This window comes from Acomys minous (genome assembly GCF_964271855.1).
Source record: "Acomys minous genome assembly, chromosome: 14".
Lineage (NCBI taxonomy): Eukaryota > Metazoa > Chordata > Mammalia > Rodentia > Muridae > Acomys > Acomys minous.
Genome location: NC_140496.1, coordinates 111095746 through 111239924, shown reverse-complemented (window position 1 = coordinate 111239924; position 144179 = coordinate 111095746).

Here is a 144179-nt window from a genome sequence, read left to right as displayed (position 1 = left end):
GCTACACAAGTAGTGAAATAAACATGAAGATGTGCTGCAGAGGCTTTCAGAACATTTTGTAACACTTCAGAAAAGCATTTATTTTTTTCCTCTCTCTTTGGAAGAGGCCCAAATATAGTCTGTTCTCAGAGACTGAAATCTGCTTTGTGCGCAAATGGATCCAAATGCATATTGAAGGTATCAAAGACACATTCTTTATATCTCTAAATTCCGTGTTTCTGCTCTGCTTCTCTGAGGTGCTACCCTGAGCAGCCCTCCTCCCCATCCCCCATGTGAGCCTTTGTGTGCAGGTTCCTTGCTTACGTTATGGCTCATGATGACTCTAACCATCCAGGCAAGCGTGAGCATTTTCTAGTTGCTTCTAGAATCCCATGTATCTTCTTCCCTATAGTCACCAAAGATAAGGAGTTGTTTTTATAATCATAGAATGAGATTTTTCAGTTAAAGCCTGGCATGGTGGTGCACACCTTTAATCCCAGCAATTGGGAGGCAGAGGCAGCCAGATCTCTGAGTCCAAAGCCAGCCTTCTCTATATAGTGAGTTCCAAGACAGCCACAGCTACATAGTGAGAACCTGTCTCAAAAAATTAATTAAAATTTAAGGAGATTGTATGGGCGTTGGCGGGGCACACCTTTAATCCCAGCAATTGGGAGGCAGAGGCAGGTAGATCTCTGAGTTCAAGGCCAGCTTGATCTATAGAGTGAGTTCCAGGGCACCCAGCACTACACAGAAACCCTCTCTCCAAAAACAAAACAAAACAAAAAACTAAGAGGTAGAACTCCTCCTCTTCTTCCTCCTCCTCCTCCTCCTCCTCCTCCTCTTCCACCTCCTCTTTCATGATGTTTTTCAAGACAGGGTTTCTCTGTGTAGCCTTGGCTGTCCTGGAACAAGCTCCATAGACCAGGTTTCCTGGATCATAGAGATCTACCTACCTCTGCCTCCCGAGCGAGTGCTAGGGTCAAAAGTTAAAAGCTTAGCTTAAATTTTGTTAATGTTTTGGTTCTCAGCTAGTTCTGGAAATCATGGAATGGAAAGCATTATTTGTTTGCTTATTTCGTCTCGGTGCTGGGGACTGAATCTAGGGTTCCTTGCATGAAAGGCAGTGCTCTACCACTGAGCTACAACCCCAGTTGCCTGAGCTGTCCCTGAGCTGACTCTGCAGTCTACACAGGACTTGTAGCTGTGGTCTTCCAGCCTCAGCCTCCTGACAGGCATGTGCCACCAAACCTGGCTCTCTGGGTCAGTTAGAAGCAAGCTGCTAAGTCCTTTATTCTCTTTATATAACAGAGTCCTGGCTTGCCTCGGGTAGAGGGCATCCTAAGAGCTCCTGTGAGAGGCCGTAGTCGGTGGGCACAGTGAATTGAAAGAAGACTAAAGATGGTGCTTTTCCCCACAGCCTGACTCACTTGAAATCTTTGGCTTGTTTAGAGGTCAGGAAGAGTTTGGAGAGGCAGACTGAATTGATTACCACAGACTTCATTTAATGTTTGAAATTCACAACTGCTCTCCTGCCACTTGGCACCCAGTTACCGAGCGAGAGCCAATCGAAAGCAATCTCCTTTATGTTCGCACCTTCATTTCCTCTCTGAGCTTCCAAGCCAGCTCTCCAGCCGTCCTTGTGACTGAGGTCAGGAAACAGTTTTGTCAAAGGCCCAGTTCTCCCTCATCTTCTTCCTCTATTCCTGTCCCTTGGAACACTTTAAAAGTGTTTAAATCATTCTTAATCCCAGGGTTATAGAAAAGCAGGCCGCTGCCTAGGTTTTGCCACATCCCCCGCCCCTTCAGCCTACAGTTAACACTGAAGCCCAATTTAATAATGACCATGGTCATAATGACATCGGCTTGCTAGACTTTTAAGACAGTAACGTCTGAAATCTCTATAAAACTCCAAGCCTTGCTGGGCGGTGTGGTGCTGGAGACAGAACCTGAGGCTTTGTGCCTACGGGACGGTGAGAGCTCTATCTGCCGGGCCGTATCTCGGTATCATCCTTTCTATTGCTCTAGCTCTATCTCCACGACTTGATCCTAGATGCCGACTATATATATATATATATATATATATATATATATATATATATATATATATATATATATATATATATATATATATATATATATATATATATACACACACACACACACACACACACACACACACACACACACACACACACACACCGTTATTGGTTCCACTGAAACTGAAATCACTGCACTTGGTTCTTTTCACTATTTCATGAATGAATCCAACGAACATTATCAAATGGCCCCATATCCTACCGCTTTGCTGAGAGTTGGAGCTATGGCTTGCATAAGACAGACACGTTTCCCTGTGCTACAAAGATGACACATGACTGAACCCTGGGAGGCACGAGTCGTAACTGAGGGCCCAGTGGTTCTGGAATCCTCATACTGGCCATGTTGAGCCAATCAGTGTATGTGTTCTGGCAGGTGGATTCGAGGTTTAATACTCCGGAGTCCAGAAGAGAAGTTGTATTAAGGCTGAGTTTTAGCCATCTGGTTTATTGAGTTAACTTACCACTATGCGTTTCACCTAGTTCTCAGATGTTTTAATTAGTCAAGGCTCCAAATGGTGAACAGAGCAGCTTTAACGCAACGGTCATGCCTGAGCTTAGTGCAGCTCTAATACTGCTCTAAACCTTATTAAGGGGGTAACTTGTGAGCAAACCAGTCTCTGGACCTCCTCCCAGAGACTCTGGCTAAGGATGGAGCCAGGAAGGTGTGGTCTATGAAGCTCCTTGTATAGTTCTGAAGTGTGTTTAAAAATAATTTTTATTTTCCTGGCTCAATTATCTGTGGACTCATAAAGGTATTAATTGTATCTTGTTGAGGTGGGGATAAGATTAGCTAAAAGACACTGGATTATAAACTGGATGTGGTGGCACACACCTTTACTCCCAGCACTCAGGCAGATCTCTGTGAGTTTGAGGCCAGCCTGGTCGACGAAGCAAGGCCAGAACAGGCGAGGCTACATAGAGAAACCTTGTCTTGAGAAAGAGAGGCTTTCAGGTAAAAGTTACCATTCAAACAATGCTGATGATGTAGAAAGCAGATCGCCCTGCAGCATGGAGCCAGCGTAACAAACCAGCTGAAGAGGGGCGGACAGTTAGTTCATCAGTCTGGCAGCCTGGAAAACCGTGATGCTGAAGGATACATAATCAGGACTTTTTTTTTTCTCCAGACAGAGTTTCTCTGTGTTATCTTGGCTGTCCTGGACTCGCTTTGTAAACCAGGCTGGCCTCGAACTCACAGAGATCCACCTGCCTTCACTTCCCGAGTGCTGGGATTAAAGGCGTGCGCCACCACACCCGGCGATCAAGACTTTTTAAGGAGGGTCATCACATCAGTGGCCGAGGTGGATCTTTGTAAGGACATTTAGACTGTTAAGATTGTGGGATTGATAATTGTTTCTATTGCAAATTTTTTTTTTTTTTCGAGACAGGGTCTCTCTGTAGCCTTGGCTGTCCTGGACTCACTTTGTAGACCAGGCTGGCCTCGAACTCACAGTGATCCTCCCACCTCTGCCTCTCGAGTGCTGGAATTAAAGGCGTGCGCCACCACGCCCGGCTCTATTGCAAAATTTAAACTGTGTACAATCTTTAGCTTAAACAGGAAGGGGGATATTTAGGTCTGTGTGATCCGACTGGAATACAAACACGCCTTTAACCCAGGACACAGAGGGAAATGGATCTGAGTTCATAGGCAGTCTGGTATAGGGCAAGTGTCGGGTAAAGAAAAGCTTACTGCGGCTGGACCACACAGATCTAAAAGGTCTTTGGATGTGACCTCTTGCCAGAGCACCCATATTCTGAGTTAACAGTCCTCTAGAGTACGCAATCCATACTGTACACTTTGACAAATAACTGCTTAATATAGAAGACAAAGATGTTCCTCTTCATGCCCTCAGGAACGCACAGTTGCTAACAGAACCCCATCCTCCAGGCCTACCTTGGAATCCTTTAGGGAGCCTTGGTCTTCTGTCTTATTTGCCTGTACAATTGCCCAACGTACGCTTCATCCTCTTTGACTCTGACTAGAGCTGTGTTTGGCTTTTCTTTTCCTAAAAAATTAAACATTAAATCAATTCGTTTTATGTGTGAGTGTTTCACCTGCATGGACTTGTGTGCACCACGTGTGTGTGTGGAGGTCAGACGGCACCAGATCCCCTGGAAATGGAGTTACAAATGGCCTCGAGCCTCTATGTGGGTGCTGGGGATTGAACCCAGGTTCTCTGCAAGAGCGGTACCTGTTCTCAACTGCTCGGCCATTTCTCTGGCGCTGGATTTACATGCTGTGCTTTCTTGACTTGTGATGTTTTCTTGGGAATGGCTCTTGTTGGATGCTGGATCCTTCAGAAGCTTTTCCCGAAACAGAGATTAAGACGAAGCTGAATTACGCTTATGATGGCTGGGACAGCCCATGGTCGCGGCGTCTTAGCTGTTTAGTGCAAGAGCATAGAGCCAGGGTGCCCACGAGTGCTCTGCGGTCTGCTGCTTTAATGCAGACAACACTTCATTGGTAGGTATGTGGTGGTAGTCTTAAGGTGAGGGACGCCAAATGCCTTGGGACGTGAACTCTTATTTATGTTTTCTTTTTCTTTTTAAGAGTTGATGGTCTTTCATGAGGCTCCTGAAATAAGCAGAAGAGTTATTTTCAGGTTTTATGTTCCTGGTAGGAATTTTCTGGGAGAGTGATGTCATATTAATGGCAGGGCTAGAATGATGAAAGCACATAGAAGGAGACCCTGAGTGGGATGTGTGAGGATGGCTGGGGCTCCCATTTTTTTTCTAAATAAAATGATTCCAGTCATATAAATTACCAGTTATTTCTTTATGGATTCACTTTACTTGCATACAGTAGAGTATATGCTTGAGTTTGTAGTATTCCCTGGAGTCAGTCAGTCAAGATTAAGAGTGTTTGCTACTTTTTTTTTTAAAGTGTGGAAAGCATTTTGTTGGAATATGGTGTTTATAGAGACCTCTGCTTTCTCTCTCTCTCCCTTTTATTTTGAGACAGAATTTCTATATAGCCCTGGCTGTCCTGGAACTCACAATATAGCCTAGGTTGGCCTCAGACTCACGAGTGCTGTGACTAATGGCATGTGCCTCTGCACACTGTCACACTGCTTTCTCTTAAGAAGGGACATGGAGAAAGCTACGTCTAACATTTCCTATTGTTTTGATACAGGAGGTAGTCAGAAGTAATTCTGTTCTTTCTTTTTTAGATCTAAACCAAGAGGTCTTTAAATTTTTTATTTATTCTTCTCTCATTATTCTAATACATCTGATATCAGCCCCCCTCACCCCCCTCTTCCCCAGGTCCACTGCTCTTCTGTTTTTATAATAAGATTGCATTAAGTTAAAAAAGTTTAACATTTAAGTCACATAACTTTTTATCACCATCACCACCACCACCACCACCACCACCACCACCACCATCATTATCATCATCATCATTAATTATTAATTGTTTTTTCAAGAAGAAGTCTCTCTGTATAGGCCTGGTTATCTTGGAACTATGTAGACCAGATGAGCCTTGAAATCAGAGATCCTCTTGCCTCTGCCTCCCAAATGCTGGGATTAAAGGCATGAGCCAGCACTCCCAGCCTGACTCCACATAATACTTACTTTTTTCTTTTATTTTATGCATATGAGTATTTTATTCACAAGTATGTATATGGGCCACTTGCATGCCTGGAGCCCACGTGGGTCAGATAGCATTAGATGCTCAGGAACTGGAATTGATGGCTGTGAGCCACCCGGTGTATGCTGGGAATTGAAACTACATCTTCTGCAAGAGCAGCCAGTGCTGTTTACTGCTGAACAACCACTCCAGACTCTTAGTTCACATAACTTTAAAGGGAAAAAAGTAGATAACATTGAAGCAATTACTAAATTTAAATTAATGTTTTTCAACAAAAAGAAATATTGTTTAGCAAAAGAGGGTAAACTTAAAAAAAAAGAGAAATGTTATTTTAGAAAGAATTCTTGTACGTTTAGTAATAAAAAGCTATATGGGAAAATCCTTTAATGTACTGGAGCTGGTTTTCATAATTTTCTTTTCTTTCTATTGTTTAGCTAAGAAGAGAGTGAGGGGCTGTCTTGTAGACACCCCTTTCTGAGCTCTTCCCCCTATTGAGTGTAGGCATTTGCTCTCCTCATACTCCAGTCATGTGGCATTGCAGTTCTGCTTTCCAGCCCTTTTTCTTTTGTTTTAAATTTTAACTTATTATAATTTATTCAGAATCCCAATTGTTATCCCTCGCTTGTATCTTCCCATTCCCACCCACCCTCCCTCTTCTGCCGTATTACCTTCCCGTAGACCTCTGACAGAAGGGGACCTCCTTCCCCACCGCATGACCACAGCCTATCAGGCCTCATTCTGATAACCTGCTTCCCCTTCCTCTGTGTGCCACCTGGGAAAGGGAAAGTGATCAAATTGGGGCACCAGAGTTCATGTCAGAGGCAGTCCCTGCTCTTCCTACAGCCATGGAGAATGCGCTGTCCATTGGCTAGATCTGAACAGGGCTCTAAGTTTACCTGCATGTATTGTCCTTGGTTGGTGCAGCAGTTTGCTCAGCCCGCCCTGGGTCTCCTTGTGGGGCTTCTGGACCCTCAGGGTCCTTCTGTCCCCCCATTCTTCCACACCACTCCCAGTGCTCCACCCAGAGTCCAGCAGCGAGTCGCAGCATCTGCCACAATTCCCCCTTGGGTGAATATACACCATGCCTGTCTTTTTCGGTCTAGGTTACCTCACTCAGGATGATCTTTTCTAGTTCCATCCATTTGCCTAAAAATCTCAAGATTCCCTGGTTTTTAATAGCTGATTAGTATTCCATTGTGTAAATAAACCACAGTTTTGTTATCCATTCTTCTGTTGCGGGACATTTAGTTTGTTTCCAGATTTTGGCTATTATGAATAAAGTTGCTATGATCATAGTTGAACAAATGTCCTTGTTGTATGGTGGAGCATTTTTTAGGTATATGCTCAGGGGTGGAATAGCTGGGTTTTGAGGTAGCCCTATTGCCAGTTTTCTGAGAAAGAGCCAGATTGATTTCTGCAGTGGTTGTACAAGTTTGCACTCTCACCAGCAATGGAGGAGTGTTCCTCTTTCTCCACATCCTTGCCAGCATGTGCTGTCATTGAGTTTTTGCTCTTAGCCATTCTGATGAGTGTAAGATGGAATTTCAGAATCATTTTGATTTACATTTCCCTGATGACTAAGGACATGGAACATTTCTTTAAGTGTTTCTTGGCTATTCGATATCCTCTATTGAGAATTCTGTTTAGTTCTGTACCCCATTTTTAAATTGGATTATTTGGCTTGGTGGTGTTTAATTTCTTGAGTTCTTTATATATTTTGGATATTAACCCTTTGTCAGATGTGGAGCTGATGAAGATCTTTTCCCAGTCTGTAGGCCTGTCACTTTGTTCTGTTGACAGTGTCCTTTGCCTTACAGAAGCTTTTCAGTTTCATGAGGTCCCATTTATTAATTGTTGATCTTAGGGCCTGAGCTGTTGGTGTTCTGTTCAGGAAGTTTTCTCCTGTGCCAGTGAGCTGAAGGCTCTTCCCTACTTTTTCTTCTAACAGATTTAGTGTGTCTGGTTTTCTGTTGAGGTCTTTAATCCACTTGGACTTTAGTTTTATGAAAGATGCATAAATGACCCCCAAAATTCCACCAGAGTACTCCTTTGGCTGATAAACACCTTCAGCAAAGTGACCGGATAAAAGATTAATAAAAACAAACAAACCATCAGCCCCCCTGTATATAAATGACAAATGGGCAGAGAAAGAAATTTGGGAAACTACATCCTTCACAACAGACACAAATGATATGAAGTGTCTTGGTGTAACTCTAACCAAGCAAGTGAAAGACTTGTATGAAAGAAACTTCAAGTCTCTGAAGAAAGAAATTGAAGAAGATACCAGAAGATGGAAAGCTCTCCCATGCTTGTGTGATTGGGAGGATCAACATAGTAAAAATGGCCATCTTACCAAAGCAATCTACAGATTCAGTGCAATCCTTATAAAAATACCTTTACAATTTTTCCAGACATTGAAAGATCAATTATCAACCACATATGGAAAAACAAACAGCCCAGAAAAGCTAAAACAATCATGTACAATAAAAAGAATCTCCATCCCTGATCTCAAGCTGTGCTATAGAGCAACTGTAATAAAAACAGCATGGCACTGCCACGGAAATGGGCTGGCTGGTCAGTGGAATTGCATTGAAGACACAAAAATTAACCCACACACCTATGAACACTTGATTTTTGACAAAGAAGCCAAATGCATACAGTGGGGGGAAAAAAAGATAGCATCTTCAATGATTGGTGCTGGTCTAACGGGATGTCTACATGTAAAAAGTGCAAATAGATCCATATTTACCAGCCCTTTTCTTAGTTCTGATTTATCTCTTGGTTGATTACATTTTAGGACCAATTTTTAAAAGTTATTTGTTTTTTTGTCTTCCTTGCTTTCTTGTCCTTGTTTGGTCCAGAAGGACTCAGATGCTGGATTCTTAAGGTCTTCCACACTTGACGATTATCTGCTAGTTTTATACATAAAAAGGATGTGATGGGGGGGGGGTTGGGGATTTAGCTCAGTGTAGGCCCTGGGTTCTGTCCTCAGCACTGGAAAAGAGAAAAGAAAAGGAAGTGACAAGCATTTGAATTTCTAAGTTATGTTTCCTCAAGGCGGTAGATATCCAAGGTTGACTTAATGTGTCCCCTACTTCCTGTGGCTTCTTTTCTCTCCTTGGTAAATGAAGAATTATTTTCCCTTGAAATACATAATTATTTGATTGTGCCACATTAGTTATTCTACATTATTACTTAGGTCATTTAGGCTCCAGTCTCAAGAGGTTTTTATTCCATCTCCCATCTTGACTCACAAGAGCCATTAATATGAAAAGGGGGCGGTGGGTGGGTCTGAGGATGCTGCTCAGTGATTGCTACTGTTTAGTCAGGATTTTATTGCTGTGAAGAGACACCATGACCACAGCAACTCTTATAAAGGAAAACATTTAATCAGCTTAACGTTTCAGAGGTTTAGTCCATTGCCATGATGGTGGGAAATGTGGCAGCGTCCAGGCAGACATGGTGCTGGAGAAGGAGCTGAGAGTTCTACATCTTGTCCTGTGATCAACAAAAGGAATTGTGTACCATACTGAGCATAGCTTGAGCATAGGAAACCTCAAAGCCCACCTTCACAGTGACACACTTCCAACAAGGCCACACCTCCTAATTGTCTCGTTCTTTGTGGGCCAAGCATTCAAACACGTAGCCTATGGGGGCCACACGTAGTCAAACCACTACAGTTACCTAACAAGGGTGATGCCCTTGGCAGCACCACAAAGCCAGCAAGCGAGTGAGCAAGAGCCAGGGGGACTGGATCTGAAATGTCCCCCAGCTCACGGCTTGGAAGCTTGTTTCTGCACGGTTGAGCTGTTTTCAGGGAACTGGAGGCTTTAGGAGGTTGGGGATGTGTGTGGAATCTAACTGCTAGAAGTGAGCGGCTCTGAGGACTCCGCTGTGGTGTGAGGAGTGTCCCTTCCACATTGCTGTCCCCAGGAACTTAGCTGCTCTAACGTGCTGTCCTTACCAGGACACACTGAAACTCTGAACTCTTACTGGCTTCTCTTAGAGATCCCACTCGCAGATGTTACCAACAACAGGAAACTCTTTTCTTGGTATGAGTGGATCAATCAGCACTGGGGTGAGAGGCACTCAAAATCTAGTGTTGATTCTGTAAATGAGTTCTTCAAACAGCAAATGGTGTCTGCTGCGCTCTATTCCAGGTGACAAAGACAACAACCGTCCCTGATCTCATGCAGCGTTGCAAGCCAGTGAGTGCACTGTGCACAGTTCATTGATACGTTTCCAATGTGATGCCTTTCAAGCAAACCCAGGGCTCATTTTCCTACTTCCTCAATGGTGGTTCTTTTAGTGCTGTGATCCACACAGTAATGCAGAAGACGCTGAGGCTCCCTGCGGCTGCCTTACCTGTTCCAGTGGATTTTGATGAGGAATGGAGCAGAGTGAGGATGGCTGGTTGGAGCTGCTGTTACGTGCTGGTGTGTTGCCACTTGACTTTCTTCGGTGACAAGACAGATACTGTATAGCCACTTTCACCGGCCCCAGTGTGACTGTCTTAGGACTTCACTGTTACATTGCGGTGTTCACGCTGAGGCACATTTGCTGTACAGTTTCGAGTATCATCCCTGAGAGACCAGCCTCATTCTTGTTTACCAGGCTTCTCAAAAATCTGACCCTAAACAAAGTCTTTTTGTAAAACAATTTTCTGAAAAACTAGGAAGACTTGGTTAAAAAAAAAAAAGGCAGTGTGGTAAAGGAGGCTTATGTAATGGGTTGTTTTGGTGTTCAGTATTTGATTATATTAATTTTCCTTGTTTTGACCTTTTCTGTTTACGTGCCCCCTAGCCCCCCATAGACAAGGCAGGTTTTGAACTTGTGATTTTCCAGCCCCCTAATAGCTGGTACTATAGACCTGTGTTATAAGGACCAATTCCATGTTTTCCAATTCTTAGCCTCCATCAAAGTGAAGTTTATTTTGTGTTGTAATTGGTCCTTAACATACTGTTTGTTTCTACCAGTGAGTCACAGATTCTCACACTGGATGGACAACCTGACCTGCAGCTCACAGACGTCAGCCTGCCTCTGCCTCTGAGAACCAGGAGTAAGGACAGATGGGCACCACCATGCCTGCCTAACTACTCACTGAAACACTCAAGGCCTTGACTTAGTAAATATATTCAGGAAAACAAACAAACAAACAAAACCTTTGAGGAAATAAACAGAGACTCATAAAGGTTTTTTTTTTCCCCCAGAGCTGAGGACCGAAACCCAGGGCCTTACGCTTGCTAGACAAGTGCTCTACCATTGAGCTAAATCCCCAACCCCTGAGACTCATAAAGGTTTTATACTTTTATGACTAGTGATGTTTTTAATTGGTGATGTATATTCCACGTACATTGTAGAAAGTCTACAGCACGCTTAGAGTCAAGTATGGAAGCTATCACTTCAATACTCAGGCGGTTCTTGTGAGCAGCCGCTTCCCACCTGGAGCCTGTCATTGTGCCTGCGTGTGAGTGGAGGGCAGGCTACTAAGATTAATTGCTCTCTGTACCTGATTATCGGAGGAGTGTGCTTTCCTTGCCTCCTCCCATCTGTTCTCTTTTTCCTGATGACACTCAGTCACTGTCCACAGCTTTTTCTAAGTATTTTAACTGAAAGGGAAATGATCACTTTCAGATTTAAAAATCATAATTACGTCTATTCTGAACTTTAAGATCACATCGAATTTCAAGCAGCTACTCTAAAATGTTGATTCTCTGTTGCTACATGCCAAACTATACCAACACTTGATTGCTTAGGAGTCAAGAACAAATGTTATTTGTAACATGTCCTCCAAAATATCTAGAAATAAACTTAATGAATGAGGTAAAAGATCTCTTTAATGAAAACTATAATGTAAATGAAAGAAATGGAGGACACACAAACAAAAAGCTATCACGTTTTCATGGATCAGAAAAAAAAATCAAAATGACATAGTGTTTATAGTGCCCATGGCATCCTCCACTACAGTGGTTCTCAACCTTCCTAATGCTACAACCCTTTGATACAGTTCCTCATGTTGTGTGGCCTCCAACAATGAAGTTATTTTGTTGCTATTTGATAATTGTAACTTAGCTACTGTAATCATAATGTAAACATATGATGTGCAGTATATCTGATATGTGACCCCTTAATGGTCACTTGGCCTCCAAGGGGTTGTGACCCACATGTTGAGAACTGATGCTTTCTACTAAAACATTCTTCACAAATCTAGAAAGAAAACAATCCTAAAATTCTAATGGAACCAGAAAAAAAAATCCTAAAAGAGTTAAAGCAATCCCTAGTAATATCATGTATCCAAGAGAAACTAAATTGCCAAGGAAGATAAAAACCAGAGAAAATTAAAAATTAGATTGGAAAAGTACATGCAAACGAAATCTGGCAGATCAAAATAAGACAATGTAGGAAATAAGGCAAAAAACATTAGTCATCTGAAAATCACCACATAATGAGACAATTAATCAAAAAAAACCATAAAGATTATGAGCTCCTATGTACCCATTGTTGTTTTACAATATAAAAAAAACACCAAACTGTTATAATTAGATAAATTTATTAAGTTTGTAAACACACTTGACAGACCGAGGATGAACGCAGTGCTTCTGAGCAACATAAGTGGCTCAAGCTGCATTCCAAGTCAGGAGGCACACACCCTTCTGTCTTTCCTTTTGTTTTGTCTTTCGAGACAGGGTTTCTCTGTATAGCCTTGGCTGTCCTGGACTCACTTTGTAAACCAGGCTGGCCTCAAACTCACAGTGATCCACCTGCCTCTGCCTCCCCAGTGCTGGGATTAAAGGTGTGCACCACCACGCCCGACACATATACTCTTTTTTAAGAGTACAGAAAAACAAAAACACTGGCTAGGTATTTGGTTTCAAAGAAGTCAATGAAGGCCAGAGCAAGTCATTAAATTAAAAATCAAAGCAAAATCATTTGGAAGGACTCCTTGGGGCTACACATTAAGACAGCACTGCTACGTAAGTGTCCAGAGGAGGTCACCATGGAGACAGCCTGCCTAGAGCTGGTTGATAATGAAAGTTCTATGCATCAAAACTGCTGAGAAAACAAACACAGGTCAACTTAAAGATAACTGAGCTATTTGTCAACTCAAAGAGCTGAAGAAAATTGATGAACCGAAGGTTGAGGACAGAAAAAAAAAAACCCATAAAAGAGTAAAACAAAAAACAGAAATAGAGGAGATCAATGAAGGCAAATATTAGATTAAAAAATTTGTGTGCATGATTCAGACACACATGTGTACGTGTGTGTGGAGGCTGGCAGGCAACACCAGGTATTGCCTATCTGGAGCTGACCAGGCAGGCTATCCTGGCTGGCCAGTAAGGCCTAGTGATCTCCTGGTCTCTAACTCCACAACACTAATTAAAAGGGGGTACCACAGTACCTAGTATCTTTTTGAACTGTGTGTGTGTGTGTGTGTGTGTGTGTGTGTGTGTGTGTGTGTGTGTGTGCGTGTGCGCGTGCGCGCGCGCGCGTGCGTGTGGATGGGTGTTCTGCTTGCATGGCTATGCATCGTGCACAAACAGCACCTCTGGAGCGCAGAGACGGTGTTGGACCTCCGGGGACTGGAGCCGCAGACGGCTGAGGCACCACGGGCTGGGGATTGAGCTGGGCCCGCCAGAAGAGCATCTGCTGCTTTAACCACTGGGGTGTCTTTAGCCTGGATTTTTACATGGGCTCGAGGCATGAAACTCAGGCCCTATTGCTTGAGAAGGAAAGGCTTCGCTGACTGAATTATCTCCGTAACCCTCAATCTGGTTGTATATTAAGCTGTTAGGTCTACACAAACGTTTGTACGTCTGAAATCCTGTTTCCCGGTGTTCTGCCAGAGGAGCAAGGGAGAAAAATGCATTTACATTTCTTCGACCCTGTAGTCTTGTTTTTTTTTTTTTTTTTTTTTGGTATCACATTGTACAGATAGATGCCATGCATTCTTTAGCTTTCACTGCAGCCGTGGAGCAAGAAGGCACTGCCTTTTTAAAAATTCACAGGATAATGATTTTCCTAATATTTTTCTTTTTCTTTTCTTTCTTTCTTTTTTCTTTTTTTTTGGTTTTTCAAGACAGGGTCTCTCTGTGTGGCCTTGGCTGTCCTAGACTTACTTTGTAGACCAGGCTGGCCTCGAACTCACAGCAATCCTCCTGCCTCTGCCTCCTGAGTGCTGGGATTAAAGGCGTGCACCATCACTCCGGGCTCTAATATATTTTCTAAAGCATGATAGTCCTGTTATACATTCAAAGCAACTTTATTTCTGTGTGATGCTGGGAATCAAACCTGGGCCCTCAGGCATGCCAGGCAAGCACAATACCATTGGACCACCCTCCCAGCCCTTGAAGCAAAAAATACCCGAGTCAAAATTAAATATACATGTAAAAATGCGTATTCAAGGCAGAAATGGTTTTATATTTCTCACAGAGTCTGTGGCGATCTGGCGCCTTCTATGTTTCTCTCACAATTTCAGGGCTCAGGCTTTGTTTAGTCACAGTTTAGGGCTAGGTAGCCGTGGTCCACCCTTTCATAGCGTGCTCCGTCCGTATCCAGGATGGTGCCACTAGTGACTCCTGAACTGTCTGCACAGACTTTTTTTTTTGAAGCACTAATAAACGCTAGAGAAAAGTCCGTGTTTTACTGAGCAGTTTCATTTATATAGCTGCACTTTCCTACTATTTTTCTCCTCTATGAAGCTTTAATTTCCTTGTCCAAATCACTCAAAATAGGTTGCTCTCAGATGCTGTAAAGTAAGTAATGAAATGAGTTTTGCAGCCAGACTTTCTTGGCACCCTAATTTAAGGCAATCAGGTTAGATGCTAAATCAGACAAGCTCTGATGCTCTCTCCAGTGCTTTGCAGTTAAGGAAGGCGGTGTTATTACTTTAGGATAACAGTGTTTTGTTATTTTTGAACTCAAAATGCACACACCCTGCCTCTTTTTAGTAGAGTTAGCTTTGCTCTCACAGAGTACCAGTCTTATTTTTTTTTGTTTTGTTTTGTTTTGTTTGTATTATCACTTTGTCTTCAAGGCCAACCCATATTTAAGTCATATTAGGATAAAATTGGCTTTGCTGGTCTTTGTCAAAAGGAAGTGGGAAAGATTAAAAATTATGTTTAGCTTAGTAGGTATTTATTGAACATCTAATTATGTTTCCTTTTGTGAGAGAAAAATAACCAGAAATATTACTTTTGCTCACTGAAAGCCTGAGTGACCGATGGTGCAAATGCCAGAGTCACATTGGCCACTTCAACTTTGTCTATAAGAAATGTCAACATGGAAATGTTGGGGTCGGCTACATTCACATGACAAATGCTTGGTGAACACCCAGGACACAGGATGGGACACATGGGTTGGGGCTGGAGGGATGACCTAGAAGTTAAGAGCCATGTCGGAAGGCTCACAATCTCTTATCGCTCCAGCTCCGGGGTATCTGATGCCCTCTTCTGGTCTCTGTGGCCACCTCATGCATGTACAAATACCCACCTAGACACATACATGTAATTAAAAGTAAAGTAATAAATCTTTTTAAAAGAGAGAGAGAGAGAGAGAGAGAGAGAGAGAGAGAGAGAGAGAGAGTGTTTTACTGGCTCAGCTGTCTCCCAGTCTGCCCCTGCTCATCTTTATAAGATGCTCGCTGCTCCATGTCAGCTGCAAGCTCCACCACTAATTCTCACCCACTTGCTATTACCTCCACTGAGGTTTGGACCCCCTGCCCCAGGTCATGCATTGAATTTGAGGTCAGCTTTCCCCCAAATTCTTATGGTGTTTGGTATCTTGACCAGCTATCATGAATCATGAACGGCCTTAACGCTGTCCCGAATAATAAATGCTTCCCAGAATGGTTTCAGTGGAGATTTCCCAGATCTATTAGAGAATTTATAGCATCTGGCTGCCATAGCCTTACATAAGACTTAAATAATACATCCCAACAGAATTTCTTCCTGTCTCAAGGTCTGCAGAATATATGCTGCTGGGTTAGAGACATCTAAACAACGCTAACCTCACTGTACATCCACACTGGAACTCTTGGAAAAGCAGGTAGGTGTATGACCAAGGGTAATACCTTAAAAGGAATCTTCTTTTCTGAGCAGTAGGTATCAAATTTTATTTATATTTATCAATTTACAGGACTTAAAATATTTACTAAACTATGCTATAAACACACCCAGGGCGTTCAGACTTTGATGTTCTATTTATAGAGCACAGCCAGAGTAGATCTAGGATTATTCCTTAAGGGTATAGGATTTGAAGAATGTTAAATAAATGTTGGCTTGAGCCTGAAATCACCAACTCCATTCATCCATGACTAGAGAATCAAGCTATTCTTTGAAGCATTGAAAGCAGACATTTTATTGACCATTTTCTAGTTAAGATTCAGTTTAACTAGCCATTTCTTAAAGTCAAGGAAGTCCTAGATGACACATTGGACCACTGGAACCTGACGCTTACTGCCGTCACCTTCCTCACCTGTCTTGGCTACATCTGGGTGCACACCGCATCTGTTGCGTCAACATTTGCTCTGTCACCTGCACTTTCATGTTATGGAGTTAGGCTTTCCCCCTCACCAACCAACCTATTACTGCTTCCAACTTCTCTTCTGTAGCTTCCTTACCGCTTCGGCCTTCATATAACTGGAGGGACTTTGCCCTGTATTTGGCCTTAAAGGACTGATGTGGACAGCCAGATCATTTATCCAGACCTCTGAAGCTTTCTCTGCATCAGCAGATTTTTTTGTTATGTTTGTTTGCATTTTGCTTTGTTTTTCTATTTTTAAATATCTCACATGTTCTTTGGAGCCTTTTAAAAGACTTTTCTTTTACATATACAATTTGTCTAGTAGTACAAGATACTTATATTTCATCCTATCTCAGATTTCATTTTGCTTTCTTCCCACACTTAAAAAATTTTAGTTTTGATTTAAAGGGGGAGAGCTGTGGTGTCTTCTTTACTTTTATGTTTACAGTTCATTATAAGGTTATTAAGTATCCAGGTAACATTACTGTTTTCTTCTTAGGGAATGGGGACACCAAGAAGAGGAAAGACCAGGTGACATCAGGCATGGGCAGACAGGACACATAAACTTTGCTAAATTTGCCATCTTTACAGATGAGCTTGGTGCCTCCAAGACAACTACAGTGGTAACATCAGAGATTTAGTCATAGATCCAGCATATTTGCTAGAATAAAAACAACCAAAACATGATGGAAATTACCAAAATGTGACACAAAGAAACATACACTACTGGGGAAATGATACTGGTAGATTTGTTTGCCTCAACATGTGAAAACTTTAACACTGCGATGTGCCTGAAAGCAACCTGCACCGAGTCAGGATATGGCTCTACCAGGAGGAGAAAGATGCAGCAAAGAGTCTGAGGAAAGCATGACTAAGAATTTCCCTACATTAAGTATAAGCACTTCACCATAGACCTAGGAAGCTCAGAGAATAGAGAACAGGAGAAATACCAAAAATATCTCATCTGAGGCATATCAAATTCAAGTGGAAAAAGAAACCTCTGAAAACCAAAGATAGAATGAAGTCAGACAACAAACAAACAAACAAAACACAAAACAAACAAACAAGACCAACCCAATCCAAACCAAACCAGCATAAGACCCCTTTGTGCCCCTCAGGTTATCGCTAGAGAAGGGAAGACACCAGTTAGTTGTCCCACTTTTTAGAAACTACAGAAACAAGAAGGTGTTTGAATAAAATATTTAAAGTGTTGGGAGGGGGATAGGGGGAAGCAGTGAAATTACCCTTTTAAAAATCAAAGGAGAAATAAAAGATCTTGCTACACAAACTGGGAGAATTTCTGGTCATTAGATTTATTTTATTTTATTTTACTTTTTTTTATCTTATAAGTAATGGTCAAATAAAATCATGAGACAGGAGAAAAATGATTTAGATAAGGAACCTGGATATAATTAAGCAAAAGTATTACAGAATAAATTAAAATAACATGATTTTGAAAATTTTACTTATTTTTAAAAAGTTGTTTACGTACATGAGTGCCTTATCTGCATGTACACCTGCACACCAGAAGAGGGCATCAGATCCCATTCCAGATGGTTGTGAGATACCACAGGTTGGTGGGAACTGAATTCAGGATCTCTGAAAGAGCAGCCGGAGTTCTTAACTGCTGAGCCATCTCTCCAGACTGAAAGTTTCTTATTCTTCATTGATCAAACAGATGATGACATGTTCTAATTAGTTCAACAGTGTGTTCAGAAACTATGGCACACAAGTACGTACAGTGTGGAAGGGTCAGAAGGAAGAACCGAGATGTGTAAGTCCACTTGAACTATTCGAAAGAGGGTATGGGCCATCTGTAAATGTATCCTGAAGACCGAAGGAGAGCAGCTGTAAAACGTTCTTAAAACTGCTGGGTGTGGTGGTGAACAGGCAAATCTTCATGAGTTCAAGGCCAGCGTGGTCTACAGAGTGAGTCCAGGACAGCCAGGGCTGTTACACAGAGAAACCCTGTCTCAAAAACAAAAACAAAACAAAAACAAAAAACAAAAACAAAACAAAACAAAAACCCAAAACAAACAAATACAAAGTTCTTTTAAAAGTATAGTCAACATAGTAAGAGAGGAGGGAAAACAGAATCATATAAAATAATCAGTAAGAGAAGGCAAAAGAATACAAAATAAAACCAAAACAGCCCACAAAACCCAGATACCCAGCACAGGGATAGAGAATAAACACAGAGATTGGTAGGTATTAATCTATACTAGTTACCTTTCTCATTGCTGTAATAAGATACCTGACAAAATTAATTTAAAGAAAATTAATTTAGTTGATTAAAAAATCCAAAGGTTTGGTTTTGCTTACAGCTCAAGAGAATATGTCTAGCCATGGCCGGGAAGTCAGGAAGATGGCCACATCATGTGTGGTCATGCAACAAAGAGAGATGAAGGCTCTGCTGCCTTCCTTTTTTTTCTTCTTCTTATTCCTGTTTTATTTCTATTTTATATACTTATCTGGAAATACAGGCATTATGATAGTCCAACTCACCTTCAAGATAAGCCTTCTGTTCTTAGTTACACCTCTCTAGAAGCACTCACACGGATGCCGTGGGAGCCCACCCAAAGTGTGTGTCTCCTAGTTGATTCCAAACCCAGTCAAGGTGACAAAGAAGACTGACCAGTACATATCCAGCTGAATCAACAACCACCGTAGACGCCAGCAGTCTAGATAAATCAACTAAGAGATGATGGCACTGAATGCTTGGGAAAGCTAACAAGATCCAGTTTTTTTTTTTGTTTGTTTGTTTTGTTTGCTCTTTCTTTCTTTTTTTTTTTTTTACTTTATTTTTTTTAATTAATTTATTCATATTACATCTTGATTGTTAGCCCTTCCCCTGTTTCCTCCCATTCCTCCCTCCCTCCCACTTCCCCCCTTCTCCCCTCCCCTATGTCTGTGATTGAGGGAGACTTCTTCCCCCTATGTATGCTCTAAGATTATTGAGTCTCTTCTTGGTAACTTGCTATCCTTCTTCTGAGTGCCACCAGGCCTCCCCATCCAGGGGACATGGTCAGAAAAGGGGCACCAGAGTTCACGTGAGAATCAGATCTCACTCTCCACTCAACAGTGGAGAATATCGTGTTCGTCGGCTAGGTCTTGGTAGGGGTTCGAAGTTTACTGCCTATTTCTCCTTGGCTGGTGCCTTAGTTTGAGGAGGACCCCAGGACCCAGATCTGCCTGTCATAAAGTTCTTCTTGTAGGTTTCCAGGACCCTGTGGGTCCTGTTATTTCCCCATTCTTCCATGCTACTCTCGCCTAAAGTCTCAATAGGATGTCCTCTCCTCTGACCCACTTTCTTGGTAAGTGGGACGTATCCCTTGGACTAGTGTTTTGATATAAGTGAGTATATACCGTTTGTCTCTTTTTGCTTCTGGGTGAACTCACTCATTATGATAATTTCTAGGTCAATCCATTTGTCCACAAATTTCGGGAATTCCTCGTTTTTAATAGCTGAGTAATACTCCATAGTGTAAATGTACCATAGTTTCTTAGTCCATTCTTCTACTGAGGGACACTTAGGCTGTTTCCATGTTCTGGCTATTGTGTATAAAGCAGCTATGAACATGGTTGAGCATATGTCCCTGTTGTGTGTTCGAGCATTTTCTGGGTATATTCCAAGGAGTGGGATAGCTGGGTCTTGAGGAAGCCCTATTCCCATTTTTCTGAGAAAACGCCAGATAGCTTTCCAAAGTGGTTGTACTAGTTTGCATTCCCACCAGCAGTGAAGGAGTGTTCCTCTCTCTCCACATCCTCGCCAACATGTGGTGTCATTTGAGTTTTTGATCTTAGCCATTCTGATGGGTGTAAGATGGAATCTCAGTGTCGTTTTGATTTGCATTTCTCTGATGCCTAACGAGGATGAGCATTTCTTTAAGTGTTTCTCAGCCATTTGATATTCCTCTGTTGAGAATTCTCTGTTTAGTTCTAAGCCCCATTTTGCAATTGGGTTGTTTGGTTTTGTGGTGTTTAATTTCTTGAGTTCTTTATATATTTTGGATATTAAACCTTTGTCAGATGAAGGGTTGGTGAAGATCTTTTCCCAGTCAGTAGGCTGTCGCTTTGTTCTCTTGACAGTGTCTGCTGCCTTACAGAAGCTTCTCAGCCTCATAAGGTCCCATTTATTAATTGTTGACATTAAGGCCTGGGCTGTGGGTGTACTGTTCAGGAAGTTGTTTCCTGCGCCTATGTGTCCCAGGCTCTTCCCCACTTTTTCCTCTAACTGAGTTAATGTCTCTGGTTTTAAGTTGAGGTCTTTAATCCACTTGGACTTGAGTTTTGTGCATGGTGACAAATAAGGGTCTAATTGCATTTTTCTACATGTAGACATCCAGTTAGACCAGCACCATTTGTTGAAGATGCTATCATTTTTCCATTGAATAGATTTGGCTTCTTTGTCAAAAATCAAGTGAGCAAATGTGTGTGGGTTCATCTCCGGGTCTTCAATTCGATTCCATTGATCCACCAGCCTATTACTTTGCCAGTACCATGCTGTTTTAATTACTGTTGCTCTGTAGTACAGCTTGAGATCAGGTATGGAGATTCCTCCGGAGGATCTTTTATTGTATAGGATTGTTTTTGCTATTCTGGGTTTTTTATTTCTCCATATGAATTTGAGAATTAATCTTTCAATATCTTCAAAATATTTTGTAGGTATTTTGATAGGGATTGCATTGAATTTGTAAATTGCTTTTGGTAAGATGGCCATTTTTACTATGTTAATTCTCCCGATCCATGAACAAGGTAAATCCCTCCATCTTCTGATGTCATTTTCAATCTCTTTCTTCAAAGGTTTGAAGTTTTTTTCAAATAAGTCCTTCACTTGCTTGGTTAAAGTTATTCCTAGATATTTTATATTGTTTGTGGCTATCGTGAAGGGAGTAGTTTTCCTAATTTCTTCCTCTGCCTGTTTGTCATTTGTATACAGAAAGGCTACTGACTTTTTCGAGTTTATTTTGTATCCTGCCAATTTGCTGAAGGTGTTTATCAGCTGCAGGAGTTCTCTGGTGGAATTTTGGGGATCGCTTATGTACACTATCATATCATCTGCAAATAGGGATAATTTGACTTCTTCCTTTCCCATTTGGATCCCCATGATCTCCTTTTGATGTCTTATTGCTCTGGCTAGAACTTCAAGAACTATATTGAAGAGATATGGGGACAGAGGGCAGCCTTGTCTGGTTCCCGATTTTAGAGGGATTTCCTTGAGTATCTCTCCATTTAATTTAATGTTGGCTGTTGGTTTGCTGTAAATAGCCTTTATTATGTTTAGATAAGTGCCTTGTATTCCCGATCTCTCCAGAACTTTAAACATAAATGGGTGTTGGATTTTGTCAAATGCTTTTTCTGCATCAAGAGAGATGATCATGTGGTTTTTCTCTTTCAGTTTGTTTATATGATGGATTACATTGATGGATTTCCGTATGTTAAACCATCCCTGCATGCCTGGAATGAATCCTACCTGGTCATGGTGGATAATGTCTTTGATATGCTGTTGTAATCGCTTTGCGAGTATTTTGTTGAGTATTTTTGCATCAATGTTCATAAGAGAAATTGGTCTGAAATTCTCTTTTTTTGTTGGGTCTTTGTGAGGTTTAGGTATCAATGTAATTGTGGCCTCATAGAAGGAATTTGGTAATGTTCCGTCCATTTCTATCTTTCGGAATAGCTTGACTAGTATCGGTATTAACTCCTCTTTGAAGGACTGGTAGAATTCTGCGCTGAAACCATCTGGCCCTGGGCTTTTTTTGGTTGGAAGACTATCAATGGTTGCTTCTATTTCTATAGGCGAAATAGGGCTATTTAATTTGTTTATCTGGTCTTGGTTCAATTTTGGCAAATGGAATCGGTCGAGAAATTTGTCCATTTCCCTTAAATTTTCGAATTTTGTGGCATAAATGCCTTTAAAGTAGGTTCTTACGATTCTTTGTATTTCTTCAGTATCTGTTGTTATGTCTCCCTTTTCATTTCTGATTTTGTTAATTTGGATAGTGTTTCTCTGTCTTTTCGTTAGGTTGGCTAACGGTTTGTCTATCTTGTTAATTTTCTCAAAGAACCAGCTCTTGGTTTTGTTGATTCTTTGGATTGTTCTCTTTGTTTCTAATTTATTGATTTCAGCCCTGAGTTTGATTATTTCTAGGCGTCTACTCCTCTTGGGTGTTTCTGCTTCTTTTTTTTCGAGAGCTTCCAGATGTGTTGTTAAGTTGTTTATGTGGGATGATTCCATTTTCTTTTTAAAGGCACTTAGTGCTATGAATTTTCCTCTTAGCACTGCTTTCAGTGTGTCCCACAAATTTGAATATGTTGTTCCATCATTTTCATTGAGTTTCAGAAAGTCTTTAATTTCTTCCCTTATTTCTTCCATGACCCATGTGTCATTAAGTAGAAAGTTGTTTAGTTTCCACGTGTTAGTATGCTTTTTGTTATTTCTGTTGTTGTTGAAGTCCAGCCTTAGACCATGGTGATCTGATAAGATACAAGGTATTATTTCAATCTTCTTGTATCTGTTGAGGTTTGCTTCGTGACCAACTATGTGATCAATTTTAGAGAATGTTCCATGGGGTGCTGAGAAAAAGGTATACTCCTTTGCGTTTGGGTGGAAAGTTCTGTAGATATCTGTTAGATCCATTTGATTCATGACATTGGTTAATGAGGTTATTTCCTGGCTTAGTTTTTGAATCAAAGACCTATCCTTGAGTGAAAGTGGGGTATTGAAGTCGCCCACTATTAATGTGTGGGTATCAATAAGTGGGGCAAGCTTAGTTAATAACTCTTTTACAAATGTGGGAGCCCTTGTATTTGGAGCATAGATGTTCAAAATCGTGATGTCTTCTTGGTTGACTTTACCTTTGACGAGTACGAAGTGTCCATCCTCATCCCTTTTTATTAATTTTGGTTGAAAGTCTATTTTATTAGATATTAGAATGGCTACCCCAGCTTGTTTCTTGTGACCATTTGCTTGGAATATTTTCCCCCAACCCTTTACTCTGAGGCAATGTCTGTCCTTGTGGTTGAGATGTGTTTCTTGAATGCAGAAGAATGTTGGGTCGTGTTTATGCAACCACTCCATTAGTCTGTGTCTTTTTATTGGAGAATTGAGACCATTGACATTGAGAGATATTAATGACCAGTGATTGGTAAGTCCCTTCATTTTTGGTATTTGTAAGAGTCAAGATTTTGTGAGGTTGTGATTTTGCAATGGTATAGTTACCCATTTCCTATGTAGTTTTGGTTGTAGACCAGTTGGGGTAGAGTTTTCCTTCTAGTAACTTCTGTAAAGTCGGATTTGTGGCTAGGTACTGTTTGAATTTGTTTTTGTCATGGAATATCTTGTTTTCACCATCAATGGTTATTGATAATTTTGCTGGATATAGTAGTCTTGCCTGGTATCTGTGTTCTCTTAGGGTTTGCAGAACCCCTGTCCAGGCCCTTCTGACTTTCATGGTCTCTGCTGAGAAGTCAGGAGTAATTCTGATAGGTTTGCCTTCATACGTTACTCGGCCTTTTTCTCTTGCCGCTTTTAATATTTTTTCCTTGTTCTGTATATTTTGCGTTGTTATTATTATGTGACGGGAAGATTTTCTTTTCAAGTCTATTCTGTTTGGTGTTCTGTAGGCCTCTTGTATGCTCGTATGCATCTCCTTCTTCAAATTGGGGAAATTTTCTTCTATTATTCGATTAAAGATATTTTCTGGACTGTGGAGTCGGTTGCCTTCTCTTTCCTCTATCCCTATTATTCTCAAGTTTCGTCTTTTCATGTTATCTTTTATTTCATGAATGCTTTGTGTCAGGAGCTTTTCAGATTTAGCATTTTCCTGGATGGTTGATTCCAGTTCTGCGATTGTATCTTCAAGTCCCGATATTCGTTCTTCCATCTCTTGCAATCTGTTAGATAATGCCATCTCTGAGATCTTTGTTTTCTTCTTTGATGCCTCTTGATCACGTTTTTCTTCTGTGTGTTCCTGTATCATAGCTTCCATTTTTATCTTCATGTCTTGGACTGTTTTAATGATTTCCTTCATCTGGTTATTTATATTTTTCTGAAATTCTTCAAATGCCTCTTTATATGATTCTTTTAACTCTTCAGCCCTCTTGTTTGCCTCCTCCTGCAATTGTTTACAGATTTTAATTGTTTCTTCCTTTATCATTGTCTTTACTAGGGCTTTGAGGTCCTTTTCTTGACTATCCATTGCTGTTAGGTTCTCCAGGTTGTTTTCATTGGGAATGCTGGGATCTGGAGATGCCAAACTGTTTTGGTTTTTGTTAGCATTCTTTCGTTGTCCTCTTGTCATTTTGATGTCTCTGATGTTGGAAGATATTTTGTAGTGACCTTCGCTGGTTGAGAGTGGTTAATTGATGACTGATTATAGGTCAGGTGCTCTTGCCTGTGGGGATCAAGGAGTATTTCCGTGGAACAGGTAGTTGATCTGGTTTCCCTTCTGGTGATTTTCCTCTGCACCGTGGGCTCCCGGCTGAGTCATCCAAAGTAGATTTCTCTTTGGATTTTACTGCTGTGATTCAGATCAGCAGTTTTGGGACCTAGATTAAGGTCCACACACAGACGTTCTGGTTGTGTAGGTTGATCTCTGCTGCCTGTCCTTCCTGTGGCTTTGTAGTCAAGATCCCAGGTAAATCAGATCTTCTGGAGGTGTAGCTGTCTTTTAGGTCTGTCTCTATACCCTGTAGAGGTGTTCACCTTCTCCCAGAACTCTATGCCTGGAGGGACCAAGGTCGCTCCTGGTCCGCAATTAGATACTGCAAGCAAGACCCACGTTTTGTCTCTTGATATTGTGAGATTGCCTGCCTTGTTTGGGCCAAGAGCCCCTGATAAGCTCTCTATTCCAGGGAGTGCAGGACCAGTGCCTTGTGAGTGGGTGGGTAGGCACAATAGCAGGAAAGCTGTGCAGAGCTCTGGAGAAAGCCCGCGGGTTGGAACCAGATCTTCCCGCCGAGCTCTGATGCTCCACTAATGCTCTGGGTCAGCAATTAGACACTGCAAACACGACCCACCCAAGTCTCGACTCCCGATAATGTGAGAGTGCCTGCCTTGGTCGGGCCAAGGGCCCCGGATCGGCTCACTAGTTCAGGGAGTGCAGGGCCAGTGCCTTGTTACTGGCTGGGTAGGCACAATCGCGGTGTAGAGCTCTGGAGGAAACCCGCGGGTTGGAACCAGGTCTTCCCGCCGGGCTCTGATGCTCCACTAATGCTCTGGGTCAGCAATTAGACACTGCAAACACGACCCACCCAAGTCTCGACTCCCGATAATGTGAGAGTGCCTGCCTTGGTCGGGCCAAGGGCCCCGGATCGGCTCACTAGTTCAGGGAGTGCAGGGCCAGTGCCTTGTTACTGGCTGGGTAGGCACAATCGCGGTGCAGAGGTCTGGAGGAAACCCGTGGGTTGGAACCAGGTCTTCCCGCCGGGCTCTGACGCTCAGCTATCGCTCTAGGCAAGACCCACGTCTCCTGATATGTCTGTGGAAGCAGTTCCAAGCTGACTTCTCACTGCCGCTGTTTGCAGGCTCAATCCACTATGATTGGTGTTAGGTTGGGCCCTGGATAGCCAGCGAGCTGCAGTCCCTCCACCTGTTGGGACCCTCCGCCTGCGTTTCCACTCGCCCCAGGCGGGTGATCTCTGCAGTTTGGGGTGGTGTGGAAGGAGGAATCCTAGGGCAGATTTCCCCTCTTCATTGAGACTCCTGGCTAGAGTCTCCGGAAAATCCCTCCCCAAACAGCGAGTCGGTGCTTTCTATGCAGCTGTAGTTTGCATGTGGATTCCGTTCTAGAGTTTGGGGAGTGCGTTTTGCACCTCCGGGATGTTTGTCCCCGGGGAGGGGGGTGGGCCCCCTGTTTGGACTGCAGTCTTTGGGGCCCCACTCACCTACAGTTCTCAAAGTCCAGCAATCTGTTTCTCTATTTATGTCCCTGGTCTTCTCGGAGTAGATCAGATACGCGGCTTATTGGTCGGCGCCATCTTGGAATCCCCCCTGTTTGCTCTTTCAAGACAGGATTTCTTTATGTTATCTTGGCCATCCTGGACTCACTTTGTAGACCAGGCTGGCCTCAAATTCACAGTGATTCACCTGCCTCTGCCTCCCGAGTGCTGGGATTAAAGACATGCACCACCATGCCTGGTTTACAAGATTCAGTTGTATGCTGTCTAAAAATAGGCAGCTTTAATTGGAAAGACCCAAGCGACAGAGAAAAGTGCACCACAGAAAATAGACCAAAAATGCTGTCTGGAAGTAGAGAAGCCATCCTGTGGTCCTAAGCACCCAAGTATTTCTCACGTGCTGTGTTCCGGGTCTTTGTGCTTCCATCCTTGCTATGTGATAAAAAAAAAAAAAAAACACTAGTGTGATTGGGGTAACTAATTACCCAGCTGTGGGGCTGGTGAGCTGTGTGACCAGGGAGCCGGTCTGGACCAAGAGTGAAGTGTCTAAACCTAGAAAATCTCATCCTGAGACAAGAGTATGACTGCTTCCTCCCTGCGCTGGGCCTTCATGCCCGGTGCTTCTATCCTTTTGACCCCCTTTCTGCCATCCTGGAGGTATGGCCAGGTTACAGGTTGACCTTCCTCTCTCCCTATCAGGGCATGTCCAGCTAGCTCCCGGAATTCCTCTCTGTGCAAATGAAGTGTTCCCAGCAGCTCAGCCCCAGCCAGTGCTGTATACTCGCCCAAATATTCCTACCCATCTCCCAGTTTATAAAGCCTTGTTTTCCCCCAATAAGGAGAGCTGTTTCACTGAAAACCATCTCTGGGGAAGGCCTGTTTCTCCTGCACTCAGATCCTGCCTAACCCACCTGCCTGGCTAAGCTTCATTCCCTCCTGTCTGATGCACAATTGTATCTGAATACCCCAAGGAGAAAAGCAGACTTGGGTGGCACACAGCCTTAACAATCTTTAATGGACACTGCAGGAAAAAAATGTATCAGCAATTCTCTTTCAGAAGTTTCACATATTTTATTTAATGCCACAACAATATAAAAAAAACATGTCCTTTCTTTTTTAAAAATTATTTATTTATTTATTATTTACATAGTATTCTGCCCCCACGTATGCCAGCATGCCAGAAGAGGGCACCAGATCTCATGATAGATGGTTTTGAGCCACCATGTGGTGGCTGGGAATTGAACTCAGGACCTTTGGAAGAGCATCCAGTGCCCTTAACCTCTGAGCCACCTCTCCAGCCCCACAACAGTATTTTTGTTACAAAGAAACTTAGACTCAGAAATAAAGTCTGCAGCCTCAGGTTGCACGGCTGTGCATTATATGGAGGAGTTTGGTTCTCAGCCCAGTCTTCGAACTCACACATCACCATGGGGTGGCCACCACTTCTTAGCTCCTCAGCGAGTTCGTGGTCGAAGCGGTTACTGACGGTACAGATAATTCACTGTTGCTGCTTTTGCATTTTTCTTTTTTGAAACAGGTTTTCACTGGGGATCCCTGGTTGGCCTCGAACCTGAGATGTAGCACAAGCTGGCCTTGAACTCGAGAGACACACAGTTCTCTAACTTAACTTTCAGCAAACATGAGCTCCTGTTTTTATTTGGGATCCAAGGTCTTAAGAGCAAAGCAAGAGTCAAGAAAAGGCTAAGTGCGTTTACTCCGCCTCTGCGCCTGCTTGTCAATACAGAACTCCAGGTGAAACAAAATAAAAAAGCAATGAAAATAAATCTTTAAAAACAACCTTTTTGTTTCATGGTTGGAGAGATGGCTGAGCCGTAATGAGCACCGCCTGCTCTCAGAGGACTTGAGTTCACGTCGGAGCACTCACACGGTAGCTCACATCCTCTGTAATCCTAGTCCCAGAGCGTCTGCCATCCTGTTCTGGCCTGCATGGATACTGCATGGATACTGCATGGATACTGCATGTACACAGTGCACAGACACACATGCAGGCAAACACTCAAAGTAACAAACAAGTGCTTAGAGAGTTTAAAACAACAACAGCAACCACCTTTCATTTCTCTCTCCCCTTCGTGAATTTGGTTACTAAGACGTCATGAAGCACTTGGGAAACAGCTCGGGAGGCTGGATCAGAGCAAGGGAGTAACTTACTCAGGGAGAAACATCTTGAAGGCTCATAAAGAAGAGAGATTACAGGCTGTATTTATGTGTGCCTTGCCAGAGATGGATGGCTGTAAATAGCTTTGCACTATGAAATTGTCTAGTAGAAGTTTCTGGAATGTATTAAGTCCATGATCATGAAGATCATGGTTCCCCCCCCCCCCCACCACCTTCCTTTTTAATTGAGAAACTCACCTCTGATTAGTGGGAGTGGGGGATGGTTTCCCCTTTTCTGACGAATAAGGGAGGGGGAGGGCAGGGGAAGAGGAAGGGAAGGTAGGGCCAGGAGAAGAGGCAGGAGGGGGCTATGATCGGTATGAAAAGTGACTAAATAAATTAAAAAAAAAAAAGAAGTGAAGTCTGCCAATCTCAGTGGAATCCCACCTCAGATGGCTGCAGAACTGCTTGGCGGGTCACAGGGAGTTTGAGCAGGAGTCCTGGTGGGTTCTTTCTTCAGATGGTGATGGGGGATTGAGGCTGAAGGGTAAGCAGGGCTCCTGCCTCAGATGAAGGTGGAGTTGGTGCTGAAGTCTCAGGGCTTGGCGTTGGGGAGGAGGTCTGACTGGAGTTGGGGCTGAAGTATGGACAGGCTCCCTGCCTCAGATGCTACAGGGAATTGCAGAGCGAGGTGGAAATCTCAGTTGGCTTCACATCGGTAGCTGGGGCTCAAAACATTTAAAAAATTTTTTTTCACTTTATATTCTGATCATAGCTCCTCTCTCCTCTCCTCCTAGTTCTGCCCTCCCCCCTCTTTTTCCCCCTTTCCCCTCCTCTTTTCCTCAGAAAAGGGGAGCCCTCTCTTTTAAAGGTATACCAAATCTTTTTTGTTTGTTTTTTGTTTTTTTGTTTTTTGTTTCGCGACAGGGTCTCTCTGTGTAGCCTTAGCGGTCCTAGATTTGCTTTGTAGGCCAGGCTGGCCTCGAACTCACAGTGATCCTCCTGCCTCTGCCTCCCGAGTGCTGGGATTAAAGGCATGTGCCACCACTCCTGGCTACCAAGTCATTTTAAATGGACTTTAAAGTTGATTTTTTAAAAAAATTATTTTTAACTATGGGTGTGTGCCTATCTGTGAGTGCAGGTACCCACAGAGGCCAGAGGTGTCAGTTTCACATGGAGATGGTTGTCAACCATCTGACATGGGTGCTGGGAGTCAAACTTTGCACCTCTGGAAGAGCAGACCACTGAACCATCCTTCTAGTCCTAAGGGAATACCAAATTATAAGCCATTATGAATACTTTGCATACATTGATCTTGAAAGGCAAGTGGACATGCTTTACACATCTATCTGACTTAGTGATGAGTCAAAGGAAGGGTTACATGAGATAGAACGGGGGTGGGTCCAGGGTGGCTACTCTGTGTCTACTCAAATGAACAGATTTTTCTGAGCTACTGGGAATGAACACAGTCTCACTCATACCTGGCAAGTGTTTTATCATCGAGCCACATCTCTATCCATGAATACTTTTTCTTTCTTTCTTCCTTCCTTTCTTTCTTTCTTTCTTTTCCTTTCTTTTTTTTTCAAGACAGGGTTTCTCTGTGTAACAGCTCTGGCTGTCCTGGAACTTGCTCTGTAGACCAGGCTGGCCTTGAACTCATGGAGATCCGCCTGCCTCTGCTTCCCAAGAGCTGGGACTAAAGGTGTGTGGTACCACCGTCCAGCTCATGAAGACTTTTTCTAAATATAGATATTACTTAGATAATACACTAAACCAGTGGTTCTCAACCTTTCTAATGCTGCAACCCTTTAGTAAGTTCCTCATAGCATGGTGACCCCCAACCATAAAGTTATTTTTGTTGCTCTCTCATAACTGTGACTTTGCTACTGTTAAGGATCATAATGTAAACATTTGATAGGCAGGAAATCTGATATGTGACCCTCAAAGGGGTCATGACCCACAGGTTGAGAACCACTGTGCTAAACAGTATTTATTTTCCAGAGGTCTTTAACATATATGTGTTAGACATATATGCATATAAATATTTTCTTGAGAAAGAAGAACTGTGCGTTTGAAACTGGGTGCCTTTTTCAGATTCTGGTGATTCCTTGATGGTCAATAGATAGAGTGCCAGAGGTGGCCATGAGTAGCATGCTATCTCTCCTCATCTCAAGGCTGATTTACAGGTAAAACAGAAGCAATTATCTGGTCCTATGCACCTGGGATTGGTGGTATGTGTGTTGCTTCTCATTGGGATTGTGTGGAATGAACTGAGAAGCTGGTTCACCTGCCCCCTGTGATGACGATGGCTGAGAACCCGTCTGGCCTCTGCTTACAGCTTTCTCGGTACAAAGTCCATATTTTTCACTCATTTCTTTATTAAGCAAATATCTACTGGACATCTGATATATGACAGACACTAGTCTGGGTTTTGATTTATATCAGTGAACAGGCAAAATAATTTTCTTGTATTTCAGTGACACAGGTGAAAAAAAAAAAGCAAAAATGGACAGCACGCTCTTGCAGTATGACAAATTCTACATAGGGGACAAATATAGCCAGAGCAAGTGTGTGTGCTGAGGGACTCTATTTTTAAATCATGCTCAGGGGCCTTACTGGAAAGGGTGACATTTGAGCAAGATTATGAATAGGTGAGGAAGTGAGTCACTTAGTTAAATTTTAGTAATTGTCCTCATTAGGTGGTCATTGATTTGGAAGATTAGTTTAGCTTTTAGCCAATTTAGCAGGGGTGGGGGGGAGAGGGAGAGACACACAGAGACAGAGAGAGGGAGGAAGGGAGGGAGGGAGGGAGGGGAGAGAGAGAGAGAGAGAGAGAGAGAGAGAGAGAGAGAGAGAGAGAGAGAGGAGAGAGAGCGAGAGAGAGCGAGAGAGAGCGAGAGAGCGAGAGAGAGAGAGAGAGAGAGAGAGAGAGAGAGAGAGAGAGAGAGAGAGATTTTTCAGGATGATGAAAATGCATAATAAAATTTCCCAGATGCAGCTCAGTGCTTTAGTGATATGTCTTAGACATGTTGAAGTCTCAACAGGCTTCCCGCAGGACTGTATTCTCAATAGTCACCCCTTCTACAGCCACCTGCCTCATAAATCATGTATTCATAAAACACGTGACAGCAGATCTGGAGAGATGGCTCAGCACAGGATGGTGCTTCTGGGCATGCATGTGTATGTATGTATGTATGTGTTTGTATGTATGCATATGTGTATGTATGTATGTATGTATGTATGTATGTATGTATGTATGTGTGTATGTATGTATGATTAGGAGAACTCAAAGGGCTTCAACTTTTGGTAACGTAACACACCAGTAATCATGTCTGGTGCAATCTTGTAGTCACACCAGAAACTGAGAAGTGGATTTGGTAGAAGGGTCAAAGCAAGTGGACTGTCCTAAGCAGGAGCTGAGTTTGCCAAAAGCAAAAGAAAGTCGAGAAATGGAGCATTTCATTTCCCCTGATTGCACTGATAGGGGGAGTGGTGGTGCTGTGAGAACTAATGATAGAGACGTTTCCCACTGAGGTCACGTCCAGGCATACTGTATGAGGGAAAAGCTTGATGTATATATACATGTACATATATATGTGTGTTATACATGTATGTATATATATATATATACACACATACATACATACACTTAATTATACACAATGAAATAAGCACTCCTTGCTAAGATCCTGTTTCTGTAACACTAGCGAGCACTACACAAAAGTCCTGCAGTGAGTGTATTGTCACCCAGAATGAGGACCTCCAATAATCTTTTCCAGAAGGTTAGCTGTGTCCTAAACCAAACTGATTGAAGAAAGATCGTTGAGTACCGATGCCCAGAGTCTCCTGTCTCCTGCTGCTTGCTCCTGCCCCCCCCCCCCCCGCCGAGTTTCCCTGAAGAAAGCTTCAGCATTGTTTAAGAATAGACCCGACCCCTGGACGTTGGCCTCACTGTGCCTTCGGATATCTCTTTTGACCATAGTTCTCACAGCACATTATTGTTTTTCTTCCTAAGAACAGTCCCAGAAATTAAAAAAAAACTTTATTATTTATTTATTTTTAATTTTTAAATTATAACATATTCAGATTACATCCTGATTGTTATACCCACTTCTTGTATCTTCTGTTCCCACCCTCCTTCCCTCTTTTGCCCTACTCTCCTCCCCTAGACCTCTGGCAGAAGAGGACCTCCTCCCCCACCATATGACCACAGCCTATCAGGCCTCATCTGGCCTGCATCCCCTTTTTCTGTGTGCCCACTGAGCCTCCCCACCAAGAGGAAGTGATCAAATTGGGGCCACCCGAGTTCATGTCAGAGGCAGTCCCTGCTCTTGCCACAACTGTGGAGAATGAGCTGTCCATTGGCCAGATCTGAACAGAGGGTCTAGGTTTACTGCATGCATTGTCCTTGGTTGGTACAGCATTTTGTGCAGACACCCCCCCCCCCAGGTCCAGATCAGCCAGCCTTGATGGTCTCCTTGCGGGGCTCCTGAACCCTCTGGGTCCTTCCATCCCCCCATTCTTCCATACCACTGTCACCTGGAGTCCAGAGCAGTGAGTCCCAGAGGCCCAGTAATCTTTCAGTGACTTTCTGGGTCACAGCAGCTGAAAGAGCCTATAAACCAGAAAGTACTCTGTTCAGACACTAATAATTCATAAAAGCGTGTTGGGATTATTTGATAACAACATAGAAGCTCCCTCATAACCTGATTTAGGAAACTAATATCAACTCTAAAATAAGAATGACGCTGGCATAACCATTTGGAAGACAGTCTACCCCAAACTGATCTTCCTTTGCAGGGCTAGATTTCTGAATGTTGCCCATGGGGATTTTCTGGAGACTCGTGTTACTTTCCTTGTGGAAATCAAGAAATGAACAGCTCATCACTAATGGATTGACACCAGATAGTGCACAGCCATTCCTATACTGAGCCAGCATTTCTAAATGGTTTATGCATATTCATGAGGCTTTTATTACAGAATGCTGATTAGCGGTTTTTCTTTACCACCCACCATTTCTCTTTGCTGTAGGCTCTTGTGTGGAAAAAGCTGGCCGTGGAGTAGTCGATTGCCCCACGCATACACAACTGGATGAGCTGTCAGGACCGAGGGCAGGCATCTAATTTTTGTGGTATTATTTGTATATTTTGGGGGAGGCTAGCTTTTGAAGACTCAGTATTTTCCCAGTTGTGTAACGGCAATCACAATACTAACTTGGGGTTGCTCTGAACACAGCGTGTGACACTGAATACAGATGAGTGTTCAGTGTGTGTGTGTGTGTGTGTGTGTGTGTGTGTGTGCGCGCGCGCGCTCATGCGCGTGCTGGCAACAGCACCTAACGGAGCACCAGGCCTGCACTAGGGGGCTAAGTTACTTTCCCTGCTCTGTCCCCTGCGTTGCCTTTGGATTCAAGGTCATAGTGAACAGAAACAGCAGAGCTCTCGGCTCAGACGGCGGTGATGGTGATCACTGAAGGAAGAATGAGGGGCTCTGACTGTGAAATGCTGGGGTATCTATCTCACTGGTTTGGGAAGCCTGGTGGAGATGGCTTTCATGTACCCCATGACATAATGTCCTTTTAGCAAAGTCACTGAGCCTCATTGGTTCTTTGCTGCCTTGTCTATCTCACATGTCACTGGTGACGCCATGCTTATAACTTCCGGGAAGTCACTTTGTGGAAAGTGGCATGTTGCAACGGCCTTTTCTAAAGCATTGTGGAAATTTGAAAGTAGAAAGAAAGAGCTCAGGATGACATGCAATTTTAAGTATTTTTTTTAAAAAATCAAGACTGTGCCATTCATATATAGAAGGACAACTCCATCACACCATTGCTTTATCTTGTGAGTTTGGTCCCAAGGCTGCATCTACAGCGATGTGTTTTCTGTTTACTTTCCTGTGATCCTACCTGCTGTATTCCTGGGTTCTCGGTGGACCTTCTGCAGGCATTTTACTTACAGCTTCTGCTATTCACTTAGAGTTGTCAGAGCTCTAAGCTGGCTGCTTGCTTCATTTGATGCCAGCTGTTCACCAAGTCTCCTGGGAAGAAACAAAACCCGTCAGCTCCCCTCTCTCTGAAATGCCTCTCCAATAAACCCTGAAGACGACTTCGGCTTAAGAATTTTCCCAGTGCCGTGCATACACAAACATGTTATTTTTTGCACCATGTTTGCTTGAATTTGGGTGTGTGTGTTGGGGGATATCAGGGTTTTTTTTTTTTTTTTTTTTTTTTTTTTGCCCTTAAGCTCCATGAGGACGGGGACTTTGTTTTTGTTTTCTGCCTCCTGTAACACCCAGCACCATGCATGTCCACATGTTGAACTCACACAGTTACTGAAGAGATGAGAATGCTTATTGCACAATCAAATCACCTCTCTTCTGCTAAATTCCTAGGGTGCCTTCATTCCCAGAGTTCTTCATCCCTGAGCCGTGACCCCTTGACCTCTCCCACTACTGCCTAAATTCAGGCTCCCCATCACCTTACACTGACCCTATGAGTTTTGCATGCTAGCTCTTCAGTCTCTGTTCTCTAGCTGGGGGAGACGAAGAGTGTGGTCGCACTGGTTTTGTTTCCTATGATCCATGCCTTCCTGGCTGTAGAAAGAAGCAAGAGGAACCTCTTGACAAATACTTGTGGCTCCTGGTGTCACATCACAGTATTTCACCCTGGAGAGGCCAGGTGTCTGCTACCTATCCTAGACCAGTATGTCTCAGACAGCAGATTGTGATCTGTCTGGGAGTAGGTTAAAAACAGTTTAGCCTCTGCTATATGGTGAAAGTGAGATTTATTCACTAAAAATGAGAAACTCCCTTCTGTTGGAAGACTGTGGTCTGAAGGCTCCATAAGGGGGAAACGGAGAAGGAGCTCCGCTCTAGGGGAGAATTCACTTCCATTTCTCAGACGTCCTTGGAACTTGCCCTGCTGTGTTGTGATCTAGGGTTTTCCTAGTGCGACTCTCTAACATTTGTGGGAAAATATAAGAAGATCCTTCCTTTTCTGCCCGAAGCTCCAATTTTCTTTTTTAAACAGGATCTGCCCTTCCACTCTTCCCACAGCTATTATCCCGATGTCAACAGCAGTGAAAGCTAAAGGTCTTTTCTCGCTGGGACCTTGAGGCACTAATTTGCAGCATTTATGGTAAAAGAGCCCCACTGCAAGCCTTTTCTGGCACATGCATTTCCACTCCCTGACCTTTCAAAATTGGCCTTTAAGAAGGAACAGTTGTCAGGAATGGGAAGTAGTAGGGACAATCCAAAAATTTTGCCATTTTCTGTCAAAACTGACCTCTTGATATCCCTCAGGGGTTTTCTGATGATAGCCAGCCACCTTAGGGAATTGCAGCTGCCAGGGCGCCCTGCAGACAGTGTCTAGAAAGGCCTGTGCTCATCCTCACCCCCCACCCCCCCAAAGCATCTGTTACTCATATGAAACAAGCCCTTAAAGAGCTCCTGCACCCAGGAGTGCCCCTGCTCTTGAACGTGACCACTGGTCACATGCGAAGGAAACTAAGCTTGAAGGGGAAAATGAAGTTAGTCAGGCAAAGGTGGGAGCCTTCTAAGCGCAGTGGAACCAGGCGACGGGAAAAGCGATTTTGTAACTTCTCCTTGGAAAATTCTCACCACAGGGTTGCACCACTGTACGTGCAAGGTCTGTAGGACTTCCTCTGCCTTCTAAACGAGTCAGCTTCTCCCATGGCTTTGACTTGCTTAGGAGTTCCAGTCCCAGGGGGATCATAACTAGGGATGCCTGCACTTGCAAGTTTGTGTACATATGCCCATCTGAGCGCTTGTGTGCACGTGCGCGCGCACGCGCGCGCGCGCACACACACACACACACACACACACACACACACACGCACACATGCACACATGCACCATGCACACACATGCACGCACAGAGGAGAGAGGGGGTTGGGAGGGAGGGGAGAGAGAGAGTTCCTGAAGTCTCACTCATTCTCTGATTCTGTATTCCTTGCCCAGGTTGGACTCCCAGGAGCTGGTGGTTATTATTCGCCAGATGTTGGTGCCAGGAACTGCACCCGGGTCCTCCACAGGTGCAGTATGCACCCTTAGCTACTGAGCCATCTCTCTAGCCCCTACCCTTTTTCACTTTCTACAAACATGAATCTATTTCTTCCTCTACTTTAGCAGTGGCTCAGATGGAACATCTAGAAGAAAACGAACAAACCAAGTGCCTGTCAAACCCTATCTTCTGTCCTCAGGGGTTCCACTATTTATAGAATTCGAGCTAGGTTATCCCACTCGCAAATTCTGCTTCCTCTAAGCCAATTTATTTATTTATTTGTTTGTTTTTTGTTTTTTGAGACAGGGTTTCTCCCCGTAGCCTCAGTTGTCCTGGAGTTGCGTTGTAGACCCAGGCTGGCCTCAAACTCACAGAGATCCACCTGCCTCTGCCTCCCAGAGTGTCGGGATCAGAGGCTTGTGCAACCACACCCGGCTTTCTCTAAGGTAATTAAAACAACAACAACAACAACAACAAACCAATGTTATAACAATTTTGCAGTTTATTTTAAAGTTATTATGTCATATATATATACATATATATGTATGTATATATATATATATATGACACACGCAAACACAATATATGTACGTAGAGTTTCACTTGGCAACAGTTTTCAATAGTTTAAGCTTAAGGTGTCTCACACAGGCAAAGTTCTGAACACCGATCCTCCTTCCTCCCCGTAGCTGACGTCACACAGCCCTGGGGGTCGGGGCTTTCCTTGCACATTGGAACTTGGGTCTCAACTCATGCTGTTGTATAATGAAGGGAGATTTTTTTTATATGTTACAGCAAACAGAGAAAGCCATCCCAGGACAGGAGGTAGGGTGCCAGGACGTGTGAACTGGGCAAGCCTAATGATCGTTATTTTTTGGGGGGCATAATTACATGGGGAAGTGCCTAAGACATGAGTCAAGATAAAGTAATCTTAAAGTAATCTCATATTCTTTCATTTGACTATGAATAGAGCTTTGTATTTTGGCATTTGCATTTTCCCAAACACCCCAAAGCTCATTAGAATATTATTCTATTTTTAGATATTAAGGGAAAAGGTTGTTAAAACAATCAAGAGAGGCATAATTTAAGACTTTGTCAAAACTCAACATGTTTTTTTTTCTCTTACTTGACCTCAGGCACTTCTCAGGCCACCAAATAGTGCTTGCTGTAAAGGTGTCCCTCCTGTCTTTATGTTTCCCAGCACAATAACCTCATTTGTACTGAGTTTTCTACATTAGATAGTCAAGACGAAGGAGATAGATTAGAGATGGCTGCAGCTCAGTGTCAAGCTTGACTGGACCATGTTACACAGGGAGTCGGGACCTTAGTAGTGTGTGTGTGTGTGTGTGTGTGTGTGTGTGTGTGTGTGTGTGTGTGTGAGAGAGAGAGAGAGAGAGAGAGAGAGAGAGAGAGAGAGAGAGAGAGAGAGACCTACAGTATGTAAGGATTATGTCTCTGGCCAGCAGTGAACACTAATTTCTCTTCTCTGTATTTCCCCTTTTCCCTCTGGGCTATAATTTTTTCTTAGCGAAGTCAGCCTACCAATGCTAACTACTTCATTTCCTTAGCATAGCTGGCCAGTGAAATATAAGGATGAGTGGAATTAATTACCACACCATTTTCTTTCCTTTTTAGCTCCAAATCTCAATGCCCATCCTTGTCATTAGTTTTTAAACTAGCTGCAGCTCAATGGGTTTTACTATGGTATGTCAGCCATTTTTTAAAAAAAGATTTATTGCTTATTTATTATCATGTATACAGTTTTCTGCCTGCATGTATACCTGCAGGCCAGAAGAGGGCATTAGATCACATTATAGATGGTTGTGAGCCACCATGTGGTTGCTGGGAATTGAACTCAGGACCTCTGCAAGAACAGTCAGTGCCCTTAACCTCTGAGCCATCTCTCCAGCCCATCACACATTGTTTTTATTATTCCTTTCCCCTCCCACCTTCTTGCTCTTGCTTTCTTTCCTGTAACACTGATCTGCTTTACTGTCACATGTACATTATTGTCCTTTTTTCTGTCATCAAGATCTTTTCTTTTCCTCTCATGGTCCTATTTTCATGGCCTACCCCCACATATGTGTACACAGACACATACAAAATTTAAAATCTAGGCTTTGCATACGGCAGAAAAGATGGAATTTGCTGTCTGAGTATGGCTTATTTTGCTTGACATGATAGTTTCCAGTCTATCCATTTCCTGCCAATGGCATGAATTTGTTTTTTATGGCTGGATAGCATTCTATTGTGCTTATGTATCACATTTTTTTAAAAAGTGACTCATCTGTTGGTGTCTATCCAGGCTAGTTTCATTTCCTAACATGTATGCGCAGGTGTCTCTGTTGTATTCTGAGTCCTCTGGATACATACTCAGGAGTGGTTACAGCTGGGTCACATGGAAATTCTGGTTTTAATGTTTTTGAGAAAACTCCATATTAATTTCCACAGTGTCTGTATAAGTTTTTGCTCCCACCAGCAGTGACTAAGGCTTCCTCACTTCCCACCTCCCCTCTGCTATGCCATTTTCATAAAGAAAGCCCTTCCTCCCGCTTCCTTGTCTCCATTTCCTTGTGATGGACAAATATGGGTGGTGGTGAGCTAACTATGACCACGCAAAAGGGCAAACAGCCACCAAACATACAATACAGTAAAATGGGCCAACAATGAGAGGGAATTAAGGCTGAGTCATGAAGAGCTTTGATGGCCAATTTCCCAGCTTAGAGAGGTGATGGGCAATGCTGATAATCATGCTATTTTAGATAATTTACCAGGTTTTTGTTTGTTTGTTTGTTTTCTTTTTTTGAGACTAGGCTTGGGGCTCACTATGTAGGCAAGGCAAGCTGCAAACGTAAGGCAATCTGCCTGCCTCCTCTGCTTCTAGAATGCTGGGGGTTAAAGTCATGTACTATCATGCATCTCTTTTATGAGCTTCTTAATTATTACTAAACATTTAAATTTTCTTTACTGCATCTTTAACTCCAAGTCAAAATACACTATTGCAGTCTTTGGATTTGGGCTTTTAAGTAACCTAACCAATGTCGGATACCTTGATGAGATTTTGTTTATATTATTGAGTGTGCTCCACTGTACAGCTGTAAACATGGCTTCAGGTTAGCCCGAACATTTCTGTTCTAGACCTTTAGCTCCAGAGCCCCTTCCTGAAGTGTAGGTCCCTCAGAATTAACGTGTCTGACACTAAGTTGGTTTTCTCTTCTCTTCTCCCCACCTTGCCTCTTTCTTTTTTGTTGATTCTTTGTGAATTTCACATCATGCACCTGAATACTTCTCACCCCCCTGCCCCCGCCCATCCCTTCATATCTGCCCTCCCAAAAGAAAATTAAGTAAGATAGAAACACACACACACACACACACACAAAACCCCCCAATCTTTTCATGGAAGCTGTAGTCCATCACAGTGTGTCACACAGTGTACGCTTTTGTCCACACGTCTTTACTTGCAAATGTTCATTGTAATAAGCCGTTGGTCTGCTATGAGGACAGTGGCTTCTACTACACTATCAGTACTGGATCCTTATGGGACTCCTCTTGGATATCCTGTGGTTGCTCTGTGTCATGGAGATCCTGCAGCTTTGGGTCTGCAGGAACCAGTTCTTTCATATGCTCCAGCAGATCATAGATGGGGTAGATGTTGGAATGGGCAACTCAAAGCCCTGGATCTAGGCCTTGGATGTATCTGAGTTAGTCAGCTCTCCAGTGCCGGCACCACCAGTGCAAGTTCTTCAGCACTGCCCTGTCCAGGTCAACCAGTGCCACATTCAGCAAGCGGCAGGGTCAGCTCTCCTGCTCTCATGTCCTTGGAGTGGCTCACCTGTGCTTTTGCCACTAGGGCCAGTTCTTCTATGTTCCCCAGGTGAGGGGTAGGGCTAGCTCTCTTGAGTGTGGTGGCCAGCGAGGGGCAGGGCCAGCTTAGCACAGTGCCTCAGGTAGCAGTCCAGACGAGGGCCATCTGCAGGGCCTTGGTGGTAACATGGGCTGGGATATCAACACAGAACCAGGCTGCCATAGGACCATGGATCTGGACACAGCCCCTAGAAACAGCATGGGCCTGGTTGTCCCCAGGGCCTCAGGTGGCCATGCAGTTCACTCAGATCAACATGTCCCCCATGTCAGTGCAGCCCTTACATATTCACATGGTCTCTGGTGTCAGCCCAGAGCAGCGGCATCTGTGTGGCTTTGGTGGTAACTCAGGCCACAGACTCTAGCTGTAGTAAGACCATGGATGCAGACGTGGTCTTTGGTAGCAGCCTAGGCCAGAACCTCACCATGATCTCTTTCTGTTTCAACTTTGTATACCTTATACATTCCAAAAAAATTGTGGGTATGAGTGTTTTGCCTACATTTGTGTCTGTGGACCGTGTGTGCCTGGGACCTGTGGAAACCAGACTAATGTGTCCGATCCCCTGGAACTGGAGTTGCAGACTGTTGTGTGCCAACGTGTGGGTGCTGGGAATCAAACCTGGATCTTCTCGAAGAGCAGCCAATTCTTTCCAACTCCTACCTTATATACTATTGTTTCTCAGGCTCAGATTACGAAGCATGCTTTTAGGCTCTTATCTGTAAAATAGTCTCATGGCGTTATTATGGTTAGTTGATGCAATAGCTAGCCCAACATCCAGTAAATGTTCATCAATTAGCAGTTCCTATGATGACATACCCACATGTGTATCCCGTGTATTCATGTAATGGACAATTGATGAACGTTATACATAAAATTAAATGAAGCAAATGTGAACATTAGTTACAAATACAACGTAACATTACATGATTTATACTTAAACCTCCGTTGTTTCAGCTTTGAGAATAGGAAAGCAAAGATCTGGGAAGACAGATCAAAGAGACTTTTAGTGAAAAGCAAAGGTGACCCTAGAGACTCTGGGAAGAAAAAGGACAGATGCTCAGGTTCCAGGGGTCATGACTTTTCCTGCCTGGTTTATCTCTAAGCCAGGAGAGGACGTTACTGCAACCGTGTCTCTGTCCTGGCCCCTGCCTTCATACCATCAACTCCTCCGCGTGCCTGATGGTCCTCTCCTCTTACCAAATCTCTGACTCTTTTCTCTGGATAATCAGGTGCTGATGACTTGTCAAGGATTCTTTTTTCCCCCTACAGTCAAATGCTAGGCAGAAGGATTCAGTTTTGCCCGATAACTTAATGTTTGATGGCACTACATAAGGTGTGGACAGAGTCAACTAGTGCATGGATTTTTGTGTGTCCTAAGAAAAGGTGGTAAGATGGTAGGTAGCTAGGCAGTAAATCTGAAGTGGTTTATGGAAGCTACTTTAGGGAATTAGATACCATACATTAAAGTTAGTATGATTTTTTTTATATGTCTGATAGTAAGAAAAGATAGGATGCAGCCTTTGGAGTGGGACTTAAATGAGAGTCACAGCAGCTGCACCTGTTGGAGAAGAAGGCCACTGTACCTGTATTCATGATGTGCAATTGCAGCCCTAATGCAGGCAGTCCTTGACCTCGCCAGAGGCCTGGTGCTCTCTACACAAAGGAAGCTCCTTGTGTTGTCTGATAACTTCCTAATGTAACAGTCCGTGTTCCATCCAATGAGCCAACTTTCCATTAAACCCTTTCTCCAAGCACTCCTCATGGCTGAGCTTGCACAGGCCTCACAGCCACTTGCCAGGTGGAGACTTAGGGAGTAAGGAAGGCTTCACACAACTCCTCAACAGGTCACGATCGAAAAGAAGATAGAGAAAGTAAAAACTAATGTATGCAACTTAAGCCAACAAGGATTTTTTAATCATCTTATAAAACTCTCATCTTTATTTTTAGTTTTAACTCACTCAGGAAACCTGGATTTTTATAGGCTACTTGGAGGAAAAAAATAAACTTTTCAACTCTCTTGAACGAGTGCCTGTGTTTATTTCTATTTTATGGTTTTCGGTAATAGTTAAACTTAAAAAAAGATTGACAATAAACATTTTAATAGATAGGTGTAATTCATATGCTAATGTTAAAAGAGAATGTGGGAGGACTCACTGGGGAGGTTGAGTCTGATTTTCCTCACCCTCGTCAGAAAGCAGCCTGACTATGTGGGCCTTGAGGCACCGGGTAGGAGCTGCTGTGGAAACTTCTTTTGCGTGCATGTTGCGGAAGCCAGGGGAAGCCCAGCACCATCGCACCCTGAGCCACAGCAACCCTGTGCTTCACAGCCTCTCCTGCGCCTTTGCCTCAGATTAGTCACTGTGGTTTCTTCGTCCCTCGTCTCCTTATCTGTAAGACAGGTGTTTGCTGACCTCTAACATCTGCTTTAGCTTTGGTCTTTAGCTACAGGTTCACGGATTTTTTCCCCACTCGTGTCTTATAGTATCTCTTCAATATTTTAGAGGAAATGATTTAAAGATAGACTTTGGGTCATTTAGGAAACTTAAAAAAAATAGGGCATATAAATTTAATTTGTGTGGAGATATATAAGCAGTGTCTTTGTAATGTACGGTTGGAAATCTAACAGTAACCAGACTGACTAGACTCTCATCAGATGAAAGAGACAACTTAGATTTAAGGGCAGGGATTCAGTTCCTTAGCGACATGGTGAAGAAAAAGGCTACCAGAAGAGCTTAAGCAATTTGGGAATACTTCTTGAGCACATTTGAAGATATCTTAAGTTTCTACCTAAAATATGGATTTCAAGCAAATATGCAAATTTGTACAATGACCCGGAAGAGAGATTCTGCAAATGCCTAAGGGAATTTAAGAACTGTTACAGAAATGGGTAACTAGCAAAGAATTTCATATTGGAGAGCAGAGACACATATTTGTGATAGTTCTGGGCCAGGTCCGAGGAAGATGAACTACATGTTTTGATAATATGAACTACATATTTTTCTGCTCATTGTATTTAGGAAAATAATAAGCAACTCTTCAAAAAAAATTACACCCTGTTTTTAGGAAGCTACATCCCTCTACCTTCAATCAAAATCTTTAAACTGTGCCTCAGAGAGAAGCTCAGGGGAATACACATAGTCCCTAACATCTTGTGCACTTTTAAATAGGCGATGGATCAAGAATTACAGTAAGATCTTTAACACACACACACACACACACACGTATGTCTTTTGAGACAAAGTTTCCCTATAGAGCTCATGCTGCCTTCAAACTCTCAGGCCTCCTGCCTCAGGCTCCCACGTGCTGACACTACAGATGTGCACCACCACACTGACACTACAGATGTGCACCACCACACTGACACTACAGATGTGCACCACCACACTGACACTACAGATGTGCACCACCACACTGACACTACAGATGTGCACCACCACACTGACACTACAGATGTGCACCACCACACTGGCACGGCGGGGTGTTAGGATGAGAGGTGAGCTAAAGCTCAGCAGACCGCCCCACACTGGCACGGCAGGGTGCTAGGATGAGAGGTGAGCTAAAGCTCAGCAGACCGCCCCACACTGGCACGGCAGGGTGTTAGGATGAGAGGTGAACCTAACCTCAGCAGACCGCCCCACACGGGCACGGCAGGGTGTTAGGATGAGAGGTGAACCTAACCTCAGCAGACCGCCCCACACGGGCACGGCAGGGTGTTAGGATGAGGTGAGCTAAAGCTCAGCAGACCGCCCCACACGGGCACGGCAGGGTGTTAGGATGAGAGGTGAGCTAAAGCTCAGCAGACCGCCCCACACTGGCACGGCAGGGTGTTAGGATGAGAGGTGAGCTAAACGTCAGCAGACCGCCCCAGGCAGTTACACAGCTCTGAAGTCTGGACTGTGGTGCTTTCTTCTGCTCCTGTCTGTTGGGTGCTGAGTGCGCCTCGTATTTGGATGTCCATTGCTCTCTCTAGGGTTGGAAAGTTTCTCATATGATTTCATTGAATAGCTTATTCAAAACTTCCACCCTGATCTCATTTCTTCTTCAATTCCATTGATTTTTAGGTTTGAGTTCTTGACTATTTCTCAGAGTTCTTGTAAGTGTTGTTCATGTTCTTTAATAGTTTTTCTTTATACAAATCTTTTTTTTTTTGTCTTTTGTTTTGGTTTTTCAAGACAAGCTTTTCTTGCATAGCCCTGACTGTCCTGGAACTCACCCTGTGGAACAGGCTGGCCGTGAACTCAAGAGATGGGCCTGCCTTCCCCTCTGCCTCCAGAGCTCTGGGATAAAAGGCATTTGCCACCACCACTTTTGCTTTTGTTTCAATGTTGCCCTTCATCTCTGGAGTTTGCTCTTTCTCTTGGTCTTGCCTATTGATGATGCTTTCTGATTTTTTTTTTTATTAATTCTTTAATTTCCACGAATTCCATTTGGTTCCATTTCAGTGTCTCAGCAACCAAATATTATCAGGTTAAAAACAAGTGCACTTGGTTGTTGACCTCATGCACATTTGTGGTGTGTGCCTTTGAAAAGGGAGAAAAGACCCAGATTGGACTGAAGCCGTTGGAAGGGAGCAGAGACGTGGAAATAGAGAGGGAAGGAACGCGTTTGCTTCTGTGTTTCATGCAGGACTGTTTTACACCTGGGCTTAGGCATTTTTTTCTCTCACACACAGTATGGCAGGGCTCAGGGAAGTTTAAGAACTGTAATCCCCCTGGTAGTACAGAAAGACTCAGTGTGGAGTGGGGCTTAGCAACATCTGACTTTCATTAGTCCACTGTAGAGACGGAATCACATGACTCATTGTGCTCTGTAAATGGTCTCTAAGTTTAATAGTGCTGTTGTGTAATCAGTCTTATGGGTCTTTTCAGATGGAGAAGACAATGAATGTTGTGCTCTGCCCATGTCCGAAGGGACTTCTGAGCGTTGTGGCTTATTCTAGCCTTATAAAGATAGGACAGAGAACCGAGGCTGAGGACCTATCATGAGCTGTGTGACTTGAAAGGCAGTTTCCACCTCTTGCTCAAGGGACATTTATTGTGTCTTTACTTCTTTCCTTCAGGTCCTGACTTTGAGCTCCGCCTGTGCCACTCAGACTCCCACCCTAAATGGCCGTTTCTCTCTCTAGTCTCAAGATTACCATCCCTTCAGTAATTATGAAACAGCATGAAGCCAGGGAAAATCACGACCCTATTTCTAGAAACAGAAAGGCATTGAAAAATCATTGCTGATGACACAGTTTGAATTGCTATTAGAACTTTAAATCTGAGTATTCGTCTTTTTAATGTGATGTGGTTTCCTAGAACCAGAAGAACCATTCAAATTAAGTTTTGAGAATTAGGATCACAATTAAAATACAGCAGAGAAAGCACTTAAGCTGACTAAGCCATTGAAGGTTCACAATTATTATAATGTTTGACTATATATGGATTGAAGTTTCCAAATAATAAGTAAGTACTGCAAACTTTAATGTATTGGGGATATTAATCCCCAATTATTGTTGAATAAGTGGATTTGAGGACTCTGTGCTCCTCAAACTACACACTATGAGACTTGAATTTGTATCAGGATGCTAACAATCATAGAGTTAGTATGACATGAATAATAATTATTAAAAATATTTATTGACAAAATGTGATGACACATCCCCATAATCTCAGCACATGGGAGGCTTAAACAGGAAGAACTCCATGGCTTTGAGGTTGACTCAGGTTATATAGTGAGACCCTGTCTCAAAATTCCAATAAGATGGATGGATGGATGGATGATGGATGGGTGGATGTATGGATGGATGGATGGATGGTGGATGGGTGGATGGATGGATGATGGATGGGTGGATGGATGGATGATGGGTAGATGATGGATGAACGATGAATGGATAGATGGATGGATGGATGGATGGTGGATGGGTGGATGTATGTATGGATGGATGGTGGATGGGTGGATGGATGGATGATGGATGGGTGGATGGATGGATGGATGGATGGTGGATGGGTGGATGGATGGATGATGGATGGGTGGATGGATGGATGGTGGATGGTGGATGGGTGGATGGATGGATGGATGGATGGTGGATGGGTGGATGGATGGATGATGGATGGGTGGATGGATGGATGATGGGTAGATGATGGATGAACGATGAATGGATAGATGGATGGAGACATGATGGATGGAATGTGATGGATGGATGGATGATGATGGATGCATGATGGATGGATGGATGGATGGATGGATGGATGGAGACATGATGGATGGATGATGATGGAGAGATGGATGATGATAGATGCATGATGGATGGATGGATAGATGATGGATAGATGGATAATGAATGGATAGGTGGGTGGATAGCTGATTAAAAGGAACAAATTAGGTTCTCATAAAAGCCTGGATGAAAATATTCAGAGCAGTTTTGTTTAGGATCACTAAAAACTGAAAAGAACTCAACCTATCAGTGGAAAATCAACTGTTATATCCATATAAAAAGTTCTCAGCAACAAAAGGAGGAACCCTGACAAACTGATGCCAGAATATTGAAGGCTCTCAAATGCTTTATATTAAGTGAAAAGCTGAACATAAAAGGCCCTACGGTGTGTAATCCTGATTATATGAGTTTCTGAACAAAGCAGGTTGTATGAACACAGAACAGAACTGGGAAATGATTGACTATAATGTGGCTCCTCTGAGGTGATGGATGTGTTCTCTATCTTAATGGTGGTGTAGCTTCCATACTCAAAACTTGCATCAAGGAGGAATAATTCTTTTGTGTATTAAAAAATTTTAAAAATTACACTCATGTGTTTGTTTCCAAAACCATAATCTTTCCATGTTTATCAATTAATTTTATTAGGAAAATAAGATAAATATTGTAAATTGGTTAAAGAATAGCAGATTTTTAATTTTTTTCTTGAGAGATACACAAAGCCATCCATTTCTGTGACTTCTTTATAAGTAGATTGAGACTGAGTAAAAACAGAATTTCTATTGTTATAAATAAGTAAATGAGTTGAAATGAAAAATATGGTTGCTAGGCAGACCATTCAGTGAGGTCTGGCTTTAAAAAAATCTCCTCGTGTACTTCACCGTTGGCTCCATCCCCGATTTTTTATGCTGTTAATCCAGCCATGACCTATAATCATCATGTGTTTAAAGTCAGAATGTGAAAAGCTGGAATTTCAGATTTTGCACATTCTTTTTCTTGGAAGCCTAAAGTCTTGAAGTCGGCCCAAACTTTTCATTCCTTTTGGTCAATTTGATTTTGGCAAACTGTTCTTCTTAGCTCGCGAAGCTTTTAAGCTTTCAAACTCTCAGACAAACACTGCAAAACAGTGTTTTGTTCATTAAAAATAGATGATGTCAACCATAAGATACTTTCTTAAAAACAGCCACATATCTTTTTTTAAAAATCAGGTGGGAGGGTACTACAAACTGTGCTAGGATGGGATGAGGAGTATTTGCGGGTGAGATCGCTTGTGACAGCAGCTGTAGATGCAGGGGTCTCATCTGGTAACAGACTTGCCATGTTTGGCAGATCCTCTTGTGCTCACAGTGGCATAACTGTGAACAAGACCAGTGCTTTGCCCTTCTGGCACAGACTTACATTTATGTTAGTCGGAAACCGGATCAAGTGGAGATTAGCTCACCCTCAGGTAATTTAGCCTGTTCATGAGGCACAGATTGAGTGACTTAGTAAAGTTAGTGATGTGGGAAACATTGAAAATCAGATCCTAGTATCTTTTCCTAGTCAGTCCCTCTCCAGCTTACAGTTCTCTTGTGCTCAGTCGCTTGCCTTTCCCCTTGGGTCCACAGTAGGAGACCTTGTTTCTGATCCAAATGGTATCCTGGTCTTCCAGGCACCAAATCCATGAAGCTCATGAACCTCCCATCTTCTCCCTCTCTATGCTTGTTCTCAGCTCTTCATCTCGGGCTCTGAGTCCAGGGCCCCTTGTCCATTACGTGCGTGCTCCTGAACTACTTACTGACTGCCATTCCCAAGTAATGAGTTTCCCCTTGCATAAACACACAGCATCTGTAAACTTGCAGAAGATACCATCCCACAATGCCACTTATTCCTTCCAGCTAAGATCCCATGGTTCCTCCTTTTATGGAAATGGTGAAGAAGTTATTTAGAGAGTCTGTGTGCCCCTTGTCTTCTAATCTCTCTTAGAGTCATTTTACTTAATGACTCTTATTAAGGTTACTTAAGCCCTTCATGTTGCCCAAGTTAATGTCAATATTCAGTTCTCGTTTCAAGAGCACTTGGTGGAGTGGCTTTTTCTTTCTTAATGACCATGCTTGTTTGAGGATGTCCTAAATGAGCCCTGTGGTTGACACTAGAATTGGTTACTTTGCTGCATAATCTTGCTGCTTATTTTTTGAAAGTAAAATATAATTATATCTTTTTCCCCCTACCTTTCCTCTCTCTAACCCTTCATATACACCTAAATATATAAATACACCTCGCTCAGTCTGTATAATATTACTTGTATGTAATTAGGGCTGATCACTTGGTATTGGATAATCAGTTGATATGCTCTTCCTTGGGGAAGACTTTCACAGTCTTGACATTTCCTTAGTTGCCTGCTGTTGTTTTCTCCTCCTCCTCTTCCTCCTCCTCTTCTTCCCCTTCTTCCTCCTTCTCTTTGTCCTCTTCCTCCTTCTTTTAGAGACAGGGTTTCTCTATGTAGCCTTGACTGTCCTGGACTTGCTTTGCAGACCAGGCTGGCCTTGAACTTACAGCTATCCTCCTGCCTCTGCCTCCCTGAGTACTGGGATTACAAGTGAGCGTCACCTCACCTGGCTGCCTGTAGTGTTTGTCTAGGCTTGAGGCACAATGAGATTTCCATGTTGGCATGTCTACTGGTTGTGTTATGGTTCAGGTTATTGTTAAGGCAGCCATGTTGATGAGGCTTCATGGAAATAGCTTCTTTGGCATTTCTAGGAGATGTAATCTCACCACAAACTCCCTGTTCCTCTGGTTTCTACATCTTTCTGCTCCTGCTATGACTCCTGAGCCTTATGTGTGGGAGTTGTGTTGCAGATGTATCAGCCAGGCCTGGCCACCACATTGTCAATTGTTCTCTGCATTTTCATCAGTTGCGGTTTTCTGTGATGGTCTCCGTGTGCTGCGAAGAGAAATTTCCTTGATGAGTGGTGATAACCACACTTATCTGTGGGTGTGAAGATAAATATTTACAATGTAGCTAAGAATCATGCTGATTTAATAAGGTGGCAGTTGTAGGTTCTCTTCCACAATTCATAACTTCACTGGCCCTGGTAATTGGCTGGGTTTCCAGTAGCAGGAATGATGTGCCTCTTGTTGAACAGGTGTGAAGCTCAGTGAGGGATCTGTTGGTTACCGCCAAGGAGTGGGTGCCACTACTGCACCCTTAGGGCTATCATGCCGTCCTGCTGTTGTTGTAGTTCATAAGCATCATATGTCTATTGTTTGCTTCCCTCTCTTGGAAGCTTGCCTGATGACTTCTGGGATCACGGATGTTAGTCCTCAAGGAGAAGGGTTCCAGGTCATAGCCAACTTAGGTCCACTGGGTCCTGTGTCTGAAGTACATGGTGTCTTCAGGGGTATAGGCTTACCTTCCACTTCTCAGGAGAAATCAAGAGTTATAGCCATAGTCAGTTAATGTTTTTGGTGACTCTTGGACAAACCTGACCAACAACTCTAATGGGGACTTCTCATGTCTGGTTTTGTTGATTTTTTTTTCCTTTTGGAGGTGGATTGTCAGCCCAGATGGGAAAATGGCACTTAATCTATATGTGTGTGATGTATAGGTAATGTACATGTGTATGTAATGTATACTGGTCCTGTTTTGGTCTTCCATCAGGCCATTCAGACACCGTTGTGCACTGGGCTGGAAGGAATGAAGCTGAACCAGATTGGAGGGTTAGCAGAATCTTGGTCTGGCGGTATGTGTGGGACAAACAGCCTTCCCCAAGACAGTTTTCAGTGGAACTGCCCTGTTTTACTGTGGGGTGGGGGAGGGGGGCGGGGATAAGGGCTACTAAGGGCTACATAAACCTTGGGGAAGTGGGTATGGGTTTTCAGGGTGAGTGTACATCATTGGCAGAAGCTGAGGTGCTGGGAATGCTTCATTTGCATGGAAAGGAATTCCATGTGTTTGCTGGACATAATCCTTATAAGGAAATAGGAAGTTTTAACCTGAAACCTGGTTGCCAGGCTATGAGACTACCTCAGGGGTGGCACGGGTCACAAGGCTGTATGCAACAGGGGGCATGCAGACCCAGAAGAGGGAGGGAGCCATCCTTACTCCTGCCGGTCTCAGGCTGAGAGTTTCGGAGTTTGGGACACGCATGTCTCAACCTTACTCTTACTCCGGGCTTGCTCCCCTGCTCCACAGATGTGAATGAATGAATGAATGAATGAATGAATGGATGGATAAATAAGTAAATATTGCTGTGGCTCTGAATCTCTAAGCAGGTCTGGAAGTGCACACTTCTCACTTCTAGGCAGAGAAGGATGAAGTGTAGGGTCCAGGGTTCTGGCTCTGCCTCTCCCAGGAGTGCCGGTCTCCCAGCCTAGCAGGTGGAACATGGAACTGAGATTCATGCCAGAAAAGTCTCCAGTTCAGCCGGAGGTGCAAGAGAAAAAGATTTCTCTGCAGTTAAGTGTTACTGCTCTTTTAGCTGGGGTGCCAGCACCAGACCAGGTGGCACGGGGAGTTCAGGGCTCCAAAACCCGAGCCAGGTGCAACAAGGGCCCAGCCTGATTCCCTTAAAGGAGGCTCAGAGCTCTGAAATGGGGAGGCAGTGGCAGGAGACCGGCACTGCTGTGGGCAGAGCAGCGTGAGAGAGATGCCAGCGATCTGCTCCGACATGCTGGGGAATGGTGGAAGCTCGGGGCGGCCAGCCTGGTAGGCTGTCGAATAGGGAGTTCCAGTGGTGAATTCTTCAGAGAGGACGGGACCCTTCTTTTCCTAGAGTCTCTGATATCTTTGCTGAAATAGATGGTTCTGGACTGCTTATTTCGCATGAAACAGGAACTTGTAAACCTTGGGCAGGGGGCGGGTGTTTGAGAATGAACGCATGTCATTGACTGGGACTAGGATGCTGGCAATGCTGTGTTTGCGTGGGAAAGGTAACAAGAGACAAGCTCATGTGACTGACCCCCTGTAACCTTGGGGGCTTTGCCATGTGCTCCTGAGGTAGTCACGGAAAACAAGGAGAGAGCTTTGTTTTACACCTTCTGTTCTCGCTTCCTTCCCTAATGAAGGACCTCTGTGTTTCCCATTGTCTCTTTCGTTTTTTGTTTTTTTTTTTGTTTTTTTGTTTTTGTTTCGTTTTGTGTTTTGTTTTTCCAGACAGGGTTTCTCTGTGAAGCCTTGACTATCCTGGACTTACCTTGTAGACCAGGCTGGCCTCGAACTCATATCAATCCGCCTGCCTCTGCCTCCTGAGTGCTAGGATTAAAGGTGTGCGCCACTACGCCTGGCTCCCATTGTCCCTTTCAAATCACTTGCGCCCTGTTGCTATTCCCATCTTTTGCTCCCACTGTCCACCCACGCTGGCAATAGTCCTGTTTTGCTTTCCTGGTTTCTGTGTTTACGGTAGGTTATGTACTCACATCTGAACATTAAGACGTAGGAGCTCAGATGAGAGAGAATATGCTCCATCAACTCACCAAACTGGACTCTGGTGCAGGCTGTGCAGGGTTTGGCTGGGCAGAGAGCCTGGGCTCTGGTTACAAGGAGCCTGAAGGTTTGTGTAATTTCACTCGTTAAGACTCTTACTCTTTGGAGGACTCAGACAGGACTCAGTTCCCAATCTCTCCCTCCCTCCCTCCCTCCCTCCCTCCCCCCCCTCTCTGTAGTCATTTTCTATTTCATTTCAGTTAAAGACTTTAACAACATCCCTATGCGACTTACACTTCTAAGGTCTAAGCTGATGGTCTGTTTCACAGTTACCTCACATGAAGTATCTAAATGTGAATTTCTGCTCTCTCAGCCCCTGCCAGTACCATTCTTCCTACACTACTCCCGAGCATAACATTTTATTCATTCACTTGCCCTAAACTATTGGAATAATTTCTTATTCCTCTTATTCTTTGGAATGCCAGGCTCACTTAATTAACTACTTATGCCCTGGGGCTAACCACTTCTCCTCTCTTCTGGCCAAACCATCGCCTCTACTACAATTGTCCATCGTGTGCCTTATTGCAGGATATTTGATCCGATTGTGAACTCTGAGATTCTTGTTCGGTGTGTTTGAGCCTTAACACACACTTTTAATCCAAAATTGTTCTGTTTATTTTAAACAAGTGACTATGGTGTGGCTCAACCCTAGCACACACCTTTAATCCAAGAGCTTTCTGTGCACAGACCTTAATAAAGTTAACCTTAGATGAAGAGGCAGAGCAGGAAATCAGCTGACAGGGATTAAAGAGTAGGAGGGACTTTGAGTTGAAAAGTATTTAAGACAGCATGAATAAGAGGGGCTTTGAGTTTTGAACTAGAAAGCTCTTTGGCTTTTTTTTTCTTTTCTTTTCTTTTTTTCTTTTTCTTTTACTCTTTTTTTTTTTTTTTTTGGCTTTTCCTCCTGGGATGTCAGCTGAGATAGTGAACTTTTTGGTTTTTCCTCTGGCACTTGAGCTGAGTAGGAAGGTCAGCTGGGTGTTTTCTCTGCCTCTCTGAGCTAGCAGGTTTTCACCCTAGCATCTGGCTCCAAGAGTCTTTGCTGGTAAAATCGAATGGTTCTGATTTTCATTCTTTATAACAGCAGTGCCTGCCTTCCCACCAGGCTTTTTGCTTTTATAACAGGCTGTGTGCACCCACTGGCTTTATGTACCACTGGACTCGAAGTTTTACTATTCCTTACAAACATCTGTACAATTCAGCCCCGACCTCCAATCCCTTTTGCTAGCATTGTTTACTGAGTTATTTTTCTTTGCTCAGATCCTGAAGAACCCTCAGAGTACACATTCTCCAGGCCTCTTACACATTCTGTTGAGTATGATTGGAATGCTCCTGCCTCAGTTATTTTCTGGGGCGGGGGGTGCTGCTCTGTGGAGTGGATGGGAAGTGTATGCATCTCCTACTTGATTAAATGCAACTGCCCTGTTTGCACAGCTTAGCTCAGCGTGTTTGCACAGCTTACCCAGTGTGTTTGCACAGCTTACCCAGTGTGTTTGCACAGCTTAGCTCAGTGTGTTTGCACAGCTTACCTCAGTGTGTTCGCACAGCTTAGCTCAGTGTGTTTGCACAGCTTACCCAGTGTGTTTGCACAGCTTAGCTCAGTGTGTTTGCACAGCTTACCCAGTGTGTTTGCACAGCTTACCCAGTGTGTTTGCACAGCTTACCCAGTGTGTTTGCACAGCTTACCCAGTGTGTTTGCACAGCTTACCCAGTGTGTTTGCACAGCTTACCCAGTGTGTTTGCACAGCTTACCCAGTGTGTTTGCACAGCTTACCCAGTGTGTTTGCACAGCTTACCCAGTGTGTTTGCACAGCTTACCCAGTGTGTTTGCACAGCTTAGCTCAGCGTGTTTGCACAGCTTAGCTCAGTGTGTTTGCACAGCTTACCCAGTGTGTTTGCACAGCTTACCCAGTGTGTTTGCACAGCTTACCCAGTGTGTTTGCACAGCTTACCCAGTGTGTTTGCACAGCTTAGCTCAGCGTGTTTGCACAGCTTAGCTCAGTGTGTTTGCACAGCTTACCCAGTGTGTTTGCACAGCTTAGCTCAGTGTGTTTGCACAGCTTACCCAGTGTGTTTGCACAGCTTAGCTCAGTGTGTTTGCACAGCTTACCCAGTGTGTTTGCACAGCTTAGCTCAGTGTGTTTGCACAGCTTACCCAGTGTGTTTGCACAGCTTAGCTCAGTGTGTTTGCACAGCTTACCCAGTGTGTTTGCACAGCTTACCCAGTGTGTTTGCACAGCTTACCCAGTGTGTTTGCACAGCTTACCCAGTGTGTTTGCACAGCTTACCCAGTGTGTTTGCACAGCTTACCCAGTGTGTTCATGTTATGCACCGCTACTCGATGTATCATTTACCAGTCATTAAGCTCACGTGGAAACCTGGTGTCTCTGAAGCGAGGATTACTGTGTTTGGATCACAACTGCATTCTAAGGGCCTAGTACACAGAAAGGCTCCCAATATGTATTGACTGACATGCCGGATGTAGCGATAAAATAACACACACCTAAGTAAATGTTAGGTCAGTAGCAAACAATATTTTTAGTGTAAGCATGTGCCAACCATTTCCCAAATCTTATCTGTCAGTTTAAAAAATGATTCCTCGTTAGCCTGGGACAGTGGTGAACGACCTCACATGCATTCAGTATCTGGCTACAGCATCATGTGCATCCTGAAGAGTTTGCCTTCAAAAGTTTGGCCACTAAACCAAACTTGGAAGTGAACATCTACCGTGCACATATATGTATATATATGGAGTGAAATTAGCTTACCATGGAGAATATGATGAGGAACAGCATCTATAGCTCCGGTAACTAAAAGGTCACAGTGCTGAAGGGTGTGGGCAACCATTTGTTCATGACTATCAGAGATGAGCCATCTGCAAGTGAGGATACTCAGCGGTGTATATTATGAGCAGATCAGGTGAATATGAACGACCTAAGTTTTGTTCATTAATGATTTAAAGGGGGTGGTGAGAGCCACTGGCAGTGCTGCCAGCTGGCAGTCAGTGTGGAGTCACTGCGGTGCTGTTACCATGGTTACACGTAGACTCTGACACATGGAGGTGCAATTTGGATTGGTGACTGGGCCGATCATGGGGAGTGGGGGATGAAGATCCGCGTGTGTCATCGCTTCATTTATTGAAGCTTGCTGTTTATATGAAGAGCCAGGGCTTACTCCTTGTGACTTTAGCATGTAGGATCCTGTGGCTATTATCGGATAAAGCTCACAACTTTCCCCATGAGCTGAAGTTGCACAGAGCATGGGATCAGAGGGTTTCAGAATCACACAGAAATGTACTCAATTAGATAACTGAATGTTCCAGGAAAATAAAAGGTGCAGTGCAGGCAGATGAATAGCAAGATGAGGAGAGGTGTGGAAGATTGCTAGCTATAGCTGGACACAACTTTGATGTATTTCTGCTTTGCCTGTCCACTGAGAGTCAAAGTTATCTGTGAGCTGGGTTTGTAGAAAAAGCCTGAAAGGAGAAAGAAAATATCAAATGAGAGTCTAGTAGCATGAAATGCTGACTCAAACCCAGCATCTAAAAATGCCAAGAGGACACACTTTGATGAACAGAGTGTTTCTGGATCAAGGAACTTAAGCAGACTGAGGTCCAAATAGTGCCAGAGGCCTCCTGAGGTTAAAATGCTGCATGTTTCAGCCATGAAGTGGCATGGGTGCAGAAGAGATTCCTGCTACAGAAGGGAGAGGTGGTCCCATCCCTTACCTAGTCAGTGTGGGAGAGCTGTGGCCCCAAGTACATAAAAGTTGGAGAGTTTGCCCTGCCACTTGGCCCTGGCTACGGCACTCTGAAGAGACATCACTCTGCCCTCACCCAGGCAGGAGAATGAGGCCCACACCTCACCTAGGTAGCATAGTAGAGCCAGCCCTGATGGTGGGGGCATGGGTCAGCCAGGGTCTCCCAAGGGTGTGAGAGCAGGTGAGCTTGCCCTGCCCCTCACCAGCGGCAGTACTTGGCAGAGCTGGGCCTGTACCTCGCCTGGGGAATTGGCCTTGGTGGCATGGGTGCAGTGAGGGTCACCCATATGACAGGAGAGCTGATGGGCTGACCAACTCAGCTACCACTCAGGCCCAGATCCAAGGCTTTGAGCTGGCCCACGCCAACACCTACCCCATCAATGAACTGCTGCAGCTCATGAAGGGTCTGGTCCTGTAGATACAAAGCTGCAGGATCTCCCTGACACAGGGCAGGAAACCCTAGAGGAGCCCAGTGAGGATGCAGTTTTGATAGTATAGCAGAAGCCAGGGCTTCAAACGAGACCAATGACTCACTGTGATAAACATTTGCAAGTAAACCTTTTTGGGCAAAAGGGCACACTGCATACCACAGGACAACAACAGGATATCCTAGGAGAGTCCCGGGGAAGATCCAACATTGATAGTGTCACAGAAGCCAGAGGTTTCAAACTGGACCAATGACTCACTGCAATGAACACTTAAAAATATGGTGAGATGTTTGTTTGTTTGTTTATTTGTCTTTCTTTTTATTTTTGTTTTCTTTTGGGGGGGATTGAAAGGGTAGAGAGGGGATATGGAGAGATGAGGAAGTGAGGGGGATTGGGGTACATGATGTGAAATTTGTGAAGAATCAATAAAAAAATTTAAAAAATATATTGCATACTGCTAAGTGTTTAGAAGTGAAGTCCCTGAGAGGCTGATGAAGCCTTGGGGCTCCACGCCTCAAGGAAAGCCACTAGTACTTTGAGCATGACTCAAAGACACAGTTATTTTCCCTATAGAACCCTACAACTTAATAGCCTATATTAAACTTTCAGGGTTTGGAAACTGGCTTTAACTGCGCCTTGTCTCAGTCAGCAAAGCTTTGGCAGCCCTCCCTGTCAGCTCCCAGCATTCCTGCCTAGGACCTGTGGTCTTATTCATCATCCTCAGATGAGTAAGCGGCCGATCGCACCCTCCAGGCCTTTGCAACCAGAGTCAAGAGTCAACCAGAGAGCTACAACAGCTGTTAGCAGAGAACTGCAGCTGTCTTGACTGTAAAAATGGATCAAGGCTCAAAGGCCGGTAGTGGCAAATCCAGCAGGGCTGGGGCACCAAGGGAACAGTTAGCAAGACACTCCTAGAGGTCATTTTCCTGTGAACTTTCTGCTAAGACAACAAGTATCTTCACTGTTCACACTTACCACTCTGGCAAGGTGTAGCCTTCCTTTTCCTCAAAAGGGTCCTGCATATTAGGCTGTCTGCATGTTACCTGCTAGAATGTATCTCCAGTATCCCTAACAACAGCCCATCCCAGTAGGTACACAATAAATATCTGACACCTAGAAATATACGCTAAATGTAAGAGCTCTTCTTTCTCGTAGATATTTTAGAAATTACATTTTTTAATGCCACAATTATTTCAAGTCTTCATAACTTGAGACAACAAATACTGCTGGTCTGACATCATCACTCCAGCACATGTGTGGCTGTGCTGAGGTGGATGGAGGTAGCACAGCGCTTTTCATAAGATTGCTGTAGAAGTGGGCGAAGGGTGCAGCCACTTCTAAGCTGGATGGGAAGCCTTGCTCCAAATTAGTGACTCCTATGCTATTGTCAGGGGCCTCAGTTCCTAAGTCAAGGAGCCTCTGTAGCTTTCGTCAGTATTATGGCATGACTGCTGATGCGTCTCCTGAGCAAGGGATGGGAGACAAAGACAGAGATACGGAGAAAGACATGGACACAGAGACAGAGAGAGACACAGAAAGAGACCATGTCACAGAAACAGAGAACAGATTCAGCCTAATGTTAGTATCTTTTACATAGATACATTGAGATCAGCCTGGTCTCAGAGTCCGATATAATGCACCATGGTCCACTAACTAAGAGCCACACAACACCACCCTCAAGGGGAGAGGGTTAGCTACTTTTGAGGACAGGAAATTCAAACTTACTATTTTTTTAATTAAACTTTTTTCATAAAATATATTTTGATCATGCTTTCGCCTCACCCAACTCCTCCCAGATCCTCCCCAAACCCTGACCCACCCGACTTTATATTCTTCCTCTCTTTCAAAACCAAACCAACCCTCCCACAAAAACACAAAAAATAAAAATCAAAACAAACAAGGAAAAGATCAATAAGACAGCAACAACAAAAAGCTCAAACTTAAACAAAATGAAACAAAAGTCCACAAAATCCCCTAACAAAAACATTGAAATTTGTCCTGTGTTGGCCAAGTGCTTGTGGGCATGAGGCCTGCCCTGAGGTTTGGTTAATGTATCCAGTGAGACTATATTGGAGAAAACTGATTTTCCCTTCGCCAGTGGGCATCAATAAAGATAGCTTCTTTCTTGGGACCATGTCTGGGTTGCACCTGTGCGGTCTTGTACACGCAACCACGGCCTCTGTGAGTTTATGCTCTGTTGTGTATTGGTTCTGCTGTGTCTGGAAGATTCCGTTTCCCTGGAGTCATCCATCACCTTTGGCTTTAAAAATATTTCTTCTTCCTCCCTACGTATGTCCCTGAGCCTTGAGGAGAGGGCTTTGAAGAAGATAATCAGTTTAGGACTGAGTATGCCAAATTCTCAGCATTCTCTTTATATTGACCAGTTGTGGGTCTTTGTGTTAATTACCATCTACTACAAGCAAAAACCTTCTCTGAGAAAGGCTGAGCAAGGTATTGATCTATGGATATAGCATAATATTATTAGGAGTCATTTTATAGTTATATTTCTTTATCACAATAATAGTATTTGGTTTTCCCAAGACCCATGACTTATTCAGTCTCAGGTTTTTAACCACTTTAGCAGGTTCCCATATAATGGACTGGGCCTTATATCCAATGGAAAAGTGGTTGGATACTCCCATAGTATTTGTGCCTCTATTGTGCCATCGTATCTTACAGGCAGGTCACTGATGTAGGTCTCAACAATATCTCTTTTAAAATACTTAAGAGGGATTTTAAGACATATTTGAAAACTAGCGCATGATGGAAGCATGGGGTGGAAGGCTGTAGGCCAGTTTCCCACTTTGTTCTTGGACTTCCATTAGATGCCTCTTCAACTCTTTCTTTTACAATCTCACCTGATAGTGACAGGATTGCAGAAGCAATATGCGCAGCCAAAATGTCACTTTTAAAAAAACTTCTATGGAGTTCCATTGGCCATAGGTTAAATGTCTGAGAGGTGGTGACTCCAGAAGCTGCAGCTCCTGTGATGTTTCTGTTCTTCCCTCACTCTGCTTTTCAGCATGTGAAGATGATGGGGTGTTGGTAGAGGCAGTCTCTCAAGAGAGCTGAAGCCAAGAATGATCTTGAGAAAGCGAGGAAGAAACGCACAGAGCACAGAATGTAATGAGCATTGACTGAGGAGCCGTCAAATAAGCTTTCAGCAAGCTACCTTTTCTGTTCTGTTTACACTAGTGAGATACAGGGTCAGACTAAGATCAGTACATGTGGCCCTGAAGAAGTTCCCTTTCCTGCGGAATTAATGGTCTGTCCTCTCCTCAGCAATGCATGGGCAGAGATTCTTGGGGCTATGTTCCTGGGCTGGGGACATATTCCTGTCTCTATTTCAAAGAGATCTACGTCACTCTGATCTCTCCTTCCTTCGCCATCCAGCTTTGCTTCTTCTGCAATCTAGCATCTCTTCAATCACCTGGCTGGGTCAGCTCAGCTGTTCTGGCTCAAAACTCCTCTCCAAGCTGACTGATCCAACACTGCTTCTCTTGGCTTCTGACTGAATTTCTCTGGTTGGCCACATGCTAACTTTGGCAATATAGTCCAATCTTCTGGCTCCTTCTCATTCTCTGGCTCATTCTTTCTTCACCTGTGTCTAGCTTGTTCTCTCTACAGCCTCTTTCTGTAAAACTGTCCTGGGAAAACTGCCTTTTCTCTCCGCTGTGCCCTATTCTCTCTTCTCCCTCTCTTTGGCTGCTCTTTTTTAACTCCTCTTTTTCCTGTCTCTTGTGATGAGAGTTGCATGTGTCTTATCCTGACTCATCCTGCCAAATCTTTTTCTGACTTGTCACTTCACCTGCCTCTCAATTAGATGTCACTTTCAAACATGGGGTGCTTCTTTCTGCAAGCTAACTTTACCTTCATTGTTTGTTTTAAAGGTGTGTAATAGGAGCATGTCTGTATTCTAGCCCGAGGGATTAAATGTGTGTGTGCTAAGGGTGTGTCTGTGTTCTAGCCAGAGCAACCATGTTACTGGATTAAAATACCTCTACAGGTCATGACCCACATGTTCCTAAGACTCTAAGGAGAAGATAAAAAAAAAAAACATTAAGGGAAGCATTACAAAACAAATGTAAAAAGAACTGATGAAACACAATGCAGTCTAGAGCCAGGAAGGCTTATTAAGCCGAGGAGAGGCGAAACAAGAAGAGGCATAATGCTACCGTAGATTTGTATTCCAGCAGCCCACACTCCACACGTGCGAGCACACTGTCAAAGTCTGTGGGTCCTATCAAAACATCTCAAACAGAACAACATGCCACCAGCTGTGCTAACATTCGTCCCATGTCATCTGTGACAAAAGGCATACTCCATTGTGCCAGTAGCTGCAGTGCCAGTCTCAAGGAGATGTGACAGAAAAGCTTAATTTAAAATGAGATTGTGATCTCCTCCAAGCAGTTGCATCAGCACGGTATCGAGATAAAGAGTGGATCCAATCAATGCCTTATTTCCTGGCTGGCAACAAATATGTGGCTGAAAGGCCAGTGCTTTTTCATTTAACCCCTAAGCAAGAAGGTCTGAAGAAAGACGGTCTCCTTTCTCCACCAAAAGTTACCAAGCCGCTTGGACTGAGCTACTCTGCAGCAGCTGCCCGCACACTCTCTCCCCGCAATCTGTTACCTAGCAGTCGGGATCTTTGCTGCCTGCTGCTCACCACACAGGGTCAAGGAACCAGGCAGATTGCAGGAGAAACCAATAGTAGGGAAGGCTGGGTGCAGACACCACAGCATGTCCCTAGAGCACAGGTAGGGACATTACTCTCACAGTCTCATCCTTTTACACTCTGTGCTTTCTCTTTAATTTAAAGAAAAAACCTTTTAGTTGTTTCTTTGTGCATTTCCCATCATCTACCCCAATCACATCATCTCCCCGTTCCTTTGTGCCTGCCTTCCACCCTTGAAACCCCCCAAATAGAATGTGAAAAATTTACTGTGCAAGCTGCAGTGTATCATAGTGTGTCCCACAACATACTCTTTTGTCCAAACATCTTTACTTGAAAATGTTCATAGCAATGAGTCTTGGGTCTGGTTCAAGGCCTCTGGCTTCTGCTACTCTATCAATCCTTATCAAGGTTTCTCTTGAATATCCTGTGGTTGCCCTGTGTCACGGAGGTCCTGCAGCTTTGGATCCACAGGACCAGCCCCTTCACACGTGCCAGAAGTTCACAGATGGGGAAGATGTTGGGATGGGCCGACTCAGAGTCCTGGATCTGCACCTGGGTGGTAGCTGAGTTCATCACCCTGCCAGCTCTCCCCCCACCCACACCACCAGGGCCAGCACTCTGGCATTGCCCTGGCCAGCTCACCCAGTGCCACAGTCCGTAAGGAGTGGGGCTGGCTCTCCCACACTCCCACTCAGAGCTCTACTGTGCTGCCATAGGCAGTGAGGGATGGGGCCAGCTTGGACCAGAGACAACTACCTAGCCTTTGGTGGTAACGTGGGCCACAGACATCCACACAGAGCCCTGCTGCTACCTGGCCATGAATGCAGACATGGCCCTCAGCATCAGCGCAGGCCAGGACGGCAGCATGGCCTCAGGTGCCTGCACAGGCTACTCAGCGCTTCCTTCCCACCCTCGTGTCTACAGTTCCATCTCTCTTCATAGTGCTCAAACTGTCCTGCTTCTCTTTCTCTCCCATCTGCCCACCACACACTTGTACACTGTAGTGTCTCCTGCTGTGGGTGGGTGATGTGGCAGGCCTTCTTTTTAATTTTGTTATCTGACACTTTGGTACTCTGGGAGAGCAAAGACCTTAAAATGTGATCCACATAGTCTCCTCCGTAGTGCAAACCATTCACCATTCTTCATTAACACCAAGAATAGGACAAACATCTAACAAACACAAACAGTGATGTGTTGTGTAGCTGCGATTAAGGTTCGTGCTGTCGGGAGATCCTAGATGGCGGCGAGCAGTGTGGACCGTGTTTGAAAGCTCTAGTGAACAATTCAGAGAATTGCGCAGATTTCTGAGCCAGGAACATCAGGGTCCCCACACCATGGCAGCAGAGGTGCTCCGGCGGTTCGGAGGGACCAGGCTGCGGAGGACCTGCTTGCCCCTGCACACGGGAGGAGCGTGGACTTTCTCGTATCAGAGCAGTAGCGGCAGAGACAGCGGTGCCACCGGCGGCTCCAGCAGCTCCAGCGGCTCCAGCGGCTCCAGCGGCTCCAGCGGCACCAGCGGCGGTGGCTGAGGTTTGCAGCTCGGAGCCTTCCAGTGGAGGCGATTGGTGTGGTGGACGGTGGGAGTTGCTGCGGGAGAGGGGACTCTGGACGGGATTTGGGTCGCGTGGTGTCTTGAGACCCAGGCTGGACTCAGCGGACGGTTGGGCCCCAGAGTCCTGGGTTTGCTCAGTGGGCGGTGCTGTGGAGAAGCGGGCTCAGCTCAGCAAGCAATTTTGCCCGAGGCATAGCTCCCCTGCTGTGACACAGGCTAGGCTCCAGCTCAGCGCGGCCCGCAGTTTTCCTGCTGTGACACAGACTGGGAGGGCGCTCACTTCCACCCTGGGTGCTTGCTCAGCGCAGTCGCAGTGTTCCTGCGGTGCAGGCTGGGCGGAGAGCTCAGTTCCACCCTAGGTGCTTGCTCAGCTCAGTTGCAGTTTTCCTGCTGTGGTGCAGGCTGGGCGGAGAGCTCAGTTCCACCAGGTGCTTGCTCAGCGCAGTCGCAGTTTGCCTGCTGTGGCAGATGGTTCAGGCCCTGAGAAACTAGCTGAGCTCGACGCGTGGTTAGGGCCCAGTATCCCTGGCAGGACTTGGCAGGGGACCCAAAAGGCTGTGGATACCTTGGCCTGATCCAACGCTCATTAAGAGACCCAGAACAATTGCAGGACCCACAGCAAAGGGGAGCTGAGGATCTCTGGCTGTGAGAGCTCAAAACGACAGGGCTCACCTCCTGCCATCCACACCAGTGAAGTATCAGGGCTTACAGCCTATGGAAATTGTGAGAAAACAAGTGAATCTATCATCAGACTCCCCCCACCCAACTCTGGAAGTTACCCAACAAAAACAGAGACGGCAAGATGTCTAAGGGACAGCGTAAAAGCATACGCAAAAACCCCCAAAACAACATGGCATCTCCAGTTCCCAGCTATTCCAAAGAAAACAACCCGGAGAACTCAAATACAACAGAAACACAAGAAAATGACCTCAAATCCTTGGTAATGAGGATGATAATGGAGGAAACAAATAAAATTCGAAATCAGATGCAGGAAGATGCAGCGAAGCAGGTGCGAGACATAAAAGAAGCACATAGAGTGGAACTGGAAAATTTTCAGGAAAATGTAAACAACCAGATGAAAGAAATAAAAAAATCTGTTCAAGATATGAAGATGAAAATGGATTCAATGATAAACACACAGACAGAAGAAAAACGAGAACGTGAGGCCTCAGAGAAGAAGGCGAATGACACAGTGCTGAGCTTGTCTAACAGAATCCAAGAGATGGAAGAACGAATCTCAAGTCTAGAAGTACAATCACAGATCTTGAAGCAACGATTAAAGAAAATGCCAAATCTGGAAAACTCCTGACACAAAACATCCAAGAAATTAAGGACACCATGAAAAGAAGAAATCTGAGGATAATAGGCATTGAAGAAAGAGAAGATATCAGACTCCAAGGCCCAGAAACTCTTCTCAACAAAATCAGAGAAGAAAATTTCCCCAATCTAAAGAAAGAAATGCCTATAAACATACAAGAGGCATACAGAACACCAAATAGAATTGACCAGAAAAGAAAAACTGCCCATCACATAATAATCAAAACACAAAACATACAGAACAAAGAAAAAATATTAAAAGCTGCAAGGGAAAAGGGCCAAATAACATTTAATGGCAAACCTATCAGAATTACACCCGACTTCTCAGCAGAGACCATCAAAGCCAGAAGGGCCTGGACAGAGATCCTGCAAACCCTAAGAGACCACAGATGCCAGGCCAGACTACTTTACCCAGCAAAACTATCAATAACCATTGATGGAGAAAACAAAATATTCCATGACAAAACCAAATTCAAACAGTACCTATCCACAAATCCAGCTTTACAGAAGGTACTAGAAGGAAAACTCCATCCCAAAGGGTCAAGCTACAACCAAAACTACTCAGGAAATAGATAACTATACCATGGCAAAAACACAACTACACAAACGCTCGACTGGAACCAACATCAAAATTAAGACTCTTAATAGTAACTGGTCATTAATATCTCTCAACATCAATGGTCTCAATTCTCCAATAAAAAGACACAGACTAACTGAATGAGTGCATAAACAGGATCCAACATTCTTCTGCATTCAAGAAACACATCTCACCCATAATGATAGGCATTACCTCAGGATAAAAGGTTGGAAAAAAATATTCCAAGCAAATGGTCACAAGAAGCAAGCAGGCGTAGCCATTTTAATATCGAACAAAATAGACTTTCAACTAAGATTAATCAAAAGGGACGAGGATGGACACTTCATACTCATCAAAGGTAAAGTCAATCAAGATGACATCACAATCCTGAACATCTATGCCCCCAATACAAGGGCACCCACATTTGTAAAAGATCTACTAAAAAGACTTAGAACACACATCGATCCCCACATAATAATAGTGGGAGACTTCAACACCCCACTCTCTCTGAAGGAAAAGTCATTGAAACAGAAACTAAGCCGAGAAATAACATCATTAACCAATGCCATGGGTCAAATGGATCTAACAGATATCTATAGAACCTTTCACCCAAACAAGAAAGAATATACCTTCTTCTCTGCACCCCATGGAACCTTCTCCAAAATTGATCACATCGTAGTTCACAAAGAAAGCCTCAACAGATACAAGAGGATTGAAATAATACCTTGTATCCTATCAGATCATCATGGGCTTAGGCTGCAATTCAACAACAACAGAAATAACAAAAAGCCTACACGTATGTGGAAACTAAACAACTCTCTGCTAAATGACACCTGGGTCAGGGAAGAAATAAAGAAAGAAATCAAGGAGTTTCTGAAATTCAATGAAAATGAAGGAACAACATACCCAAATTTGTGGGATACATTGAAAGCAGTGCTAAGAGGAAAATTCATAGCACTAAGTGCCTTTAAAAAGAAATTGGAAGCATCACACATAAACACCTTAACGACACAACTGGAAGCCCTAGAAAAAAAAGAAGCAAAAATACCCAAAAGGAGTAGACGTCTAGAAATAATCAAACTCAGAGGTGAAATTAACAAGTTAGAAATTAAGAAAACGGTCCAAAGAATCAACAAAACCAAGAGCTGGTTCTTTGAGAAAGTCAACAAGATAGACAGACCATTAACCAAACTAACTAAAAGGCAGAGAGACAGTATTGAAATCAACAAAATCAGAAATGAAAAGGGAGACATAACAACACTGAAGAAATACAAAGAATCATAAGATCCTACTTTGAAGGCATATATGCCACAAAATTTGAAAATCTAAGGGAAATGGACGATTTTCTTGATCAATTTCACTTGCCAAAGTTGAGTGAAGAACAGATAAACAAGCTAAATAGTCCCATTTCCCCTACAGAAATTGAAGTAATCATTGATAGTCTCCCAACCAAAAAGAGCCCAGGGCCAGATGGTTTCAGTGCAGAATTCTACCAGACCTTCAAGGGCGAGCTAATACCGATACTCTTCAAGCTACTCCAAAAGATAGAAAGGGATGGAACATTACCAAATTCGTTTTATGAGGCCATAGTTTCATTGATACCTAAACCTAACAAAGACTCAACAAAGAAAGAGAATTTCAGACCAATTTCTCTGATGAACATCGATGCAAAAATACTAAATAAAATACTTGCAAAACGAATACAAGAGCACATCAAAGATATCATTCATCATGACCAAGTAGGCTTCATTCCAGGCATGCAGGGATGGTTTAATATACGGAAATCCATCAATGTAATCCACCACATTAACAAACTGAAAATTAAAAAACCACATGATCATCTCTTTAGACGCAGAGAAAGCATTTGATAAAATCCAACACCCATTCATGTTTAAAGTTTTAGAGAGATCAGGAATACAAGGCACTTTCCTCGACATAATAAAGGCTATATATAGGAAACCGATAGCCAAAATCAAAGTAAATGGTGAGATACTCAAGGAAATTCCTTTAAAATCAGGAACAAGGCAAGGCTGCCCACTCTCTCCATATCTCTTCAATATAGTACTCGAAGTTCTAGCCAGAGCAATAAGACAACAAAAGGAGATCAAGGGTATTCAAATGGGAAAGGAGGAAGTCAAATTATCCCTATTTGCAGATGATATGATAGTCTACATAAGTGACCCTCAAAATTCCACCAGAGAACTCCTACAGCTGATAAACACCTTCAGCAAATTGGCTGGATACAAAATTAACTCCAAAAAGTCTGTAGCCTTCCTATACACAAATGACAAGCTTGCAGAGGAAGAAATTAGGAAAACTACACCCTTCGCATTAGCCACAAGCAATATAAAGTACTTAGAGTTACTCTAACTAAGCAAGTGAAGGACTTGTTTGAAAAAAATTTCAAAACTCTAAAGAAAAGAGATTGAAGATGACATGAGAAGATGGAATGATTTTCCTTGCTCATGGATCGGGAGAATTAACATAATAAAAATGGCCATCCTACCAAAAGCAATCTACAGATTCAATGCAATCTCTATCAAAATACCTACACAATTTTTTAAAGACATTGAAAGTTCAATTCTGAACTTCATATGGAAAAACAAAAAACCCAGAATAGCTAAAACAATCTTGTACAATAAAAGGTTCTCCGGAGGAGTCTCTATACCTGATCTCAAACTGTACTATAAAGCAATAGTAATTAAAACAGCATGGTACTGGCACAGCAACAGGCTGTTTGACCAGTGGAATCGAATCGAAGACCCAGATATGAATCCACACACATATGGTCACTTGATTTTCGACAAAGAAGCCAACTCCATTCGATGGAAAAGGGATAGCATCTTCAACAAATGGTGCTGGTCTAACTGGATGTCTATGTGTAAAAAAATGAAACTGGACCCATATTTGTCACCTTGTACAAAACTCAAATCCAAGTGGATTAAAGACCTCAACATAAAACCAGAGACACTAAGTCACTTAGAAGAAAAAGTGGGGAAGAGCCTGGAACATATTGGCACAGGAGACAACTTCCTGAACAGAACACCAACAGCCCAGACATTAAGGTAAACAATTAATAAATGGGACCTCATGAGGCTGAGAAGCTTCTGTAAGGCAGGAGACACTGTCAAGAGAACAAAGCGACAGCCTACAGACTGGGAAAAGATCTTCACCAACCCTACATCTGACAAAGGTCTAATATCCAAAATATATAAAGAACTCAAGAAATTAAACACCACCAAACCAAATAACCTAATTGAGAAATGGGGCTTGGAACTAAACAGAGAATTCTCAACAGAGGAATATCAAATGGCTGAGAAACACTTAAAGAAATGCTCAACCTCCTTAATCATCAGGGAAATGCAAATCAAAACAACTCTGAGATTCCATCTTACACCCATCAGAATGGCTAAGATAAAAAATTCAAGCGACACCACACGCTGGCGAGGATGTGGGGAGAGAGGAACACTCCTTCATTGCTGGTGGGAATGCAAACTAGTACAACCACTTTGGAAATCTATCTGGTGCTATCTCAAAAAAATGGGAATACGGCTTCCTCAAGACCCAGCTATTCCACTCCTTGGACTATACCCAGAAGATGCTCCAGCACACAACAAGAAAATTTGCTCAACCATGTTCATAGCAGCCTTATTCATAATAGCCAGAACATGGAAACAGCCTAAGTGTCCATCAGTAGAAGAATGGATAAAGAAACTGTGGTACATATACACTATGGAATACTACTCAGCTATTAAAAACAAGGAATTCCCAAAATTTGTGGACAAATGGATTGAGCTAGAAATGATCATAATGAGTGAGTTAACCCAGAAGCAGAAAGATTCAAATAGTATATACTCACTTATATCTGCACATTAGCCCAAGGGGCATGTCCCACGAAAGCCTTCACTTACCAGGAAACTGAGACAGAGGGGAGGACATTCTAGTGGGACTCTGGATGAGAGAAGCAGGGGTGAATGGTAAAGTAGAAGGATCCAGAGGGTCCTAGAAGCCTACAAGTAGAACATTATGATAGGCAGATTTGGGCCCAGGGGTCTCTCTCAAACTAAGGCACCAGCCAAGGACAATACAGGCGGTAAACCTTAAACCCCTACCCAGATCTAGACAATGGACAGAACACTCTCCACAGTAGAGTGGAGAGTGGGATATTACTTTCTCACATACTCTGGTGACTCAACTTTGACCATGTCCCCTGGAGGGGGAGACTTGGTGGCACTCAGAGGAAGGACAGCAGGTTACCAAGAAGAGACTTGATACCCTATGATCATATAGAGGGGGAGGTAATCCCCCTCAGGAACAGTCATAGGGGAGGGGAATAAGGGGAAAATGGGAGGGAGGGAAGAATGGGAGGATACAAGGGATGGGATAAACATTGAGATGCAACAAGAATAAATTAATAAAGTTAAAAAAAAGTGTGTACCAAAAAAAAATGTTCGTGCTGTCCTCTTGGTTCTGTTTTATTTTTGCTCTTGGTTCCAATAAATACAATTTTTGACCTAATAGATTTTAGCTTTGTTATCGCCCTAGCTTACTGGCCAACTTTGAACTCACTAGGTGGTAAGCCAGGGTGGCCTCAACACAAAGCAACCCTCTTTCCTCAGTTCCTAAGCAGTGGAATTAGAGACATTGGCTTCAATGCCCAGCCTGAAATTTATGTATATGATCCAAATTAAGCACAGAAAAATTAAAGGAATTATGATGACTTATGTAACCGGCTTCTTCAGAATGGATCTTTCCCTCACCATCCAGTTAAAAATATAGCCCTGGTCACACCTGTGCCCTGGTCACACCTGTGCCCTGGTCACACCTGTGCCGCATAATTCTTCTCATTTTATTTTCCTCCCTCCTATTATTAAGCGCATGCATTACTTTATATTTGTTTATCTTGTTGGTTGTTTCCATTACTGCTAGACTTCAAACTTATGAAACCAGACGTTATTCTCCTTATCAGTCTGAATTCTGGTGTTTGTTGGAAGCAGGAATAAATGAAGGAATGGATGAATTATACTTTCCTTAGGTGAAGCAGCCAACCAAGTGTCAGATATGTTCACCGCCTTTACATTTATCATGGGCATCGTCATTCCATAGGGTGAGACGGGGCTTGCTTAAATTAGCATAGCTAGTAAGCGATGGGGCAAGCTCAGGTCAGGTCTGTCCTCATCACTAGACTCTATATAGTGTGCAAATAAAACAGTGGCTTGCAGAAATGGTGATGGGGCGTCACTGTTGACAGGCCCTACTGTAGTGTTCTTTTGCCTGATAATAATATAAATCAGAAGCAGGTTTTGCTTGAGGAAACAATCTAAATGGCTCACTATTTTTACTATCTGTAATTACTATAGAATTTTCTTGGTTTCATATCCTCCTGCCAGATTTGTTTTTGTTGATGTTGTTGTTGTTGTTGCTTTGTTTTGGATGGAATTATAAAGTTCATCTAGCATTCCTTGCTAATGCTTGAGCTCAGGTATTTGTGGTTAAAAAAAAAAGGACACCCTTCTTTTAAACGAGTCAACAAGGCAATGAGTCAGTCAGGAAGGAAATACTGTGTGTAGCCTGCACCCCTTCACTGGTGTCACAACTTCTGTGGGCTGGGGATGCTGCCCTGGGATTCTGAAAAGCCTCTTTCTTCCATCAAAACACTAGAACACAGTTCATAACAGCTGACACACTGAATGCTTTAAGCCCAGGGTAGCTGTGACCCTGCCCCAACAAAACCCAAGACACAGGATGGCTTCAAAACTAGTTATGAGATAAAAAATAGATATAAAATAGATAAAAAGTAGTATTTGTTTACATATGTACAGCATATAAAATACTAAAACTTTTTACATGTGGCCCTACTCCAAGGAAAACACAAGACAGTGCACATACATGTTAAGAAATGGCTGTTGACAGAACATCCGTGAAGGTGCCTCTGCCCACTAAATGACCACTCTGGATGCTTGACAGTTTCAGAAATAGTAGCTTGTAGTGTCACTTGATTCCTGCTATGTGGGCAGACAGAGGCTCCTTCTCCCAGGCCTGAGCTGGAAGGAGAAGGTGCAGGGCCACTTGGGTGCCTTTTGAAGGTGAGGGAAAGTGTAACAAAGTCAGCTGTTGGTTTAAGAAGGTCCGTTCCAGGAACATCTTAGAAGTGGGTAACAAGGCTGTTCTGAGTTCCGAGAGCCAGGCCTCAGTGACACCATGCAGAGATGCTTGGGCCATGGTGGTGAGGTGCAGAGGTGCCCCTCCCTTCTCTATTTTCCTGTGTTGGAAATATCTATGAAGTTTTGTCAGAAAGAAATCACAAGTGCTTGTTTCTGTTAGGGAAAATATTTCTCAGTGCTTAATATTTCTGTCAGAATAAAAATGGAAATGCTGGCTTGATTCAGATGACGTTAAATTAAAAGACCTACTTGCTTGCTGGCTCATGAAATGCAGACAGCCAGAGGGTCATGTGTACTCAGTTATATATTTGTAATTTGACTGATATCTTATTACACAACGAGCAATCGTGGTCTTTTTAAAAAAAGAAACTAACATTTCAGCTACTTCTAAGAGGACTGGTTTTCAAGTTACAAACATTGTTAGGGATTAACATGGTGCTCTTTTTGAGTTCTGTACAGCTCTAATGAGCACCTGCCTGAGCTATCAGGCAGTTCAGTAACATTGAAAGTGGGTCAGCCATATTTCAGAGCACTTTCTTCATGGCATTTTTCAGGTTAAATGTTATTTTAGATGTCTGGCTCTTTCTCCTAGTTAGTACTACATCTGTCAGCTACAGATAAAACGTAACAAGATGAGTTTGGGGACACAGTTGGACTTAATGAATGAATTCTAACCCTTACAATTTTCATCTTGTTTTCCCAGTAGGGAGGCATAGGCTGGCCTTGTTAGTTCTTGGGATTTCTCTTCTCTTTATTTATTTATTTTTTATTGCAGTGAGTTTAAGGACAGTGACACCTCATGTAATTCTGTATTAGTACAGTCAGTGCCATCTTCTCACAAGGTGGTGTATCAACTAGCTGTAGATAGTGAATTAATCTCACCTTTGGAGGGTTTTCTCCTATTCTTTCCACCACACCAAAGTATAAAGTTACTCAGTCACATGAACTCACACCTGCTATGTTGGATATGAAATATATCCCAAAGTGCCTCATGTCCTAAATGTTTAGTTCCAGATGGTGGTGCTATTTTGGAAGATGGCGTCCCTATAACTGGGTGAGAAAGGGGGTGTGGAGAGCCACAGATCGCAGTGCCCCCTGCTGCTTCCCTGGCGCAACGCGCCCCTTATGCACATGCACAATGCGCCTTTGAGCAAGCCCCTTATGCGCATGCCTGAAGGCATAGCGTGAGGTGGCGTGATCCGAACGCACCAACCAAGAGCGACAACATGGCAGTCTCTGATAGGACCAGGCACACTATAAAGGTTCTGTGGGAGCTTTTCCCGGGGTCACTCCGGTAGTCAAGGTTCCTGAATAAACTGTGGCAAGAAGAGTTCCCGGTGTTGGTGTCTTCCCTGCTGGTCGGGGGCGGCATCGACAAAGGGGGCTGGTGGCAGGTCTGTGTGCCGTACGCACCCTCTTCTCTCAGTGTACTGTGGCATGTCCATATTATTTATTTCCTGCTGTCAACGTCCAGAAAGAGCTAAGGAAGAGCTGAAGAAAACACAATCCTAGATAATATAAGTCTATTTAAACTCAGTCTTTTTATGAGAAGAGGGTGACCATGTTTTGTGAGGTTCTGGTCAATGTCGGAGGCGTCCTGTCCACCCTCCCAGGGACAATGCCCCAGTGTCTCTTGAATGCAGGCCACAACTTTCACTAACTACTTAATGAAATGTGGCAAACACAGTGTAAGTTATTTGTGAGGGTTACCACTGTAAATCCTATAAAAAATCCTGTGATGTTTATAAAGGACTGAAATTTACAAAGGTTAAATGTTTCCACAAACACTGGGAGAGATGGATTGTTCTGAGGTCTGGCAACAGCTGTCCGCAGAACTGGGTTTTAGTCTAGTTACTTGAACAATTGCTCAGTGAAATGTTTTGAGAACCAACTGATCAGGAGAAAACCCCTTTCTTTCTGACAGCCAGTTAGGACTCACTCCAATAAACACATCCGAGTTTCCACCAATCAGCAACAGCTTCATCACCAACCACCATTTCCCTATGTATATTAGTTTTGCTCACCTCTAGTTGCCTCCGTGTCTCCTAGAATTCTGCCCAAGGCCAGTAGAACTTGTGTCCTTTGAGGACCCACTTTGTAGCTGCCCTGATCTGCACAAGGAGTGTTGCCAGATACTGCACGATGGGTCTGTTGTCCTCCGAATGTAACGTGGCCTATGGCCCACAGCAGGGAAATGCTAGGCACATCATGCGATTCACCTTGCTGCATCTGACACTCAGCCAGCACACTGACCTGCCTTTCCTCACTCGGAAGCATGGAGTGGCTCTTGCCCTTTCTCCTCTGGTAGTGCTGCAACTTAGCTTCGCACATCTTTCCTCTCTAACAACCTGTGGGATTATTTGACTCTTATACATGTTCTTATTCCTGTGATGACCAATTTATTGTCTATTTATCAATTTAAGAAGTATTCAGTTAATTGTTCATGAGTGCCAGGAAACTAAGATAGTTTTAACATTAGGAAAATTTTAGCCTGGAAAGAACTGAAGAAACGAAGAAGCCAAAGAGGCAGAAGGCATTGTGAAGTGTGGGGCCCAGGCAAAACTGTGAGGAAACAAGTTCCTCAGCCTCTGGCCATGGCACTGACCAGCTGACAAACAACTAATATTTAACTCCTTCGAAAATTATTTGTGGTGTGTGTGTGTGTGTGTGTGTGTGTGTGTGTGTGTGTGTGTGCAGAGATGGCTTAGTAGTTAAGTGCACTGGCTGCTTTTCCATAGGACCTGGGTTTGATCCTCCTCAAAGCCCATGTGGTGGTTCACAGCCTTCTGAAACGCCAGTCTCAGGGAGTTTGATACCTTCTGTGGACTCCATGAACACTAGACATGGTGCACACACATCCATGTAGGCGTCGCATGCCCTAAAATTTGAGTTACAGCCAGTTGTGGGCTGCTATGAGAGTGTTGTAAATATAACCTGGCTCCTCATAACCACTGAGCCAGTTCTCCAGCCCCAATTTAAGTCCTTAAAGCAAATATCCTTTTAAAATTGTAAAAAAAAAAAATGACCTTAAATTTACTAAAATTCATTAGATAACAAATATTGAATCAGGAATCGTACTAGCTTGGATCTGTGCTACTTAGAGCCATATTAAAAAATATAGTTTAAAAAACGTCCTTTGGATTAAATTTGTGAGTTTTGTGTGTGTGCGTGCAATAGACTGTGACCATGGGCAACCCATCCCTCTTCCATCCCGTGCTTGACTAGCGTCCCCCAGGCACTAGTTTTTGTTGCAAGTCCGGTGTAGGTAGCCAAAGCTGCTGTGTGTTCATGATTACACCAGGCTCCTCATACCCAGAAGACAGCGGTTCACAGGTCTCTTCTGGCGCTCCAGCTCTCACCGTGTTCCTGCGTCCTTTCTGTATGCTCCTTAAGCCTTGAAGGGGGTGATATTGATGCCTACTTAGAGCTGGACAGTCACAGCCTCTCGTTCTCGGTTCTCTGAGCAGCTGCAAGTCTCTGTATTAACCAGTGCACACTGTGCAAAGAGGCTTCTCTGCCATAGCTGAGAGCCACTGCTGGCCTAAGGAATAAACAAAGATATTTAGAAGGCATTTTGGGCACACAGCTTATTAAACGATAAAAGTTGCACGTAAGAAATGACACTTTCTGTTTCATACCCAGAAAATTTAGTTCTTATTTTTCTTAACAAGTACACTGGTAGAAGGATTGTGAAAATATGAAATGTGGTGAGACAGGAACTGGTTTACCAAGAAGGCGATGGCTGGCGGTTGGTTGCCAACCCAATAGGAGACAGCCTCTAGCCACACCTGGAGCAGATCAGCCTCTGGGCAGCGCTGTCCAGGCTAACTGACGTGAGGAGACTCCCTTGATAGTGCATGGAAGACCCTTGCCTTGAGTCTGTGGAAAAGCATGGAACTAACTGAGCAGAGCATCACTGTCCTGGTGCCTCCTGACTTTAGATGTAATGTGACCAGCTTCCCCAAGCTCCTGCAGACAGGATGGAGGGACTGGACCAGCCTGGAACTGTGAGCCTAAATAATTTTTCCCCCTTCTGTGCGTTGTGTTTGTCTCAGCAAGGAGATTTAGACTGATTACTTATTTGTGCAAGACTATCTGTCTGGGATATTTTACCCTCCTTTTTTTTTTTTTTTTTTTTGCCAGTTTTGAAACACCATGTAACCAACAAAAGTTCTGTGAATCAGGAAAACCATCTCTAGTTTACACAGAAGCTGCCCAAGCTTCAGACACAGGAGCAGTGTTTTCATTAGCTCCTGACTAATGGCTGGACAGGGACTTAGATTTCAGTCCTTTTTTTTTTTTTTTCCTTTTTCCAAAACAGTTCTGGCCTGTGCTGTTATGTTTCCTTTTCCTTGTGGCTGAACTAAGAGCTGCTGCAGGATGGGTGCTCCTGCTGCGGGGAGAGCCAGCTTCTCCGTGTTGGCAGACATCTGCTTCGTTACCACCACCAGAGCCTGAGAGCCAACAGGGACGCCTTAGAGGCTTGTCTCCCTTCAGTAAAGCCAGAGAGGGCTGTTTGCCGGACCCTGCCTTCCCTGTGGCACTCCTGTGACCTCAGTTTGCCCAGGTACCAGCGAAGGCCATGGTGCGTCTTGCTTGCTGCGCCAGTGCCCTGTGCTGGAGGCACTTGGTGCGTGGCCCCCAGGGTGCCGTTCATCGATCCCTTGCTCCCGCTCCCGCTTCTACAGCGTGACTTGTCACACGTGTGGCTTCTAACTCGGTCGCTCTCACGGCCATCCTCACACCAGCTCCAAGTACTCCTAGTGATGGTAACAAGCACCCCGGGCTTTGTGCTGTGCGTTTCCAGTACCAGTTCCCTCATCCTGCAGCAACGCTGCGGAGCAGCAGCTGACACCACCCTCAGTCTGCAGACTTCAGAGCCAGCTCAGAGGGCTCAGCCACTTATTCAAGTGGCAAGTGGTCAGCTGGAATTCAAACCCAGACAGGCTGGCTCCTGAGACCATCTCTCTCTCTTCTCCTTCTGTTTCTAGGCCTAATATCTTTATCTAGGCCTCGTTTGTCATCACTCCGAGTTTTTGTTTATTTACTCTTGTTTTAGGGCAAGTGCAGACAAAACCAATGCCTGCGTACTTGATACTTGGGGACTTAGAACATAAATAAATTATCTGACAGCAGTGTGCTCAGCTGCATTCCCAGACACCAGTGGGCTTTTGACTGCATCAGGAAGGAGGCATTGACTTGTGTAGAAGGCACGGCAGGTCAGTATATATGAGCAGAGTGCTAACCAGGCTGGCATGCGTGTTGGTCAAAGGAATTGACACAAAAGAGATTATAGCAGAGCCTATGATGAAAGGGAAAGGTATTAGAGCCTGAGCTCTGAGAGCAGAGGGAGACAGGGCTGGAGTGTGATGTGTAAAGTCCATGGCAATTTCTGGAAGCGTTGACTCTGATGCTCTGAGACTGTGTGTGAAGTGAAGCGATTAACTGATGTTCTTTTTCAATCTGGATAGATGTGTAGACGCTTCAAGCAGGAGCCATGCGTTCTGCTACAGAGCTGGAAGGACCTAACAAGTCCCCTTACACGCACAAGTAACATATAAATTCGGTATTCACAACACACCTGTTTCTTTTCCCAGTTAAAAACAGTTTAACTAACACATAAGAACAAAATGTGCATTTCAGTGGAGGTACCACTGACATATTTTGATATGTCATAATTTGTGTCATGTTTAAATCAAGTTAAACATAGATATCTCCTCTAAGTGTAAATTATTTCCTGCTGAAAAGTCTAGATTTTTTAGATATAGTACATAAACTGTACAGCAGAACTGAAGAGCTTTCTACTCCTGTCTAACTACAATTTGGCACCTGTCACTCAAGATCTCCCCACCCATTTTTTTTTTTTTTTGCTTATGCATGTGAATGAGATCATGTGATACTCATGTTTCTGTTTGTGGCTCATTTCATTTGTCATCATGATCTCCTTCTATTGTGACAAAGTCAAGATTTCCCCCTGTCTTGTGGATTAGTAGTATTTCAATGTGTTTAATTAAATATCACACTTTATCTGCTCATCAGCTGAAGAGTGTTTGGGTTGACCAAGTCTTAGCTGTTGCTTCAGAAGTGTTTTTTCACGTACTATTTTGACTCCTAATGCCCTCATTATACTCTCTGTCCTTGCAATTCCTGCTGCTGCGGCTGCCCACCCAGCACATTTCAGTGATGGTCATGTGCTCCAGAATGGTCTCTAGCCAGTGACTGACCAAGGCAGGACAGTGGTCCATGAAATCACAGCATCTTCTGACATCAGAGCCATTTTAATTTGTCTGAGCACCTCCATAGTGTTTAGACAACGACAAAACTCCCAGTGAAGATTTCTCAGTGATCTCCCTCATGACTCTATTTTTCCCCACCAGACCCTCTGCTGGACTTTCTGCCTCCATGTACACTTGCAGGCCAGAGGAGGGCACCAGATCTCATTATAGATAGTTGTGAGCCACCATGCGGTTGCTGGGAATTGAACTCAGGACCTTTGAAAGAGCAGCCACTGCTCTTAACCTCTGAGCCATCTCTCCAGCCCCTGCCGGGACTTTCTACACTCTTGTTTGTTTTCAATAGGCTCATAAATGCACACCACATGGTTTCTTTATGCTCTAAGTCATTTGTCAGACAACACTTCCTCCTCTGTCATCTTGGTATTGGAATCTAAAGATTGTCTTTTCTCTCTCACTTATTTGATAACTGTCTTTGTGATAAGAGATTTGAGAAATAGAAATAACCTTTTTCTCTTCAAATTGTATATAACTCCTGGATCTTGTTTAAGCGTTTAGCTGTTTGTAGCTTTCTTTCACCACCCAACAGGAATTGTCACATCACTACCTACACACCAGACTTCCCCCCGCCCCAGACGACTCTCCCCATGACCTTGTACTTGCATGGGGCGTGTGCAGCCTGTGTACCACCTGGGGTGTGAAAGGGTTCCCAGGTTTCCTGTGCTGCCTCTATCCACAGTAGAACATTAATGTTTCCAAAGTGTTTCTCTGTTCCTGGCAGCCCATTCTCTAGTTGTTTAGCTAGAAAGAGTGAGCAATGCTTCTTGTTTTCCTTTTCTGTTTCCACACATTGGCGTTTATAGGTTTCAGACCTTGGCAACTCCAGGTGCAGCGTATATTAGGTGTGGAGATTAAAACTCATTGTCAACTTAAGTGAATTCAGGATCTCCCAGGAGACTGTAAGGCAAGCCTTTGCCTGTGCCTATGATGTGTTTGCTGATGTGATTAGCCTGAAGTCTGGAAAACTCCGCCCTGAATAGTCACAGTACCATCCCTGTGCTGGATGGTAAAAGAGGAAAAAGAAAAAGAGAGCCACCCTAGCCTGCACTAACTGATGCACCAGCCAAGGACAATGCACGCAGAGAACCTAGACCCTGTGTTCACATGGAGCCTATGGACAGCCCACTCTCCACGTGCGGGGGTGGGGTGGGAGCAGAGGAGACTGCCTCTGACATGAGGTCTGCTGGCCCCAATTTGTTCACTTCCCCTTGGCAGGGTGGCCTTACAGGGCCAGAGAGGAAGGGGAAGCAGGCTATCCTGATGAGACCTGATAGGCAGGGTCAGATGGTGAGGGAGGAGGACCACCCTGTCAGAGGACTAGGGGAGAGGAATAGGGTGGAGGAGGGAGGGAGGGAGGGTGGGAATGGGAGGATTAAGAGCAAGGGAGTAACAATCGTGATGTAATGTGAATAAATTATAAAAAGAAATAAAAAATTGAAAAAAGAACAAAAACAGAACAGAAAATATACTAATTAAAACTAATTAAAAACTATGCTTGCACACACACACACACACACACACACACACACACACACACACACACAAAGGAATCCAGCCTAGTGCTTATGCCCATCACATTGAAGGTGTGTAAAGCAGCCCAGTAGGACGAAAAGGGTCTCATGAGCAGGCAAAAGTCAGGGACTGTGGGGCACATGGACCATGCCACCAGAGGAACTGTCATGGAAATGGTGAGGTGGAGCTTGTTCAAACCCTGGAAATCTCATCCTGAGATGAAGGAGTGGGACAACTCCCCTCCCTGTTTCTGTGCTTGCCTCTGAGCACACAGCACAGCGACCCTCAAGGTGGTCACGGGTAGCCAGTCACTTAGCACAGCACCTGGACTACGCCCCCCATATAAACAGAGCATCTTAGTCCCAGCCCGGACCCCCTCTCCCCACATGGCAAGGTTCATATAGCGATTCTTCACCCTGGAATAAAGGTGAGAATAAACTGTTTCACTAAGTATCATCTCCCATTACTAGAGTGTTTGCTAGGATACTCTCATAGACTCCAGGGAGTTTCCGTTGCACTAGGCGTCTACCTTGCCCCCAAATGTACCCCTCGATCTAGTCATTTCTCCTACAGCCATACTATCCTGAACACGCCCCATGACACACGATCTAGGAGGCTTTTCTTTTCTTTTTTCATGTCCACATTTTCCTTCATCAGTGTGATTCTTCACAGGGGCTCTTCAGCTGATCTTTTGTTGGTTATACATTTCCACGAAGGACAGGAGGAAGTAACCTCAGTTACTTCTTAGGGACCCTCTAGGAAGGACCCCCGCCTCCAGGAAGGACCCCCCTGCCCTCAGGAAGGACCCCCGTCTGCCCACCCCAGCTGTGTCGGTCTGAATTACTACCCACAGGTCAAAGGATTAGTAAGTTCATGAAGGCAGTCTTGAATCTCATGCTAAAGTTGGAGAGCACTCTCTCTACTCTTACTGCAGAAACAGTAATAATCCTGTGTTAGCAGCTCAAATGCAGTTCACAGAGACATTTGATGACTTGAAAGAATACAGAGGGATGCTTTCTTCCTCAGCAGGCTGTAGTGTGACAGTGTTTGATTACCTGGCTGTGAGACATGACTACCTTGCTAGCCCAGTGATTATTGAAATTGTTTATGGGTTCCCTAGTAAGCAGCTCAAAGGATTCTGGAAACGGCAGACAAATTGTCTTAACTGAAGAGGCCAAGATCAAAGAACCATAAAATTTCCTAGACTATATTAGTGAGAATAAATTGTTATGAAGGATCTCTAACATAGCGAATTGCTCTTGGCAGGAAGTGATCAATAGGATGTCATTGCCCGGATCAATTATCTATAGGTCGTACCCAAGGTAGTAGATCATTTTGTTGAAGGTCTCGTGACGTGATGGGGACAGGAGAGAGCAAAATCAGGTTTTGTTCCTATGGCAGCATGAACATTGAAAACACACACATCAGAAAGGAAGTAATATATATGTCATTATTATTTTATATTTTCCTGAAAAATAGACATTACATAATATAGATGTTGCTTGGAAAATGTGGGTGGTTGTTTTTTGTTTGTTTGTTTGTTTGTTTTCTGGCTGTATTGTCTGGTCAGACTGAGTAAGAAGGCTCAGCAGAAGTCAGCGTGATGTGGGCAGTTCAGGGAGCTTTCTCTCCCTGTGATGGCCCCAGTGTATCTATCGATGGTAGAGCTAGTTTCTCTCTGGACACATTGTAGTCTGGCCTAAAAACAAACACATTATCCACACTTACTGGTCACAGGCATTTGCTAAGGTCCTTATTTCTATGCCCTGTCTTCCTGTAATGTCTGTACCATTCTGCTGACCTCCCCATGAGAAGATCCATCAGGCAACCACCTATTTTCCCATGTACACGCGTGGTCAGCGGTCGGCCTGTGCATTGATGATCTCTAATTGTGGTCGTTCAACTCTTTGATGTGGGAAAGTGACAGAGCTTTTAAAAAAGTATCGATGTAAAGAATTGCAGCGCCCATGTAGACTGTCTGTGACTGACTCCTAAAAAAGTATATCCCCACACCCAAATTTATCCAACAGAAATTTGTCTTGTGTTAATGAACATCTCACTACAGCTGAATAGACAAAGATCTTCCCAGAAAGCAAAGCCCAAGAGGAGTGGGTGAGGCGAGTCTGCAGACAACACCACCATTTGCTTCTTCCACGTTGAACAGATGGTTAAATTTTCCTTTGCTTGGATAAGAAATTCTTAACAGTTGTTTTTAAAAAAATTTGAATTCAATATGTGCTGTAGATATTTTGGAGGTTGGGACCCATATAATTTGTCCTTTTAGTTTGAAGTCACTAAAGCGTGGCATGGCCCATCAAGTGCCACAGAAGGGCCAGTGCTGTGGACCAGCGGTAGCGCACTTGCCCCACATGTGTGAGGCCCTGGGCTTTGATCCCAGTACCAGGAGGAAACTGGAAGAGACCCCGTCGTCTGCCTTAGGGGAGTGGGTGATTTCTAACATGATGCATGATGTATATGCTGGAAGTCTGTAAGGGAACTCAAAATTTTGACGATGGCAGACCCTGCAGACAGAACTTTCAACACATGCAAACATGAAGTTAGAAACAGAAGTCTTTACGAACATGGGGTGCTGTGGTTTTGTCGAGCGACTAAGTGTTAGCAATTTTCATCTTGGATTACACTAATGTGAGAAAAAAACATACTTGTGATGCTCCCTCTTGGCCTGGAATTTAACACAATATGTCACTGCTGTCTTTGTTCCCTCTGTGTGGCCACTGGAAAATCATCTATGGGTTTAATTGTTGATCATGTGTAGGTAATATCTGCTTTTTTCATTGTCCTCCCATGTGTATTAGTTTGGATTTCATCTTATCCTATCAGTGTATCTTTTCAACTTTAAAATTTTATGTATACCACAAAATTGAGAACATTTGTAGAAATCTTTTTCCATCTATATGTATGTAAAATATATACACACACATATATATATACACAGATATACATATGCTATGTACAGTTATACACATGTCCATACCATATATATGTGCATACACATGTACATATGACAAAGGCGGGAGCATCTCAAGCTGCTATTTATTCCACTTCTTAATTTTCCCACCATCTGTGTGTTGTACCTTCTAGTTACTGCCTACGTCTCCAGTTCAGTCACTACTACTCACCCGCCTCTGACCTGTTGTTTGGTTTGAAAACACCTGTTCTGTTTCTTGTAGGATGCTCTCGTAGGATGCACTGCAGATGAGGCAGTGTCGTTGGTTTTCCTTTGGGAGATCCACTTATTCTTCCTCATGGTGCATTGCTTTTTATTCATAGGTTTACAATTTTCTTCAACACTCTGAGCTAGGTTTTAGTTATTGTTTCTGTCATTTCTATTTTATCTTAGACTATAGAAATCATATAAGTTTTTAATATATTAGAGAGATTATCAATTTAATGTAAATATATGGTCTTTTTTTTAACCACTCTAAGTACACTTTATTAAAAAATGTTACATTCACTTAGCTAAGAAACGATAATAAAAAATCACATGACCATCACATTAGATGCAGAAAAAGTCTTTGGCAAAAATCCAACACCTCTTCATGATAAAAGTATCGGAAAAGGACATTTTCAAAGAAAGCTTCCAATCCCAATTTGTCCAGCATTTCAGATTACCACACACGGGATTCTAATTAAGTCTGGAATTTCTCAACAGTTAGAAACTAGACCACAAATGCTATTCCTAGCTTGTTTAACCATTTCTCCAATTTTATTTGGGCCCCTACAAAGGTTTTATTCATCCCAAATCAGGTGAAATTCTAGCTAGATCAATAAGACAACTAAAGGAGACCAAAGGGATACAAACTAGAAAGGAAGAAGTCAAAGTATCACTATTCACGGATGATAGTATACATAAATGACCTCCAAAATCCCACCAGAGAACTCCTACAGTTGATAAACACCTGCAGCAAAGTGGCTGGATAAAAGATTAATTTAAAAAAGAAAAATCAGTAACCATCCTGTGTACAAAAGACAAATAGGCTGAGAAAGAAATTAGGGAAACTACACCTTTTACACTAGCTACAAATAATATAACTCTAACAAAGCAAGTCAAAGACCTGTATGACGAGAACTTCAAGTTTCTGAAGGAAGAAAATGAAGAAGATAGCAGAAGATGGAAAGATCTTCCATGCTCGTGGATCAGGATTGACAGAGTAAAAATGGCCATCTTACCAAAAGCAATCTACAGATTCAATGCAATCCCTATCAAAATGCCAACACAATTCTTTATAGACCCTGAAAGAACAATACTAAACTTCATGTTGAAGTGCCTGCTTTGTTTAAAATAATTTACCATATGGAATTTATGAAAGGGCGTGTCTTCTTGTATTTCAGTTCCCATCAGAGATACAGATGAGGAAGGACACACTCAGTGCCAGTGGAGATGAACCCTCAACGATGCTGGCAGATTCAATCTCTGGTCACATTACCTACAACACTGAGCCAAAGTGCAATGAAAATTCCTCAAGTATATTCATATGTATGATTTCAGTGAAGCTGAATATCATTTTAAGAGAAACAACATTAGCCTGTCCTGTAACTTTTATTTTCAATAAACATGAAATTTAACATTCCCATGGGACTCTGAAACAGGCTGTCTCTTAGGGCCAGTTCTGTTTTGGTTAAGGATATTTGGGTTCATGGAACAAAACATGACTCAAGGCAGATTAAACAGAAACACAGGGCGGCCATGAATGCCAGCATGATTCGTGCCTTATAATTTGTGTATGTGTGTGTGAATCAGATTTGACATAATATTAGTTATTGCTTCCCTGTGACATACCCAACAGAAACAACTTAGTAGAACAGAGGTTCATTCTGATCCATGCTTTTTGGGAGTTGTAGCCCAGCAGCCGTAATTCTCAACCTGTGGGTCATGACCCCCTTGGGGAGTCGAATGACCCTTTCATAGGGGTTGCCTAAGACCACTGGAAAATTACATTATCATTAAAAACCACAGCAAATTACATTATGAAGGAGCAATGAAAATAATTTTATGGTTGGGGTCACCGCAATGTGAGGGGCTGTATTAAAGGGTCGCAGAATTGGGAAGCTTGAGGACCACAGTCCGAGAGGATCCCAAGTCCTCAGAACAGCTCCACATAGTACTGGGAACCAAGAACTTAGACCACGAGCCTGAGAGAGCCATTCTGGATCCCAAACATGACAGCCCTGTATTAATGCCAATCATCTCTTTGAACATGCATGCTTATTATTTCAATTGTTTTATTTTACTTCCTCTACTTTGATTTCAATGTACTTACTTTTTGTCTCATTCTTGAGTAGCACTGTAGGCAACTGGATGTTGGTCCCTCTAAGTTTTAATATGTAAATTTAGTACTATCAGGGATCTCTAAGCCCCGTGTTACCCACTTACCACAAATATTCATTATTGAGATTGTATTATTATTCATTTGAAATATTCTCTAGTCTCGCTTGTGAATTCTTCTTTGGCATGTGACTTACTTATAAATAGTGTGCTTTAATTCCCAAGAATGTGGGATTGTTCCAGACATCTTTGTGTTATTAATTTCTAGTTTAATTCTATTATGATCAAAGTGAATATTTGTATGACTTAAGTAGGCTATGTCGATGTGGCTTGATTTATTTTCTAAATATGATCTACGATGCTGAACATCTGTGTGGAAGTGAACTGTGTCTTCCATGGCTTTGGGGTGGCAAGCTCTATAAATGGCAATCAGGTCAAGTTGATTTTCTGTGATATTTAGTGTTCCATCTCCTTCCTGATTTTTCCATCTTCCTGTTTCATAAATTATTTAGAGATGACTGCTAAAGCTGCCAACCCTAAGTGCAGATTTGTCTGTCTTTCCTTTTATTTCCTGGCTTTGCTCTGTGTGTTTCTCTTAGGGACTTGTATGTTTAGGATTGTTACTTCCATCACTGTGTGATGTCCTCTCTAGTAATGTTCTTTCTACCAAACTGCATAGACCACGTGATAATATGACAATTCTATTTTTATGAGTGTGTGCATGCTGTTTTTTAGCATATTTTATTTGCAGTCTAAACCTTTGTATTTGAAACTGAATGTTTATTTTTCTTTTTGAGATCATATAATTTCTCCCTTCCACTTTCTCCCTCAAAGGCATCCTCATATAACCCACTTTGCTTTCTTTCAAATTCATGCCCTCTTCTTTATTAATTATTATTAATTATTATTATATGCATGTATGTGTATGCATTCCTAAATATAGCATGCTCAATCTGATTAGTGTTACCTGTATGTATGTGTTCAGGGCTGGCCATTTGGTATTGGGTAACCAATTGGTGTGCTCTTCTCTGAGTTTTCTCCCACCCCAAGCATTCCTTAGTTCCTTGTAGCTCTTTGTGTGGGGTTGAGCACTTGTGGTCTTTCCCCTGTCTTCTTTGGCATGTCTGTTGTCCTCCTTGTTCAACTCATGTTTGGGCAGTCACGTTGCTAAGGGTATTGCCTCTGACATCACTAGGAGACACAGTCTTACAGCAAACTCCCTGATCTTTTGGCTTTTACAATATTTCTTCCCCTTTTCACTCACTCAGTGTTATTTGAACCTTGGGTGTAGGAGTGTTTTGTAGATGTATACATTGAGACCGGGTTGCATGCTCCGCATTTTGATGGGTTGTGGTTTTCTGTAGTGTTCTCTGTCTGTTGCAAAGAGAAGTTTCCTCGATGAGGAGTGAAGATTACATGTATCTGTGTGTATAAGGACACATGTTTATGTTGTTTTTAGTAAATTAGTGGTTGTGGATTCTCTTCCAATAACCACGGCTTCACTAGCACTGAGTGGTTGCCTAGGTTTCCAATACTATGTGTGGTTTCTTTCTTGTTGAGTAGGTTTTAAGTCCAATTAGAGGGATGTTGGTTACTTCCAACTTTTGTGTGCCACAAGTACACCTGTAGTGTGAATGTACCATGCTGATCATCAATGTGGCTCATAGGAATCGTAGCTGGGAGAAGTGTTGCTTGCTTACCTCCCTTGGAAGCTTGCACGGTGACTTTTGGTACCATGAAGGCTAGACCTCAGGGAAGAAGCGTTGGAAATAGGTGTTTTATAGATACTATGGTTATACTATTTTGTTTTGTATATTTGCAACAGGATCTCACTGTGTATCCTTGGCTGGCTTGGAATTCACGAAGATCTGCCTGTAGCCTGCACCACCATGATTGTTGTTGTTTGTTTCTTTTGTTATTTTTAACTTTCAATTATGATTTATTTTATGTGTATGGGTATTTTTCCTGAATGCATGTCTCTGTACCACGTACATGTATGGTGCCTGTAGAGTGCCATAAGAGGGCACTGGACCCCCAGGAACATGGGGTTATAGAAAGAACTGTCTTGTGGGTTCTGGGAACTGAACTCAGGTCCTCTGGAAGAGTATCCAGTGCTCTTAACTCCCATGTCAGTGCTGTCCCTCCAGCCCCTCACCCTACTGTCTTAGAAAAATTTATTTTTTTCATACAATATATTTTGATCACAATTTCCCTCCCTCATTTTCTTCTAGATCCTCCCTACATGCCTGCCCTCTCAACTCCATGATTTTTCTTTCTCTCTCTCTCTCCCCTCATTTCCTTTAGGAAAAAAAGTGAAATAAAGCAAACAAGAATGGAATAAAACAAAGAAAGAAAATGAAAATAAAAATAAACAAAACAAGGAAAAAGCATGAGAAGTACATGTACACAGAGAAAAACATGTACACACACAAAACACATAAAAACAAAACAAAACCAGAAGCCAGAATATATAAGCAAAAGACCAGTGAGATGAAAAAGCCTAAAATAAATCATCATGAGCCCCTCCTCACACCAAATACTCTAAAATACCACTGAGATTCTTTTGAGTTGGCTGTTTACTGCTGGGCATTGGGCCTGCCCATAAGTATGATTTGTATACCCAGTGAGACTCCATTGGAGAAAGCAAAGTTTTCCTTTGTGAGGAGTGGTTAGTTGGACGTAGCTCCTTAGTTAGGAATGGGAGATTATGCTCACTTCCCCCTCTCAGTGCTCAATGCTAGGACCCCATGTGCTTGGGCCTGTGCATACCCTGTGCATGCTGCTACCATCTTGGTGGGTTCATACATGCATCAGCCCTGTTGTGTCTGGAAGGCCTTGTTTCCTTGACTTTTCCATCTTCACTGGCTCCTACAGTTTTTCCACCTCCTCCTCTTCCACAAAGATTCCTGAGTCCTGAGTGGAGAGGTTTGATGAAGACATCCCACTTAGGACTGAGTGCTCCAAAGTCTATCATCCTCTGCACAATGTCCAGTGGTGGGTCTCTGTATTTGCTCCCACCTACTGCAAGCGGAAGCTCCTCTGTTCATGGCTAAGCGAGACACTGTTCTACGGGCATAGCAGAATGTTATTAGGAGTCATTATAGTGCTTAATTTCTATAGCAAAACACTAGTATTCGATTCCCCCCCCCCTCCCAAAGTCCACTGCCTAGATAGTCTCACGTTCCTGGCCACCTGAGCAGTATCAGGCACGGGTTCCATCGCATAGAATGAGACTTAGATCTAATCAGAGAGTGGCTGGTTACTCCCACAACTTCTGTAGCACAATTGCATCTGCATGTCATGCAGGCAGGCCACCACTGTAGACTGAAGGGCTTATGGCTGCATTGGTGCTTACTTTTCTCCTGTGGTAGCATGTAGAGCAGCTTCAAGTACCATGAAGACTAGTCAGCAAGAGTGAAGGTTTCAGGTTGGTACCAGATAGATCGGCTTCTTTGTGTTTCATGAAATATGTAGGTGTTGTCTTCTGCAAAAGAGCCTTGCTATCAATTTATGGAGAACAACCAGTGGACCTAGGATATGAGTAAAAAGCAAGTATAATGTGGGAAATCTGAGTGGGAGGAAACTATGCTAGCTTGGAGGTTTAGGATGGAGTAATTATGACACAGCATTGGGCTCTAGGTTAATCAAATATCTCCTAGTGTCTCTGTGTGGTTATTTGGAGCTGGTTAAGGAGTAACTGCCAATTTATTAAAATAATAAATCAATATTAAATATTAATAATCATTTAACAAATGACATCCAACATGGGGGGGCACCATTATGTTGCTGTTAATTTAATTGTATGGCCTAACAAGTGTTTATTATTAGGCTTCTAATTATTATGGCATTAATATCTAATAACCCACTGTCATAATAAAAAAGATACAGACACCTGTTGTATTTTAGAATAAGCCTTATTTTACCTGCAGCTGGGCAGATATTAACTCCCAAACTACCTTCCAATATTTCTCAATCTCCATCTCATGCTATCTACTTCTAATAATTTCCATTTAGCCTACCTCCCATCCATAATCCCACAATACTTGCTAAGGTTGTCCATCTGGGCTATTTATTTATTTATTTATTTATTTATTTATTTATTCATTTATTTATTTATTTATTCATACAGGCAGAGTTATTCTTCCTGTATGCCAGAAGCAGGCACCAGATCTCATTATAGATGGTTGTGAGCCACCATATAGTTGCTGGGAATTGAACTCAGGACCTTCAGAAGAGCAGATAGTGCTCTTAACCTCTGAGCCATCTCTCCAGCCCCTGGGCCATTTCTTTTATGTGGAACTTCAGAGTTCCACCTCTGGGCACATGCGGCTTTTTTATATCCCATGGTGATTCTCCTCTTACTTCCTCCTCTGCTCCTGTCTGCTTCTTTTTCCCAAGATCCTCTCTGCCCCCAAATCCTGTGAACAGTCCCCAGGCTCACCTTCCTCCAGCCCTGCCCAGGTATTGGCTTTCTTTATTAGTCAAACAGGGAGGCCAGGTGTGATAGCAACACTTGGGGTACATGGAAGTCTACAGTAAGAATATCAAGCAATTAACAAAAGCAAAGCACCCAACCACATTCCAACATGAACCCACAATGCATTGGTTATACTTAACTTTCATATCAGTGATATTTTAAAATAGGAAATAAAGTTAATACTTTCTATTATATTAAACATTTCCAAGAACCCATCCATTTTTCTTGTGTCATGTTTCTTTACCTTGAAGAATTTACGTTAGCATTTCATACCATTGTGATCTGCTGCTAATTAAGTTTTTTTCTATCACTGTAAAGGTGTTCATCATTTTTGAATGGTGTTTTAATTATGCAGAGGGATGACAGCTTTTCTTTGAGGCCTATAAAAATGTCACTGTGTTTTCTTCTGACATATGACATTTCTGCCAGGACGACTGCTATATTCATTTTCTTCTTCATTAGCATGTATTAATATTTCAAATGATAGAGTGTCATATTTGACTCTGGGCAATTAGCATACCCATCACTCACATTAAGCACTGGATACTGTTTGTGGTGACACCATTTGAAATCCGTCCAGCTTTTGAGCTGTGTTATTACCAGTGCTTGTTCTGCCACCCACTAGGACACCAGAATTTATTTCTCTTCCCTGTAACACTGCAGTGCTGACGAGCCTCATCCTCATCCTCTTTCTCCAAGCCCTCCCACTGCGGAAGTAACTGTTCTTTCTGTTCTGCGCAGGCTCCTCTCTTTATTAGATAGTGAGCTGTAAGTGTCTTTATTTTTGTTACTGATTTATTTCACTTTTTGTTCCATCTCAACCTCTCCATGCTTCCAGGAAAAAAAGTCTTTCTCTTCTAATATTTCTCTAGTGTTCCTCTTTTGGCCCCGTCTAGTCTCCTCATAAGCTAGATGAAGGTGCTCTTCATCTCCGTCGCTGTGATATTTTTCTTTAGCGTTTCTATTGAACTTACTTTTTTCTCAATCTTTTACATCTCTGTTCTGAAACTCCCCACCTGCTCAGACATGCTGACCACTTCCTCTGCTTGTTGACACGTGATCCCCAGTTATTTTAAGCTCTTCTTTAATAAAGGCACCATCTGGACTATCTCTAAATCTCTCATTGATTCATTTGTCTTCAGAGTGGTGTGTGTGTGTGTGTGTGTGTGTGTGTGTGTGTGTGTGTGTGTGTGTGTGTGTGTGTTTACCATTTTTTATTAATTTATTCATATTACATCTTGATTGTTAGCTCTTCCCCTGTTTCCTCCCATTCTTTCCTCCCTCCCACTTCCCCTCTTCTCCCCTCCCCTATGTCTGTGATTGAGGGAGACTTCCACCCCCTATATATGCTCTAAGATTATCGAGTCTCTTCTTGGTTACTTGCGATCCTTCTTCTGAGTGTGTGTGTGTTTTGATTTTTTGTGTGTCTTATAGATTTCACAGAGAAATTGTGATAATAGAGATTAATATTGTTTAATGTGTTCTTAATATTTTTAAGGAAAGGAAATATCATGTATTTATGAAAACCAGAAGAATTGACTTTAAACAAAGAGAGATGCAACTTTCTTTTAATGTTATTTGAGAATGAGGTTACATGCTTGCACTGGGTCAAACCACAGTTGCTGTCTGTCGCACTTGTTTTCTTTAGGAGAACGTCAAAGTACAGTTGCACGTTTTACTAGTTAGAAACTCTCAAAATGGAGACACACTGGTCAGGGCCCCGTGACTTCAATTGGTCTGACTTATGCCTCCTCACTGAGCATCTGCTAAATGCTGGGTGTAGCAGTTACTCTTCTGTTCCTGTGGTAAAAGAGCATGGCCAAAAGCAACTTAAGAAAGGGTTTACTCTGGACTGTGGCTTCCCAGGGGTGGGCTCCATCAGATGGGGAAAGGCACAGCACTGCAGTAGGGGCAGGAAGCTGACTGACCACGTTTCCGTGGAACTGTTGTACAGGGTAGATGGTGAGGGTGCCGGAAGTCCATTCCATCACCTTGTTTACGCCCTGTTATATTTTATGGACAAGGCATGATTTTAAAAAAAAAGTCTGAAGGCCCCAGAGAAACTCCAGGCAGAAATAACTCTGTCTATAATACACATTGCGGACTTTCAAGTAAGAAAACTTAAAGATGATGGACAATGGGTGACTCTCTCTTTGAAGTGAAATGTTTATTTAGTCCAGATATACTTGGATGTCTAAGGCTAGGAGTGTGTGCTGCCCTTAATTCTATTTATATTTTGTTACTTAAGAGAGTGAAAATGGGGCTTCGCACACAAACGACATGCCAGATTCTATTGAGTGAGAGTGTCAGACGTGGAAAGTTACAGAAGTGTGTGTTGTGCTCTAAAGGCTGACTCCTTTGTCTTACTGACTGGCAGTTTTTCTGAATGAAAGACAGAAATGAGGAAAGAGGAAGGTTTGCTTGTGTAACTTCGCCCAGCAATCCCACTCGCAGTCAGTCTGATTTCAAAGGAGCTGCACTGGGTCCGGTTAGTGTAGACAAAGAGCCTTCTTTGCCCCTACCGCTGGGGGAAATGGATCTTTGCAATGAGCTTTGATCTCAACTCAGTTAAACCCGTGGAAGGCGAGCTTGACGTTCAGGAAGCACACCCTTGAGCCATCCTGATGCGATTGCCAAACTCTCCGCCCCTGGCTGGAGAGAAGATAAAAGCGGTGCTGCTGTGATTTAATAAAGGAGAAAGGCACAGACGTTTCTGTTTAAGTGGAGCCTTCTAGAATGTTTTCTGGAAACTATGATGCATTTCAGTTCTGGATCCTTTCACATCTCGGAGTGCTCAGCTGCCTCAGGGTGAAGGGATCAGTATGGCCCTGTGGGTGGGAGCACGTGTCCGGGTGTAATTAAGTCTGATGCAGAGCGTGCCTGTGGCATGACAGTGACCTTGGTTTTGGTGGGGAGAGCTTGTTGGGGATATTTTATCCACACTGAAGGCCGAGTACTTTGGTAGTATGCGCATAGTTCATACAGCTTAATCTTACAGCAGATCTGAAAGTGTTATTGTTATTTTGACAAATAAAGGAATGTTCCTCTATCACACAGCGAGAATCAGGCCTGGAATTTGAATCCATTTCAGCATTTTTGCTAACATATTTCCTACTAGCAAGGGTGATGGGGCGTGATGCCTGGAGAATCACCTGCTGTGAATTTCGGGCACGAAGTTCCCTTTGCTGAGGGATAAAAGAGACGTGGGTAGAAAATTGAGGATGGAACAACTAAAGTCACCCTGTCCACTTTCCCCACCTGATGGCAGTAAGAGGTGACGCTGAGAGCCTTCCCCGGCTGCCCCCATATTTCCATCCGTCTCAGGAAACAGCAACAAGCCAGTGATGGTTAGAGGTGTTGTCACATCTGTTGTGGCAGTTTCCAAGAAGCAGTTCATCCCCACTGCTGCCTGCGATTGGTAAACTACCCCCTCCCCCACCCCCGACACCCACTGCTTTGTTTGCTCAAGATACTTATATATTTAAATTATTTCTATTATGTGTGTGTAGGCATGCACATACCACTTTGTACATGTGTAGGTCAAAAGACAACTTTGTGAGGTCTGGCCTCTCCTTCTACCTTTACCTGGGATTTCCCCAAAGACAGCAAGTATCTTTACCCACTGAGCCATCTCACAGCCTCTACATACTTTTTTTTTGATATTTCACCATCCCCATTTAAAAATTTTTTATGTTTGCTTATTTATTTTATGTGTAGAGTGTTTGTTTCTGAGTGTATGTCTGTGCACCATATGTGACACACGAAGTACCTGACCTCACCTACCCCGTCTTAAACAAAACAAAACTTTATTTTTCTTTCTTCTGTGAAGTTTGCTAGTATCACAGCCACAACAAAATTGAACTCCAGCACAAAAGAATGATCTTTCGACTGTGTACAGTTGTGTGTTTTTGTGCGTGTTTCCTGCAGATTTAACTGAGGGTCTCGAGAATGCCAGATGAGCGCTCTACCACTGAGCTGCACCACCAGCCCTTTGGAACTTCCGGTTTGAGACAGGATCTCCCTAATTCATCCAGGCTAGCCTTGAACCGGGAATGTAACCCACACAAGAAGGGCTTGTGATCCTTCTATGTTCAGTCACCAAAGCTGGCTCTGAGTCAATTCTGAAAAGCAAGGTGAGGATAAAAATTTGGGTTCAAAGCTAATGGGGTGTGAAGAGAAAGGCAGTGTTACAGGATGAACTGAGAGAAGTGGAAAGTGAATGGGAAAGTGTTGAAGTCCTGGTGTTTAACTGGGACTCGATGTGCAGACACGGTGATTGTTCATGGCCGCCTACCTTCCAGGAGTGAGTTTTTATTTAGTGTTGTGTCAGACTTCTCTGTATGAAAGTGTTGTTGCTTTGCCCTTGGATGTGTGCAGAAGTAAAAGATGAAGCATTTTGTGATTAGTTTTCTTTAGAGGGTTGTGTGGCGGTTTGACTAAGAATGACCCCCACAGGTTCATATATTTGAATACTTAAGTCACCAAGGAGTAGAACTGTTGGATTAGAAGGATCGGGAGGCCTTGTTGGAGCCTCGTTGGAGGAAGTGTGCCACTGGGTGTGGGCTTTGAGGTTTCAAAAGCCCGTGCCATGCCTTGTCGTAACTGTCTCTTCCTGCTGCCTTGTGGATCTGCATGTGTGTCTCAGCTCCTTTCCCAGCTCCGGGCGTGCCTGCCAGCTTCCATGCGCCTCACCATGATGGTAGTGCACTCACCTCAGAAATTATAAGCAAGCCCCCAATTAAATGATTTATTTTTATAAGAGTTGCCTCGGTCATGGTGTCTTTTTGTAGCAATAGAACAGTGTGCAACACAGGCATATATGCAGAAGAAAGTGTGAAGTCATTAACTTCAGAGTTAATTTTGGAAAAACCTTGTCTCACTTCTCTTATCTCTGAAAATAAAGTAAAAGAGAGACAAGTCATTTTTCTTAGGTGAGGTGTTATCAACATGCAGAGCACTGACTTGTTTCCCTCCACAGCCCTGATACTAGATGGAAAAATGAACTTATGTCAACTGGCCTCCTCTGATCCATGAACAGTTCAGTTCGTTTCAAGCAGAAAAATAAAATTGAATAAAAAGAGGATGTGGTAGCTCTGGATGTCAGTGTGTGGTCGGCTTTTTACATACAGATGTAATGTCCCTAGTGCCATCCCAGTGGGCTAGGTCAGAGCACAGGCTTGCTGTGCTAAAAGAAAGGCTGCTTCCTGAGGAATAGCCACAGTTTACTTCTGAGCCACAGACCCTGGTGTTAGGCCCAGCACGGATTTGTGCAGGTTTCCTCTCCACAATTGCAATCAGCAGCAGAGAGGAAGGTGAACCCCAGAAAAGGATGGTTGAGCTGAAATGCTCCTTTTATTGCTGGAGGCAGTGGTAGGTAACCACAAAGACTAAATATAGAACTTGGCCACAGTTTTAGATTGGTAGGCAGGAAATAAAGAAGGGCTTGGTTATACCTAACACACAGGATAAGTAGGTGAGCTGGATGTGGTGGCACACGCCTTTAATCCCAGCACTCAGGAGGCAGAGGCAGGCTGAGGCAGGCTGAATGCTGTGAGTTCGAGGCCATCTTGATCAACAAAGTGAGTCCAGGACAGCCAAGGCTACACAGAGAAACCCTGTGCCAAAAAAAAAAAAACCAACAACAAAAAGATAAGTGGAGCATGGGCTGTAGTTATGTAATGCTTTAATTATTGCAACTAGCTACACAGTTTTACTATAACTTTTTAAAAGGTATAATTACTGTAATTAAAACTTGTTTAAAATATCAGTGAAACAATATTGCTCCAAATACAGTTGTTTCTGTGGCAGTAAAACCTGGTAAGCATCCTTGGCTGCTCTGTACCTCCTGCCATGATGTTGTTAGGGGTAGAAAGTCTGTTCAGGGTTGTTTGACACAGTGTGTCAACCCACTTGTAAGTAAAGAGTAAGACCATGTTGCTTGTCTGTAATATCTTGAGATGTGACAGAAAAGTGTTCTGGGGATGAGTGAATTTCTTCTTTGAAGAGGTTTTTTTTCTTTTTTTGTGGAAGCTGGACAATAAATTTCTTGAAACTTTCTGGTGTATATCTCTCTACACAGGATAACAATAGAAGTGGAAAAAGTAAGACCTTGTTAACTTTGAAATCTCCAGGCACCATCCATGCAGTCCTGTATACTATCAATATTACAGCAACAGCATCTATGATTTGTGAGGGAGACACGAATGCCTTTATGTACTGTTGTCTTCATAAAGATGATAGGACAGTGGTGAACATTTCATTCTGCAAAGAAGACAGTGTAAGTATGCATTTAAGAATGGCTTTTCATTCCTTTCCCTTCGGTCTTACGAAGGGAAGAGAGGAGGCTGGCTAGGAGATGGGGCAAGGTGAGACGATAGCCCTGGGATGGAGGGAGGCTGGGGGGCCGAATCGAGAGGAATGTACCTGCTTCTTGGCACAGAGATGTTCCAGAAGGAAGCTTGCTCTCCTTATCTCTGCTGTCTTAGTTGTGATGTGTAACAATATAGGGCAGTGTGATGGTGCCTTTCAAAGAGTCACATGCTCTGTCATCAGTTTCCTAGGGGGAACAAGGTGGATAGTCCCTAGCCTAAGAGAGGTGGCTTAGAAACTGTGACATCACAGTCACAGATAAACGCCCAGGACAGTCAGAGGTGGAAAATCACCCAGTGTCAATAACAGAGATATGTGCTGCACAGGAAATGACCTGGCATATCAGGCCGTGCCACTTTGGAAAGCGTTCTTAGGCAATATCTGATTAGACACTGATGTCTGCTTTCTTCCTGTTCACAGCCAGGAGAGATCTCAGCAGTGGAGTCTGATAGAGGGAAACCAGAAGAGCACCGTCCTCTGTGCACAACCTGAAAAGCAGAGGTGGTGGATGAGACTCTCACCTCCCACAATGCACCTGGGGCCAGGTGGTGGGTGAGACACTGAGAACCATAACCAGATGCTTACACAGTACGCCCACCTCCACAATGCACCTGGGGACAGGTGGTGGGTGAGACACTGAGAACCATAACCAGATGCCTACACAGTACGCCCACCTCCACAATGCACCTGGGGACAGGTATTGAGGCAATATAAGATACTACATTGCCATTCTGTTCTGGAGGCTTTCCTGCCTCTGTCCCTACTAAAATGCTGCCTTGGAATGTCATCCACTCTCAGTCTAGATACTTATTTATCCATTTTCTTCTCTTCTCTCTAGAATACAAGCACTAAGAAGCTGCAGAACCTGCCTTGCTAATTAGTACATATCTGTTGTAGGAAACAAAGTCTAATATATTGTAGCCACTAGAAACTGTCAAGTGAGTGACTGAAGACAGTGACACAACATTCAGTTACACAGTTAGAGTCTGACTCCATTACTCTTTAAGAGACACTGGGCAATATTTTCTTTTAAATATGAGTCCCCAAGGCCTTGGTTTCATCTGGAATATGGGTAGATGTATGATCTTAGGCACACAATTATGCATTCCTCCCTTCATCCCCTCCTTCCTCCTTCCCTCTTTCTCGCCCATCTTTTCTCCTTCCTTTCCTTTTTTATTTTTCTCTCATGTCCCTCTCTGTCTCCATGTCCCTCTCTGTCTCCATGTCCCTCTCTGTCTCCATGTCCCTCTCTGTCTCCATGTCCCTCTCTGTCTCCATGTCCCTCTCTGTCCCCATGTCCCTCTCTGTCCCCATGTCCCTCTCTGTCCCCATGTCCCTCTCTGTCCCCATGTCCCTCTCTGTCCCCATGTCCCTCTCTGTCTCCATGTCCCTCTCTGTCCCCATGTCCCTCTCTGTCCCCATGTCCCTCTCTGTCCCCATGTCCCTCTCTGTCCCCATGTCCCTCTCTGTCTCCATGTCCCTCTCTGTCTCCATGTCCCTCTCTGTCCCCATGTCCCTCTCTGTCTCCATGTCCTTCTCTGTCCCCATGTCCCTCTCTGTCCCCATGTCCCTCTCTGTCCCCATGTCCCTCTCTGTCTCCATGTCCCTCTCTGTCCCCATGTCCCTCTCTGTCCCCATGTCCCTCTCTGTCTCCATGTCCCTCTCTGTCTCCATGTCCCTCTCTGTCTCCATGTCCCTCTCTGTCTCCATGTCCCTCTCTGTCTCCATGTCCCTCTCTGTCTCCATGTCCCTCTCTGTCCCCATGTCCCTCTCTGTCCCCATGTCCCTCTCTGTCCCCATGTCCCTCTCTGTCTCCATGTCCCTCTCTGTCCCCATGTCCCTCTCTGTCTCCATGTCCCTCTCTGTCTCCATGTCCCTCTCTGTCTCCATGTCCCTCTCTGTCCCCATGTCCCTCTCTGTCTCCATGTCCCTCTCTGTCCCCATGTCCCTCTCTGTCCCCATGTCCCTCTCTGTCCCCATGTCCCTCTCTGTCTCCATGTCCCTCTCTGTCCCCATGTCCCTCTCTGTCCCCATGTCCCTCTCTGTCCCCATGTCCCTCTCTGTCTCCATGTCCCTCTCTGTCCCCATGTCCCTCTCTGTCCCCATGTCCCTCTCTGTCTCCATGTCCCTCTCTGTCCCCATGTCCCTCTCTGTCCCCATGTCCCTCTCTGTCTCCATGTCCCTCTCTGTCCCCATGTCCCTCTCTGTCCCCATGTCCCTCTCTGTCTCCATGTCCCTCTCTGTCCCCATGTCCCTCTCTGTCCCCATGTCCCTCTCTGTCTCCATGTCCCTCTCTGTCCCCATGTCCCTCTCTGTCCCCATGTCCCTCTCTGTCCCCATGTCCCTCTCTGTCCCCATGTCCCTCTCTGTCCCCATGTCCCTCTCTGTCTCCATGTCCCTCTCTGTCCCCATGTCCCTCTCTGTCTCCATGTCCCTCTCTGTCTCCATGTCCCTCTCTGTCCCCATGTCCCTCTCTGTCTCCATGTCCCTCTCTGTCCCCATGTCCCTCTCTGTCTCCATGTCCCTCTCTGTCTCCATGTCCCTCTCTGTCTCCATGTCCCTCTCTGTCTCCATGTCCCTCTCTGTCCCCATGTCCCTCTCTGTCTCCATGTCCCTCTCTGTCCCCATGTCCCTCTCTGTCTCCATGTCCCTCTCTGTCTCCATGTCCCTCTCTGTCTCCATGTCCCTCTCTGTCCCCATGTCCCTCTCTGTCTCCATGTCCCTCTCTGTCCCCATGTCCCTCTCTGTCCCCATGTCCCTCTCTGTCCCCATGTCCCTCTCTGTCCCCATGTCCCTCTCTGTCTCCATGTCCCTCTCTGTCCCCATGTCCCTCTCTGTCCCCATGTCCCTCTCTGTCTCCATGTCCCTCTCTGTCCCCATGTCCCTCTCTGTCTCCATGTCCCTCTCTGTCTCCATGTCCCTCTCTGTCTCCATGTCCCTCTCTGTCTCCATGTCCCTCTCTGTCCCCATGTCCCTCTCTGTCTCCATGTCCCTCTCTGTCCCCATGTCCCTCTCTGTCTCCATGTCCCTCTCTGTCCCCATGTCCCTCTCTGTCTCCATGTCCCTCTCTGTCCCCATGTCCCTCTCTGTCTCCATGTCCCTCTCTGTCCCCATGTCCCTCTCTGTCTCCATGTCCCTCTCTGTCCCCATGTCCCTCACTGTCCCCATGTCCCTCTCTGTCTCCATGTCCCTCTCTGTCTCCATGTCCCTCTCTGTCTCCATGTCCCTCTCTGTCTCCATGTCCCTCTCTGTCCCCATGTCCCTCTCTGTCTCCATGTCCCTCTCTGTCTCCATGTCCCTCTCTGTCTCCATGTCCCTCTCTGTCTCCATGTCCCTCTCTGTCTCCATGTCCCTCTCTGTCCCCATGTCCCTCTCTGTCCCCATGTCCCTCTCTGTCTCCATGTCCCTCTCTGTCTCCATGTCCCTCTCTGTCCCCATGTCCCTCTCTGTCCCCATGTCCCTCTCTGTCCCCATGTCCCTCTCTGTCTCCATGTCCCTCTCTGTCCCCATGTCCCTCTCTGTCCCCATGTCCCTCTCTGTCCCCATGTCCCTCTCTGTCCCCATGTCCCTCTCTGTCCCCATGTCCCTCTCTGTCCCCATGTCCCTCTCTGTCCCCATGTCCCTCTCTGTCCCCATGTCCCTCTCTGTCTCCATGTCCCTCTCTGTCCCCATGTCCCTCTCTGTCCCCATGTCCCTCTCTGTCTCCATGTCCCTCTCTGTCCCCATGTCCCTCTCTGTCCCCATGTCCCTCTCTGTCTCCATGTCCCTCTCTGTCTCCATGTCCCTCTCTGTCTCCATGTCCCTCTCTGTCCCCATGTCCCTCTCTGTCTCCATGTCCCTCTCTGTCCCCATGTCCCTCTCTGTCCCCATGTCCCTCTCTGTCTCCATGTCCCTCTCTGTCCCCATGTCCCTCTCTGTCCCCATGTCCCTCTCTGTCCCCATGTCCCTCTCTGTCCCCATGTCCCTCTCTGTCCCCATGTCCCTCTCTGTCCCCATGTCCCTCTCTGTCCCCATGTCCCTCTCTGTCCCCATGTCCCTCTCTGTCTCCATGTCCCTCTCTGTCCCCATGTCCCTCTCTGTCCCCATGTCCCTCTCTGTCCCCATGTCCCTCTCTGTCTCCATGTCCCTCTCTGTCCCCATGTCCCTCTCTGTCCCCATGTCCCTCTCTGTCCCCATGTCCCTCTCTGTCCCCATGTCCCTCTCTGTCCCCATGTCCCTCTCTGTCCCCATGTCCCTCTCTGTCTCCATGTCCCTCTCTGTCCCCATGTCCCTCTCTGTCTCCATGTCCCTCTCTGTCCCCATGTCCCTCTCTGTCTCCATGTCCCTCTCTGTCCCCATGTCCCTCTCTGTCCCCATGTCCCTCTCTGTCTCCATGTCCCTCTCTGTCCCCATGTCCCTCTCTGTCTCCATGTCCCTCTCTGTCCCCATGTCCCTCTCTGTCCCCATGTCCCTCTCTGTCCCCATGTCCCTCTCTGTCCCCATGTCCCTCTCTGTCCCCATGTCCCTCTCTGTCCCCATGCCTTCCTGCGTCTGTCCTGTCTTCATGCCCTTTTCTCTCTCCATGCTTAGTTTATCTCTATCTCAACATCTATCTTTAGCTTTATCGCCTCCATTCATATCTGTTTCTATTTTTCTGAAAAGCACTTTGGTATGACAACAAATTTGAATTTTCACCTTTTCCCCAGTTCAGATTCTTCCAAAATGACACCTGAGAACTGTCAAAATTCAGCCTTAAATTTTCTTTTACACGTGATCTGTCTCTACTCTTGACCCATCTGCATTTAGGCACATTCTGTTTACATTAGCATATTACTTTCAACCTCTACCTTAATCTGACTTTATTATCACAGGAAATCCTGTCCAGGAAGATGAAATGGAAAGAAAAAGCCTTTTGTTTATTTCAGAGCCTCCTAAATTTTTTTGTGAAAAATCAGTTTTTTCTCACTGAGTAAGTAGCCTCTTCTCAGAACAATAGATCACCCCCACTGGGCTCATCAAATGATCTTTTGCCCTTTTAAAATTCTTAAAGTACCTTCCTTCACTGTGCCCATTAGCCCTACACTCTTAAACTACGAGCTTTGTTCAGAATAAAGCACATCCCTTGCGGAAGAGCCATGGCAACCTGGAATATGTCCCCAGACTTCAAAAATGCTGCTTCCTTAAAGGGCACAGAAAAAACATGTCAGATCATTTTCAAGGACTTTTTGGACATGACCCTAAGACCACAGGAAGTGGAGACAACCTAAAGAATGAAAGAAGGCATTTCCAACACATGTATCTGCTGAGGGGTTGCGTCAGGCATCTTACAGGGGCACTAAGAAGTCAGTGCTAGTAACAGCAACAGCAGTAACAATGGTCTGGTTGAGAAGAGGCAGTAGTTCTAAGCACATATTTCTCAAAAGTAAATATTCATGTATCCAGCAGGCATCTGAGAACAAAGCCGGATGTCTCTGGTTATAACAACCTCGTAAGAATGGCAATTTTCAGAAAGACTGAAGATAGTACTGGCAGGGCCGTGTTAGGGACTGAAAGTGGCTCAGACATTGTGGAAAGTAGCACAGAAGTTCATAAAAAAGATAAAAGTGACCCAGGACCTCACTCCTGGGTGTACATGTGAAGAAAATGAAACCAGCGTATCGAGACACATAAAAACTTTAGCCTCTCCCAAGGATGAGGCCTCTTACTGGTTGTTCAATGCAGAGTGGTCAGCCTTGATGCTGTTATACACCATCAACAAAAATGGAATTAGCTGGTTATATTTATATATTTTTGTGTGTACACATACACCCATGCTCGCATGCAACAATAATAATCAAAGAAAAGAGGCTATCAACTTGAGAAAGGGGGAGGGGCTGGAGGAGGAAAGGGGGAGGGGACGTGCTATAATTCTATTTTAACTATTTTCTTTTATTTTATAATATATTTTATTAATTTATTCATATTACATCTCAATTGTTATCCCATCTCTTGTATCCTCCCATTCCTCCCTCCTGCTCACTTTCCCCTACTGCCCTCCCCTGTGACTGTGACTAAGGGGGACCTCCTCCCCTATATATGCTCATAGGGTACCAAGTCAGATAATTATATTTTAATATTTTAAAACATATTTAAAAAACAAAAGAAGTAGAAGCAATGGGAAAGTAGACGATGGATGAGCAGATAGAGAAAGTGTGTTGCAGCTACACCGCTATACTGTGGATGCTAATGAGCCAGACAAAGAAAGGGATCCTATCATGTGTGAGGATGTGGGTGGACTGAAAGTCATCATGTTAAGTGAAACAAGCCAGTCACCTAAAGACAAAGATCAGATGATATCACTCACTTATGTAATCAAAACACTAAGTGTACAGAACAAAGAAAGAATATTAAAAGCTGCAACAGTCGTGTAATCTATAAAAATGTTGATTTTTAGAGAAGTTGAGAGTTGAGCAGTAGTTTCTGAAGGGTGAGGAGAGAGGGTGCAGGGCAGGGTGGGCAAAAGCTGAGCAGTCTGCTAGGAATGTTGTGCTAGCCCTGTTGTGTCTCTGTGCCTGTAGACAGCAGGAATGCACTGTCTGAACACTCCACAAAACCAGAAGAAAGGGCTGTAAGTGCTTTCTTCTTAACCGTGAGGCAGTGATTAATACTAGAAGAAATAGACATCTTCAACCAGATTTAAATATGGCCGAAGTGTAATATGTAGGGCATCACATGATGTGGAATTTGCATATCTCTATAAAGAGTAATTTAAATCTATCTTAGACTTTTTTTTCCTTTTAGAGTGAAAGGTGAAAGGTCAAGAAGAAATAAAAGTCTAAGTTCTGAAAGGCCTAAGGGTCAAGAGGGAGTGGCTCATTTTCACAGGAACTTCTCCTGCTCCATCCAATGTTGCTTTTGTTTTAAGAAACCTTTAGAAATGTTGGCATCTGAAGCAGAACCCAAGATAGAAGAATGGAGCTTTCTAGATGCATCCAACCTGTCAGAAATCCCTTGATTAAGAGCACACAGCTGGCCTAACAGTATGCCACCAGTGTAGGAGAAAGCGTGAGGATTTTACATTCTGTAGAATTGGTCTGGGTATAAATGCTGCCAGTTTCATGATCTGAGACAAAAGAAAGATCTTGGCTTTTCCTAAGCAGGGATGGCAGAGGATCAGCTTTCTCACCACAGTGGCTGTTTGTTAAACATGGTGCCTGATGCAGTCATGTGCGTGCTTTGACGGCGTTAGCCTCCTTCGAACACCATGTACTCTTTCTGACCAGCTACAATCACTCTAGCACTTAGGCTGTTATTGGGTAGATTTAGACTGTAGCCATTGAACTTTTTACAGCACCAACAAAAATCCAGATGCTCCATGAAAGTGTCAGAGCTTACAGCCAACAGCTGTTGACAAGCGCGGAATGGATATTCTCAGCACTCAAGTGTGTTCTAGGTGGTAACATCCTGGGACACCAGTGACCGTGCTGAGTAGAATAACTAGAGAAACCCGAGAGAGTGCTTAGGACAAACAACAAGCCTGATTGCCGTGATAAGAACTGCTCTGGGTGAATAGAAAGTGCATATCCCATGACTCAGTTACCAATCACCATGGGTCATTGGAGCCGTACTTGTCTAGTGTGTTTAATACTCAACAGTGGGGCTCAGCCATTTTCATCCTTCCTTTGTCATTTAACAATAAAAAGAAAAATCCGTTTAATGACAATGTAAGCCAGTTGTCCCTCTATACCCTTACAGCAACACAGCACAATATGGTGTTTGTGTCAAGTTCGAGTGGCCTGATTTCTGTGTGGTTTGTGTCAGTCATATTTTCCAGGACCATGTGTACTAATCACAAAGTTGATTGTGATTTTCGATTTTAACATGCATGATTCAGCAAACCCCTAGACAGCCCTGTGAAATTGCAACAGCCCCACGTACAGAAGGTGGTATCTGACCAGAAGATATATATGACTTTCCATGGGTCACATAGTAAATCACAAAAATGAAGCCATAAACCAAAATTTCTGTCTCCCAGAAACAATACCTTTGCTCTACAATACCCAGATCCCCACTAATATATTTAAAAATAATTACAGAAGAGATGGAACAGATCCCTCAGATATGATCTGACCAGTGTTCATTTTGAGGAAAGTGAAGTAATCCAGCATTAATTTTAATTGCATTCTCTTTCTGAGAACAGCAACCATGAGAAAAGAAATTAAAAGATGGAGTTCAAGATTGATTTTCTTGTCTTTATTGCACTCCCTGAAGCCACAGGAAACTTGTAGCAAGTCATCCTTCAGGGGAAGCTTTGGTTTTATTGTGTCAGAGTATAAAAGGCAAGCTTGGAGCATGTTCTTAGTCACAGTGGTCTCTGACTCAGGCCTTCATTGGGAGATGTTTGCATACATTGTAAACAGACTAGGCAGAAATGTGCTCACGTGGGGCACAGCAGACAGTAACAGCGAGCTACAGGTTCCCAGTGCAGATGTACATAAGGTATGTACATGGTAGCAGTGTTACGTGCAATTTAAAAACTAATGTTCCTCTTTGTCATACACCCACGTTATATCTGTGAACCAGGCTCAGCGGGCACAGGGAACTTGTCCTAGTTCACACAGGTGTTACTCTACTGAGTCAGAACTTATTTGTGGGTCTATATGAGTCTGAAGCTTTGCTTTTGTTCCTGCTCCTCTGTTGTAACATTTTTGAGCTTCGGGGAGGGGGGGGGAGATAGAGAGGGGTCCTGTGGGGAGGAGGGAGATGAAAGAATAGAGAGACAGCTCAGTAGGAGAAGCATCTAGGCATGTGGGCATTACTGGAAGATCAGACAGGTCTGGCCTGAAGGACAGGGTTTTCAGATGCAGCCTGACCTATGACATGCACCTGTCTTGCTGAGCCTCACCGCAATTTTCTAGAACAGTTCTGTGAGTTCCAGAGACTGATTTGGCATGGTTTTTCAGAAGTAGGATCACCTTCAAAGAAAGAAACCCATTCCTCAGTTTCTGCTGTGTGTTCTGTGTTTACTGAGTGCAGAGAAAATTGTTTTCCAAGTCATGGGACAGATGCAATCCATATAACATTAATTGTAGGCATGAGCTTTAAAAGTTCAGAGTGCTGCCAATAATGATGGCCTATGCCTTTAATCCCAGCACTCCAAGAGGCAGAGACCTGAGATCTTTGTGAGTTCCAGGCCTTCTAGGCTATTTAGAGAGACTCCTCCAAATAATCAAACTGAACCAAACCAAACACACCAACAACAAAACTTTAAAATTGTCTATTTGTAGGCATAGAAGGTCTCTCAGAGGGAGTGACACTTAAACCAAGAGCAAGAAGGCAAAGAGAGAGACAGAGACAGAGAGACAGAGAGAGAGACAGAGATGAGAGATGAGAGAGGGAGGGAAACACAGAGAGACAGAGAGACAGAAACACATAGAAACAGACGAAGAGAGAGACAGAGACACAGAGACAGAGACAGACAGAATATTCTAGGCAGACAAATGTCTGAAAACACTGGATAAAGGAAAAGCCTGGATGGATCATGAGAAATATCTTGTATCAGACCCACCTAACATGGCAGCCATATTCACTGGGTTCCCCTCAGCCCCTCTTGTTGAGATCAGGCTGTGGATCAGGCTGTGTTCCACTTTCAGATACTCCTTGTGTGAAGGTAGCTTCAGGATGTGACTGGCCCTGAGTGACTCCACTTTTTAGATAGTATTTGACTCTTGTCTGAGGGCAGGAGCAGGGGCAGGAGCAGGGGCAGGAGCAGAGGCAGGATGCTGTCAGATGTCATTAGCACAACCCATAAGGTGCTGACTGATAACTGACTTATTCATGGAAATAGAAAAGCTTATGAACTTATTTAAGTAAGTTGGAGCACATGAGCGTATTAAAATCACATCAGAAAAACCAGGTCCGCAAACTTTCCCAACACACAAAATCAAGGAAGGTTGGAGCACCCTCAACTTGGATCCCATAAGAAAAAGGACTCCTGGGATGACAACAGTGCCACTTATCATGTGATCACCTGGTGCACATGTCAAGGGACCACAAACAGATAATAACTCCTGGCTGTCCTAGGGATCATCCATCCATCCACCAATCCGTGCGTCCATCCATTCATTTACGCACTTACCCATCTGAACCTGGTCCTGCTCATTGCTTTAATGACACTTCACCTCTGTCACAGGGATTGATCCTGAGACCCTGTGACTTAGATTACTCCCTAGCAATCCTCCAACTGGGAGCATTACTATATATCCACCTGCATTAACTCTGCATCTGTATTAGCTCTCTGTCTCTAGCCAGTAAGGCCTTTTTGACCATTGCAGCCTCTTGATCCATTTGTACCCATCCTGTAATCTACACACACACACACACACACACACACACACACACACACACACACACACACACACGTGGTGTATGTATTATTTGAGAGTCAATTTTAGTGCATATGATTGGAACCTTCCCCATGCCCTGGATCCATATTTGGACCTACACTCTTAACATGAATTTTTGGATGTCTCATGTGCCCACAAAACTCAAGTCATGGATTTTCTACCAAACCACTAATTTTTAGCCTTTCAGACAAAGACAAATTGAGAAATGAAATACAGAAGTGGAAAGTAGAAACCAAGCATCACTGCTGTGCACACCAGGAGTCCAGATTGCTAAAATCTTGCACATCTTGTGTCTTTTCCCTTCCCACTCAGTGAAGGAACATGAAGACTCATATCTTTGGTGCTTCTACTCAAAGCAAAAGTAAGAATAAATGTCATCTGCTCTCATTTTACTAAAGTAGTGTCTGCTTTTTCTCTGCAGGAAGAATATTTGGGAATCCCTGGTGATGGCAACAGTGTCTTCCAAACTTAGCAACACCGTCACTCTCACTGTTTTCTTGCTTTGGTCAGCTGTGCTTTCTCATCTCCATCTGTCAACCTCCTCCTTCTGAGTCCTACTCTAACCCTGACCCTGACCTTAACTTGTTGTTATTAAAAATGAAAATCCCAATCATTCAATTTTTCCAATAAAGACTCAGGAGCCAGAAGCTAGGGTGAAAACCTGCTAGCTCAGAGAGACAGAGAAAGCACCCAGCTTAACTTCCTACTCAGCTCATATCCTAGAAGGAAAAAGCCAAAAGCTAAAGGCTAAAAGCCCATGGCTAAAGGCTTGCCAGCTCAGCCAACAGCCCAGAAGGAGAAAGCCAAAATCCCCAAAGCCAAAGAGCTAAAGAGCTCAAGAGCTCCTTATTCTCCTCCTTGTTGTAAAAATTCTTCAACTCAGGGCTGGAGAGATGGCTCAGCAGCTAAGATCATTGTCTGTTCTTTCAGAGGTCCTGAGTTCAATTCCCAGTAACCACAGAGTAGCTCAAACCCATCTATGATGTGATCTGATGCCCTCTGCTGGCACTCATACATAAAATAAATAAATAAAAATCTAAAAAAATAAAAAAAACCTTCAACTCAAAAATCCTACTTTCTACTTAATCCTTGTGAGCTGGTTTCTTGCTCCACCTCTTGATCTAGGGTTAACTTTATTAAATCCTGTGTTCAGAAAGTCCTAGGATTAAAGGTGTGTGTTAGGGCTGAACCTCACCAGACAAAAGACAGGTTTTTACAGTTCACAATCTTGTGGATCACAATGGGATCAGATATCCTGCAATGTCCCACCCTCTTTTGTTCAAATAAAAGACTTTTCTCTAACATCAATGGACTATATATTATCTGGTAAAAAATACATTCATAATGTCTAGTCCATTAGTCTTTGGCAACCTTGGAGAAAGTATTGTATTATTTATCCTATGTTGGTGAGTCCAAAGTTCTATACCTAAATCACTTTCTATCATAACTTGCATTACCAATCAAAAACCATCTTTTTAGGCCTAAAATATCTTAAGTCCTAAGCAATGTAAGTTTAATTGTAAGACTATAACTATAACTATATAACTATTATATTATATTACTATTTAGTCTTCAACCTTGAAGGATAAATAGTATCTGAATAAGCAGGAATAGTATAAGAGTATCTGAGCAAGCAGCTTCTAAAACTATGGAAGTGACAGAGATTGCTGGCTGTCTGGACAGTCACCCAAATTTTATCTATAATGTTGGAGCATCATCTGCAGCCTTCTGGCTCAGAATATCTGACAGACTTTTCTGTGACGCATGTAGTATGAAGGACATGCCTACCTTGTCCTTGCAAAGCTCTGCAGTTGACTTTCCTGCATCCAGTTTTTCCATTTTAGGTAGAGATCTGTCTGTAGAGAAGCAAGGACATTTTCTTTCCTGGTGGCTAGCTTAGCCATCTCTTAAATCAGATTTTTTTGATGCTTATCATCATCTTCAACGTACCTTAAAAGAAAAGGGTTGACACAGAGTATGTAACAAAATATAAAGTTAATTTTGTACCAATATACAAAGATTTATACCAATGTAACCAAGCATAACCTTAACTTTGTGTCAATATATGCTAGTTTAAACTGAATGATCAAGCTGTCTGATGAGCTATCACTTCTATTCAAGACCACTCACTCTCCTGTTCTAATCTAATCTTTATTAATTTTCATGTTATCTCCTGTGTAAACAGAGGCAAAACTTCTTCTCCAACATAACATATATCCTGGTTTCTATTCTGAGGTCAACACATATTTAAAATATACAGGTTGATTTAATTCAGCAGTTTTATTCCTATCCAGTGTCTTTCTGCAGCTGCTATTCCTCTCTCATTAGCAATAAAACAATTTAAAGTTAATAAAGTGTAATCTATCTTTGGGGACTATCTCTTTCTGTTAATTAAGCATATCTTTTAAATTGTGATTAGATATTTCTATAACTGCTTGTCCTGGTAAGATTATGTGGTATACCTGTAATATGCTTTATATTGTAATATGCAAAAAAATTGGTTTCATTTTACTGGGGACATATGCTGGAGCATTGTCAGTCTTAATTTGTACAGGTATCCCATAATATCCATAACTTCTAATAAATGTGCAATTACAGAATCAGCCTTTTCAGAACTTAAAGCAGTTCCCCATTAAAATCCTGAATATGTGTCTACGGCCTGGTGCACGTACTTTAGCTTTCCAAACTCTGCAAAATGAAACAAATGCATTTACCAAATGTCATTTCTTTGGGTACCTCTTGTGTTGCTTCCTGCAGGTAATGGAGTTTGGTTATACAAAGAACAAGTAGAACATTGCCTTGTAATTTCCTTAGCTTGCTGTTAAGTGATAGAAAAATCCTTATTCAAACCTTTGCTGTTAACATGGTGTTTCCTATGAAATTATGAGGCTCCTATCACATTTCTTCTTAATAGCTCAGCAATTTCATCATTACCTTGTGCTAGAGGGCCTGGTAGGCACATTTTGGATCTGATAGGTGCTACACACAGGATGACTTCTATTTCTAATTACTTGTTGTAGTTGAATAAATAGCCAAGTTAATTTTGAATCATCCAGAATATGTTCAGCAGTTCCAATATGTAAAGCAACTCTTTTTGCATATTGTGAGTCAGTAACTATATTAAGAGATTCATAATAATCATGTAATAGCATAAGAATGCCACACAACTCTGATTTTTGAACTAAATTATAACGTCTCTGAGCCATTTTACCTACTTTTCTTGACTTATAACCTACATTTCCTGATTTATTGCATCAATATAGAATGTAGGTGCTCCAGAAATTGGTGTCTCTTTTACTATACGAGGGAGAATCCAATTAGTTCTTGCTTTTGGGATACTTGTTGCTAATCTCTCCCAAAAATTTTTCCATGCTTTTTGCCAGTGTTCATTTTCTGTCCATAATGAGGCAATTTCAGCATTAGTAAAGGATACCACAATTTCTGTTTGGTCTATTCCTGCTAAGTGACAAAGTCTTATTTTCCCTTTCAGAATCAATTAAGAAATCTTTTCTACATAGATCTTTAATTTTTCATATTGTTTATGTGCTAAAAATATCCATTCAAGGATACCATCTTCTCTGCATAAGAATTCCCATGGGAGAATAAGTAGAAGACAAATAAACCAAAATACAATCTAGCTTTGGATCCAAATGATCCACATGTGCATCCTGTAATTCCTTTCTTTTCTTTCTTTCTTTCTTTCTTTCTTTCTTTCTTTCTTTCTTTCTTTTCTTTCTTTCTTTCTTTCCCAGAGCCAACTCTCTCTGAGCCTCAACTGATAATTTTCTTGGACTATTTAAGTGTTTATCCCCTTGTAAGGCTTGAAATAAATTACTTAGCTCTCGAATAGTTAATCCAATTATGGGATGTAGTTAGTTACTATCTCACAGCAATTTTTGAAAATCATTAAGAGTTTGTAATATATCTCTTCTGATTTGTACTTTTTGTGATTGACTTTTCTGTAAGCCTATCTTATATTCTATATAATTTATAGAATCTCCTCTTTGAATTTTTTTTTCAGGAGCAATTTGTGATCCCCAGCAAGGCATAATTCTCTTTGCTTCATTAAACATTTTTTCTAAGCTATCTGCATCTGAATTAGCCAGTAATATACCATCCATATAATGTTGAATTTTAGTGGAATTTCCTTGAGTTTCTCTTCATTTAATTTGATTTTTTTGCTATTGGCTTGCTGTATATAGCCTTTATTATGTTTAGGTATGTGTCTTGTATCCCTGATCTCTCCAAGACTTTAAACATGGATGGGTGTTGGATTTTGTCAAATGCTTTTTCGGCACCTAAGGAGATGATCATATGTTTTTTCTTTCTTTCAGTTTACTGATATTGTGGATTACATTGATGGATTTCCATATATTGAACCATCCCTGCATGCTTGGGATGAAGCCTATTTGTTCACCGTGAAGGATATCTTTGATGTGTTCTTGGATTCGGTTTGTGAGTATTTTATTGAGTATTTTTGTATCAATGTTCACAAGAGAAATTGGTCTGTAATTCTTTTTCTTTGTTGTGTCTTTGTGAGGTTCACTTATCAAAGTGACTGTGGCCTCAGAGAATGAGTTTGGTAATGTTCCATTCGTTACTATTTTGTGGAGTAGTTTAAAGAACATCAGTATTAGCTCTTCTAATTCCACTAAAATCAGGGACTAGACAAGGCTGCCCACTCTCTTCATATCTCTTCAGTATAATACTTGAAGTTCTAGCTAGAGCAATAAGACAGCAAAAGGAGATCAAAGTGATACACATAGGAAAGGAGGAAGTCAACTTATCCCTATTCACAGATGATATGATAGTGTACATAAGTGGGCCCCAAAATTCCACCAGAGAACTCTTACAGCTGATAAACACCTACAGGAAAGTGGCTGGATACAAAATCAACTCAAAAAATCAGTAGCCCTCCTGTGTACAAATAACAATCGTGCTGAGAAAGAAATTAGGGAAACTATACCCTTCACAATAGCCACAAATAATATAAAGTTTCTAGATGTAACTCTAACCAAGCAAGTTAAAGACTTGTATGAAAAAAACTTCAAGTCTCTGAAAAAGGAAATTGAAGATGACATCAGAAGATGGAAAGATCCCTTGTTCATGCATCAGGAGAATCAACATAGTAAAACTGGCCATCTTACCAAAAGCAATTTACAGATTCAATGCAATCCCTGTCAAAATACCTACACATTAAAAAAAAAGACCTTGAAAGATCAATTCTCAACAAAACAAACAAACAAACAACAAAACCAGAATAGCTAATACAATCCTGTACAATAAAAGATTCTTCAGAGGAATCTCCATCCCTGATCCCAAGCTGTACTATAGAGCAACAGTAATTAAAACCACATGGTACTGGCATAGAAATAGGCTGGTTGATCAATGGAATAGAATCAAAGACCCAGAAATAAATCCACACACCTTTGGACACTTGATTTTTGCCAAAGAAGCCAAATCTGTACAATGGAAAAAAGGATAGCATCTTCAACAAATGGTGCTAGTCTAACTGAATGTCTACATGTAGAAAAATGCAAGTAGATCCATATTTATCACCATGCACAAAATTCGAGTCCAAGTGGATTAAAGATCTCAACATAAAGCCAGAGACACTAAATCTGTTAGAAGGAAAAGTGGGGAAGAACCTTGAACTCATTGGCACAGGAGACAACTTCCTGAACAGAACTCCAACATCCTAGGCTCTAAGGTCAACAATTAATAAATGGGACCTCATGAAACTGAAAAGCTTCTGTAGGTCAAAGGAAACTGTCAACTGAACAAAGCAACAGCCTACAGACTAGGAAAAGATCTTCACCAAGTTTACATCTGACAAAAGGCTAATATCCAAAATATATAAAGAACTCAAGAAATTAAACACCACAAAACCAAATAACCAATTAAGAAAGTGTTCAGATCTAAAAAGAAAATTCTCAACAGAGAATTATCGAATGGCTGAGAAACACTTAAAGAAATGCTCAACATCTTTAGTCATCAGAGAAATGCAAATCAAAATGACTCCATCTTACACCCATCAGAATGGCTAAGATAAAAAACTCAAGTAACAGCACATGCTGGCAAGGATGTTGAGAAAGGGGAACACTCCTTCATTGCTCTTGGGAGTGCAAACTTGTACAACACTTTGGAAATCAATCTGGTGCCTTCTCAGAAAATTGGGAATAGGGCTACCACAAGACCCAGCTATACCACTCCTTGGCATATACCCGAAAGATGTTCTACCACACAACAGGGACATTTGGTCAACTATGTTCATAACAGCTTTATTCATAATAGCCAGAATCTTGGAACAACCTAGATGTCCCTCAACAGTAGAATGGATAAAGACACTATGGTACATTTGCACTATGGTATACTATTCAGCTATTAAAAACAAGAAAATCTTGAAATTTGTAGGCAAATGGATGGAACTAGAAATGATCATCTTGGGTGAGGTAACCCAGACCCAGAAAGATATCCATGGTGTAGAAAGCTGGCTATTAAGAACAAAGTATAAAATACCAAAATCTTAATAATCATAATTGGTATTGTGCCAATTTGTTTTTAATTACTTAGCTTTTCATTCATTGCTTCTATTTTTAAGCCATCTAGAGTAGCACTAAGCAGGCTTCTACAGCCTTCTATTAAGTTCCAGGCACTTTCCATCTTTAACACTCTTCTTGAAGACTTCCCAGATGACTTACCAAATCTGATGGCCTCTCAGTTTGTCGGCTGCTGGAGTGATCCTTCTGTCTGTGGAGTTGTGCTACTCATTGGAGCACCAAAATGTTGTTATTTAAAAATGAAAATGCCAGTCATTCAGTTTTTCCGATAAAGACTCAGGAGCCAGATGCTGGGGTGAAAACCTGCTAGCTCAGAGAGGCAGAGAAAGAACCCAGCTGACTTTCCTACTCAGCTAACATCCCAGAAGGAAAAGTCCAAAAAAGCTTGCTAGCTCAGCTGACAGCCCAGGAGGAGAAAGCCAAAAGCTCCATAGCCAAAGAGCTAAAGAGTTCCTTCTTTTCCACCTTGTCTTAAAAATCCTTCAACTCAAAGCCCCTCCTTTCTACTTAATCCCTGTCAGCTGGTTTCTTGCTCCACCTCTTGATCTAGGGTTAACTTTATTATATACTATTTACAGAAAGTTCTTGGATTAAAAGTGTGTGTTAGAGCTGAGCCACACCATAATCACTTGTTTACAATAAACAGAACGTTTTTGGATTAAAGGTACATGTTAGGATGGGGCCACACCAAATAAAAGACAGGTTTTACAGTTCACAATGGGATCAAATATCCTGCAACACTAACCCTGACCCTGACCCCAGCTTATGAGCAGAGGCCTGAAACTTTTTTTAAAAAATTAATTTATTTATTCACTTTACATCCCAGTCATAGATCCCTTCCTCCTCTCCTCCCAATCCTCCTTCCCTCCCTCTTCCCCCACCCCTCCCCTTATTCCTCAGAAAAGGTAAGGCTCCCCTACCCACCTACTCCAGCTCATGAAGTCACATCAGGACTGAGCGTGTCCTCTTCCCCTGTGGCCTGGTAAGGCAGTCCCTCCAGGGGAAAGTGATCAAAAAGCAGGCAACAGAGTCCATGTCAGGGACAGCCCCCTCTCCCCTTACTAGAAGACCCACATGAAGTCTGAGCTGCCCATTGGCTACATCTATGTAGGAGGCCTAGGTTCAGTCTGTGCATGGCCCTTGGTTGGGCTTCTGACTCCAGGCCCTCTGGGCCCTGATTAGTTGGCTCTGTTGGTCTTCTAGTGGAACTCCCGTTGCCTCTAGGTCCTTTTATCCTTCCTCTCAATTTTCCACAAGACTCCCAATGTTTGGATGTAAGTCTCAGCATCTGTTTTGAACTGCTGCTAGGGGAGAGACTCTCAGAGGACAACTCTGATAGGCTCCTGTCTGCAAGTATAGCAGAGTATCCTTAGTAGTGTCAAGGGTTGTCTCTCTTCCATGGAGGTGGGTCTTGGTTGGGCCAGGCATTGATTGGACATTCCATCAAGAGGTTGAAGAGAGGGAACAAGTTAAGGAGAGAAATAAGGATGGAAATCAGACCTGAGGAGAATGAGGAGGGGTGTGTGTGTGTGTGTGTGTGTGTGTGTGTGTGTGTGTGTGTGTGTGTGTGTAGAAAGACAGAAGGCATGCAAAGAAAAGATAAACTGCAGGTGGGGGCATCTCTGTGACAAGCTGGAGACCTAAGTCAGGATAGGCTTCTGGAATGATGTGAGGGGTTCTCTAGCTGAGACTCTCTAGTAGCAGGGGCCATGGAGACTGAAGAAGACACCCTCTAATTAGACAAGACTCCTAGTGAAGGGAGGAGAACACAACCCACCCACCAGAACTTTGGCCCACAATTTACCCTGTCTACAAGATGTGCAGGCATAATGATAGGCCTGGATATTAAGGGAACCCTCACAGGGTCTCAGCCTGCTATTCCTTTCACTGACTTCTCTTTCTCCTGGAATGGCCTATTACTATTTTTTCCATGGGTGTTGTATCTTCCTTGACTCTATAGACTGTGTTTTCACATGATTCAGTCATTTCTTCATGTTTTAGAGTTTGATCTTTAAAGGAAACTTTTCAGTGTTCAGAAAGCTGTTTTCTCTTTAAAACTCTGGCTCTCAAGACCACTGCTCTAAATGTGCTGCAAGGTTTGAAATCAAATTTGAGCAGTGTATCCTTTGTTCTCCTAGGGTAGGAACTGTACTTTCCCTGAAGCAGATAAGCATTACTGTTTTAATGTGTGAGAGGTTACAGGACAATCCTTAGAAGGAACTGAGAAGGCATCAGATAGTGTCTTTAACAATTTTCTGGCCATTTAACCTGCTTCTCCCTCAAGATTTATCAGGCCAAGAGACAAACAAAGGGTCTGATCCAAGATTGTTGAGTTAAAAATCTATGTGAGTGAAATGGGGGGAGGGGTAAACAGCACAGGGGCATGGACAACATTACCTGCCGGGCTAGATTAGTAAATTAATAAAACAACAGAGAAAAGTTACACCTTTACAGTCTAACCTAGGCTTCTAAGTTTGTCTCAAGAAATATAAGAATTGAGTATCCACAGCAGGACAATGACTGTGCTGGAAAGACCTGTGAAGCAGGCAGCCTGACCTCCACGTGAAGCCTCAGGGCATGGAGCTCCCGTGGGATCTTTTCCCAGGGAACCAGCTATCCACAGGCAAGGTTGCGGGGTGGTTTTGCTGTGGGCAGAGAGTAGTGAGAAGCCCACAGCAGCCAAGTCATCCAGTGTTGTTGAGGTAGGAGGACCAGGTCTGACAGATATGGTATCATAATTCACTAGAGACAGAAAGAAAATTCAGAGGAAACTGAATTCTCCCACAACGAGGTCCAGCCAGAGGCCATCGAGATATTATGCACACAGAATTGTCCCCAGGGCTGGGAAACTTCAGCAACCCAAGGTCACATGCAGATGTTAATTGCTGCATCCTAGCAAATATTTCCGTCTTCAGCTCAACCTCGCAACACCCTCGTGGGCACCTAGGACTGAGTTTCCAGACCCATACCATCACAATTATAATACTGTTGAACTACCTATTCATAACTGTTAAATTCTTCCCTGACATTTTCTCTCGAATCCAGTGAGCACGACGAGTTGTTTCTTAGGCAGTTTTTGTAGGATTTGCCTCTCACAGGAATCAGTCTTGTTCTCGTGTTTTGTCCAGGAACATCAACTGACAACCAGACACATCACTTTAGGTACAACATTCCACCGCTGACTCCTTATCTAACAATTCGAAGTGCAGTTAGTGCGTACGTAAAACGGGTTGAGCTCAAACATTTATGTCAAGAAGGACTATCCTGCCTGTATTTGTAGCATGTAGACATGTGAATGTGTTTTTACTTCAATGTTTATCAACACGCCTTCTTTACTTTTTGGAAACGTTTACTGGACAATCTTAAGAAAATATCTAGAAATTTAAAACCTTAATTATTTTAGCACCCCTTTTCATGGCCAGCCTATGTAATTTCCTCTATGTTCCTTTCCTGCAAATACAGTTTTTAAGCCTGCTCAGCTCGCAACTGTTTCTTCACACCTTTGCTCATAAAAATTCCTCAGTGTGGCAATTCTACGTCACCCTCACTTCCTATCATCAAGGTTAGCTTTTACCTGTTGTGCAATACTTTTCCAAATGAGCATGCATGTGCACACATGTGCTGATGAATTTCACAAGTGCAAACTGGAATTATCTAGTCATTTGAAAGAATTAAGCTAAGACAAAACTCAGTTCAGAAACCCATCACGACAACCTTGAGTTGTACTTGTCAGTGTTGGTGACTTCCCCCCCAGTGACACTGCCCCTCAGTCACTTGCATTCCTAGAGGTTGGTGTATGTCCACTGAGTTAGCCAACCCTAAACACAAAAGGCAAAAATATGTGTGGATGTTGGAATGAATGAGTGGAGATAAAAAGAAAAACATATGGTTTAACTTTACCCTACTTCTTCATTATAATCTTAGCTATTTTATTCCAAAATAAAGAGAGGGAAATGGACTTTGCCCTCAGTTTTACAAGAGGAATACACCCAGACAGAGGAATGGGCAGCAGTAAGGGCCTCGTCCTCGGAGCCGTGTGGTGCAGCAGCTGTCCTTCCTGCCCTGTAGGTGCCCTCAGACTCTTGGCTGTCACTCTCGTTTGTGCTCACATTTGTGTTTTGTTTGGTTGGTTTGGTTTTTTTGAGACAAGGTTTCTCCGTGTAGCCTGTAGGTGTCCTGGACTCACTTTGCAGACCAGGCTGGCCTCCAACTCGCAGAGATCCACCTGCCTCTGCCTCCCTGAGTTCTGGGATTGTTATGATTAAAAATGAGATGGCACCCAACAGATCTGAATATGGAGAGATTTATTTGGGGAGAAGGAAGTGGAGAGGAGTTGGGACCTGAGTGGGCCTAGAGGGTAGGGAGAAGGAGGGAGGGAGGGAGGGAGGGAGATAGGGAGGGAGGGAGGGACGGAGAGACAGAGACAGAGAGACAGAGAGAAGTACAGGAGTAAGAGACAAAGTAAGAAAGCGACATTGGATGGCTGGTTTGTCCTTTTATCCTGGGCCCACATCTAGTGGTGGGGAGGCAAGGATGTCAGAGGTTGCTAAGCAACCTGGAGGCAGCCTTGTGAAGCTGCTTGTATGCTAACACCCATCCATCCCTTTTCTATAATTTAAAAAAAATGAGGATATTGGATTGCTTTTCATGCAAGGTAAGTTAAAATATATAAATGAAGGTTCATTGAGAGAGAGAGAGAGAGAGAGAGAGAGAGAGAGAATGAGAACAAAATGTCCAGATTATATGGTGAAGGAGACAGAAGAGGCCGTGCTCTGCAAAGTTCAGGGCAGAGGGCAGGGTATGCCAGCCGTGTCCTGCAGCAGATAGGGACAGGGGAGTTGGGAGAACCTGGAGCTGTTTGTCCCAGATCTGAAGCACACCATGGATGACAGGCATGCACCATGGCATCACATTTGTAACTAGAAAGTAGAATGAGACTTGCTGTTTGCCTTACAATGGAAATACATGAAACAGAACAAAACCCAAGGCTTCTCTCTGGCTTCAGTATCAAGACGAGAAAACCCAGGGCTTGGGCCTGTCTACTGCAGGCGGCAGGGACAACTGTGGTTTAACCCTGAGGGCTGCAGGCATAAACACCAGGGATAGCACAGTGGAGCGCTTGAGATGCCTCAGTGGCCTTACCATAACCCAAGCTGCCAGCACCTGGCTCATAAAGCGCAGAAAATATGAGCTCGTCCCGTGAGAAACGTAGGATGGTGGCCGAGCAGGGTCCCACTTACGTCCATCCTTCTGCTAGTTGCACAAAATGTGCCCACTTCTGAAGAATTGGGGCCATCCATGCCAGTCGCTGTTGAGAGGAATTCATGTGCCAATGAAGTGGAAACCCAAACCACTGCAAATCAGAGGAAAGAGGAGAACGTCCATCCAGAGAGTGGTAAACTCACCAGGCAGACAACGCTGGAGTCTCTGAAGATCAGCAGTGTCATCTTGGCTGAGATCCTTGGGGGGGGGTGTCTCAGAAAAAAAAACAAACAAAGTGTCTAATTGCAAACCCCATTTCGTAGTCCACGGTTGCTACATTGTGTTGTGACGGAAATGCCTGATGAAGAAACAACGCAAGGTTTATTTTGGCTCAGTTTCTGGGGGTTTCAGTCATTGTGGAATGTCTCTAGCCACAGCAGTAGAAGCAGAGAGCTGGCTGGCATGGCGTCCAATAGCCTGGGTCAATAGGCCCACCCTATTCACTTCCAGTGAATGCCTGTCTCTTAAGAGCTCCACAGCCTTAGAGATAGCATTATGAACTGGGACTATACCACAAGCCCCTGTAAGACACTCCATAGTCAAACTCTCACATACCTCAAGCCTACTAATCTTTGTTAATTAAAAAAAATTAGATTTATTTTTTTATTTTTATTTTATATTTAAATGTTTTGCTTGCATGCAAATGCACAACCTGTGTGCCCGCTGCCAACAGAGGCCAGAGTAGGATGCTAGATCCCTGGAATTGGAGTTACAGATAGTTGTGAGCCACCATGTGGGTGTGAGGAACTGAGCTGAGGTTCTTTGGAACAAACGCTAGTCCTCTTAGCCACTGAGTCATTGCTCCAGCCCCGATGAACCTACCAGTCCTCCTTTATCAGAACTGTTGATGAGGGAGGAAGTTAAATTCTAGTTCACAAATCTCTGGTGGATTGGAAGAGGCTTGAAGTTGGTTAGAAAAGCAGCTTTTGACTCCCATACAGCGTCTGTGTCCTGACAGTTTAAGTCTAGACTAAAGAGTCTGTGCACACCGAACGTGCCTTTTTGGTTATGTCATTATTCCCAGCTGTTCTCTTTCTGGCTTAATTGGTCTGGATTGAGATCTGGACACAGGAGTTTTAATTTAAAATTCCCTGGAATGATTCTAACATGACAATGTCAAACCCAGCAATGCCCATCAGTTTTCCAAAGATCGATTTGCCACATCAAATTTAAAATTTTTGATGGTTATATGTTTTTTTAAAGTACATAGAAAAATATGAAAGTAGCTCATTGCCAATGTTGCTCAGGACAACAATGCCATAAGATACATATTTATTCAAAACCAAATGCTCACCCACCTGAGGAGGCAGGCTTGCAAAAGTGGGGAACTAATCGCTGTGCTTAGACAACCTTGGCTGGCTCGTGAGGCAGGCGGGGAAGGACGAAAGAACAGAATATTTGTAAAGACGGAAGAAGGATGCTCAATCCATAGGGCAGAGGATGCGAGTGAGACAAAAAACAGATGATCTAGAAGAAAGGCCACCTTGTCTAGTGTTTCTGATAGGTCACACTGTCAAGGTATTTAAAAACAAAATCAGCATGTGGTGAGACAGACACTGTGAAAACAGAGAAGTTTCACTAATTTTCCTCCTGGGTGGATGGTCAAACTGACTCTCTGTAGGGATGGACCAGTTTGAGTTAGCTGTGAGGTGAAACTTTGGACCCCATCTCCACCTATAGACACCTAGCAGGCTTGTGCGCAGGAGAGAAGGACTGAGGGTGATTTCCGCAGAGTGAACCGACTTACAGCAGCCAGGAGGACAGCAGCTTCCACTAACTACAGGGCTGTCTTGTCTCTGCTCCTAGAGGCTGGCTTGCCATGGGAAAGCAGTTCAGGAACACTGAGGGAAGTCACTCAGGGCAGGGAGGTGGGTGATTAAGATCCCAAAGGCACTTGTCTCTCATTGGCTGGAAAGTCATCCTGACAGCACAGTTTCTTCTTCCACCAGAGTTTCTGCCAGCAGTGCTGAGCTCAGGAGGAGGGGCCCATGACCTCCTCCTGAGGCTGCTCTCGGGAATGAGTGTTTTCAGCATTCAGATGCCAGACAACAGCCTGGGTGGCACAGAAGAGCAGCCATGCTGGCCATGTTCTCCTTTATGAGTTGGTTAATCTACAGTGGAGGCTTAACAGCCAGAGTAACCATTCTGTTGGACTAAAACTTGGCAACTTAAAACTAATGAACTGAATTGAGAGACGGGCAAGTGGTGGGTGAGCAAAGCTCCCTGGACTAGCATTTTGTAGAGCTGAGTGCTTGTGCCTGCTGACGAAGGTCTTCACACTGTGTACACTGTTTGTGCCTAAGGGAACCCTTATTCCTGTAAACGCTGTTCTTCAGTTTGCTGCCTTTTAGCAGACAGATTTAGTCTTTCTCATGCATAAAAAGCAACATGTATTAATATACCCTCCATAGCCGGCAGTGGGGTTATATCATGATAGACCCATCTAAGCTGAAATGTGGTGTACTGAAACTCCACCCAGTGCATGCAACCTGCTGAGCATGAGCCTAGCAACAGGTCCGCCAAGAGCTGTGACTGCATGTTTACTCTCACAATCACTGCCTGATGGAGAGCGGTGGCTCTTGCCACTGCCCAGCACCGAGAAAGTGCTGTCCTTTATACCCTTGGCTGCGGAAAAACAAATCAAAATGGAAGATCCAAAGTACACTTCTACTGATTGCACATTACCTTTGGGCCCTTATAAGGTTAAGAAATTGTAAGTCAAGCCACTGCCAGTCGGGTGCCATTTGCTCTGTCATTCTTCTCATGTTTCCAGAACTTTCTTGTGGGGCATTGCTTCCATAATTCAATGTCTATCCCCTAATCTACCTATGCGACTATTAAATTAGACAAGTTTGGAAATTAAATTATTTTTAAGAGCAGTCTTTAGAGTGAGCTGTCCCTGGGCACTAATTCATAATTTAATCTAACAGCAGAGACACTGAGTGATCAACCTGTCTCTGGACTGGGACACTCATCTCAGACATCTGTTTTCTAAGAAACCTTGAATATCCTGTTGCGGGAGGAAGAAAAGTAACATGAAAATTGACTCTAGATCCGGATGTTGAACCACAAGAGCCTTCTGGTTGCTGTGCGCATGCTATGAGATGCAAAGGGGTGGATGGATACTCTGACTTTCCCCATGAGCACACTTATTTTGATGAGACCATCTGTGGTTTGTATTTAAAACAGCTATGCCAGTGTTTAAAAGGGTATTATCGCTCTCTTGTATGTATATTTCAGATAAGCACATTTGTTCACATTACATACTGATATAAGAAAGAAAGGGGAGACCTAGGAGGAAGCACTGGTCTCAACTTGGAAGGAGACACAACATCAAAGAGGGCTTCTGGGGGGAAAATACAGTACCAGATACGTTCCGAGACCTGAAACATCAGTAACTCAAGGCAGCTGAGAGCTCCAGGGTGCGGGTGTGAGGAGGAAGAACAGGAACAAGGCTCAGGGCCAAGGAACAACTTGCTATTCCACGTTGCTGAATATGCTCACTTTTGACAGGATCCTAGAGTGGGAAGAAGGTGGCTGTAGATTGCCCCACGCCAGTGGCTTCTAAACTGCAGCTCCAGACAAGGAGAAGTATAGATGAGACCTAATCTGTTTGTACCCTGGAGTCTTGTCTCTTTATGCTTGAGACTTGATACCCTATGAGCATATACAGGGGGAGGTAATCCCCCTCAGGAACAGTCATAGGGGAGGGGAATAAGGGGAAAATGGGAGGGAGGGAAGAATGGGAGGATACAAGGGATGGGATAACCATTGAGATGTAACAAGAATAAATTAATAAAGTAAAAAAAAAAGATTTGTCTATTTGGGTGTATGCCTCGGTGAATCCATATGCTGCAGAGACCAGAGAGGCTGTTGGAGCCTCTGGCACTGGGGCTGCGTAGGTGGAGGTGCTGGGAATCCCATCGGAGTCCTCTGAAAGGTCTTGCAGCAAATGCTCTTAGCCACTAAGGTATCTCTCTAGGCCCCCTTTTCCCTTAACATAGGCATATGTTACAGAAATTGTCCGGATAGATTGAATTTGCATCTGTGTGTCCAATGGAATGTTTGAAAACAGCTCAGTGAACTCTAATGAAAAACACTTGATTCACAAAGGCTACATTGGGCCCAAGGAACTAAGAGCATCCTGATCGTCACAGGGATCTCTGGTCTTGTTCCAGAAAACACTGTCAGCGTTTTCCTCTCTCGGGGCCTCACAGGCTCCGCCATTTTCCTACAGGAGCTGTTGTTGGGTGGGACAAAGAAAGGAGCCATTTGCATCTCTCTGATGATGACTGTGTCTCCTGGTTGCAGGCAAGTCAAGGTCATTGTGGCCATGGCATGAAGGAGAGTTTCAGCACCCCTGATGGAGAGGCTCGGGTGGTGAACATCAGGCATCCCGAGCCATTTCTCTGTAGCTGGACACACTTCTCAAGTGCTGCTTCCATAAAGAAGAAAGAGACAACTATTGCCTTCTCTGATATTCTCAGCTTCATTGAGCTGAAGCCGAATTCAAACAAGATTCGCTAGAAAGTGCTCTTGGGGCAACCTGGTAAGGAAGTAGAGATAAGAAATGGGGGCAGTCAGGGTGCCAAGTCCAGCAGAACCAACAGGGTGTGACTCTGGCTCAGTCCTCAGAGGATTAGAGTCCCACCACTTCCCCTTTAGCTTTGTTGTGGTGACCAACTGAAGACTTGTCACTAGTTAGAGCTAAGACCAGATCTCCACCTTCCTCTGCCTCTTAGCCCTTTCTGCGGGGGGCTTTGGAGTCAAATGTTCTTTGTCTGGCTGGGTACAAGAGTAGAGCCTTTTTGCTTGTCAGCGCTCCTTCAGTGCTGTCCTTGGAGCACATGTAAGCCCCTTTTTGCAGTTTGAGACAAAGTTCCATCTTAGATTGACTTCGAACCCTTGGTTCTCCTGCTTCCATCTCCTAAGAGCTAAGACTGCAGGTGTCACTGTCCATGCTCAGCACACTGGCAACTCTTCATGTGGGAACTCTGCTTCGCTTTGTCATATGTACTGTCTATCACAAATAACCGCATACATCACTACTTATGCTTACCATCTTTGTGTGTGTGCGCATGCGAGCGCATGTGCACGCATGTGTGTGGGTTTATCTGTGTTGTCTGTGTGTGTGTGTGTGTGTGTGTGTGTGTGTGTGTGTGTGTGTCTGTGGGTGTTGAGAATTCAAACCTGCTGTCTTAACAAAAAAACAACATAACAAGCAAGCCATACAATAGTCTTGGCTGTTCACCCACCATATAATCAGATCCCTGGGACTAACTGGTCTGTTATGTGGAAGTTTGTGGCTGTCACTTGCACTTCCCCCTCCCCATGCCCATGCCTGGTCCTTGACAACCACCAGACAACTCCACTCTACGGTCATGAGGGTGGTTTGTTTAGACTCCACAGATGAGCGGCATCACACAACATTCATCTTCCTGGGTCTGGCTTTTCTCACACAGTGTTTTTGTCGATGCCACCCTCTTCCCTCATCGCACCCCTGCCTCCTATGCCCACAGCCTCTGCTGCTCTGTTCACCTGATTCAAGGAGACATTAAGACTAGAGGGACGTGAGGACAGCAGTTGAGGAAGGTGAGCGTTAGTGGGCTTTGCAGACTGCCCGCCTCCTGCGCGCTAGGCACCACTCTGTCTTCTCTCCTGCAAAGCTGAGGTCATTTCTTACACTTTAAGGATGAAATAGATGGGTATGTATTTTGCCTGAGGGTATTGTGCCTAGTAATTAGAGAAATTAAAATTGAATTTTGTTCCTAAAATTTATTCTCCTTTATCCATTGCTACATGACGATTAATGCAGACACTTGGGACCAAAGCTCAGTTCAGAGAAGAAGCCTGGAAATATATATCCTTGGCAAACCCTATGACTCCTCTGAGGTGTGAATTTGATAAGTCCCTACAAAACAATGTGGGACATCCTCAGTCCACTCCAGCAAAACTGGCTCCTGACTGTGACTCCACAGCATCTCCTTTAAGTTACCGAGTCTATCAGAATGCTCCAGCAGCAGCAGGCCCCTCACTGTGCCCGGAAACACTGGGCATTTCTAGTCTCCAACTTTCATGCCTGCTCTCCTGGTACGGTGATGACATCCTGGCTCTGTATAGTGATGGAAGCCTGCTTGTGTTCCTGCCTCTAGTCATCACTCTAGCCGCAGTGAGTGCATTTCCCCCTCCGCAGCTGTAGCGGTCACTCACTTCCTCTCGCCGATTACCCTGATACCTATTGTCACTTGAAATGGACACTTACTTCAGCAGTCATACTGTGTGCCTTATTTATCGCATCAGTTGGCAGAGGCCGTTCTAGATGCTAAGGAGATGGAATGAAACTGAGCGTTTCTTATTGAGGACGTAGGGCAAGAAGACGTGGGTGCTGGCTGTAGAAGACTAATTCCCACACCCTCTGCAACCCCAGCAAAGTGCTTAAGAGTCTATTTCTAGAAACACTTTTTTTTTATATTGTCATTTGAAGTCAGCATGCTGAGTTCCAACATGAGCGTCACCACATCCTACCTGTGGGTATTGGTGAATAGCTTGATCGCTCACTGCTTCAAGCTCCAGCGGATAGAGATATTAATGGTCTCTCTCTCCCAGTGAGTTGTGGTCCTAACTAAACGAGTCAACATGAGCCCCCACTTTGAACAGTGCTAACCACATGGCAAGGATTTTGTAATGTTTGTCTGATTTTGTTATTCCCCCAACAGTCTCAGAGAGGAGGCCGCAGGAAATAGAAGACGCGGGGAATTGAAAAATAACAGAACAATCTTTGAGTCACACCATGAAGTGGGGGAAGAATCCTTCATCCCCCCCTTTCCCCTTTCCCCCTATTCATGCCCTTCTTGGGCTTATACTACCTGAAAGAATTCACTGGATATGGTGTCACTCTGCCCAGAAGCTGTACGGGTGACACACTGAACAGCCAGCCTGACGCCCCCACCAAAAGCAGTTTTTAATTGCTGATGGAATGCTGGAGGATGGAAAATAGCTGCAAGCAAGACAGCCCTGGTGCTATTGTGCTATTGCTTATAATGCAATGGGAAATGGCAGGACAAGAAAGAACCATTCTAGGGTGAGGCTTGGGAAAGGCAGGGCTCACTGAAGCTTGCCTAGGGCAGGCAATGCTTCTGCTGAGTGCTGACAGACAAACAGAATGGCCATACTTCACAGATTGGCTCTCCTTATGCCCCTCATTAGTTCAGCATCAACAAACAGACATTATGGTATGAAACACTTGGTATGATTGGTCGCTTTTGTAACCCAATGCTAAGTAGACAGAGGCAGGAGGTGCGAGGCCAGACTGGTCTACGTAGTGTATTTCAGGAAAGGCTTCAGTATGAGACTTTCCCTCTCTCTTTGCCTGCCTGCCTGCCTCAAATACACACACACACACACACACACACACACACACACACACACACATTCATACACACACACATACATTCATACACACACACATACACACATACATACATACATACATACATACATACATACACACATACATACATATACACACATACACACACATACATTCATACACACACATACACACATACATACATATATACATACACACATACATCTGTGTGTATATAATGAAACAGTAGTAGATCAAGATAATATACTGGTAGTACTATAATCAAAATTCAGAAGAGAAGGTCTAGAAATTATTTGTAATGCGTCATGGAATTTAGAACAAGACAATGAAGTATCCCAAGATGGAATGAGATAGATTATTGAATAAATTATGCTATAACACTGGTGATTGAGAACAAGATCAGGTTGGGTTTCTCACTATAACATGCTGAGATTAATTCTATATGAGTCGAACAATATGACATAAAAGCAAAATAGTTTAAAAATAATGAATTTTGACTTGATATATTCAATTTAATAAAAAGACATTTACTCCTAGCTCAAGAGTTATTGGTGATTGGTGGCTACAGAAGAGGACAGTCGGGATGTGGCCCTTGAGCGGTCCATGCCCCAGCAGGTGACCCTACACCTGGGCACACACTGGCAACACCGTGTGGACTCAGTGGTTAAAACAAAAAACACATGAAATTGGGAGGAAATAGTGGTGAGGAATAAGGGAGATCAGAAGAGGAAGGAGTGGGTGGATTTGATCAAGGTATATCCTATGCATTCATGAATTTATTAAACAAAAAATACGTATGTGAACATTAGCTATTTGAAGGCAAATGATAAATCGAATGTGCCTTTTCACTGTGAATAACTCCTGATCTGAGGAGAAGGGATCACTAGTCTCATAGCTCGAGGGTGCTGTCTGCTATGCTGTCATGCACATCAGTGCAGGGGTGCGGCAGCTGGTCACACCGCACCCAGACACTGCCTGTCACTCACCTCCCTTTCTCCTCTCCCAGTTTATTCACTCAGATTTCGGCTCCTGTGATGAAGAAAGAATGGGATTAAAATGAGCCTGTAGAAAATATCTACACAGTACAAAAGCAGGTACAAGTGGAAGATTAAAGAAACAATAAAGATGTGAAACAGACAGAAAATAAATGACAGAATGTCAGATATTAAAAAATCCCCTTACATATCAATAATCACATGTCAGTAATTAAATGCAGAGAAATTAAATATCATACTCAAAAGTAAGAATTGACAAAATCAACTTAAAAGTCAACGATCAGAAGATCACAATTAGATTTAGAGGAAGCATAGACCAACTTTTTGACAGACACAGGAATGAATTAAAACATTAGCAACATAAATTCTACAATATTTGAAAAATGTGATTCCCCACAGTAAAAGTCAGAGAAAGAGACACATTAGTGAAGTCAGGGACTCAGAGCTGCAGCAACTTCGAGACAAGTGCCCTTGAAACCATGATGATGTGTAGAGGACTGTGAAAGTGACCTTCAGTCTCCTGGCTCAGTTGCTGTCTGGGAGGCTGACTAACTCCTTCTGCTAACCTAGGCCTCATCCCAGAAGCTTCTAGCCTCCTTACAAACTAACTAACCTAGGCCTAGAATGTTTTCTGCCTCTGAGACTTAGTAATTGCTTAAAGAGCTCACCCTTACTTGTTTTTTTTCTGAGCTCTGGTCTAGCTGATTCAGCTCAGCTGTTCTGGCTCAAATTCCTCTCCCAGCTGAATTATTTAATCTGGCTTCTCTCTGGGCCCAGAATTGCTCTGTTTGGCTTCAAACTAACTCAGCAATATGCTCTAATCATCTGGTTTCTTCTCATCTCCTGGCTCATTCCATCTTTATCTGAGTTTTCGGCAACCCATCTCTCTACTAATGTCCTGGTAAAAACTGCCTCCTCTCTGTAAAACTGCCTCTTAAGTAGCTTCCCTTTCCCCCCTCTTTTTGTGAGAGTTGGGCATATCCTGTTCAGTAAGATCTTCTCTGATTCGTCACCTTCTCTGCCACTCAATTAGACATCACTTTCAAACATGGGTGCTTCCTTCTACAAAAAAAATTTTTTTACCTTCATTTGGCATTAAAGGCATGCATCACCACGCTTGCATCTAAGCTTTTCTTTACCTGATACTTGCTCTATACCTGGCTGGCCTTGAACTCAGATCTGTTTGCCTCTGTCTCTTGGATTAAAGGCATGCTCATATTCCAGCTGGATCACACAGACCTAGGAGATCTTTGAATGTGATCTCTTGCCAGAACAGCCATGTTCTGGATTCTTCTACGGAGGATAAATAATAAACTCAGCATAATCCCGTGCTGTGGGTAGTTCTACGCAGAATTCTACTTCTACAGCTGGAACTAGAAGGGAGTTTTCCTTGAAAGGTAAAAAAACAAAAACAAACAAACAAAAAAAACAAAAAAACAAACTCATTGCATCATCTCATCACTTTTGTACGCCTACACGTGTAAAGCACATGTGCTCAGTGCTGAGGATGCAGATGTGAAGAGTACCAAGTCTTTCTCTCGGTGAAAGCCTGACCATGTCTATTTAAAGCCCTTTCAGTATTCGTGCATTTTTAGGGGAAACTAAGATGCCAAGACCTGGTCGTCAAAGGACTGTTATGTGCAAGTACAAGGAAAAGGCTTGATTTAATTAAGGTAGTCATAGATCCTTCCTCTCAGATTTATGTGGTACACAAATATAGCTTAGATATGTTGTGGTTAACTTAATTGTCCACATCTTGGTACTGTTGTTCTCCTGCCACTGGGTTTAATTACATTACATTATGATGGTAATTAACAGGGCCAAACGTCATTGCATCATTAATTGGTTTTATGAGGCTTTGGAGCCTTTTGCTAAGACCTCTTGCATTTAGTACGAGCTGTCACCATTGTGAACAGTTGTCCTAGTTTTTTTTTCCCCAGTCACCCTGTTGTTAGGTGGATGGTGTTTGAGCTGTGGGTGACAATAGCCTGCACCACTCTGTGATGTCATTTTCATTAGTCTTGTTTAATTGCTCTGTCTCAATGGGCATCTTAAGGATTGAGGGCAGCCCTGCACAGTTCATTCCCAACGATACGCCCGTGTGTGATTAACAGAGAAGCAGCTGCCATTCATAAGCATCTCATGGTGTTCTGCATTGAGTGTTGGTTGGCTGGCAGGATGGAAATACACTGATGGGAAGGCACTGTGGACCACAGCTGCGACTATGGCCCAGCTCTGTACAGTTGGGTAACCACCTCTTTCAGCAAAGCACTGTTATCTGTATGTTTGTGTTTCTTGCATGGAGAGCATTTTGCTCCCTCCATCTATGGTTTTATTTGAAAGCTATGCTGCGCCCAGCCCATGCAGTTTTTCAGATGGTATACAAGCCAATATGTTGAGAAACGACTTCATTCCAGGAACTGGTTTACTTCTGTGATGTCATTAAATCTCATAGCCACTGTGGGCATCAGCTCTGTGATGACTAATATGGATTGTCAACTTGATAACATCTGGACCCACATAGGAGGCAAACCTGAGAACGACTGGCAGGGAGTTGCCAAGTTGGATTAACTGAGACGAGACACCCATTCTCAAGGTGGGCTGCGCCATGCCATGGGCCCACAGTGAGTTGAGCAGAAACATTTGTATCTCTCGGCTTCCTGACTGTGGGTACAATATAACCAACACCAAACTGAGCCAAACCCTTTATTAACTTATTCTTGCCATGTATTTTGTCTCAGAAACAAGAACAGAAGTGTGGTTTCCATTACCACAGCTTTAGGTATAAGAATACTGAGACAAAACACTTCGCTTTGGGTAAGTTGTCTACAAAAAACACATCTGGTATTTACGATTTCAAAGCTGAGAACCATATTTCCTTATTGCTATTGACTCTCGAGAGGTTGTTACTTGACCACTCACCTGTAATGCAGAACGGAGCCAGTGGTACACAGCAAGGGAACTGTTATGTGTCTATGTAGCTTGGAATTTACAAAACAGTAAGACGTCTGCAGTAGCCAGTGAGTCCAGGCAACAGACATGTTTGTTTCTTGTGAGTCCCCTAAACTTTGGTGCAGTGTCCCTGAGACGCCGCTCTTAGCTCTCTTCTGACCTCTGTGAAGAGCACTGTTGCCAAGCTCATGCCATGATATTAGAAGAGGGGCCTCGCTGTCTCTCAGGCTCACCCCACCTTATCCAGCGTCCCTTGAATCTACTCAAAAATAAAAGTCTCTAATGACCATGTTTCTTATTTTTCCTTGAGCTCCTTGTTTTAGAGTATTTTTATATTTACAAGAGAGTTACTGATGGAGTGTATGAGCGCCTTCTAAGCCCTCCACTCTCCATTCTCTGATGTTACAATCAATGTGATTATGGTGTGTTTATTGAAAGAGACTGGTATTGGTACCAATGCTGTCAGTATCAACTGAATCCAGATTTACTCCAGACTCCACTCATTTTTCTGCCATCTTCTCTTCCAGGATTGGTTCAGAATCTTATGTCACACTTAGCTGAAAAAGGCGTGTTTCAATATTGAGTGGCAGCCACTGAATAATAAATGGGCAAGCATTGGGGAGATCAGTTCAGTGATCCAGAGCACTATGTGGGACCTGGGTTTGATCTTCAGCACCCACATAACGGCTCACAACCTTCTATCTGTAGCTCTAGTTCCAGGGTATCCCACGCCCTCTTCTAGCCCTCTTGGGCATGGAACACATGTGTTGTACAGACATACCTGTAGACAAAGCACCGTACACACAATACGGCAACAAAAGTAGAAAGGGGGGGAGGGAGGGAGGGAGGGAAGAAGGGAGGGAGGAGTTCAATAGAGGACAAACTTCATTGTGGAAGTAGACATTCTCAGAATTAAAATGGAGAGCTTGTACAAGCTAACACCACACACACACACACACACACACACACACACACACACACACACACACACAGACACAGACACACACAGAGCTGAGAGTGATAAAGGGCAGTCTCACACGTCATTACCTGAGAGAAACTCCTCTGGGTCCACAGAGGCCACCACAGAGTTGAATAAAACAAACTCCCCTCCAGTGGCTTTCTCTTCAGGCTCACAGGGATACTACACATTTACTCTTTCAAAAAAATCGACACAGCAGCCTCCTTACAGTTTCTTTTAAGACAGCTCTGGGCATCCCCCTGGAGAAGAGCACAATCGACTGTGCCAAGCAGGTGCCTGTACTCCCAAATATTTATCATCAGCATTATTATTATAACTTAAGTTGGCATGCAAATCAGAGTCTCAGAATTCCACAGACAGAGGAAATCCCCTGAGGTCTCTCTAGGAAGAAGCAACATAGGGAGAGTTCATGAGTCAGCCTTCCTGACTGCCCTGCTTTGTTCTCTGAAGAGTGAGACTGAAGAGGTGAACATCTTCCATTGTGCAAAGTGTCAGCCCCTGCTCCAGGGACCTGCGTGTCTTTGGTAGCTCTGGGGGTGGGGGGGTGGTGGGGGGGTGGGGTGGGCGGGGAGGAGGCAGGGAACCAGGTCCAGTTGCTTTTTCTGCAAGGAGTGTGTACATCAGTTTACCTCCGGGACTACAGAACAGAACAAGTTTGTTTTAGGATCAGCATGTCAATATCTAAAGGCCAAAATTTGACCTCTGTACACTTTTTTTTTCCTAGTTGCACCACAGAGGCCTAATGAGCTGGTTTCTCTATAACAGAGGGCTTGTCAAGACTGTCCTCAGCCCCTGTTGGCTTTGCTTCTCAGCACAGAGGGTTACAAAGAGCTGTGTCAGCAGGACTTTCCCCTGCCACGAAGACTCAAGAGAAGCAAGGGAGGTGGAAAGATTTATGTTGTTTGCTAAGGGTTCAGTCCAGGGTTATATGGGTTTTGTTGTTTTAGGCTTGAGGTGAGAAAGAAAAATATCTTGGTGGGAGCATATGGGGGAGGAGGGTACTAATCCCAAGGAAGCCAGGAACTGGAAGAGAGAAGAAAGAGGGGAGAGGGGGAGGAGAAAGAGAGGGAGGGGAGAGAGAGGGGGAGGGGAAGAGAGAGGGAGGAGGAGGAAGAGGAGGAGGAAAGGGAGGGGAAAGGGGAGGAGGAGGGAGAGGAAGCCGGATGGGGAGAGAGGGGGCGGGGAGAGGAAAGGGGGAAGGGGACCTTGCTTCCTCCAGCTTGGTCTACTTCCTAATAAGGCCATCAGAATTGAATCTATCAAAGGGGTAACTCACTGCTTAAGTCAAGGGATCAAGTCCTCTGTACATGGGACTTTGAGGGTGGTTTATACAAAAGTTATAGCAATTTCTGCGCTCCCCCCCCCTCTGAGACATGATCTCTCTATGTAGCCCTACCAGTCTTAGAACTAACGATATAGACCAGGCTGGCCTCAAACTCATAGAGATTTGCCCGCCTCTGCGTCCTGAATGCTCAGATTAAAGGTGTGCACCACTCCTGGCTTGAGATTTATTTCTTTAAATGGCATAATTATGAAGCCTTTGGGTTTTGACTATATAGTGAGACTCTGTCTAAAAACAAAAGGAAGGAAGGAAAGAAGAGCAAGGAAAGACACTCTCTGCCGACTTTTGCTAACACCACGTTAACTGCATCTGGCCTAGTGACTAGGGCATGCGTAGAAATGCAGGCAGGTGTGGAGGGATCACCATCACTCAAGACCTCCGAAGCCCCCAAGACTAAGTTCTCAGCACAAAAGAGATTTATTTGCCCCAGGGGGACAAAGGGCAGGGAATAAGAGACAAAGACAGGAGATGGAGGACCAGGGACAGGGGCAAAGGGTATTTGTCTTGGGGTGGGGGTGGGGGTGGGGGATGACAAAGGACTGGCTCTGGGTAGAGAGGAGACAGATGTGGCTCATAGGCAAATGGCAGTTTATGAAGGTAAAAGGGGAAACCCCATACTTAATTTTAATTGGGCATGTTAATTACGTGAGCCAAAGAGGGCTTTTAAATTTTTAAAATTAAACTTTTTATTGACTCTTTGTGAGTTTTACATCACACATGCACTACAGTCCCCCCAGTGTCCCCGTCTCCTCTTATCTGCCCTTCCCTCTTGCAACCTCTCCTCCAAAATAAAATAAAATGTACAAATAGCCCCCCAAGCAAAGCCTAGGAGACATCTCATCATGGTAGCTGTAGTATGTCGCAGTGTGTCCCACAGTATAACCACCGCTCTCTCCATACATCTTCACTTACAAGCGATCATTGCAGTGAGTCATTGATCTGGTGGTCCTAGGTCTCTGGCTACTGTGACACCATCAATATTAAACACTGATTGGGACTCTCCCAGTTATGCTGTTGTTGCCCCGTGTCATGGAGATCCTGCAGCTTTGGGTCAGCAGGACTAGACTTTTTACCTGTTCCAATTATTCACAGATGATATAGAGTATTTGGGTGGGCCAATTCAGATCCCTGGATCTGGGCCAGATCTTTCTGGTCCACACCACGAGGGCAAGTTTTCTGGTACTGCTCTGGCTAGGCCACCCAGTGCTGCCATCATCAGGAGGCAGGGATAGCTCTCCTGCTCCCCTGCTCTCCTGCTCTCCTGCTCTCCTGCTCTCCTGCTCTCCTGCTCTCCTGCTCAAGGGGCCAGCTCACTGGCACCCCTTCACAGGAGGCTTTTGATCACTGGACTTGGGACCTTGGAAGTCAGCCTCAGGAAAAGGAAGTGGCCAAATAAGGGAACAGACCTTGGGGGCTAGCTCTGGGAATGTAATCCATTTTTACCTAGGCAGACGGAATGGGGGAGAAGGGCAAAGAAGGGCAAAGCCTGCCAGAGCCATGTTTGCCATGCTTGGGTGACTAGAGTCCTTTCAAGGTGCATATGTTCATGCATATTCTAATGTAATATGTGTGTGTATGTATGTGTGTGTGTACACACACACACATACACACACACGCCTGTGCAGTTTTTGTTACGTGGCAATGTATTGCTCATTGGTGGTCCAAATTATGTGGTAGTAGCTCCTTAGACTGTATAATGCTCCATGATGTTGTAGCCTTCTTTGTTTCTCTAAGTGTCTATTGTTCATGATGTTTGTGCAAGGGAAACCCCAGTAGTGCATCTCTTACCATACAGATCTCTCAATGACACATGGCTGCACATATATATAATATATGTGTGTAAATATACAATATGTGTGTGTACACATATTCACATGGACACACACACCTCCTAGTGTTGGAAAGTCTATCCTCCAAGCAAACCGTAGGTTTCAACAAGCCCTCAGGACTGAGCCTATGGATTGTTGGCATTCCCTCAGAGAAAGAAGGGGTAGACTCTCACCTGAGTGTCCAACTAGCCTCCCCTCCCCCATTTGTACACACTTTGGTCTTAATTGCATGTGGGGGGTTGTGAGGGAGGGACTGGAACACATTGGCTGGGGAAGGTCGGCTGAGGGCCTTAGCTATGCACCATAGGGAGCTGTCCTCCGTACTGTGTGCCGCCCTTTCAGCTGGGCAGTTCCACCTGAGAGTCTGCTTCTATGGAGCCCTGCGTGAGGCACTTGGTGGGAAGCCCCTGTCTTGAGTAGTGGGCTGTGACTTTGAGACCACACTGGTGAGTGAAAAATGGCAGTCGGACAGAGGAGGAGCTTCACCTCCCGACTAAGAGTAAGGCAGATCACGTTGTCAACTCACCTGCTTTGTTGCCTTTGTCTGGGACCTTAAACATGCTGGGGACGGGTTTGGCGTTGTTAAGTCTCTGCCCTGCATGCTGCTGCCTACAGCTGATTGTCTGAGGGAGGAGGGCGAGCTTGTGATGCAGCAACAGTGTGCAGGAGCTCTTAATCTTCCTGGCTTCTCTGGGGCCTGGCAAGAGCTACCATAAATAGAAACAACCCTACTGCTTTGCCTTGTGGGAACCTTTGACTCTTTCAAAGTCACACATTTGGCAGAGACAGTGGGAGATCCCCTTGTCTTGGTTTATAAATATTCTGGATTTCAGCACCAACGGCTTAAAGTTTGGGCAGTTTCTTCGCCTCTTTCTTAAATAAACACAGCCAGCCTAGCTCGGTAATTTAAAAAAAATCACAAATAACATGCAGTTTAAAAATAAATCATAATCTGTGAAACTTCAGCCAGGATTTACTTACGATTATGTGCGACATTTAAACATTATACAGAACTCAGGAAAATATGTACGAATTTGCTTGAGACCTCCAGGCTGGGGTCTGCCAAGAGAGAGTCCTGAGCTCAGGAAAGCAGTTCTTCCTTCTGGTTCTAATCCAGCCCTCAATCCCTTCCTATCCTTGGGCAGGAATTGGGGAATAGAACATTAATTCATTCTGAAGAGCCATAATGTATTTGTTAGACTGGAGTAGAGCAAACACCAACCCACGGAACAACTAGAGCCTGCATCTGAGGTACAACCAGACCTGACTGGCATCTCGATGTCATTGCTGTGCCTGTGTTCAACTCTGAAGTCACCTGGCGGCAGGCCCAGGGTTACTCCTTCCTTGCCGTGTATTCACCTCTCCTTAGCTAACTGCCAGGGGAAAAGCAGAACTATGAACCGGGACAGATGCCAGGAGCCCCATTTATAATCTGCTATGTGAAAAAAAATTGACCAGAATCCACAATCTTCTACGTGAAGTAAAAAGAGACTACAAACAAAAGCAGTGCTAGATTTGAATAAAAATTTACCCATAGATTCTAGGAACAGAGGGAAACACCTGGATGACTGAACCCTTTGCCACTCATAACTTTCCTGATATACCAATGAGCCTAAAGGACAGGTTCATTTTAATGGTAAAATTATTCTTTGATGGCCCAGTGGGTAGAGTCACTTTTGGCCAGGCTGGTGGCCTGAGTTTGATATCCGGATCTCACAAGTTGGCAGGAGAGTTCTCAGGAGAGAGTTGTCATCTGGCCTTTACTTATATGTAAGTACCTGGATGCACACACAAACATATTAAATGAAAATAACTTTGAATATGTTATTTTCTGCTTTGTTTTAGGATGTTCTCCAGCATCACCTGCTTACAGATTGAGAACACATTGTTCAACTTTTACCAACCATCTTCATCTTCTGTGAGGCTACTGAGTTGGGCCAGGTGTCCTGGAACGTTCTTGTAGCACTAACCACCTGCCCAGTACTTACCGTGGCACACAGATGTCATAGGGTCAGCAGGCACCAACCTCACACCAAACGGTCCACTGAGCACATGCTCCAGACTTGAACTATCTTCATAAACACGGGGTGAAAAGGGTCCAAAAAGAAGGAGGGGAGTAAGAGCATGGGCAAAGGAGGAGATGCTGTTGCTGACCTTTACCGCGCAGGGTTGTGTCTGATAAAGAGGTTTCTACAAAGCCAGGCCTCATGTACCGCGGGAACTCTTCCTGTGTCAGTGCCTCAGAAGTGGGAGGCGCCCCACTAAGTGATGGGAATGAGGGTGGTTAGAGATGCAGGCTTGAAAAACGGAAAACCTCATGCACTGTGCTACCTGCTTCTGAGGCTATAAAGTCTGAGCTGTAAGAAGTGAAAGAATTATTAAGATAGACATAAAACTAGAGACGGAGGAAAAAGACACAAAGAAAGAGACAGAGGTGGGGACCAAGATACAGGTAGAGAAAGAGTTGCCCGCCCCACTAGAGAAAGAGACACAGAATAGACTAGAGAATAGAGACAGTTAGGGACAGAATAAAGACAGACACAAAGATAGACAAGGAAGGGGGAGGGGGAGGGAGAAGATAGAAACCACAGAAGATGCTGTAACAGCCTGCCACATAATAAATACACACAGGGACTGTTATTTAGAATGTATTTTTAGAATTCTCACGGAGAAATTGACATATAACTCTGGTGCTATCTCAGAAAAATGGGAATAGGGCTTCCTCAAGACCCAGCTATTCCACTCCTTGGAATATACCCAGAAGATGCTCCAGCACACAGCAAGAAAATTTGCTCAACCATGTTCATAGCAGCCTTATTCATAATAGCCAGAACATGGAAACAGCCTAAGTGTCCATCAATAGAAGAATGGATAAAGAAACTGTGGTACATATACACTATGGAATACTATTCAGCTATTAAAAACAAGGAATTCCCAAAATTTGTGGATAAATGGATTGAGCTAGAAATGATCATAATGAGTGAGTTAACCCAGAAGCAGAAAGACTCAAATGGTATATACTCACTTATATCTGCATATTAGCCCAACGGGCATGTCCCAGGAAAGCCTTCACTTACCAGGAAACTGAGACAGAGGAGAGGACATTCTAGTGGGACTCTAGATGAGAGAATCATGGGAGAAAGGCAAAGTAGAAGGACCCAGAGGGTCCTAGAAGCCTACAAGTAGAACATTATGATAGGCAGATTTGGGCCCAGGGTTCCCGCTCAAACTAAGGCACCAGCCAAGGACAATACAGGCGGTAAACCTTAAACCCCTACCCAGATCTAGACAATGGACAGAACACTCTCCACAGTAGAGTGGAGAGTGGGATATTACTTTCTCACATACTCTGGTGCCTCACCTTTGACCATGTCCCCTGGACGGGGAGACCTGGTGGCACTCAGAGGAAGGACAGCAGGTTACCAAGAAGAGACTTGATACCCTATGAGCATATACAGGGGGAAGTAATCCCCCTCAGGAACAGTCATAGGGGAGGGGAATAAGGGGAAAATGGGAGGGAGGGAAGAATGGGAGGATACAAGGGATGGGATAACCATTGAGATGTAACAAGAATAAATTAATAAAGGAGAAAAAAAAGAAATTGTCAAGTTTTTAAGCAGGCCATTCACAGAAGAAAACCAAATGATTGATAGGACTTGGAAGCATCCCAGCTGGACACTTTAGCCCAGAAAATGCAAAGTAAATAATAAGGTATCATTTCACAGTAACAAGGGAGTCAACATGCCATCAGGACCCGCATGGACACACGTGCTCACATGTGGGTGTAAGAGTCGCATGTTCTTCATTACAGAATTCCCACCCTAAATGTATCTATTAGAGAAGTCCAGGCCAACTAATATGAGCAAGGACCAGATTCAATTTATTTTTTCAATCCCGATCATTTTGGTCAAATGGAAAGTATGCTTTCTCCAAAATTTTTATAGATTTTTAAATAAACACACTGCTCAGATGAAGCTTCAAGAAGAAAGCAAGGTGGAAAATTGCAATGTACAACATGAAATCATACATGTAGGCTTGGATTTTTTCAAAACCTACTTTGTTTAGGGTTCTTAAACACTGTAACCTCATTTCTAACCCACCAACCAAAGGAAGGGGAGAAAGAATGTTAAGAGGAAAAAGGGTTTGCGGACATGTTGGGACATAGTTCCTTGGGCCAGTTCCAGTCTGCGGTGCCAGGATTCCAGCAGTCCAGTCCAGTAGCAAACACCAAACAGTAACACAAATCTGTTGAGGTGGCACGAGCCAGCAGAAAGTGCCACGAGAAATTCTCTGGAACATTTCTCTCTGTGAAGCGAAGACCAGCGAAGACCAGTGAAGACCAGCGAAGCATTGCAAGGTATAACAATGCAAAAAGCCTTGTCCAGCTGCCTGTAAGGTTCTATTTATATTCTTCCCACACATCACATGCCTCCTCACGAGACAGCTTTCAGCAAAACACGTGCTCTCTACAAAACAGTTTCCAGAAAAACATGACATGACACAACTGAGTTTCTAAGGAAACCAGAAACCTCCACTTCACGTATGCAAGTGCCACGAACTTAAAACAACAGGAAACAAACACACATTGTCCTAATTGTTTTCTTTGTTAATTTGACACAAGTTAGAGTTGCATGGGAAGAGAAACCTCAAATGCCTCTATGAGATTGCCTGTAGGCAAGTCTATAGGATAGTTTCTTGATTAATTATTGGTATGAATGGGTACAGCTTCCTGGTGTGGTGCTACTACTTTGCTGGTGGTCCTGGGTGGTATAAGAAAGCAGGTTGAGCAAGCCATGGGGAGCAAGCCAGTAAGCAGCACCCTTCCATGGCCTCTGCCTCCAGGTTTCTGCCTTGAGTTCCTGCCCTGGCTTCCCTCAGTGACGGAGTGTTACCTGAGAGACGTGAGATGAAATAAACCCCTTTCTCTTCAAGTTGCTTTTGGTTGTGGTGTTTTGTATCAACACAGAAACATAACTATGCAGTAAACATAGAAAACATGCATGGAAAAGGAGCGTGCCAACATCTACAGGAGGAGGGAATGGAGGGGAAAGGTAAGGATCTGGGGTGGTTTGCTTTTTTTCTTTTCCTTCATGTAGAAAAGAAGAACTTCTAGGGATGTGGTCTTGGCAGCAAAAATAGGTTTTTAATTCCTCACAAGTGCCTCCTGAAAAATAAAGTACAACAGCAAACGAGAGCTTCACTGAATGCACAAGAGACAAACGCAGAAGAGACTCTTCACCTGCTTTAGGTTATGGCCTCGTTGTTCAACCCCCTAGAGCAGAAGAATAAAACTAAGTTGGATGTCAGGATGTCGAGAAAGGAGTGGCACGGCTCTGGAACTCATAAACCCGGGAGACAAAAGTATTACAATAGACGTCTCTTTGTACTCTAGGTGAGACCCAGAGAAATATTTCTGAGAAGGTCCAGGAGAACAGAGAATCCTCTACCCCAACAGAGATATGGGAAAGCCTGCATGCAGACCTGAGAAGAACAGGTAAGATTATAAAGAGTTAAATTGCCAGCTCATGTGCATTTAAGATTAAATTATTGGTTTAGGAAACCTGGTAAATAAGAAAGTGTGAAATGTATATCATGCTATAGATAATCTAGCCCAACTTCTGTAGAGCAATTGGGGAATAGGACCTTTATTTAACTTTCCTTTTGAAGCATCTTTCCCCCACGATTTCATATTTTTTTATTTTTAAATTTATCTGGTGCCCCATATTTGACGACCTCCCTTTAGTGGGGAGCCCTGGTGGCACTCAAAGAAAGAACAGGGAGGCCACCAAGATGAGACTTGATAGCCTGTGACAATAAAGTGGGGGAGGAGGTCCCCTCAGTCATGAACCTAGGGGAGGGAAATAGGGTGGGGGTGGGAGGGAGGGAGGGATGAGAGGATACAAGTGATGGGATAACAATTGAGTTGTAATCTGAATAAATTAATTTTAAAAAGGAGAAAAAAAGAAAGAAACTTGTCCACTTAATCCAGGCTATCAAATTTGTAGTCACAGAGTTATAGCATAACTTTGCTCTCTTAATGTACATGGATTTGTACGAAAATTACATATTTCGTTAACATTTTTATTTAAATTTTCAAAAAGTTATTTATTTATTTATTCACTTTACATCCTGATTCCCCCATTCTCCTCACTTCCTCTCCTTGGTAAGTGTGTAAGTTTCTTCAAGGAAGTGAATGCAACAGTGTTTTGCAGCCTTGGTTTGTTTTTCCATTCAGCATGAGAAAAAGGCAAGTCTGGAATCCACGCAGCCGGTAGATTCACTTCTAAAGTTTCTATTTAGGCTGCTCATTTTCAGACTGGAGCTAGTAGGAAACTATTTCTTTTTCTGGACTTTAACAGCACCTGAAACACCTGCCATGCAGTGTACACTTGCAGTGCCTTGTGGTGGGTCATATCCCTGCTACTTTGTTAAACATCAGGCATCTGTACAGACTCATCAAGTGAACAATCAAGAAGAGTTGGTGCATCTTTTGAGCTGACTTTGAGCTCTGTGGCATTAGAAATTTCAGTTAACCACTTCAGAGTGTTAGCAGAGTAGTAAGGTCAAAGCCTGAGCCCTGGTCGGTCTAAAAAGCTGGGTTCATGTTCTGGCTATTATGAATAAGGCTGCTATGAACATGGTTGAGCAAATTTTCTTGTTGTGTGCTGGAGCATCTTCTGGGTATATTCCAAGAAATGGAATAGCTCGGTCTTGAGGAAGCCCTATTCCCATTTTTCTGAGATAGCACCAGATAGATTTCCAAAGTGGCTGTACTAGTTTGCATTCCCACCAGCAACGACAGAGTGTTCCTCTCTCCCCACATCGAAGTGTCCCTCAGTAGAAGAATGGATAAAGAAACTGTGGTACATATACACTATGGAATACTATTCAGCTATTAAAAACAAGGAATTCCCAAAATTTGTGGATAAATGGATTGAGCTAGAAATGATCATAATGAGTGAGTTAACCCAGAAGCAGAAAGACTCAAATGGTATATACTCACTTATATCTGCATATTAGCCCAACGGGCATGTCCCAGGAAAGCCTTCACTTACCAGGAAACTGAGACAGAGGAGAGGACATTCTATTGGGACTCTAGATGAGAGAAGCATGGGAGAATGGCAAAGTAGAAGGATCCAGAGGGTCCTAGAAACCTACAAGTAGAACATTATGATAGGCAGATTTGGGCCCAGGGTTCCCGCTCAAACTAAGGCACCAGCCAAGGACAATACAGGCCATAAAACTTTACCCCTACCCAGATCTAGTCAATGGACAGAACATTCTCCACAGTAGAGTGGAGAGTGGGATATGACTCTCTCACATACTCTGGTGCCTCACATTTGACCATGTCCCCTGGAGGGGGAGACCTGGTGGCACTCAGAGGAAGGACAGCAGGTTACCAAGAAGAGACTTGATACCCTATGAGCATATACAGGGGGAAGTAATCCCCCTCAGGAACAGTCATAGGGGAGGGGAATAAGGGGAAAATGGGAGGGAGGGAAGAATGGGAGGATACAAGGGATGGGATAACCATTGAGATGTAACAAGAATAAATTAATTTTTAAAAAAAGGAAAAAAAAAAGCTGGGTTCAGCTGCCCCTCCTCAACACACTGACTTAAGAGACAAGTAATAAGTTCTCAAGTCTCTAATGGGAGTTGAAGACCAGATAGTTTTGTTTTACAAATTAAGCTTAGTTGTTTAGGGGTTAAGATGTTTTTAGGTCTAGATAGATGTTTTAAGTTGATAATGATGAGATCTGATAAATATTGATTTTCATTCAGAATTGTAGACACACCAAGATAGGTTGCCAAATTCAAATAGTCAAAACATTATGAATGCAACATTCCTGATTGTTTCATGGCTTTTCCTGCTGTATGTAGTTTATTGCATTTATGTGTAATAAGATAAATGTATATGTTAAAATGAATAAATAAAACTTCTTTAAAAAGAGACAACTAATAGTGAAAAGTTGAGAAATTTAATCGATGGTCTCATTCAGATGAGGAACTGGAAAAGAAATCCAGTGACCATGTCTCCCCAAGTCCCTCTTTAGTGTCCCATGGAGAGGTTTGGGTTTTCACAGATGGTAAGAAGTGCATATAACTAAACAGTCAGGTCAAAGATGCAGCTCCTCCTGTGCCTCTTCTGCAAAGTAGCCTGACACGTTGTCACAGTTGTGCGACATCTTTTTCTGGTAGACATATGCCCCCTCGGGCTGACACTAGGCTCCCAGTGTGAGATTTCTGGGAAAATCCCAATTCCTGGGGTCCACTACCTTAATAGTCCGACAGCCAAAAGAAAAGGCATCAGGGTTTTTCTTTAGAGTCCCTTATCTCCTGCCAAGAAGGTTATAATTGTTCCCATCTCTGTAAAATGAACAGTGGAAGGAAAACACAGCTGGCCTTTGGCTCCTAAACATCATGGCTGCTCCTTCCTTTCGATGTAGCACGATTTTTGTTCATTTTTTTGCACATCATCTTCAGAAAGATTATCTAAAAAGGGAAAAACGCAAAATAAGTCAATCACTTTGAACTTTGGTCACTAAATGAACCATTAATTCTAATTGATGTACATCGTGTTATACTCTGAAAGTGTTTCATGGTGGCTTCAATTCTCCCACCACTGAGGGCTTTGGATGTTAATGAGCGCCCAGCATGGTGAAAGCCCTAAGGAGTCTCTCTACAACAAAGCTGTGAAGCTGGCGATGTGCTCTGTGCTCGCCAGAGACTTGAGGAAGTTCAGTTAACCTGTTCTAGGCTGGCATCTCTTATCGTCACAGGTAACTGTAGGCAAAATGACATGGTCTGTGAGATAGTAGTGACAATTAGAACGGCATTACGGCCAGGTAGAAGAACATGTATTGTCATGTTCGGGGTTAGGCCTATGCTTTGTCTTTGAGTACCTAAGTAGTCAGACCTGGCAACTGTGGCAGCTCAAGTGTAAAGCAGAGGTGTTACCTGTTCCAGCTCCTCACAGAACAAGACAGTAACAGAGTTACCACTAAGTATTGCAGTAGGAGTTTGTGTTCACTGAAGATCTAGGGAAGTTTTGAAATCACTGGGTTATTTGTTTTCCTTACTTGAATGCTTTTGCGTAAGTCAAAACTTTGATAACTATCGATGAGATAGCAAACACAAACTTGTCCACACAGCAGACATGTGAAACTTTGTGCTCTCAGCTTTCTTCACTTGCTCACCTTGCTGATGGGGACAAGCACTTGCTGCCTTTCAGCAGAACTGGGATGGGGGCTCTGACCTTGTAGCCCTGGCCCCTTTCCAGAGAGAGGGGGGAAGAGAGGGGGGAGGAAAGAGAGAATGTGAGAGAGAGAGAGGGGAGAGAGAGAGAGGGGAGAGAGAGAGAGGGGAGAGAGAGAGAGGTGAGAGAGAGAGAGAGGTGAGAGAGAGAGAGAGAGAGAGAGAGAGAGAGAGAGAGAGAGAGAGAGAGAGAAAGTCTGTTGAGACACACTCTGAGATCAGCCTTGTCTCCTTAGGTTCATAAGCCACAAATCAGAAAGTGAACTGAATAACCAAGCAGACAAAATAATCACAACATGCAATGGCATCCTTCTGATGGCTTCACCCATGTGACTTATAATTCTGTGGCTTTATTTTCATCAACTTTGTGGAAATTTCATGTCCTTTGCAAGTTGTAAAATATTAATTGGCACACTCTTACAATAACACTGGAGACCCCAGCAGTGGAAGTTTTGCCACCATGAGAGGCCTGAGGCAGCTGCTGCTCCCCCTGCTGCTGCCGGTTTGTCCTATTGCTGGTTGTCTGGTTGTCTGGTTGTCTGCTGGACTGCTCAATAATTCAGACTATGAAGATTAGACTTGTCCCAAGGAACCACATTTCTAAACAGTATGAAATAGCTAAAGAGAACTGTGCCCCGTCTCCCCACTAACCTTCTTTCTTTCCTACCCGGTGTTGGGGTATTGGAAGAGACCAGTGGGGAGAAGGGAGGTTGAGATATAAGAACCCCATTAAAGTAGATTTTAAAAAGCACATCTACAGGCCCACTCAGAGAGAGCTATTTTCTTTTAGTCAAAAGAAACAAAGCTGCCTCTGGGTGGAGACAGTGGTGTTCCTTAAAAGTTAGCCAGATTGGGCAGGTTAATCACCTGGCCAAATAACCAAGGATAGGAGGAATAATTATCCCTTAAGATGATTGTCCCAGTTAAAGCTTTTATTGCCATAATGAAACACCATGACCAAAAGCAAGTTGAGGAAGAAAGGATGTATTTGGCTTACATTTCCTTCATGGACAGAAGCTAGAACAGGAACTCAAATAGGACAAGGACCTGGAGGCAAGAGCTGATGCAGAAGCCATGGAGGGGTGCTGTTACTGGCTTGCTTATCATGGTTTGCTTAGCCTTCTTCTTCTTCTTCTTCTTCTTCTTCTTCTTCTTCTTCTTCTTCTTCTTCTTCTTCTTCTTTTTTAGAATCCAGAACCACTGGCCGAGGGATGACACCACCCACAAAAGTCCGGGCCCTCCCTCATTAGTCATTAATTAAGAAAATGTCCTACAGCCGGATCGTATAAAGGCATATTGTCAGTTGAGGCTCCCTCCTTTCAGATAAGTCTAGCTGATGTCAAGTTGACATAAAACTGAGCAGCACAATTTGTACTTCTCTTTTTCAGAAAGTATGCCTTCCTGAGGCTCTGTTAGGACCGTCCATCTTTCTGACTCAAAAAAGGGCGATGTAGCCTTTAAAATTATATTTTTTCTACTTTACAAAATTAAAATATAATTACATCATTTGCCTTTCTCTTTCCTCTAACTCCTTACCTGCACCCCCTTTTCTGTCTTTTCTTTACTTTATATATATATATATATATATATATATATATATATATATATATATGTATATATCATATCTATTCTTAAATATATAAATATAACCTGCATAGTATGTATAACTTTACTTGTATATATGTGATTTCATGGCTGAACACTTGGTATTGGATAACCAATTGGTCAGTTCTCCCTGGGGAAGACAATTTCTCCTTCTTTCAACATACCTTAGCCGCCTGTGTAGGGATGAGCCTTGTGAGCTTCCTCTCATCCATGTCAGCATGTCTGTTATCTGTTTGCCATCCCGCTTGCTCAGGGCCTGTGTAGGCAGCCATGTTGGTGACACTACACGGGTGTAGCTTCTAGAACATGTACTCTCACGGCAAACTTGGCTTTTACAGTCTCTATGCCCCTTTTCTGCATGATGCCTTTTTCATCTTTTGTGTGTTTCTTTCAGATGTTGGCCAGATACTTTTTCTGGTGCTCTGGGCTTCCTCGCTCTTTCTCTAAAGTTCAGCGGCAGAATGCACAGTGGGAAGCTTTGGCTTGACGACGGTGAACTTAGATTGTGGGGACTGTGATGTGTAGGGAAATGCATAGCTGTGCCCAGCTAGTAATAAGCTATGTAGCTATGCATAATAACAAACCATGAAAGCACGATCCAAGACACGGTGAAGACCAGAGGAACCCTCATTACTCAGGGTGCTGATGACCTGGGAGCCGAAGACACAAAATTTAAAACGAAAGGAATATTGAAACATTCCACTTGGATACCAGACAAGACATAAAACAAGTTCGAACCCTGGATCCTTTGGGGAAGTGTTTCTTTTTCTTTTTTTTTTTTTAAATAAAGATTCACTCTGCTCTTGTGTAATTTTAAAGCCAATCTAACCGCAAAAGTCACTTGCTACGTAGAGGGGTGGCAGCTTCCCCTGGTTGTGATGGATTCTCTCTCACAGCTGGAATAGTTTTCCTCACTTTGCTCAGCATGTGGTCTGCACAGCTCCAGACCATAAGTTCAGTTAAGAGCACTGATAGCGTTATATGAGTGAAGTGTGATGTCACTTTCAGATGAGGAAGCAAGGGACTGTCCTCAGGTCCTCACCTTCTCCTCCTGACAGGATTCAGGTGAGGAAGACAATTCAACTAAAATAACCAACCAACCAACCAAAACACAAGAGATGGTCCCACTCCAGCCAGCCATCTGCAAGAACCACACAGCTTTTGGTAAACTGTTTTAGGCTAACGAGGACAGTGTTTCCAACTGAGGCTCACAGTCTGCTAGGGAGTTGTCTTGGTGAATCATCTTGTGGAATAACAACACACTTATTTTGAAAATAAGCCTGAAAAAGACTAGAATAAAATAGAATTTTAAAAAAATGCCAAGGCACCTCATACCTAGAACAAATGAGTGCTGGGGAGTCTTCGAGCATGGGCAGGGAAGAGATGAAAGGCCTTTTGGGCAACAGTAACAACCAGAGTCAAAGGTGAGGAAATGGAGTAGTCTGTGGGAGGACCAAGAAGTTCACAAGAGCTGTGCCCAGGACACATGGGAATGACATA